Here is a 144,179-nt window from a genome sequence, read left to right as displayed (position 1 = left end):
TCATCGGATGAATGGGTAAAGAAGATGTGGCACATATATACAATGGAATATTACTCAGCCATAAAAAGGAACGAAACTGAGCTATTTATAATGAGGTGGATAGACCTAGAGTCTGTCATACAGATTGAAGTAAGTCAGAAAGAGAACGACAAATACCATATGCTAACACATATATATGGAATTTTAAAAAAATTGTCATGAAGAACCTAGGGAATAAAGACACAGACTTACTTGAGAATGGACTTGAGGATATGGGGAGGGGGAAGGGTAAGCTGTGACAAAGCGAAAGAGAGGCATGGACATATATACACTACCAAACGTAAGGTAGATAGATAGTGGGAAGCAGCCGCAGAGCACAGGGAGATCAGCTCGGTGCTTTGTGACCGCCTGGATGGGTGGGATGGGGAGGGTGGGAGGGAGGGAGATGCATGAGGGAAGGGATGTGGGAACAGATGTATATGTATGACTGATTCACTTTGTTATAAAGCAGAAACTAATTAAAAAATAATAATAATAATAATAAAAAAAAAGAAAAACCTTCCAGAGACAGGCCACACAGACAGATATAATTCCACCTGTGGCTCTGACCAATGCTATACATTTTAGTGATATTACTCAACACTCAGCCTGATATTAATTGCAGCAACTTTTTTGGTTACTCCCACTTCTCTGAAAATCATGCTACTGGGTAGTTTCCATGAACCTGTTGTTTCTCTGAGAACTTTTAGTCCCAGGTTCTAGCTGTTGTCCTCACCTCCTGTCTTGCTGGTAATAATAAAACCTAGACTAACCAAGCTCCACTGTCTCAGCTAGTAGATATATGGCCCTGTGTAACTAAGATCACTCCCCCACTACTAATTTATCCATGGCTTATGTTGTAAAACAAACTAAACGATGAACTTTAACCTTAATAGTTATGATTTTATAATATAATCCCAACCTTCCCAGCCTCATCTTCTGCTTTTCCCATATGCATAACCTGCATCTCTACCAATACTCTACTCCTCTAAGGAAACTCTTAACCTCTGTCTCCAGAATACCCTTCACAATCACTTTGCCTTTCTTTCTTTATATGTTGTAATACCACTTAATTTTCCTGGCTTCTCTTTGAAGCTGTTTCATTCCTTTAGTTTCCAACAACTCCTCTTCTGCCCTCTCACTCTCTTCTTTCTAGGAAATATATTGTGGTAAATAATATAGTTGTGTGTTATAACTATTAGTAGAAGTTTTTCATCCCAGGCTGCCCAAGTTACACTGTTATTTCTTTTGTTCTCAGACCTTGCTTTACTCAATGTACCACTTTGGATTAAGTTTGGTTGTGACAGAAAATCAAACATAGCTGTGACTTAAATAAAAGCACACTTCACTTATCTTTCTTATACAAGTCATTGGTATCAAGTAAGTAATTCTCCATGATGGGAGAGACCCAGGATGCTTCTATAAGTATTTTTCTATAAGTGACCTACCCTCTCTAGGTGGCTTCATGATTCACCATGGCAATTCCGTTTACAACTATGAAGCCTGCATTCTATCCAGCAGGAAAGAGAAAAGGGACAATGACTTTTAAAGACATTTATGCTTTTAAGGAGAATCCCTAGAAGTTGAAAACATTGTGTACATACTTCCCATTGATCAGAACTAAGTTATATCACTAGAGTAATGGAGTCTGAATCCATTTTCTTATATGCCCTGTTCACAATTTTTAAGTCTCATCCCTCTCTGTTCCCCTTTGGGGCAAGCTGATTAGAAAGCCTGGGTGCTCCCTCCTTTGGCTCTGGTGAAAGGGTCAAACCACAAAAGCCTCTGCCTATGTACAGGAACTTCACTAACTGCCTAACCACCATAGCAACCTCAAACCAGCCTCCTTTCACTGTCATTTCACTCCAGCCATTTTGGGATCTGCCCAGGAGTCACCATCCTTGGCCCAGAAAGCCTGATTATGTGAATAATAAATCTTTTCACACAGTCTTGGTGTGTGCATGCAGCATCATCGGTTTCAGTGTCTGAATCATATTTTAGGTGGGGTTCCATTATGTTTTTGCAAATACCCAGCAAGGAATGCTGAAAAAAATGTAATCTATCTTCCAGGACATCCTGTTCCCAGCTCAAATCTGGTGGTTCTGTTACCAAAGGAGATGGGGGAAAAGCTGATAGTGCAACTCTAGCAGTTTATTGTGCATATCTTTACTTGGAATGTAACAACGATACTTTATATTAAGTAAATATTAGGGACCTATGCATTAAAATTATTGTGTTTATCTATATATTTTAATTATAGCTTTAGTATGTATATAATGTGATAGTTTGTATTAATTCTTCTGCACCTGAGCAAAGAAAATTACCAAGTGAAAATATTTTCACACAAGCACCCATACACACACAAACACTTACCGGTGCTCAAATGCCTTTATTTACACCTTAAGATAAAATTAGCATAGAACAGGCCAGAATGGTTCACATTAGGAGTCAAAGAGGCCCATTTCAGGAGAACTAGAAGATTCCAGGACCTACCACCTCAGCTCATTGCTGGAAGACAACATCAATACACTTTTTCACATTTTATAACTGAATGTAAATTTTAATAATTGTTTGCATTAGACATAATATTACTTGGATGTGCTATATGTATTAATTGTAAGGATATTCTTAATTTATTATTATTCTCCAAGCTTTTGAACTGTGCTAATACCATTAAATTTAAATGTTAATCTTCATCTTTATCTATCCTGTCTGTCCTCTAGAAGTCTTCTCTACTCATAGTAGGGGCCAACTTATTCCTTTGATTTCATCGACTCTACTATTTCTTTATTTTATTTATTTATTTATTTTTGGCTGTGTTGGGTCTTCGTTGTTTTGCGTGGGCTTTCTCTACTTGCAGCGAGCGGGGGCTACTCTTCATTGAGCTGCGCAGGCTTCTCATTGTGGTGGCTTCTTTTGTTGTGGACCACGGGCTCTAGGTGTGTGGGCTCAGTAGTTGTGGTGCATGGGCTTAGTTGCTCCGCAGCATGTGGGATCTTCCTGGACCAGGGCTCAAACCCGTGTCCTTTGCACTGTCAGATGGATTCTTAACCACTGCACCACCAAGAAAGTCCATTATTATTTCTTTAAATAATAACATTTCATTGATTCTAAACTCGTTTAAAAAAATCTTTAATATATTTTAGATGACGTGTGTCCTAAAAGCAGTAGCATATAACCATTTAATTTGTAGTCTTTTTCTCTCTCTCTACTGGTGCATAAAATAATTAATGTAATACTAGATAGGTACTTTTGACTTCTTGAGACAATGCTATTCTTGGACAGTCATCAACATCCAAAGACATTGAAATTTTCATTGCTTGCTTAAAAAACATCTCAGGTCAAATGTCTTCGTGATTAAGCATCTCATTTCATTTGGCTGTTTAATGGCTCACAACCTAAAGAAGAAATAATTATGAGGAAATTACCATGGTTGACAACTTACAGGAACTGCTTTCTAATTTATTCTCAAATATGAGAACTACCCATTGACACATATGCCCAAGAATCATCTGTACATTTGAAATGAGTGAGTCACCATATATTTTATTTATATTTTAAAGTTAGTCATGCCTAACTTTATTAGGCATGAGAAGTAAAATCAAGTTCCACTGTTTCTTTGATCCTGAAGAAATTAATTAAGACTTACAATTGTGAACGTTTTTTGTTGGGATCATATAGCAGGTCACCATGCATGCCCAAGAAAACATTGCTGGAGACACATACACAGCTCTGAAGGTATATGCACCAATTAAATAATGGATACTTTTTTTTTGTTGTTGTTGTTGTGGTACGCAGGCCTCTCACTGTTGTGGCCTCTCCTGTTGCGGAGCACAGGCTCTGGACGTGCAGGCTCAGCGGCCATGGTTCACGGGCCTAGCTGCTCCGTGGCATGTGGGATCTTCCCGGACCGGGGCACGAACCCGTGTCCCCTGCATCGGCAAGTGGACTCTCAACCACTGCACCACCAGGGAAGCCCTGGATACATTTTTATTTAGGCTTGTCTTAAGCTACATGAAATAGTAAACTCAACTCTAGTGGCCTAAAATAGCATGGATTTATTTTTCCCACAAGATAAGTTCTGGAGGAGGAAATCTAGGTCTCATTCAGTGGCTCCACCATGTCCTCAGTTTCCACATTTGATATTTTTTTCTGCTCCACCATAGTTACTTATGGCTCTGCTGCCTCTTCAGCTCTATTATTTCATGGTTGCAAGATGGTGTATGATTCCATTAAAATCCACAGTGTGACCTGGGTGAGTATATATCCTCTATCATCCTCCTATAGTATCTCAATAATCCAATAAAAAAGAAGAGGAATCTGTTGAAATAAGAAGAGGAAATCTTCCATGGGTTTTTAATAAGTGTTGATAGAAATGGCTTATGTGAAAATTATGGAGTAGTCAAGCAGGCTGGTTTTCCTTTAGAAAAAAATAAATTATGAAATAACAAAAATATATCCATGCTGCTATGATTGTTGGAATTCATATGGAGTTGTACACTTAGGAAATGTATGGTATTTGGACAAATATTATATAAATTCAACTTTATAATTCAGTTTAGAGAAACAGATTTTTACAAAAAGAAAAACTAGGAAAAGAAAAAAGTCACAGAGGAAGAAGTGAAGAAAAGGACAGAGAAAAGGAAAATAGGTAGAGAAGAAAGGAGAGAGTGAAGTTGAAAGAGGTTAGTAAATTCTGTCATTGTGGGGTAACATAAGGGTTTCCCCAAAGTTGGGAAGAATTAGCTACAACGATGAGGTTAACATCTAAGAAATGTATCCTATGGAAAGAATAGTTTGCAAGTGTTTTTGATTAAAATTTATGAAATGCAAATGCCCAATCAGATGAACCATGGCTAGAATCATAATGTTTAAAAAAATCTGTGTTCCTATAAATGTACCGAATCCATCTGAGGAAACTGCATGTTTAAGGAAAAGTGATTGTCTACACGGAATCTAGAAAAAGGATGATCTAAAGAAGAAACAATTGGCCATCTGTCTCCAGCCTTCTTCCTGGTAGAGAATGTTCTGAGAAGCTGAAAAAAAGTATCCAGTCAGCTCAAAAGTTCTATTTCTTATTGGAAATTAATAAATTGGGATTATGATATATATCTGATAAATAAAATGTGTATTATAAATACATATATTAATCAAATAAAATGTCTATTTTGGATAACTATTGGTTGGCCATGAGTATTTTCCAAAAAGGAATACTAGATGGCATAAAATATTGCAGAGGTTTTGTTTTTTTGCTTTTAATCTCATTTGTAGTTTAAGCTCAGCCTTAGATCTTTTGAACTCTTTTGAACTCTAAGGAATGAATACTCACATGTATGGTGCTTCTACTTTTACTTTTTTTTTTTCATACTGAGAGCTTCTGAGTATACTGACATTGGAACCATATCACTATATATTATCAAGAAGTATTTGAGGCAAAATGTTATAGAAAGACTGAAGCCAGAATTTAGAAATGCTGTTTTAAAAATCAGCTGCTATTGAAATGTAGTAGAGACATACGTGTAAAAGAATATCTTGGGTTACCTAAATGAAGCTGTGAAATAATTATAAAGGAATAGCACTATGCTATAAAAATATCCTTGTGGACAGATTTATAGTGGCAGAAAAATCAGAATTGTCTAATAAATTGATTTCTAATGTCAATAATACATTAGTAATAAACTTTACAGTGAGACATTTAAAGCCATCGTTGAAGATACTCTACAGTTAATGCCCTCCCACACTTTTTTTCTAAAGAGGAAAATGTTGACCAAAATTGAAATATTTTTGTTTTATTCTAGAACATTTTTTTAACGTTTATGTCTTTCTTACCCTCTTTCTCTAATAATAGATATTCAGCAGCGGCATTTGAAAACTCTCCTATTGACTAGCTTAATTCTCTCTCTGAGCCTCATTTTCTTACTGTTATAAACTAGATGATTAACACAACTCATAGAGTTGTGTGAGAATTCTATTATATGTGTTCATGTAATTTGGAAGATGAGCAGAGCTTCTGGGACATAGGCATGTGCTTGATAAATGCTAGCTATTACCATATCTGTGTACGATTATTTCAATTTTGTTAATTGAGTTACATATCTCTTCCCAAGTCCACAAAAACTCGCCTGAAAATAACAAGTTTTTCAGCCATCATTTTAATTTCTGAAATATTCCCCAATACAAATGGGTAGAAATATTGATATTAGTTTATTAGTTTCCTATAGGTGCTGCAGCAAATTCCCACAGGCTTAGTGACAACACAAGATGAATTTATTCTCTTATAGCTCTGGAGGTCAGAAGTCTAAAACCAAGGTGCCACTTTTAAACTCAGCAATTTATTTGAATCTGCTTTGAGAAAGCTAAGTTAAAGAAATAATCAGAAATGAAAAGAAACTTATGCATAATGATACTCATCGTAGTATTATGTATAACAGTAAAGAAATAAGAGAAATTAAGAAACATCTACATGATGGAATATTGTAATCTATTAATAATCATTAAATCATGCTTTCAAAAAATATTTAATAACCCAGAATGAAGCTCACAAAACAAAGCTTAAGTGAGAAAAATGTAGCTTGGTAGCTAAAAAGTAAAGACAAAGTCCTCCATATGATGGCATTAGGAGGTAGAGCGTTTGGGAGGTAATTAGGTCATGAGGGTAGAGACTTCATGAATGGGATTGGTGTTCTTATAAAAGGGACCCAGAGAGCTCTCTTGCCCTCTTACAGCCATGTGAGGATACAGTGAGAGGACGGCAGTCTGCAAGCCAGAAGAGAACCCTCACCTGAACCCGACCATGTTGGCACCCGATCTCTGACTTCCAGCCTCCAGAATTGTGAGAAATAAATTTGTTGTTTACTAAAAAACAAAACAAGGTGCCAGCTGGGCTGCCCTCCTCTGGAGGCTCCATTGCCTTGCCTTTTCAGCTCCAAGAGTTCGCCTGTGTGCCTTGATTCTCGACCCCTTCCTTGCAGTACTCCAACTTTTTCTTCCATCTTCGCATCTCCTACTGCTGACCCAGAGCCTCCTGTCTCCTCAATAAAGACCCTTGTGATGGCGTCATTCCCAGCCAGATGCACCACGATAAACTCCCTGTTTCAAGATCCTTAATTCAATCACATCTGTTAAGTCATTTACCATGTAAAGCACCTGCCCATGGGTTCTGGGGATTAAGACATGGACCTCCTAATGTCTATGTGGGACATCTTTGGGGGACCATCATTCCCCAACCACCATGACTACTGTTTGTGGTCTAATTCTACAGAAGTTCTACAGTCGTAGCTATAGAATTTATCTGCTATCATTCCCACCACATGCTACTCCTTGTCATAGGTTTGCTCACAGAAGTTTTTATCCTCTATTATCCTAACTTGTTTTGATTTTAATAAAAAATGGGATGTTCAAACTTTAAATATCACTCATTATACTCCTGTTTTGAAAAGTTAACTCTCACTGATATTTTTTTCCTAAGATAAATAATTAGGGCCACATAAAAGCTTTTTTATAAGTAAAAAAAGGGAAAAAAAGGCAAAATTTATCTTCCTCATAGATAATAAAAAATCTATTTTAGAATGGATCTTTCCACTGGACATATCAATGTTTCTTTTTAAAATTGTAATTCCCTGTGTTCGCTGGATTTCCCACCTGCCCCCTATTCTACTTAGAGTCTGGTGTTTTATACAGTAAAGGAAGGACCTAATGGATTATCAAGGAAAATGTGCTCACAGCTTTTATAAATTCAAACAGAAAGGTACCCTTAATGCTATGATTATCTGTCTTTCTGGATTCTTTTTGTAATTATGGTTCTATATTTTTAATAGACACTTTCTTATTTGATGTTTTACTCCATAGTTTAGTGTCAGTATTATTTTACTATATATTCTTTGGATATTTTTCACCAGGAAGCTAAGGTGATAATATGAACCAGTCAAAGAGAGAGATGAATTTTATGAAGTGAGTGAATCCCAAGAACAGAGAACTCCCCAAACTCTTGATGGTTTATGGACTGTGTTTACCTACAGGTCATACCCCATCACTTTCCAAGTGATGAGTCTGTTAGTAAAACAGCAAGAATTGTGGATTGAAGAAAACCTGTATTTCCCACTGCCGACTCTAGCTTATCAGAATGGATTCTTTGTCATCACACAGTGTGAACAAACCAGAATGTAACCTCCTGTGGGTATCTAAATACTTGTGGTCTTTATTGTTTGTGCCCACCGTGGAATCCTTCTGCTTAACATTCTAAAAACAGCATACTTTAAGTTCAGAAATAGATTCTGTATTTGTTAACGATGGACAGGATCCAATTGTGTTATTGTGATAGAGGTTTTATAAAACGGCAAAAATTGTCTTCTACTTGTTAGTGCATAGGGGGCATTCTGAGAATGGAGGTAGGTCAAAAAATTTACTGTGCATTTTAAACAAACCCTCCTTCTTTCTCTTTCTTTACCAAGTAAAAATAAGCCTATTATATGAAAATAATACGAACTTAACGGTATTTGAAATATCATCATCTCTGTTTTCCAGGTAAGACAACCAAGTCTCAAAAGGAGTGAAACATGTGCAAGTTTTCATGTGTGGGATGTGGCAGAGATAGGCTTGGAGCTTGGTGGTCCTGACTTCAGATGTAGAGTATTTTAGCACCGCATTGCATCTCCTTTTCCTTTTTTACTCTCCCCATCCCTTCCTTTCTCATTTTTAAACTATTTTATAGCACTATTAATTGTTGATGTTAAGAATTTTTAATACATGCTATTTACAGATTAAGGTCCTGTGATTTGATTCATTAAATTTCCTCCGAAGTCTACCAAGGGCAGACGTGATTATACACAATATCCTGGGAGGAAGAGTTCATGGTCCATGTCCTGAGTGTCTCCAAGGCTGATTTCCCTGATGCTCTTTCCATACATTTCTTTATATGTAGGCTTCTCACACGTCTCCACATTCAACATGAGCAAGCAAATTCCCACCCACACAGCAGAAGTTCTCTGTATTGAAAATTTAAGGCCAAGGGAGAAAACTAGGACAAAAACAGTCCTAGCTGATGACAAACTTTGGAGATAAGCTGGTTAACTACTCGGATGTTTCTACCCCCAGAGAGGTAAGTTCTGGCAGAATAAAGTCCTGGAGAAAAGGAGAATCAGGAGAAGAAAAGGAGAATAGTGAATCTTCAGGCCAAGAAAACAGTTGCCAAGAGTGGAGATTGGACAAAGGAGCCCTGAAACATTTTTGAAATCATCAGAAACAAAACGAAACAACAGCTATATAGAAAAAAATGGCATCACTGGCCCACCAGCATTGTGAAGTAGACAGTCAGTAGCATAAATTTAATTCAGATGCACCTAAAATTTAGTCATTTGGAAGTTAATTAAATGTGAGTTTCTGAAAAATATGACTTTGTGTGTTTTTAAGGGAAGTCATGATATCAGCAAGTTTATCAGAGTAGTTGGAAAGCAAAGAGAATGGAGGAGTTAACTAGTATGGGTTAATTTTATGTAAAGCAAAAGGAAGAGGCAATGCATGTGAAAGCATTTTGTAAGCTTTAAAATACTTTCCACAAACACACACATCATCATTGTGTAATATCTGTGACTAAAAAACTTTAATTATTTAGCCCTCACTTCAGGGTATAATCTACTGTGGAGAGTAGTTACCATCTGCCTGAGATCCCTGAGAGTTTTTTCCTGACAAAGTTTTTCTGTGAAAGTGTTGCATGAGAATATAACATTTATTGACATTTAATGCCTATGTAGGTCACCCTACATTGTTGGGAAATTTTGAGATATTTTCTTTAAGTACAAGCAGAAATTACAATAGAAATCCACTTTACATTTTCATATTTTTCAATGAATAAAAGGTGATCATAATTGAATTTTTTAATTCTTTGATTATTTTCTCCAGCATACTCATATTTACCCAAGCCTCATCAGCAGTTATTGTATAATTAAAAGCTTATGAAAAGCAAGCTAATACATAGGGATATAAATTAATTATTACATTTATAAATAGAATACTTTTTCCTATTCCCACCCACATTTATCATTTATTTATTTTGTCATTAAAGGTGTATTTATTAAAGGTCAATTTTATGGCATGATAATTTAGAAAATAAAAATGAATGCCTATTTATTGTGGTAGGCAGAATTTTAAACGTGCTTCTCCCCTCAAACCCCACAGCCCTTCTCCTCCCTCCAAGATTCTCACTCTCAGTTTATTCAATCAAACTCAAAGTTCTGTGAAGGAATTTTGCAAATATCACGAAAATTTCCAATCAGCTGCTCTTAAAATGCAGGGGTTATCCAGGTGGGCCTGATCCAGTCAAGAGAGCCTTTTAATTAAAAAAATTAAAAATTAAAAAAAAATTTTATACTTTTTTTTTTTTTTTTTAGCACAGCTTGTGGGACCTTAGTTCCCTGACCAGGGATTGAACCCTGGCCCTTGACAGTGAAAGTGCAGAGTCCTAACCACTGGACCACCAGGGAATTCTCCCAGGAGAGCCCTTGGAAAGCATTAACACTTTTTCCAGCTGATGGACAAGGAAATTAGAGTTTCAGAGCATGAAGGATTCAAAGTGCAGTGGGTAGCTTTGAAGAAGGAAGACGCCACAGGATAAGGAATGTGGGTGGTCTTTAGGGGCTACAGATAGGCTGCAGCTGTTAGCAAAGAAATGAGGTCCTAGGTCCTGTGGATGCAGGGAGCTGAATGGGGTTTGGCCAACAACCTAAATGAGCTTGTTCAAGGATTCTTCTTGGGAGCATCCAGGTAAGAACCCAGGCTGGCTGACACCTTGTTTTTGCCTTTATGAGACCTCTAACCTATAGAACTGTGAGCTAACAAGTGAGTATTGTTTTGTGCTGTCAAATTTGTGGTAACTTGTTACACAGCAACAAATACTAATAACTTATTAAATGCCAGCTACATGATAGGAATACTTGACAATGCACCTTTTCATCCTGCCTGGTGAAGTAGGAAGTACTGGGTCCAATTTACCAATAAGCCACAGAGAGAAGTGATTTACCCCAGGATTTGGAAGTAGAGCCAAGACTCTATTTTAGATTATGAACATTTATTTGAGAACTTTTTCCACATTTGACTCTTTATTGTATAACGTATACACATGATATTTTATTATGTTTTTTTCTTATTACTTTGTGCTTTATTGGACCACTCCAGTCACATAATGATAGCTAGAGCAGATGCCAAGTCTTTACTTTCCAATAGTTTTCAGTAAGTAAAACTGATCTTTTCAATTTTTTTTCAGTTTTAAGTTATTTTTAATTAATTTTTATTGGAGTATAATTGATTTATAATATTGTGTTAGTTTCAGGTGTACCGGAAAGTGAATCTGTTATATATGTATACATATATCCACTCTTTTAGATTCTTTTCCCATATAGGTCATTACAGAGTATTGAGTAGAGTTCCCTGTGCTATATAATAGGTCCTTATTAGTTATGTATTTTATATATAGTAGTGTTTATGTGTCACTCCCAATCTCCCAATTTATCCCTTCCCTCCCTTTCCCCTTGGTAACCATAAGTTTGTATTCTACATCTGTGACTCAACTTGTTTTGTAAATATATTCGTTTGTATCATTTTTTAAGATTCCACATATAAACAATATCATATGGTATTTGTCTTTCTGTGTCTGACTTACTTCACTCAGTATGACAATCTCCAGGTCCATCCATGTCGCTGCAAATGGCATTATTTCATTCTTTTTTATGGCTGAGTAATATTCCATTGTATATATGTACCACATCTTCTTTTTCCACTCCTCTGTAGATGGACACTTAGGTTGCTTCCATGTCCTGGCTATACAAAACTGATTTTTTTAGTATAAAACTTACAAGTCAAATCCAATTCAGAGCAAATCCCCTTGCCCAACACAGGCTGGACTTACAGCCTGAGGAGCCCGGAGCTGAATGGGTGTGTGGCACTGGTACTCCTGCCCTTACTTCTCTGCTTGGTTTTGTACACTTTATTGGTGGGGCTGTTTAAAGAGATGGGTAGAAAAACAGCAAGCTCCTTTCTGAATGATTGTGATTCCCTCTGTGTTGGTTTTGATGATTCTCTGGATAATAACTTTCCATTCATACTCTTCAGGAGAAGATGTCTAAAAACAGAGTGGTGTAGAGTGGAATCTTTGGAGACTTCTGCCAGGACCTTATCCTGTAGAGTCTCTGGTTGGGACTCTTCAAGCCCTCCTCTACTTCCCTCATCAGGACTTCTCCACTTCAGTTTTGCTGTTGGAGTCCCTTGCTTGCAGCCTATTCTCTGGGACATATTTATGGCAAAGCTCTTGAAGGTAGGGATTTTCTGCAGTGTCCACAGCAACTAACACAATCTCACCATACCCAGAGTTGGGTCTGTAGACAGCTGTCATTGTTACCCCATACTTGTCCCTACCACCTGTTTCCAGTTTTCTCCTTGATGAGATAGGCATAGGGGCTGATGAGCAAATCTGTTGCTTAAGGTGTCATCCCAGAAGGGAAGGCATGGCTGGCCACTGCTTCTTGTGGGCGTTCATCCATGGGTGATACTCTGCTTGCTGTTTCATTTGCTCCAAAATATAAACACTGTAATCACCACACAGCCTTGGACACTGATGATCCTCAGGAATCCTTATCCCTTTATCTTCCCCACTTTCTACGTATTGATTGGAAGAGCTGGCTAATGATAGTAGAAACAGTTCTGCCACCTCTTGGCAAGGCTGTATCTTGTACCAGTTACTGATTGCAGGCCTTAGAATATGGATGATACAGTGATACGTGTTTTCAGCTGAGTGCACCAACCCTCAAGTCTGGGACAAAAGTCCCACTGGGCATTCATTACATGATTCTGAAACATTCTGTCATAGCTCAACCTATAAAAGATGAAAAGGGGAGAAGTGACTTGCCTAAATGTTATATCACACTTTGGACTTAAACAGTTACTCTTTGTTTATGATTTAGTTTGCCTGAGGCTTGACAGTAATAAAAGAATATACAAGAGAATTAATATGAGTATAATATGATCTGTATTTCAGTTGTCATCTGTGAGTTCTGCATTATCTGATCTTTGGAAATGTATTTTGAATTTTGATTTAAGTATTTTAATAAACAATTCAATCTGGGAATCGGTGTATAACAGTATTTAAGAGAGAAATACAGGTGGCTATGTTTAGTGTGGCTAGTTTTGAAGTTTTTCTGTCTTGTTGAAAAAATATGAACTGATGGTGTCATTAGAAACTTGAAAGTTTTGGAGGAAAACACATGAAGGGATTCACTAAAGAATGCTAATTCCTAATTTATGTATAAATCCAGAAGAACTTACCATGTCCCTATTCAAGTGACAAATTTGTAGGAAGCTGGCAAAGGAGGGAGATGGGGGAGAAATCTGTGGCTTGTGACAAGGCAATCCTAGATTGATTGTGAGACCAGAAACCTAACAAAAAACAAGGGAGCACACTGGAATTGAGAGCCATGTGAAAGTTAAGCTGAAATCTCTAGGGCTGTCAGAGTGGAAGGCAAAAGAGTACTGGTAAAACTGGAGACGTCCTGAAGGGAAGAATTATTAGTTCAAGATGGCACATAAATTAGAGCTCTTTCAGGTTGGGAGATAATGAACATGCATAGGAAATATATCATCATTATGTTCTATTTTTTGAGTGCTGCGCTGGCATTGGATTCCAGTTTATGTTAAGCAGGATGAATAAAACACCACTTAAATCCAAAGAACTAGCCGATTTAGTTACACAGACCAGAAAGGGGAACAATATGCAGTGAAAAATAGTAAATGAGGTGATACTATTTGTTGTTTTTTTACCCTATTTATTTTTCTCAAAATAAATCTTCAAGTGAGAGAATCTTGTTCAGTTATTAATTCAATAAAAATCTGTTGATTTTCTGTTATGTGGCTAACATTGTACTAGGCACTGAGAAAACAGATGTAATGAGCCTTATATCTTATCCTTATAGAAGTAACTGTTTAGAGAAAGAAACGGATGTGAAAAACAATAATTAAAACACTATGCAATAATACTCAGCAATGGACATCCATTGCTCTGTTGTCCATCAAACTTTCGTATGAGAACAGTATTTTATTCTGATGAGGGAACACTGTCTCTGACCGTCTTCTCTCCATGGTTTCCATGCCTCAATTATGATACCTGGCCTAGAACCCAAACTTGACCACTCAGAGTCAAAACTTTTCTCTTTGTGAGGAAGAGGCTCAGCCCCTGCAGGTGGCAAAGCTGGAGTTGTTAAGAATCAAACATTTCATTGAGTGGAAGACCACAGGATGTTATAAGGAATCATGACTCCTATAGTCTAGCTGACACTGGGAGGTAAAAGAGCCAATGCTGGTTTCATCTCTAGATGGGCATCCCTGAGATTCAGGTAGCCTCTCACCTTTGCTTCAGTGTTTTATAAGAAAAAATATATATGTGTATATATATACATATTTTATTTTATTAAGCTAATTCCAGTTTAGTGTTTAGATCAACGGTAAAAAAAAGACCTGACTGCATTTCTATAAAGTTATTATTTGGACAAGTAGGATCAAAGTTGTAATATGTAGCATATGGATAATAGGATAGTACAAAGGAAATGAGAATCATGCCTCACAGTGAAGCATGTCTAGCAAGTATCCTTCTCCTAAGGACCCTGACAACAGCTTGTTTTGTACCATGTATAGAAGGACAATGGTTGGGGCTATTCCATCCATCCTGTAAAGTTGTTACCAGGGACTGAGGGGTTTGGTATAGCAGAAAAGCAATGAGCTTCAGTCACAGTGAAAAGTAACAATAAGAACCGACATGATAAGAGAAAAACACACACCCCTCAAATGATTAAAAAGAGAGAAAGACAGAGAAAGTAAAAAAAAAAAGAGAAAAAAGGAAATGGCTGGATGACACTGGATGGTGGAATGAAGATTTAAAAATCTGTACAAAGCAGTAGGAAATAACAAGAAATGAGAATAAGTCATAGAAGGTGAGGTCAAAGTGAAGTGGGATGAAAATTATCATGTTGTTGACAGACAGACCCCTGGTCCCTCCAATTTTGGGCCCAATATGAGCAGTGATCTTTAAAAAAAAAATGAAAAAGACTCAAGATGAGAAATTCAGCCTTTAAAATGTATTTTAAAGTGAAAAGACAGAAATGTTAGAGGTATTTTGGAGATGATAGACCTTTCAGTTCATAGAAACTGGGAAACTACTTTCCTCAAAGATTTCAGTTGCTAGCTTTTGAGATTCAGCATATTTAGAATGTTCTTCATTTCTAGATTTCTACTTCTTAGTTTTAAACTTATTCTTGGAGTCAGCAGTTGTAGTTTTGTGTAAAATGCAGCATCTAAAACCAGAAAAGAACACTCTAAATAGACTGCCCTTTGAAATATCACCTTGTCCTGGGCACTAACAGTTAATACTTTATTTCAATAGGAAGAGACATTGGCCTATGGCATTGAGAAGCCCATGCTATGAAAGATGCAAAATAAGGTTGACAATATAATGGCACTTTGCTTATAAATTCAAGCAAAACACTTTTCTCTTTAGGAAAGCAAGAACTGAGAAAGCAGGGATTTTTGCACTGTTTGTAAAACATTCTTAAACTCATGTTTACTACAAAAGTGATAGAAAATAATAACAGTATTAAAAGTGATAGAGGGGCTTCCCTGGTGGCGCAGTGGTTGAGAGTCCGCCTGCCGATGCAGGGGACGCGGGTTCGTGCCCCGGTCTGGGAGGGTCCCACATGCCGCGGAGCGGCTGGGCCCGTGAGCCATGGCCGCTGAGCCTGCGTGTCCGGAGCCTGTGCTCCGCAACGGGAGAGGCCACGGCAGTGAGAGGCCCGCGTACCACAAAAAAAAAAAAAAAAAAAAAAAAAATGCTTTGGGCCTCCCTGGTGGCGCAGTGGTTGAGAGTCCGCCTGCCGATGCAGGGGATATGGGTTCGTGCCCCGGTCTGGGAGGATCCCATATGCCGCGGAGCGGCTGGGCCCGTGAGCCATGGCCGCTGAGCCTGCGCGTCCGGAGCCTGTGCCCCGCAACGGGAGAGGCCACAGCAGTGAGAGGCCCGCGTACCGCAAAAAAAAAAAAAAAAAAAAAAAAAAAAAGTGATAGAAAATAATAACAATATTATTAAAAGTATGATTATAAAAGTCATTGTTGATGACAATATAAAAATTGATTTCATGTTAATTACACTGAGGACCTTTATTCAAACATTTAATAGAACATTTTGTTACTGTTAGGCACTAAAGCTAGAAGTTGAGATGTTCTTAACTAATCATTATGTAAAACTTGTGTTTTCATCAAGTTTTTATAACAGAGGTGAGCAAACTTTCTTCCTTGAAAGGCCAGATAGTGAATATTTGCTGCCATATGGTCTCTCCCACAACTGCTCAACTCTGCCATGTGGTACAAAAGCAGCCATGGGCAAGACATAAATAAATGAGCATGGCTGTGTTGCAATAAAACTTTATTTACAAAATCAGGTGGTGGTCTATATTTGACCCACAGGCTATATCTTGCCGACCTCTGCTTTACAATAGCAAAGAGAAACATAGCCTTTATAATTAAACTTCCCCCTATCTTCTTTCAATTGATGGTATTTAATAACAGCACTAAATAGAGGCCACAGTGAGGCAATAGAAAAAGGGGCAGCGTGAGAAAAAGCCAAATAATTTTGCCGAGTGTCCCGGACAGTCAGGAAGAATGTGGGTGATATTGCAAAGAACACTCAGTTATAAATATTAAATGCTGTCATGTTTCTGAATAGAGATGTGCCTGGCATTCTGACAATCCTCAGTTCACCACTGGGGAAGCAGACCAGCCTCAAGAGCCCAAATCAGGAAGTAGCCATATATGCCCGCTGCTCCTTGCTTCTGTCTCTCCATTAAGAATTTTTCTACCCTCTAGTGCATGCTAAAGTCTGCAAATGTAACAATCCAGTCAAATTTAACATCCTTTTCTAATATTTTGTATTTGGGTTTAGACCTTCTACAAGTTGGAGAAAGCCAAATGTATGCATTTCAATAGTATTCTGTTGGCTTTTAGTTTGTATGGGAGTGGAATGAGTTTAAAAATAAACAGGAAATAAGGAAATGGTAGACAAAGGACTTTATGAACTACTAAGCCTGATTATACTTTTAAGATCTTGAAAAAAATACTCTGTTTATAACTGAGACTTGACTGTGCCTGACTCACTAATTTAGGGACTGGTTCCAATAAAATAAACTATAAAACAACTTTATTTTTATTTTTTTGAAAATGCTAATGAATGTGATTAATACATTTTAATCAGAGCAGCTGGACTCTTTGTGCAGTTACTCTTTTGGCAGGAGCATAGGTAATCCATTGAAAAATTATGTATCGCATATTTAAACACAAAAACTACTACAGTGAGAACCACTCAGAAAATACAGAATTGGAAGAAGCTTCATTCAAAAATCTGTTAAAGAGAAACAAGATATGTATTAGAGTTGACTGAAATGTAATTAATAATAACTGTTAAGAATTGTAAACTAGTGTTATAAAAGCAACATGTGTATATCCTAATGGGTTAAAGTCTACATGAGTGAAGTATTAAAGATGGAATAGGGGCAAGCAGAGAAGGAAGGGTAAGACCTGCTGTAAAGTCACAGTGAGTGTGGACAGAGGAAGGAGGACATTTGCCCTGGAGAAGTTAGCACAGTGATGAGTCCAAACAAGGCACTACAGGAGAAATGTCAGAACCAGCTCTGGTTAAAGGATTATGGTGGGTGAAAACTGTGAGTGACCTGAGCCCACTTTAAACACCTTTTCAAGCTACTGTGGCATCTCTTTTCATAAGTCTTCAGCATGTCATTTATTAATTTATTCTCTCATGTTGTAAACATGCATTAAATTCTTTCTCAGTGATAGTTGTCATAGCTACCATGACTCAGAGAGTATCAACCAAGACCGAATGGCAATACCAATGGCCTGGTTCAGACAAGCGTATCCAGAATCTTAGGTGGAAGATCAGTTGTGCTCCTCCTCATGTGCCAGCATATCTGGGTTTGGCTAGAAAGGGCTTTGTGTATCAGATCACATGGCAAAGAATCCATCATATGGGAAGAGAAAGTTTGGGTACATTAAGAGAAAGCTAAGACCAAGGGCCTGGAAACAAAGAAGAGGGAGGAAGTATCCCCAGGGCCTTTGTTTTTTATTACATCAAGTTGGGCTATTGTCCTCACAACTGGAGACTGAAATGAAGCTAAGGAAAATATGTTTCAAAACTTTGTGAAAAAACACTAATGGAGGCTATCGAAGAAGAACTAAACAAAAAACCCATAAAAAACCTTGAAAACGGAAATTTGTGAAGCCATCACTTCAATATGCTAGCAGGCGCAAAAACCGTGTACTTTTTGTGAGATATCTTTCTGTCTCATAGTGAAAATACAGCTTTTATGTGGATTCAGGATTGCCATAGGTAAGATATACTTGTAGACTTTAATATGATTTGAGGAAAAGTGAAGTCATTATATGACAACTTAAAGCAAAAGGAAGGTGAAGAATCTAAAACTGGAGAACTTAATGCCAGTAAAGGATGGTTTGATAATTTTAGAGAGAGGTTTGGCTTTTAAAATGTCAAGATAACAGGGTAAGCAGCTTCTCCTGACCAAGAGGCAGCAGACGAGTCCCCAGATGCCATTAAGAAAACCATTGAGGAGACAGAATATCTTGCCTGAACAGGATTTTAATGCAGACAAACGTACCCTATTCTGAAAAACAAATGTCACAAAGGATATTTATTAGTAAGAGAAGCAAACATCAGGATTTAAGGCAAGAAGGGTCAGGCCAACTCTGCTGATTTGTGCAAATGTGGTTTTATGATCAGGACAGCAGCTAACCTCTGAGACTTGAAGGGAAAAGATAGACACCAGCTACCAGTCTTTTGGTTGTACAAGAATGACTGGACAATGAGAACCGTTTTTCTGGATTGGTTCCATAGATGATTTGTCCTTGAAGTCAGGAAGCACGTTGCCAGGAAGGGACTGCCTTTAAAGTTCTTTTGATATTGGACAATGCCTCTGGCTACCCAGAACCCAATGAGATCAACACCAAAAGTGTTGAAGTGGTCTACTTGCCCCCAAACACAAGATCTCTAATTCAGCCTCTATATCAGTGGGTCAGAAGGACCTTTAAGTCTCATTACACACAGTACTCTATGGAAAGGATTGTCAGTGCTGTGGAAGAGAACGCCTATGGAGAGAACATCATGAAAGTCTGGAAGGATTAGACCACTGAGGATGCCATTGTTGTTATAGAAAAAGCCATGAGAGCCATCAAGCCTGAAACAATCAATTGCTGCTGGAGAAAACTGTGTCCAGATGCTGTGCATGACTTCTCCAGATTCACAAAAAAGCCAATCAAGGAAATCATGAAAGAACTTGGCTCTCCCACCTCACAGGCACAGCCCTGACGCCTGGCTGGAGCACCAAGAGCCTGTCATCTGCACGGCTCAGAATAAAAAGAGAAAAAAAAGAAAGAAAGAAACAAAGAAGATAAATAAAATAAATAAAATAAAATAAAGTTATTAAAATAAAAAAATAATTATTAAAAAAAATTTGTAAAGTAATAAAAAAAAGAAAGAAAGAAGAGAGCAACCAAACCAAAAAACAAATCCACCAATGATAACAAATGCTAAAATCTATACTAAAAAAAAACCCCAAAACAAACAGAAAAACCAGACAGACAGAACCCTAGGACAAATGGTAAAAGCAAAGCTACACAGACAAAATCACACACAGAAGCATACACATACACACTCACAAAAAGAGAAAAAGGGGAAAAACATATATCGTTGCTTCCAAAGTCCACCTCCTCAATTTGGGATTATTCGTTGTCTATTCAGGTATTCCACAGATGCAGGGTACATCAAGTTGATTGTGGGGACTTAATCCACTGCTCCTGAGGCTGCTGGGAGAAATTTCCCTTTCCCTTCTTTGCTTGCACATCTCCTGGTGTTCAGCTTTGTATTTGGAGCTGCCTCTGCGTGTAGGTCACCTGAGGGCATCTGTTCTTTGCTCAGACAGGATGGGGTTAAAGGAGCCATTGATTCAGGGGCTCTGGCTCACTCAGGCCAGGGGGAGGGAAGGGTATGGAATGCAGAACGAGCCTGTGATGGCAGAGGCTGTCGTGACGTTGCACCAGCGTGAGGCGTGCCGTGTGTTCTCCCAGGGAAGTTGTCCCTGGATCATGGGACCATGGCAGTGGCCGGCTGCACAGGTTACCCAAAGCAATCTACAGATTCAATGCAATCTCTATCAAACTACGAGTGGCATTTTACACAGAACTAGAACAAAAAATTTCACAATTTGTATGGAAACACAAAAGACCCCGAATAACCAAAGCAATCTTGAGAAAGAAAAACAGAGCTGGAGGAATCAGGCTCCCTGACTTCAGACTATACTACAAAGCTACAGTAATCAAGACAGTATGGTACTGGCACAAAAACAGAAATATAGATCAATGGAACAGGATAGAAAGCCCAGAGATAGACACACACACATATGTTCACCTTATCTTTGATAAAGGAGGCAAGAACATACAGTGGAGAAAAGACAGCCTCTTCAATAAGTGGTGCTGGGAAAACTGGACAGCTACATGTAAAAGAATGAAATTAGAACACTCCCTAACACTATACACAAAAATAAACTCAAAATGGATTAAAGACCTAAATGTAAGTCCAGACACTATCAAACTCTTAGAGGAAAACATAGGCAGAACCCTCTATGACATAAATCACAGCAAGATCCTTTTTGACCCACCTCCTAAGGAAATGGAAATAAAAACAAAAATAAACAAATGGGACCTAATGAAACTTAAAAGCTTTTGTGCAGTGAAGGAAACCGTAAACAAGATGAAAAAACAACCCTCAGAATGGGAGAAAATATTTGTAAATGAAGCAACTGACAAAGGATTAATCTCCAAAATTTACACGCAGTTCATGCAGCTCAATATCAAAACAACAAAAAACCCAATCCAAAAATGAGCAGAAGACCTAAATAGACATTTCTCCAAAGAAGATATACAGATTGCCAACAAACACATGAAAGAATGCTCAACATCATTAATCATTAGAGAAATGCAAATCAAAACTACAATGCGATATCATCTCACAGTGGTCAGAATGGCCATGATCAAAAAATCTACAAACAATAAATGCTCTTTCAGTTCATATTCCCATTGGACCCATTATTGGTTCTCCACGTAAGTGACCTAATTTTTTCCAGGTGAACTTTCTTCTGAAAGCAAAATTGTCTCCTTTATTATTGATTTCAACAACCATTACTCCCTAGAATCCACAATCTCTTTGTCTTCTACTATCCTTGCATTGTCAGTTCTTTAGCACTTACCATTAATATATTTTCTGTTTATTTTCCCATACCACTGAACAGAGCTGGAAAATATTCTAGAACCACACTGATTGAGTCTAATACAAAATGCATAGGTGACCCTCATGGTATAAACATGTAGAAATGTATATAAAAATTATAGAGACAATTTAATACATAGCTAATCTTGAAAAAAAGAGAAGTTCACATAAAGAAAAATAAAATCCAGAGGTGTACAAACTAACTGAAAACACCGACTTAAAAGTTTTGAGATTCTAATAGAACTGAAGGATGATGTTTTAATGGATGTAACTGCTGGAATTGCTTAAAGCCTTCAGATTTAAAGATTGTCTAGTTTGTGATGAGGAGATTAGACAATCTTTTCCCATTAGCCTAAGAAAGAAGCAATGTAAGAAAGACTTGACCTGCCATTGCTGGCTCTGAAGATAGAAGAAGGGGACTAGGAGCCAAGGAATGCAGGCAGCCTCCAGAAACAAATGCAGCCTCCAGAAACAAATGCAACTTCCAGAAACAAATGCAGCCTTACAGAAACAGATGCAGCCTCCAGAAACAAATGCACCTTCCAGAAACAAATGCAGCCTTGCAGACATGCTGATTTAGCTCATTGACACCGAGGCCAGACTTCTAACTTGTCGAACTTTAAAATAATAAACTTGTGTTGTTTTAATCCAGTTACTTTGTGGTAATTTTATGCAGCAGCAATATAAAATGAACACAACTGTATAACAAGAAATTAGACACAGCTGAAAATTGAATTTATGTATTGGAAGTTTGATTTGAGGCAAACATTCTATGAACGATAGATAAAACAATATAAATCTTGGTCCATAATGGAAAAACCTCAGGTCATCAAAGACTGAGTGTGCCATTCATAAGTATTTAACAAAAGATCACTAAGAGATGGGCTATTTAAAAAAAAGAAAAGAAACTGACCACAGAAGCAAGACATTGGATACCAAAAGAAAATGCTCAGACAGAAATTGGTAAAACTGTAGATAATTTTAAATAAATAACATTAAAAATAACATAACAAATAAAGATATCTGGAAATTACAATGCAGTTAGTGTTCTAAAATCTTTTTGTATTTCAGGATCTGAAAATAAGTTTATATCAAAAGTCTATATCTTGATATGTAAAATATGAGTTCAAAGTTTATGGGAAACAACAAAAAGGGTATATATATGGTGTATATATAATATGTTACTTTTTCACTTATTTGTTTATTCTCTGTATCCCTCTACTAGAATGATAGGAGGATAAATTTTTAATCTTACTTACTTACTACTTACTGTCATATTCCCAGAACTTAGAAGAGGGTATGGAACATTGTAAGTGATGATTACTAAGTGTAGAATTAGCTAAATAGATTGTATATCTTTCAAACCATCAAGAAAGGGAGAGAGATAAAATTTAATTTCAAGAGAAGGCAGGAAAAATAAAAAGAAGGAAAGAAAATGCATGGGGGAAAACATAAAATAAGATGATACAAATTCAGAGATTAACACTTGGGTAAAATAAATTCCCAATATGCAGTTTCAAAGAGACACCCATAGTGAAGATATACAGCTGGTATACAACAAGAGGAGGCACCTTTTCAGTGGTTGAAATCTATTTTTAAGGTCCCGTTGTTCACTGTGTTTGGCCAGGAGGCATGCCACATTGGTTCTTAATATTTGAATATTTTTCTTGCAGCACACCTAAAGGTTAAAAATAGAGGGGTAGGAAATACTAACCTAAAACATGCAGAAACAACCATATTAATCTGAGAAAAAACCTGTACATTTTCGCAACGTGATTGTGCAATGCCCAATGATAAAACATCTGATTCTGTAAGAAGACCTAAAAATTCCTGAATCTGAATATAATAATATAAACGCAACAGATATAAGGTATAATATTAGAGAACTGTAAAAAAAAAAGTGGACAAAATTACAGTGCAAATTTTAATTTTGCTAAAATTTGCTAACTTTAATTAGCAAAGTTTAGGTCCTGTAATTTCAGCTCAGCCCCAACTATCTTTAGTAATCATATGTTCATAATTCAGCAACTACATATTACACCGTGAATAACATTTTCCCAAATTTCTCTTTCTCTCAAAATAACAATTTAAAACAGAAACTAAAATTTATTTTGTATGACCTATTACTAATCAAGCTGCATCTACTTTTCTTTCCGAAGACGATCTACTTTTTCTTCAAAATATGTGTACTATTTCATTAAAGATCAGTGTTTTCTTCTCTAAGATGGTGATATGAAGACTCTTAGTACTCAGGTGCCAAAGAACTGAGAAAGTTTCAAAGTAAATATTTCGGCAAATGAGCCATATGTCCCTGGGTTAAAGTACAATGAGGAAGTCTTAATCAGTCATACGGTTTTCAGCACTTATCCTGATAAATGGCAGGTCAAGGAGGGTTGTGTTTAATAGTATATTCCTCAATGAAATGCCACTTTTTCCTCAATGTGTCCTCTGTGCAAGCTAATTAAAATCATGTTTTGCTGCACTGTCAGCACAGCAAGTTGCTGACTTTCTTGTCTCTCCACATGGTACAAAAAACGAATGCTGGCATATGATACACCTGAGCTCGTAAAGGCTCCTTGACATGTAATATAGTGCATGCTTTTTTGCAATCCACACTTATAGCATCTTCCTTCTCCCTTATGCATTATTACCATCCACTTATATTACATGCAGATAGAAGTTAAGTAAGTTGAAAAGACATGGCTACTGCTTTGTTGCCCAAATCCAGAGAAACAATTCCTACCTTATTAAACACTGCTGAGTCTCTCAGATGCACTCAATGGAAATTAAGGTGGTGTCACACTGCTGTACATTTTTAACTACTATTAGAAGACTATGCTTGATAAATACCACTTAGTCCCTCAAATCATAAAAGTAATATCTGAAAAGGAATTTCAGTGAGTTAAAGCATATACTATAAATGTGTGTAAAAGCAGCGTTAATAATCACCCCTCCCTTCTCACGTATTTTCCATCTGAACAATGAAACCAATGGTAAGAATTTTTTGTATTTACTTCCACAATGTTCTTCTTGCAGAAAATACATGGTTAATAAATAAATGGTTTAAGAGTTTGTTGTGATGAAGCTTTTTTGCTTCTCATCAAATATGAATATAACTCAATTGACAGATGATTTTCCATTCTACGCTACATCACAAAGACTAATATAATACTTGTTTGAACCTATGTGATGATCTACAGGATGTAACACCTGAATGATGTGGACAGAAAGACACATGAGTAGATTTAAAAAATAGAGATGATTTGTAATTATACAAATGTTACTTGGAGCCCTTTATCTCAATTGTCATAGAAATTTATTATACCAGGGCCAGTAACTGTGGGAGTCATTTTAGAATTCTCCCTGTCACATAGTTCTTTCATAATCTGGTCCCAACTTACATTTGAAAATTCACTATCATTTACTCACATCCCTAAGTCTATGGTTTTCAAAGTGTGTTCCCTGGACCTGAAGCAGTGACATAATCTGAGAGGTTGTTGGAAATGCAATTCTGAAACCCACCTCAAACTTACTGGATCAGAAACTCTAGGATGAGAACCCAAAATGGACATTTTTAATAAACCCTACATGTGGTGTTGATACACCCTAAGTTTAAGAACAACTTCCCTAGGTCAGTCTTGTCAGATTTTAATATGCATAAGGATCACTTCAGAATTATTAAAAAGAGATTCCTTTTCCCACTGCCATAGACTGGATTCAGCAGAACTGAGGTTGAGCCTGAGAATTTGCATTTCTAACACTTTCTCTGGTGATGTAATTCTCTTGGTTCATGCACACACTTTGTATATTACCGTACCAGAAAGTCAAAGGGACCTCTTCCCAGAAATAGCACTTCCCAGGGTCTTTGACTTTGATCATTCCATCCTTTCTGTCTCAGAATGTCCCTTTCATAACTTGTCCCCTTATGAAATCCTATTTATTCCTTAACACCCATTTCCAAAACCACCTCTCTTTCTCAGGAAAATGTACACACCCCTCCCATTCTTCTATTTCCCCAAGATTTTGTGTACACATCAATGGTAGCACCCATCGCATTGTAATGATTTAAATATCTCACTTTTCCACTAAACGTATGCATTTGCTAACTTAGCTCTAATAAGTTTGAACACATTTGGCCCCCAAAATATTTGTTGAATTAATATATGTATGAATTAGTGCGTGTCAGGCAAAAGAAAATTAACCTTATATGTATTCATGAAAAGCATTTTCTTCTGTGTTGTTTATATTATCACAATATTTGAGAAATTAAATGTATGACAATGCACTTGTGTTTGTGCAGCTTCATTAATAATAAACATAGCCAAATTTGTGGATGACTGAATGCCTGACTGGTTAGATAACCTAAAACTTGTCATTAGTAATCTTACCGCATGTGGCAACAAGGGCTCGAAATGCTACTGTAATTCCATTAAAATAAGAGAGGCTAATGTTTGAATAACTAAAATAGGAGAGAGATTACATTGAAAGGCAACTTCTTAAGAATCATTACTAGTCAATTTGCAAAAAGAACTCCTGGGAAACTCCTCAATATTTTTCCCTTGTAATTCCCATAAAATAAACTGGTATTTGAGTGGAAGGTGGATAGGATCTGTAGCTCACATTCATGCAAATTCAAGTCAATTCATGCCTTAGTTTAAAATGTCTTGCCATTTCACAAGTGGTAACATTCCCTTGAATTTTAGGTTCATTATTCATAATGTCATTATAGTTATCAAATCAAGCATTAAAATAAGCACAGGTTGCTGATAATATTGTATACTTGAGCCTTATAAGAATTAATAATCAGGATATTTTATATTTCTTTAGCCTTCTTTTTATGACAACTTATGTTTATAATGAAATTATGATTTATACTTTTTGGCAACATGTCTGTCATTTCCAAGCCTTTAAAAAATGGATTAAATACATGTGGCAAAAATTGCAAAAAGTACTCTTTGAAAGAGTTGGTAATGGTAAACACATACTATTGCACTGATGTATTGTTCATCACACAGTTTTTGAGCACCTACCCTCCACTAGGTACTGGACACATAAAGATGACTAACATATAGTTTTTGAGCAACTCCAGCTACGTAAGTTAGGCATTGCTGGGTAACAAACCACAGCAGAACTTAGTGGCTTCAAAGAACTGTCTTTATTTCTCACAAGTCATTGGGTTCATCTGGGTGGTCCCATGGTCTCTCCTGTGTTCCCCATGCTTCTGGGATTGGCTGCATGTCACATGGTCAATGCATGGCCAGTGCATGGGACAGAACTCCCCACCCAAAATGGGGGAGTGAAGAACAGAGGCCATGAATGCAGTCAGTCTACCTTATTCATAAATGAGACGTAGGTAGGTAGTAATGGTGGGAAGGGTACTGAGTGGTTTCCTAGGCAAAGCTAGTCATGTGTACAGAGACTTGAAGGTAAGATGAAGCACTTGAGCTTGAAACAATTTGATGTGGCTAAAGTGTAGGATGTATGCTGAAGGGTGTAGGGTGGAGGTAGCAGGTGGAGAAAGACTGGGAAGTTACTATACGGCTTAAGGAGTGTGTTCTCCACCCCATAACATGCAATGAGGAGTAATAAGAGGAGACATACAACTTAGGATGCTAGATGGGGCCGCTGCAGCGTAGGAAGCTAGGTGGGTCAGGTGGAGGGTTTGCAGGGGTGAATCTAAATTCCTGAAGACACTTAGAGGGCAATTTAAATATGCTGACCAGATATGATGAACAACTGAATGAAGCCAGTGGCTATAAGTAAGAGCAGTGAGGACACTGGAGATACATTTAGGAACTCATTGTCGATCTTACTCACATCTGGTTCAAAGTTTTTATAGGGCCCCAAAGCAGACTACTGAGCAAGAAGTGGACATACGAGGTAAAAACTACAGGAATTTTCATCTTGAAGGAAACAAGAGTTTGGGCATGATAGCTTGAGGAATAAGCCATATCAGCTAGCTTCTATGAAATTGGTTCTTTAACATCTGCCCGACATGTCTATGCTGGACATGCCTTGTGTTGGACTACCTGAAAATATACCCGAGTCACCTGCCTTGATCTCCTGCCTCCCCCATTGCCCTCCCCTGATTCTTCTGGAAGAGTCATTCTCCCGGGATGCACTTCTTAAATACAAACCAACCAATGCAGAGCCTATATGCCAACCACACCCTTTATTGGGCTCCCATGCTCTGGGCAGCTATGCACCTGCCTTAAGCACCCCAGAGCCCACCTGGTCTGAGAAACCTGGTTCAGCCCCTGCATCCCACAGCCCTCTGACATCATTCAAACTAGCCAATCCTGAACCTGCTCATTCTGCCTCACAGTTCATTCCCTCACATGGGAAACACACTAAAGGCTCTTGACTTCAGTTTCCCCTTCTCTCTTTTGCCTCGTGACTAAGCCTCCTGTTTCCCTGCAGGGCCCCCCATGCACAGGGTGCTCTTCTTCTCTAAAAACTATGCGAAATAATCCATCTTTTAATGGCAATAGTGTCTTGATCTGTTGTCCTTACTCTACCTCAAATTTTCTATTAATATACCATATTTTTTTCCTTAGCCAATATGGCAGGGTTTTTTTCCCTTTATCAATTCTTTTTAAATTGAATGAAAGGTTCTTTAAATTCTATAGTGTTTTACAACTTTCAAAAGTCTCACACACATGATTTCATATAATCCCATAATAACTTTTTTTTCCCTACCCCTATTGCCCCTTCCCCCTTCCCTCTCCCCACTGGTTACCACTAGTTTGTTCTCTGTATCTGTGAGTCTGCTTTTTTTTTTGTTTTATTCACTAGTTTGTTGTATTTTTTACATTCCATATATAAGTGATTTCATATAGTATTTGTCTTTCTCTGCCTGACCTATCTCACTTAGCATAGTGCCCTCCAAGTCCATCCATGTTGCTGCAAATGGCAAAATTTCATTCTTTTTTATGGCTGAATATTACTCCATTGTGTATACATGTACCACATCTTTACCCATTCATCTGTTGATTAACACTTAAGTTGCTTCCATACCTTGGCAATTGTAAATAATGCTGCTACGAACATTGGGGTGCATGTATCTGTTCGAATTAGTGTTTTCGGTTTTTTCAGATGGAGTGGAATTACAGGGTTATACGGTAGTTCTATTTTTAGTTTTTTGATAAACCTCCATACTGTTTTCCACAATAACTGCATGAATTTACATTCCCACCAACAGTGTACCCACCAACAGAGGATGTAGGGAAAAGGTTTCCTTTTCCCTACATCTTTTCCAACATTTGTTATTTGTAAACTTTTTGATGATAACCATTCTGACCAGTGTGAGTGACATCTCACTGTGGTTTTGATTTGCATTTGCCTGATGATTAGCAATGTTGAGCATCTTTTCAAGTGTCTGTTGGCCATCTGCATTTCCTCTTTGGAAAAATGTCTATTCAGTTCTGCCCATATTTTAATTGGGTTGTTTGGTTTTTTGACATTGAGTTGTACGAGCCATTTATATATGTTAGATATTAACCCCTTATCAGTCATATCATTTGCAGATATCTTCTCCCATTCAGTAGGTTGTCTTTTCGTTTTGTCAATGATTTCCTTTGCTGTGCAAAAGCTTTTAAGTTTAATTAAATCCCATTTTTTATTTTTGATTTTATTTCCTTTAGGAGACAGATCCCAAAAATATATTGCTGTGATTTATGTCAAAGAGTGCCCTCCCTATGTTTTCCTCTAGGAGTTTTATAGTATCCAGCCTTAAGTTTAGGTCTTTAATCCATCTTAAAACTCTTGAATAAAGGATCATGCTGAGGAAAGGATTTTTTACTCTTGCTTTTATTTTAAATTGTGGGCAATGTGAGCTTAGTGAAAGACTTGGTGGTGAGAGAAAGTGCAGAGTTGGAAAGGAAGTGAAATAGTTAATAACCACAAGTTCTTAAAAGATTCAGAAAAAACATGGGAGGAACAAATAACTTTTGGTCAAGGGGAGCAATTTCTCATGAAAAAGATAATTTTGAAGGTAGAATGCGAAAGTATATTTAGTAAACTCGGGACTGCTGACCTCCATTTCTTGTGGAGCAGGAAGCAGAGACATCTGGTGAGCATGTGGAAGGTGCCTGAGGAAACTTGGAAGCATCGCAGTGGTGAATAGAAGCAAAGGGGAGCTGCCAGATACAGGGAGGGCCGGACCCAGGGGAGGTCTGACAGGACTCATCCAAGTTTGGTGGACCACAGGCTTTCTGTGGGCCTAATGCTCATTGAAAACCCTTTGTAAAACTGATCCGTATCGTGGCTGCTGGGCTGCTGTCTGCCTCAGCAAATCAGTCTGACTAATTAATGAGTAGGCATTATTCTGTCCATAATGGAGTTAGCCAAGGGACAGGGTATGTATGAAGTCTCATTTCACCAGTGGCAGGCTTCCCAGTTGAGCATCTCAGAATCACTATTCTGAGCCCATACACCCACTTTAAATTGAAAATGGCATTGTTAACGCACGTCTGGGATGTGTTGAATTTTACAAATAAATAACGCAACAAGACTTTGGCAGGGATGAAGCAAACAGAAGCTGGGATGCTGGCTCCCTGAAACCCTCGGCTCTGAGTTTCCACATCCCCGCAGACTCCTGGTCTCCCCCTCTCTCCCTCTGGTAACTCCACAGAGGCCTTGTCTGGCTGCTTCTGCTCCAGCACCCAGTATATTGCCAGACTTTAAGAGCTGCGTCTGCTCTTCTGTGACAGCTTCTCTGATCCTGTTCAGGTGGGAATTAATCTCTCCTCTCGACTTCCATGTGGCTTTGCTTCCACCTCTTAATCAGTTACAGAGTGCTCTCTTGTAGTAGAATTGTTTGTCTACCTCCCTAGCTAGTATACAATATCTTAGAAAAAGATGGGATTGAGAATCATGAAGGTCACGGGTGCTAAGTCTCCAGAAAACACTTTCGGAGATTCTGTTTGACTCTTGTTCCACTACAGTGAAGAGCACAGGACTTCATTCACTGCCTGTGCCTGGTTTATTTTAGAGGGAAGTATATTCCACAATGAGAGTAATGCAGTAATTTTGTACTTCATCCTAGTGCTATCTTTACATTCAATTACTTGGTTCATTTTCCTCTACGAGTGAAGTCTAGACTCAAGTTTTAAAAGTTTTGTTGAATTAATTTTATTGAAGTGTGATTTGTATACTTTGTAAGTTTATGTATTGCATCCATTTAAAGTGTATACTTTGAAGATTTTTTACCAGAAATATACACCCATGTAAACATAGACACAATCAAGATATAGAATTTTTCCATCGCCTGTAACAATGATCTCTTTCTACTTGGAACTGCGTGACTCCATCCATCCCAAGCCCAGAAAACCACTGATCTGCTTTTTGTCATGATAAATCAGTTTGAATTTTTCTACAATTTGATATAAATAGAATTATACTGCATGTAGTCTTTTCTGTCTTCCTTCTTTTACTCCCTTAACGGTTTTGAAATTGGTCTTTATTACAGTGTGTAGCCATTGTCCATTCCTATTTATTTCTAAGTAGTAGTCTACCCTACAGATATACCTCAGCTTATTCATTCATCTCTTGGTAAACATTTAGATTATTTCTAGTTTTTGACTATAGTGAATGATGTTCTTAACACTGATATACAAGTACTGATACTTGTGTGGATACATGTTCTTACATCTCTTGGACAAATACCTAGGAGTACTCCTAGGATTGTATAGTAGGTATATATATTTAAAAATTTCAAACACTTGCTAACAATTCTCCGAAATAGTTGTGCCATTTTATATTCCTACCAGTCGTATATGTGTGCTTCAGCTGCTTCACACCCTCACCAAAACTTGGTATTTTGAATCTTTTTAAATATTACCCTTCTAGTGGATAATTAGAGATAGCTCATTGTAGTTTTAATTGTCATTGCCCTGATTCCTAATGGTATTTTCATGTGTTCAATGGACATTTGTATATTTTCTTTTGTGAAGTCTTTCTCTCATTTTATTATTGGTTGTTTTTAACCCTCTACTACTGAGTTATGAGTTATTTTATACATTCTGGACACAATTTTTTTTGTCTGATATATGTGTTGCAAGTATTTTCTCCCAATCCATTATTTGAACTTTCATTTCTAATGATGCCTTTTGGAAAGCAAAAATTATTAATTTTGATAAAATCAAATGTACTATTTCTAATTCATTCTTTTTGTGTTCTATCTAGGAAATCTTTTCATTCTCCAAGTTAGCAAGAATTTCTCATTTCTCTTCTATTAGAGGTTTTATGAATTAAACTTTTACATTTAGATCTCTGGTATATTTTGAGTTATATCTGTGTGTTCTATGAGACAATGGTCAAGTCTCTTATTTTTCTATATGAATATCCAGTAGTTTCCACACCATTTATTAAAAAGTCTTTCCTTTCCCCATTGAATTGCCTTGTTGGCTTTGTCAAAAATTAATTGACCATGTATGAGTGTATCTAGTTCTGGAATCTCAATTCTGTTTCATTAACTTATATATCTATATTAGTGTGCAAATCATGCTGCCTTAATTGCAGTAATCTTATAGTAATTCTTAAAGTCAGGTAGTTTATTAGTCTTTCAAATTTATTTTAATGATTTAGCTGTTCTAGATCATTTCTACTATTATATAAATGTTAGAATCAGCTTATCCATTTCCATAAAATGCATAGTGGTAGTTTGCATGTGACAGCCTGAAATCTATATATGAATTTGGGGACAATAAGCACTTAACAATAATGAATCTATCAATCCATAAACATAGTTTGTTACATCATTAATTTATGCCTTCTTTAATTTCTCTCAGCAATGTTATATAGTTTTCAGTGATGCTACCTTGTATATCTTTTCTTACTCATTCTGAGAATTTTTTAGTTTTTACACAGAATTGTAAATGTGATTGCTTTTTAAGTTTAATTTTTCTAAATGTCAGTTGTTAGCATATAAAAATATACCTGATTTTTCATATTTCTTAATCTGTTTCCCTTCTAAATTTTACTCGTTAGTTCTAGAGTTGAACTAAGACTTTCTATGTAAACAATCTTGTCATCTACAAATAGACATAGCTTTATTTCTTCCTTTCTCATCTTTACATCTTTAATTTCTTTTCTCTTGCTTTATTGTACCAATTAAGACTCCAGTAAAATATCAAACAAGAATGGTGAAAGTACGCATCTTTGTCTGGTTCCTAAACTTAGCAGAAAAGTTTCAATATTTCACTACTGAGCATGTTGTAAGTTGTAGATTTTTCTTAGATACTCTTTATCAGTTGAGGATGTTTCTTTCTGTTCCAAGTTTGAAAACGTTTATAATTTTTTTTTAATCATGAATTGGTGCTGAACTTGTCAAATCTTTTTTTCTACTTCAGTTGAAATGATAATATGATTATTCCCTTTTTTTAAAAAAACTTGATGAATTTATGGATTATTTTAAAGTTAAACCATAACAAGTTACCCCAAAAGTGAGCACCTTAGCACAACAGATATTTAATATCTCCTAATTTTTGTGGATCAGGAACTCAGCCACTTCTTATGTAGGTGTCTCAGGCTCAGGATCTCTCATGAGGATTCAGTCAACCTATTGTTGGAGACTGTGGTCTCATCTGAAGATTCAACTGCAGGAAGATTTTTTCCGAAGCTCAATCACGTGGGCCACTATGCATCATGGGCTATTGGGCTAAAGGCTCAGTTTCTTACTGGCTGTTGATTTCCATTGGACTGCCTCATGATATGAAAAGGTGAAATAGTGAGTAGTCCAAGTGAGAGAACTGCAAGATAAAAACCATAGTCTTTTTAGTAACCCAATATCAGAAGTTAGCCGTGAATCACTAAGTCCAGCCCACACTCAATAGGAGGTGATTTTAAGAATATGAATACCAGGCTACAGACATCACCAAGAATCATCTCAAAGCCTGCCTACAACACTTTGTCTTTTGTGCCTCTTCCTTGGCTGACTTCTTTTGGATTAGATCAAAAGTGTTTTTTTTTTTAGAATTTAATTTTGATTTACCTATTCTCTTTTTAGCTATATCTCTTTCATTATTTTTTAATTTGGATGCTCCCTAAACAATCTTCACTCTTTACATCATACTTAGAATTTATGTGTATTACTTATTTAAATGTAGAATCATTGATAACATATATTTTGATTAACCTCAGCTCATCATTTTTATGCTAAAATGTTATGTTATATATAAAAAACTCTATAAGGCAATGTTAACCTTTTTTTTAAACAAGTCATGTGTATTTCAAAGGAATTATTGGAACATACTCCTTTTTTATGGTATATTTGCCATTTTTTAAATTCCTGAAGATTTTAATTTTCCACTTGTATCATTTCTTTTCATTTTGAAGAACTTAGTATATTTTGTATTGATGGTGGGCTGGCCATAACTCTGTTAGTTTTCTTTTATCTTAAAGTGCTTTTATTTCACCTTTATTCTGAAAGAATACTTTTTTTTGGCTACTGTGGGCATCATTTGAGGTATTGATTTTTTTTTTCTTTCAGCACTTTAAAAATGCCTTTACATTATCTTTGGCCTCCATAGTTTCTGATAAAAAGTCTGACATCTTTGAAATTAGTTTTGCCTTTTAAATAATGTGTCATTTTTCTCTGGAAGCTTTCAAGAGTTTCTCTTTATCTTTCCTTTTCACTAGATTGACTGTAAAAGTGAGGTTTGCTCCTCAATCTGGATATGGTATTAATTATGGATCCTATAGAGCTCTAAAGCACTAATAAAATTAAAAATGGAGTACAGTAGGGGCTTCCCTGGTGGCGCAGTGGTTTAGAGTCCACCTGCCGATGTAGGGGACACGAGTTCGTGCCCCGGTCCAGGAAGATCCCACATGCTGTGGAGCAGCTGGGCCCGTGAGCCATGGCCGCTGAGCCTGCGCGTCCAGAGCCTGTGCTCCGCAATGTGAGAGGCCACAACAGTGAGAGGCCTGCATAGCACAAAAAAAAAAAAAAAAAAAGGAGTACAGTAAAATGTGCAGCTAGAGATTTGAGGAAAGGTACCACCTCTATAAGCGTCCTTTCTTACAGCTGCAATTATGTCATCTCTTTTGGCTTTCTGCATCCTTACCCAACATGTCCCAACATATATACAGACCTATAGACCCAACTGCAAGGACACACACGTGTCCCCATGGGTCAATACAATCCAGTCTTTAGCTAAGATAGTTTTTAGGAGCTCTGCACTCTCATCTCTGGTCTCAGCAGCCAGAGATTCTTGCCTCTGCTTGTCATGACCCCTGTGCCAGCTCCAGCACAACTGAGTCTATTGATGACAAATACTACTTGAATCTAAAATGTGAGTAAAACCCATAGGCAGACGTTCATGCAAATTGGATTAACTTCTAAGACCATGAACCTTATTAAGCATGTATGTAAGAAGTTTGGAGTAAACACTTTTAAGACTTAATATTGTGTTCATGGAAAGGCAGTCAGTAGCTGAAAATTCATCAAAAGAAGGTAGTGACACTTCAAAATCAATACCCATAATGGGATCCTCCTTCCAACTGAAATTAAATGCAGGAATGGTTTGTATGTTTACCAAGATTATACAGTCTTGGCTTTTTGAGGTGACAGCAGATGGTCCAGATAAGAAGTGGCAGGGACTAAGTGCAGGCAACCAGCATCTCATCTCAAACTCTCTTAACCATGATATCTATGAATTTATGCTTAACTGAGCGATGGGGGAAAACTCATGTATAGTCTTAGGGCAAGTCAGGGTGACCGTACCCTGTACTTCTCAAGAATAATTAAACCTTAAACATTTTTTAATCTATCTCACATTTTTTAAAAGGGTGTGCATTTCTACTTTTCTTGAAATGTCACCCATCAAAAAATGTCACTTACACATGCTTGTACTCTTTCATTTAGTTTTAGATACTTTGTGACTTGGCTTAGATCATTTTTATTTCTTATTTCCAAGCCTCAGATCCTTAGCCAAGTAAAGCATCAGTGCTGACTTTATTTTCCAAATTCTATCATTCTTTAAATATCATTTAGGATTATTTCCAGGACTTCATTGATTTTCATGTTTTTCTCCTTTGTTTTTCACTCAGAATACTGGTAGTGTATTGTCCACATTGTTTTCAGTTTCAAACATATTTTGGGTAATTTAAACATGAAACCTGATTTCAGATAATCGTATGTCTCGAGTAAGAGAGGAATATAAAAGAATATTTAAACAGCACACTCTTTTCAAAGAGATGAAAAATAATTTTTAAAGAAATATTCTAGTATCACCTACCCGGTTAATAAATAACATTCATTCTTAACGGTTCTGAAAAAATAAAATATGGTGAACTCATGCTTATCTTTCCAAATAAATTCAGGTTATTTTTAAAAAGCAATGGATGTTCTGTCCTGAAAAGAAATTGTCCCTGCCTCTTTCAAGTTATTTAATTCATGGCAACTCATTAGGAAAAATAGTATTCAATCTTTTTTGTATTTTATGATTTCATTGCTACATTATTTTCTCTGTACAACATAAACTAAATGTATTGCTGTTTCTACTTTAGTGTCGGACCAAATACTGGGGAGATATTCTGCTACCCTTAGAAGTTATATACACAGCATTTCATTGCAGAATATTGAGAATAAAACTTTAAATCAGGATGATAAAGGTGAATGATCAATTTTTCAGGTATTGATTGTAATACATGGGGGGAGTCAAACCAAAAGCCAATGAATTGATAGATTAACAAACTTTCTATTGCTAGATAGGGTGCCAAAGAAAGAAAGAAAGAAAAGTCCCCTTTCTTTAAGTGAGAAAATTACAAGTAAGGAAGAACTAGAAATAAAGAGGAAGTCATTTGAATAAATGCATTTTCATTTTAAGACATTTAAAATAAATTAAGATGCTTTTAGCCTTTGGATATTTCCAAAGCGAAAGGAATCTAAGTTCGAAACTGTCTCAGATGACCTTACATTACTTACATTTAAGTCACTGGGAGTGACAGTGTCATTGAAGGAGAGGTCAAGAGCATGATTAATTGTATCTTGATTCTAGTCAACAAGAAGCAGCAGGGGCTTCCCTGGTGGCGCAGTGGTTGGGAGTCCACCTGCCAGTGCAGGGGACATGGGTTCGAGCCCTGGGCCGGGAAGATCCCACATGCCGCGGAGCTGCTAAGCCCGTGCGCCAGAACTGCTGAGCCTGCACTCTAGAGCCCGCTAACCACAACGGCTGAAGCCTGTGTGCCTGGAACCTGTGCTCCGCAAGAGGAGAAGCCTCTGCTCACCACAGGTAGAGGAAGCCCACGAGCAGCAACAAAGACCCAACGCAGCCAAAAATGAATAAATAAATTAAAAAAAAAAACCTTTCTTTAAAAAAAAAAAAAAGAAGAAGCAGGGTTTTCTAGGGGGCTTCCCTGGTGACGCAGTGGTTCAGAGTCCGCCTGCCGATGCAGGAGACACGGGTTCATGCCCCGGTCCGGGAAGATCCCACATGCCGCGGAGCGGCTGGGCCCGTGAGCCATGGCCGCTGAGCCTGCGTGTCCGGAGCCTGTGCACCACAACGGGAGAGGCCACAACAGTGAGAGGCCCGCGTATTGCAAAAAAAGAAAAAAAAAAAAAAAAAAAGAAGCAGCAGGGTTTTCTAGAAGACTTCAACCACCATCTCCTTGATCTGAATGCTGCTCTCTCCAGAAATCCAGTTATTAGCAGCTGAATAACTGGAAACTAACTGATAAATCCTTTTAATTAAAGTAGCCTTTCAGATGTAAAGAGTATTTTGAAACTAACTCTTATATTTACATTTTTCTTCAACAGGTAGTTGGAGTTATCAAATACATTGTAATCATCATGAGAATGTTTGCTATTAGTTCTAGCAAAAGTATACATGAGGAATTGCTCATTTATATGGATAGAGAGATAATAATAGAGTGAGAAAAAGAGATAATGAATTACAGTGAGAACTTGATTAATGTGCCACCGCATGTGCTTCATCCTCTCCATCCCCACTGTCAGTGTTCTCTCAGGGGCCCTCACACACCGCTCCGGAAATAAAGTCAGAGTTCCTAAAGATGATCTACTCTCATTGCTTCTCCTCTGGTCCCTCCTGTGCTTCCAGGTTAATCTTCAGAAAGCCAAGTTAAAACTAATAAAAATAACAACCATGGGGCTTCCCTGGTGGCGCAGTGGTTGAGAGTTCGCCTGCCAATACAGGGGACATGGGTTCGTGCTCCGGTCTGGGAGGGTCCCACATGCCATGGAGCGGCTGGGCCCGTGAGCCATGGCCGCTGAGCCTGTGCGTCCAGAGGCTGTGCTCCGCAACGGGAGAGGCCACGACAGTGAGAGGCCCGCGTACCACAAAACAAAAATAATAATAATAATGCTTTTCCATTTCTTATAGGAAAAATATCCTAAAATCATTAGCTTAACATTCAAAGCCCTGAATCCATTTGTTTCCTGCATTATTTCCCATTCCTACCTCCCATGCCTATGATTCACCCAAAATTAGACTCACTGTTTCCCAAACACACTTCTGCGTCTTTGTTCACAGGAATTCCCTACTGACTTGCAATGCTTGTCCCCTGATCTTTGTAGCCCAGATTGAGCCAGAAAACAAAAAAGAAAAAAAACTCTCTCCTCTGAAATCCCTTAGAACTTTACCTGTACATCTTTTAATTCAGCACTTATCATTTTCTACCTCTTGTTATGTTAATTTAGGTGCTCAGGACCCAAGCATAGTACACTAATTCCCTACAGCACATCCTGTGGGGCTTTGTAGATGAAAAACCCTCAAAACCTAATTGGTGAATGAGTAAATAAACCAATTTCCTAATCTGAAGACTTTTTCCCCTAACTATCCTTGTTGTTAGTGGAAATTGTGAATGAGAGCTTGAAGGACAGTGAGGAAATTGGTATTGAAAGCTGGAAAAAAATAACCTCTGCTGTATAGCAGCGGAAATTTTGGCATCACTGTTGTTTGCAGCAATGAGGTAAAGCAAAAATATACATAAGGGACCTATGTGTTTGGCTAAGGAAATTGCAGGTAGCGTGTGGAAAAGGCCAAAATACTTCTCGTAGCTGCAAGTGATAAAACATGGATAAAGAGAGGTGAGCAAAAATAAAGTGAATTTTCCATTTTCAAGTAGAATTCAGAGGATATATATAAAGGAGCAAAGACTTGCTGGTTTCTAAAATAAAACTCTTGGTCATCCTTGGTTTCTTCTACTGGGAAAATTTTCTGGACTCAGGGAAAACATCTAGTCCAGGGTCTACTAGAATAGCATGGTCACAGGGTGAAGCTCTGTGGCTTTAAATCCCTTTATTGAGACTTCAGAAAGATAAGTGTGCTTTCCTAGTGGAAACTGAAAGATTCTTAAGGTTGTGTCTCTAAGACCCTCTCTACCAGGCATAAAGACCTCTCTGGATTTTAATGACATGTTTTGTAGTCACTTTGAACTAGAAAAAAATGCTTCAAAGTATATTAAATACAGCATTCTGACACTCAGCCCAAGTTATAGAAAGCCTATCTTGAAAAGAAACATTCCTGTGACTTTTGTCTAGCAGAAAGGATTATAATTTGATACATACAAAGGTGACAACGTTTTTAAAGATATTTGATCTGCTTGGTTTAAAAGGGACAGTCTCAGTTCCACCTGCAGAGAATTTGGGACTCAACCTTCTAGAGTAGAAATCAGGTTGGAGAAAACTACACAGTTGTAAACATAGGTCATTTCTTACAGAAATGGAGAAATTACTTAAGACGGTAAACCCAAGATCCCAGAAGATAGATCCCATGAGCCATGGAAAACCATTTTCAGAGACTCAGATTAAACCCTAGGCAAGAACATGGACATATGTTTCTGGCTAACTTTCATACCTTTTATGGATCAGTGAGCACTTGGTACCTCCCATCCCCACTTTTAAAAATATGAGTATTGGGCTTCCCTGGAGGCGCAGTGGTTGAGAGTCCGCCTGACGATGCAGGGGACACGGGTTTGTGACCCGGTCTGGGAAGATCCCACATGCCACAGAGCAGCTGGGCCCATGAGCCATGGCCGCTGAGCCTACGCATCGGGAGAGGCCACAACAGTGAGAGGCCCGCGTACCGCAAAAAAAAAAAAAAAAAAAAAAAAAAAAAAAAAGCTTATTTTAGCTTACAATTGCCATACTAGTCCATTCAATTCTTGTGTCAATCTTAAAACATTATGTGAGCATAGATAGTCATTTTATTTTGCCTGTATCTTGAAATATTTCGGTATTAGATCATTCTAGGAAGTATTTCATTCTTATTCATTACTACTTATCATTTACTATCAATTATGCCATAAAAGACTAAATAAGAAGAAAATGGAGGAATGTTGGAATCTTCTGGAAGGATGATGCCATACTGAATAAATCATCATTTTTCAGTTTTATATGGTGTGGGCTGAACTATTGTATGATCTTTTGAGAAGATATAAAAGGAATCTGGAGACACTGTAAATGCATAGTGCATTCTTAGCTTTCATCGAACACAACTTAAAATTTTTCATTTTTTGTACACAATGTTTAAGAAAAAGTTTGTAGATGAGGACCTTTCACAATTAGACAAATCAAAAGATGAATGCAAAGAGACAGAGAACAGCACTCCAGACTCTAATGATGATGATGCAGTTGATCTCAAAAGAGCAATCTTAGACTATGATTCCTCAGAGGATGATATCCTAGATACATTTTCTTAAACTGAAGAATAGATAAGGAAACTGTATATTTCTAAAGCTAGAAATGAATTATGATATTCTCATCCAGTTAACCATTCAAAAAGAAAGATTTTATCATGCAGTATTTTACAACAAGAACCTGGATTATCTTATTTTGCTAAAAGGATTTGTGACAATATCTGTTCTGATATCTGTGGTGAATCAAAATTTGCACAGTGCAAGGGGATCTGCTAAGATTAAGTTGTTACTAAAATAGTTAATAATGTTCTTTTGGCTATAATCTCATTCTTCTGTAAATTATTGCAAATACGATGACAACATATTACCTCTAAAAATGTCTGCAGATGTAGGTGGCAAATAGGGATGTCAATTTTTCCTGGTATACTGTTTCAAAACAATGTAAAGAAAATTAAAGATTGAAGAAATCTTACAATCATTTTTCTTAAATAATTTTTCCAATTAAGAAATTTCTCTTACACCATGCTTCAGGGGAAGCTGGACACCTACAGTGAAGGAAAACATAGTAACTCTTAAAACAGCCTATTATCTGTGTTAGAAGGTCAAGCTCTTTTGTATCACCAAATAGTGTTGTACATAAACATCCCTTTAGTTGCCAAGAGAGAAAAATCTCCATTCCCTTGTCTTCATGACTACAGTCAAGCACATATTCTTGTAAAATTAATATAAATAATATACTATAAATAATGAGACAAATTGTCCATATCTATTTTGATCATTTAAGAATAAAATGTAGCTACAGAATTTTATGTACTGAAATTATACTTTATTCATAGCCCTATGATTATTATAGCATTTTTAATAGACTCATCACATTTTGGCTTATATTAAAGTTTTAATCAGCTTTAACACTGATGGATTTTATATGTGGATGCTGCCAAGGCTGATTCCTCTCTTCTTGTACATGTTCAATTTTTTTAATATGAAAGAGAGAATTTACAATATCTCTATTAAATTCAAGTACATCAATTTGCATGAGTTTCCAGCCAATCAGGATCCTCTGTATAATTTGATTTGCAAGGGACAGAGATATAATTTTCATGTCTGAGTCCCAATATTTATTTTTATTTCTGTCTAAGATTTTCTGTGAAAAGAGCATACTTAACTAGATAAATAACATAACAGAAAAAAATTGATTAACCATCAAGTATACATTGTTTACCCAAATGAAAATATGTAGTTAAGCTATATCAGTTGGGCCCATATTGGAGTGGATCATCCTGAATTCCAACTTGAATCTAAATCTTCGTACATGTGTAATTGAGTTGAGAGAATGATCACGTGGTCATGTCTACAAAGCCTAGACAAAGATGTCTTCTCTTTATATCTAAGAGCTTCTGGAGGCAAAAGAGAGGGCAAGAAATAGCCCTTCACATGAACATTGGAGATGAGCAGATATATGGAAATTGTGTACTATCCACTGAAATTTTCCTTAAACCTTTAACTGATCTTAAAAATAAAGCTTATTAATTTAAAATAATAATAATTGTATAATGTATATTTTTAAATAACCATTAAGAATATGGGTATGCGAACAACAGACGGAAAATATTCACAGTACGTATATTTGACAAAGTTTTATTTTTAGAACAAGTAAAGCATGCTTACATAATCTTCAAACCAATCAACCCAGTAAAAACAAGGAAAATATCAGACACAAGACAGAAGATATATTCAATAGCACATAGCCAATAGCAAAAGAAAAAGCATTCAACATAATGAGTCATCAGAGAAATGCAAATCTAAAACCACACAGATGCCATTAGCATAGCTGAAATAACACTGACAACACTAAATACTGGCAGAGATTTAGAGCAACTGGATTGCTCGTGGGAGTATGAAAGGCACAAGGTCAGAAAACTCTTTTGGTGGATTTGTGTCTATTCATACAATAACTGTGATCTGGAATAAAAAAGGAAAAATATATAAACAAAACCTTCAGAGATATATGAGTGAATCTCATAAAACATTGTTTTGCAAAAGCAGTCAGACATATGCACAGCAATTATATATTGTATGATTCCATTTGCATGGTGTTGAAGAAGATGCAAAATTTCTTGCTGATTGTGGAAGTCAGAAATGATTCCATTACATGTGTTGGGGAATGCCAGGAATTGACTGGGAGGAATCAAGAGAAAAGTTCCTGGGTGACGGAAATGTTCTGCTTCTTGATTGGGTGGTGGGTGTATTCAATTATTAAAGTTACCAAGTCTACAAGTTTAAAATCTTAAAGTCACCAACTTTACAAATTTAACAATTCGCTAAACAGAAAGATTTGTGCGATTTATTTTACGTGATGTATACCTCATTACAAATATTTTTTATTCACAATATGTGTAAATCAAACCATAATGCTGAACACTTTAACCCTTATGCAGTGATGTATGTCAATTATTTATTTATTTATTTATAATAGATCTTTATTGGAGTATAATTGCTTCACAATACTGTGTTAGTTTCTGCTGTATAACAAAGTGAATCAGCTAGATATCACACATATACCCCCATATCCGTTCCCTCCTCCTGCGCCTCCCTCCCACCCTCTATATCCCACCCGTCTAGGTGGACACAAAGCACCGAGCTGATCTCCCTGTGCTATGTGGCAGCTTCCCACTAGCTATCTATTTTACATCCGGTCGTGTATATATGTCGATGCTACTCTCACTTCGCCCCAGCTTCCCCCTCTCCATACCGTGTCCTCAAGTCCATTCTCTATGTCTACATCTTTATTCTTGCCCTGCCATGTCAATTATTTACTAATAAACCTAGGAAAATGTACACGCTGAAATAATCTTGCAACTCACAAAAAATGTTTCAAAGTTGCATTTGATAAAAAGGGTCTTATTGTACTGGGCTGCTTAACAATTTATGAGCTGATGTCCAAACAAAGCATGGATTATCCCTGTAGATAACACAATTCAGCATTATGTGATTAAACTGTGTATCATATTATTTTTCCATAGACTGTGATCACACTAGCAAGGGTGTTGGGAGACCCGACACCTGGTAATTGCATGATCCCCGCGAATCCAATGAGGAGTCCCTGGAACTGGTTACATTTGTGACTTAAGTATGAAGTACAGAGTTAGCACGAGCTGTATGATTCTTGTAAAATATTTTTCTATCATTATGACTTTAAAATGTGAACTACCAAGAAATATTCTAGCTCCATGCTCTCAGGCAAAAAAAAAAAAAATGTATACACTCTTTGTGAGGCTTAAGGATCCCATTTTTGTAGAAGTTTAAAGAAGTACATAGTAAAATAAATGTATCATACACATAATTATTATAATGTTAATAATAAAAAATATAGTATCCTGAATCCTGAATCCGTATCTGTAGAGTTACCCATGAGTCTTGACAGTTTGGTATAAGGTATAAAGAACTAACTTAAGCAGAATGATGATTGGTAACGTTGAGATTATTATTTTTTCTTTATATTACTTTATAAGACAGATGTGATAGGAATGAGCAAAGCAGTGATATTCTGCTGTGATAACCTTCAATAATATGTGAAGTCATTCGCTCTATTTCTATGTATATTCTATTTGAGAAAAATCTATAAAATTATTGCCATATAAAAGCTTTAGGCTCTCATTTATGCCGTTTTCATTTGACTTCTAGAAGAAATCCAGCTTTTGAAATCAACACTGTTCTTTTCTTATTTTTGACCTGTATTGTTTAAAGCTTAAACACATTGAAAAATAAAAAGCTGTTTTTCCAGAATTCTTAATGGATTTTTAATAAACCTTGGCCAGTGGGATGCATGCTAAAATTTAGATTTGTTTTCCTAAGGACCCATTTTAATATTTAACTTGTATGTGTGTGTTGCAATTTAAAACATCCTTCCCTTTAACATTTTTATGTTCATGTTTTTCTACTTTCACAGTGTTTACATACTCTTATTCTTTACCCATCTCTCACCTGAAACTGTGGTCAGGTTGTCCTTAGAATACTCACCTAAAACATTCTTATCTCTCTGTAACAGTGTCTGATCACACTCCATACATCTTCTTTATCTTTTGACCCTGATTAGCCCCTTACAAATAATGGAAGAGACCAAATCTTACCTTAGGAATCATTGTAAAATGCATAAATTAGATTAGTAGTATTCTCTAGGAAACTTAGAGCAACAAGCAGATTAGGGAAACAATGTGGAAGAGGAGTACACTAACCAATATGTGAAATTTGCATATCAGTGTAATTTCAGGTTTAATGAAAAATTACCATAAATGCTCTAATGGTCAATGATTGATATTTGTCTCTAGAATTTTCAGATAGGTTTAATTCACAGAGGAGCCACCCAGATTTTTGAATAGGTTGTAATTGTGAATTACTCTTATTTCCTATTTGAGGAAAATCAGTTTCCCTTAAATTTTTAGGTGAAAAATGAAAGAAGGAAAGAAACAAAGAAAAGAAAAATAGAGTTGACATTACTTGTACAATTAGTGGAGGTCAGACATTGTATTCAATTCCCTTTATTCCCATAAGAGCCCAGTGAAATAGTTATGGTTATCTACGTTTCATATCTGCAGAAATTGAAGTTTAAAGTAAAGTCTCAAATCACACGTGGCAGGCAAAGCTGAAAATTGACACCTAGCCATTCTGATGCCAAAAGTTATGTTCTTGTCATGATGGAACATGTCATTTCAAAGCAATTGTTTTATTATCTGAAGAAAACAACAAGAATCATTTTATTTCGGTTCAATATTTAGTAAAACCTCACTTCTCTGGAGCTTTTAGGTAAATGAATTAATTTAAATAAATGAATTTTTTAGATCATTAGTTGTGGGTCATAAGACAGTTTTCCATTAATTGGGATGGAAATATATACCTATCTTCACGGTGATATCAACGGGATATATTTAGGTGCCCCTGCCCAAAACCAAGTGCAATAATTTGAAATGATGCCTTACTGAAAAATAGTTATTCTATCAGGCATTACTGTTCAGTATAAAAATATTTGCTGGAAGTGGTCCATTTACATGAAATGGCCCCATATATTTAGTTTGGGGATTGTTTTTTTCTGCCTATTGTAGTTTTCCTGTTGAATTGGTCTCTGATGTCAGTTGCTGTCAATGTGCTTGCTGACATATACCACTCTCTCTTTCCCTAATTGAGACTTCTGATATGAAGCAATCAAGCTCATTAAATTTTTACCTAAAACAAAATTAAGTCTTGGTAGAGAATACAAAAGGCTCATTTATGGGTAAACATTGTGAGTTATAGTAAATTTTGTGACCCTGTCATTCAATTCTCAAAGGTGATTTTACACTTACCACTTGGCCCTTATTTCTGTTTCAGGAGATGAAGTAGCTAGAGAATTGACAATAGGCCAAGGTCGATTGTTATCACATATAATTTACAACTGTTTTTTGAACCTACTGCAATCTTCCAAAATGTTTCCTTCATACACAATTCCTTTCAAAAGAAAATTATATCTATAACTGATTTTATAATTTAAGATAAATGCCAATTTCAATGTGAGTTGGTAAATTAAGCACATTTCAAACAATCTGCAGTTCTTTTTACATTTTTGTTTATTTTAACATGTATGTTTAAAATTTTTAAGAATCGAAATATATTTACAAGTTTTGTGTTTCAACAAAGAATTTTAATAACAACTTGCCCCAAATTTTGCTATCTTCATAGGCTATTTTTCATACTTTCTGACTTAATCTCTCACCTTATCTTCTTTTATGTTTGCTCTTATTTACTTTTTTAAAATTTTATTTTAATTTTTTTAATACAGCAGGTTCTTATTAGTTATCTATTTTATACATATTAGTGTATATATGTCAATCCCAAGCTCCCAATTCATCCCACCTCCCCAACCCCGCTTTCCACACTTGGTGTCCATACATTTGTTCTCTATTTCTGCCTTGCAAGCTAGTTCATCGATACTATTTTTCTAGATTCTACATATATGTGTTAACATATGATTTGTGTTTTCTCTTTCTGACTTACTTCACTCTGTATGACGGTCTCTAGGTCCATCCACGTCTCTACAAATGACCCAATTTCGTTCCTTTTTATGGCTGAGTAATATTCCATTGTATATATGTACCACATCTTCTTTATCCATTTGTCTGTCGACAGGCCTTTAGGCTGCTTCCATGACCTGGCTATTGTAAATAGTGCTGCAGTGAACATCGAGGTGCATGTGTGTTTTGGAATTATGGTTTTCTCTGGGTATATGCCCAATAGTGGGATTGCTGGGTCATATGGGAATTCCATTTTTAGCTTTTTAAGGAACCTCCATACTGTTTGCCATAGTGGCTGCATCAATTTACCTTCCCACCAACAGTGCAAGAGGGTTCCCTTTTCTCCACACCCTCTCTAGCATTTGTTGTTTGTAGATTTTCTGATGATGGCCATTCTGACTGGTGTGAGGTGATACCTCATTGTAGTTTTGATTTGCATTTCTCTGATAATTAGTAATGTTGAGCAGCTTTTCATATGCTTCTTGGCCATCTGTATGTCTTCTTTGGAGAGATGTCTATTTAGGTCTTCTGCCCATTTTTAGACTGGGATGCTTGTTTTTTTTAATATTGAGCTGCATGTGCTGCTTATATATCTTGTAGATTAATCCTTTGTCTATTGATTCATTTGCAAATATTTTCTCCCATTCTGAGGGTTGTCTTTTTGTCTTGTTTATAGTTTCCTTTGCTGTGCAAAAGCTTTTAAGTTTCATTAGGTCCCATTTATTTTTTTTTTAATTTTCATTACTCTAGGAGGTGGGTCATAAAAGATCTTGCTGTTATTTATGTCAAAGAATGTTCTTCCTATGTTTTCTTCTAAGAGTTTTATAGTGTCTGGCCTTACATTTAGGTCTCTAATCCATTTTGAGTTTACTTTTGTGTATGGTGTTTGGGAGTGTTCTAATTTCATTCTTTTACATGTAGCTGTCCATTTTTCCCAGCACCACTTATTGAAGAGGCTGTCTTTTCTCCATTTTATATCATTGCCTCCTTTGTCATAGATTAGTTGACCATAGCTGCGTGGGTTTGTCTCTGGGCTTTCTATCCTGTTCCATTGATCTATAGTCCTATTTTTGTGCCAGTACCGTATTCTCTTGGATTGAAAGAATTGATATTGTAAAAATGACTGTATGACCCAAAGCAATCTACAGATTCAATGCAATCCCTATCAAATTACCAATGGCATTTTTTTACGGAACTAGAACAAAAAATCTTAAAATTTGTATGGAGACACAAAAGACCCTGAATAGCCAAAGAATCTAGAGGGAAAAAATGGAGTTGGAGGAATCAGACTCCCTGACTTCACTTTATCTTCTAATTTGACTAGTAAATTATTATTACCATAAAGTCTCTTATTTACTACTGTATCCACATGCTTAAAAACAAATAGACTTTTCTAAGCCTTGGAAAATGTCCATAGATACATTGGTATAATATTTTTTAATAACTCAGAAATGCATTTGTCCTACCTGTTGGTTTCAGAGGCATACTTACTTAGTTATTTTTTTTAATTTAAAAAAATAAAAGTTTAAGCACAATCTGTCTGACACAACACTTTACAAAATTACACCTCTATAGAAGTTAACTTAAAGAGACAAAATAAGTAACTAGTAAAGTCAATCCATTAGTCTTTGTTCACTTTTTAATTAGAGCTTAGAGAAACTTCAACTTTATTATTTCTGAAAATCTCATAAAAACGTACACTAAAGTGCTTCTATAAATACGTAGTTTGGAGATCTGTCATATTATAAAAAATTAGCAGATAATATGTCAGCATCCTGCAAAATAGCTAATATAACATCATGTGTTTTAAACATTAACAAAATGTTCTATAAAGTTTAGAAGATTTAAATATAAATTATTAATATGATTTTTAAACATATTATTTTAATTTTTTTTAAAAAACTGGGCTGTTAAAATTTTATTTTTATTAGTATAAAGATGGATATAATTCTACTTAAGGAAGTCATTATTTGCTATAAGTGTCTGGCCACAGCAAACAAGTCATTAACACATATTAAAACATTTTAATAAGCACCTATTACATTTAGGGTTCTCTGAAACTTCTTGTAGTGAACAGGATACTGTTCCTGAAATTAAGGAGCTTGCAGTTTGTACAAAGTGAAGAGAATGGAAGAAGGGGGAGGTATTCATAATTTATTAATTCACTGTCTGACAATTGTTTACCTCCAGTATGAAAAATTATTTTCTTAAGTCATAATAAATGAACCAGATTAATTGTTAGAAGACAATATAGAGGGTCCAATATGGGACTATAGGAGGAATAAGAAATAAAGGCATCCAAATTGAAAAGGAGAAAAACAATAAAACTGTCTCTCTTTGTCGATAAAATATCATATAGAGAAAACTGTAAAGATACTCTGAAAAACTGTTAGAACTAATAAAAAATATAAAATAAAGTTGCAGGATACAAAATCAATAAATAAAATTCGGTTGCATTTCTATACACTAACAATGTGTCTAACAACTATCAGAAGGAGAAATTTTTTTAAAATCCTGTTTAAAATTACATCAAAAAGAATAAAATACCTAGGAGTAAATATAACCAAAGATGTAAAAGTTTGGTACACTGAAAACTACAAGCCATTGATGAATAAATTTGAAAAATACACAAATAAATGGAAAGATGCACCATGTTAATAGATGGAAAGAATTAATATTGTTAAAATGTACATACTACCCAAATCAATATACAGATTTAATGCAATTCCTATCATAATTCCAATAGCATTTCTCACAGAAACAGAACAAAGAATCCTAAAATTTGTATAGAACCACAAAAGTTCATGAACACTCAAAACTATCTTGAGAAAGAAGAACAAAGCTGGAAGTGTCAACTTCCTGATTTCAAATTATAGTACAAAGTGATAGTAATCAAATCAGTATGGTCTTGGCATAAAAACAGATACATAAATCAATGAAGCAGAACAGACAGCCCAGAAATAAACTTATGTATGTATGGGCAATTAACTTATAGCAAAGGAACCAAGAATTTACAATGAGAAAAAGGTAGTCTCTTTAATAAATGGTGTTGGAAAAACTGGACAGCCACATGCAGAGGAAATGAAAGTGGACCACTATCTTACACTGTATAAAAAATCAACTCAAAAATTGCTGGAAGATTTGAATACAACACCTGAAACTATAAAAATCCTCAAAGATGAAGTAGAGGGTAAGCTTCTTGGCATTGGTCTGGGCAAAGATTTTTCGGATTTGACACCAACGGCAAAGGCAAGAAAAACAAAAATAAACAAGTGGGAGTACATCAAACTAAACAGGTACTGCACAGAAAAGGAAAGCACTGAAAAAATTAAAAGGCAACCAACCAAATGGGATAAAATATTTGCAAACTATATATTCAATAATGGGTTAATATCCAAAATATATTTAAAAACTCATACAACTCAAAAAAAATTCCTTAAAATGGGCAGAGGAACTGAATAAACATTTTTCCAAAGAAGACCTCCAAGTGGCCAACAGTTACATGAAAAGGTGCTCAACATCAATTAGCATAAAAATCAAAACCACAGTGACATATCACCTCATAACTCTTAGAATGGCTGTTATCAAAAGACAAACAATAATAAATGTCATTGAGGATGTAGAGAAATGAGAACCCTTAAGCACTGTTGGTGGGAATGTAAATTGGTGTGGCCACTGTGGAAAACAGTATGGAAGTTCCTCAAAAAGTTAGAAATAAAACAATCATATGATCTAGTAATTTCACTTCTGGGAAAGTATCCTAAAAACCAAAATCATTGTGTCAAGGAGATATCTGCATGCCCCACATTGATTACACCATTATTTACAACCAAGTGCCCATCCTCAGATGAATGGATAAAGAAAATGTGATGATTATATATATATATAATGGAATGCTATTAGGTCATATGAAAAGAGGGTTTCCATTTGCAATAACATAGATGGACATTGAGGAGATTATTCTAAGTGAAATAAGTCAACAGAGAAATAAAAATACTGAACGATCTCACTTTTATGTAGAATATGGAAAAACAAACCAAAACATACCAAAAAAAAACCCAAAACTCTTAGAAAAAGAGAAAAGATTGCTGGTGGCCAGAGGCAGATGGTGGGGGTGGTGAGGGAAATTTGTGAAGGTAGTCCAGGTACACACATCCAGTTATAAGATAAATAATTTCTGGAGAAACAATGTTCAGCATGATGACTATAGTTAACAACCCGTATTGTGTATTTTAAAGTTGCTAAAAGAGTAGATCTTAAAAATTCTCATCACAATAAAAAATTGTAACTATATTAGGTGATGGATATTAAGTAAACATTTTGGTAGTCAGTTTACAGTATAGATTTTTATCAAATTATAGTGTTATACATCTTACACTAATACAATGTTATATGTCAATTATATCTCAATAAAATTGGGAAAAACATATATAGAATTATTAAATATTAATGAATAATAGGTGAATGAATAGTTGAGGAGAATTTTGAGATAGAGAAATAAGAGAGTATCCTTGGCATTAAAGCAGTGACTGTTGTCAAAACATAGCTCTAAAGATTCTTTTTTCTTTTTAATGTCTTTATTGGAGTATAATTGCTTTACAATGTTTTGTTAGTTTCTGCTGTATAACAAGGTGAATCTGCTATATGTATACATATATCCCCATATCCCCTCCCTCTTGCGTCTCCCTCCTATCCTCCCTATCCCACCCCTATATGTGGTCACAGAGCACCGAGCTGATCTCCCTGTGCTATGTGGCTGCTTCCCACTAGCTATCTATTTTACATTTGGTAGTGTATATATGTCCATGCCACTCTCTCACTTCATCCCAGCTTCCCCCTCTCCTTGTCCTCAAGTCAACTCTCTGTGTCTGCGTCTTTATTCCTGTCCTGCTCCTAGGTTCATGAGAACCCTTTTTTTTTCAGATTCCATATATATATGTGTTAGCATACAGTATTTGTTTTTCTTTTTCTGACTTACTTCACTCTGTATGACAGACTCTAGGTCCATCCACCTCACTACAAATAACTCAATTTCGTTTCTTTTGATGGCTGAGTAATATTCCATACACTGGCACAAAACATTAAATTTATTTGCTGGTTAACACATTTTGAGAAAAATACTTCTTATAAAGGGGTCAGACAAAGATATTAATATGATCTCTCATTTATTGAAGGAGAAACATTAAAATGTCTCAATTGTTTTTTGGACAAGAATAATGGCATACAGTGACTAGTGACACTCAAGGAAACATTACACTTGGACTGAAAAGAAATAAAGTAAAAGTCAAGAAAGGAAATAGTAGAACCAACTGAAATCAGTGATGGCGGAGAAGTAAATAACAGCTAAGGATCTGAACTGGTAAACTACAAGCCTCTTAAAAGACAGTTTACAGTTTGCTAAAGAGCTCTGATATTTAGCAGACAAAAATAAATTAAGAATCTTATAGAGGAATTAGGCCACCGTGAAGAGGAAGAGGACATTTCATGGGATTTTTGTGTGTAAATCATGGGACAAAGGCAAATTTCACATGGAATAAGCATTCCAGAGTCTATGGAACACTCTAATGGACAGAATCCCCTCTCTCACAAATTTCTGTGTTTCAAGGACTCAAGTAACCCTTTAGGAATATTTTGCTTAATGAGGTCTGAAGTTACATTTTCAGAGTTACTGAATTAAGTAACATGCCTTGCTGAAACATAGAGAGTAAAAACATACTAACCAATGACCGTAGAATGTATGGAAGAAACATATGTGTGGTTTGAATACACATTTTGAAAGAGAGCAAATAATAAATGTGCAGGAATAATAGTTTAAAAACTTAACTTATAAAGTTCCATGATAATAGCTGGAAGAGAAAGTCCAAATAACCCAATTAAAAATCAGCAAAGGACTGGCATAAATATTTCTACAAAGAAGAAATATAAATGTCCAATAAGCACATGAAAAGATGCTCAACATGATTAGTCATTAGGAAAATAAATATCAAACCACAATGAGATATCCTTCACACACACTAGGATGGCTATGATTAAAAAGAAATGAAATAACAAACAAGGGCAAGGTGTGGAAAAAATTGGAACCCTCATAGATTACTAGTAGCAATGCAAACTGATACTGCTGATTTGCAGAACAATTTCACATTTCCTCAAATAATGAACATATTGTTACCATATGGCCCAGTAATTCAAGTCTTGAATATGTACCCAAAAGATATATGCTAGCATATATCTACACAACTTGTACATGAATATGTATAGCTGAGTCATTCATTATAGATTTTATTTGACTAACAATGGAGTTACAACCCAATAGACCCATCGTGATTTGAAAATATCCTAAGTCCAAAATGCATTGAATACTTCCAACCTACCAGACATCATAGTTTAGCCCAGCTTACCTTAAAGGTTCTCAGAACACTTACATTAACCTACAGTTGGGAAAAATCATCTAACACAAAGCCTATTTTATCATAAAGTGTTGAATATCTCATGTAATGCATTGAATACTGTACTGAAAGTGAAAAACAGAGTGGTTGTCTGGGTACAGAATAGCCATAAGGGTATCAGTTGCTAACCCTCATGAACACATGGCTTACTGGGATCTGTGTCTTGCTGTCCCTGCCCAGTATCACCAGAGAGTATTGCGCCACATATTGCAAACCTGCCAAAAAAGTCAAATTTCAAAATCCAATGTACAGTTTTTACTGAATGTGTTTTATTTTGCACTATCATAAAGCTGAAAAGTCATTAAGCCAAAGTATATTGTCAGGGATCTTCTGTATAGCCAAAAAGTAGAAACAACCTAAATATTCATCACTTATGAGTAGATAAAGGATATGTGGTATATTTATAGAATAGAATATTATATGGCCTTAAAAAGTACAGTAATATTTTTATGTACTATAACCTGGATGATCCTTGAAAACAGTATGTGGACTGAAAGGAGCCATGCATGAGAATCTGCATATTGTATCATTTCATCATATGAAATATCAGAACAGAAAAAGGCATACAGACAGAAAATAGATTAGTGGTTTTTAGTGGAATTTGGAATGTGATTGCTAATGGTTAGAGTTATAGGATTTCTTTTGGGGATAAAGAAAATATATAGGTATTTATGAATAGGAATGTTTGCACAGCTTTTTGAATATACCAAAAACCAATGAATTGTATACTTTAAAATGGTGAGTTTTATATGATTTGAATTGTTTTTCAATAAAAACAAAACACATATGTACACAAAAGTTTAATTTAAAATATAATAAATAACAATACACAGTACAGATACAATACAACCTAGATGAGAAATCACATTTGCATATATACTTAACTATTAATTGAAAATTTTATTCAATAAGCATTTTAAATTTAGAGGAGGAAAAAAGAACATGATTTGGGAATTTAAAGAATTCTTTAAAAATCAAGTAGAATTAGTCTTATCCTTGAAACTTTGTAAATTATGGATATCAAAGAAGACATGTAATGACTTAGAGGAAGACATAAGACCATGGTAGCAGTCATCGATTCTTGTTAGGAAAAGAGTAGAAATGATAATTATAGAAACAAAATATATTGAGTCATCACTTTGTGCCCAGTGTTGTCCTAAGGGCTTAACATATTACAACTAATTTAACATTCAGAACACTATAATATCTTTATGACTGCTTCACAGTTCCTTACTCTCAATCTTGAATACCAAAAGTCCCTTTATAATGAAAATGGGCAAACAGTTCTGAATTGACATACTGCTATTTCTAGTCTTACTGTATCCTACTTAGCAAGAATGTGTGTTTGTTTTACTGAAGAATTCTTAATGTATTTGATTAGAAGTACAATCTCAGTTCCCTTTCAGAGTCATACAGAATATAGGGTGTAGGCACCCTATTACCTCTCAAATAAATTATCTAAATTCTTAATTCCAATGTACATCTGCACCCTAGAGTTTCAGATAAGTGCTTGAGAACCTGTATAATTATCCCCATTTTATAGACAAGGGCACTAAGTTTCAGTGAGACCAAATAACTTGCCTAAACTCACACAGATAATAAGGACCAGAGCCTTGATTTGGAATGAGCCTCTTTCCAGAGTCTGTGTTCTTAACCAATACACCACAACTTAGAATACTTTGGAAAAATAGATTGAGGCCAGACTCTGTTATTTTATGAGTTGTAAAGTAAGGAGGTTAGGCTTAATTCTCCTGAAAAAAAAACAGTTAGGGGGCTTCCCTGGTGGCGCACTGGTTGAGAGTCCGCCTACCGATGCAGGGGACACGGGTTCGTGCCCTGGTCCAGGAGGATCACACATGCCGCGGAGCGGCTGGGCCCGTGAACCATGGCTGCTGAGCCTGTGCATCCGGAGCCTGTGCTCCGCAACGGGAGAGGCCACAACAGTGAGAGGCCTGCGTACCGCAAAAAAAAAAAAAAAAAGAAAAGAAAAACAGTTAGGAAAAATACTATATTACATGTGTTTCCAGAAGATTGGTCAGGTAGAATTATGTACTGCATATATTGGATGGAGTAAAAAGTTGTGCTAGGCAAATTAACTTTAAGAGCATAGCTATTTGTATTTTGAAATTTACCAGAAAGCAAGTAGTTTTCAAAGAGAGTGAGCTCATGGGAGGTGGATGGTATGGACTAATTTATATTACCATAGCATATAATGGATAAAATACATTTCCCAGTGGTTTCTCACTGTGCACAAAAATGACTTATGCTGTCAGTGGAACAGTGGTTATACCCATTAGTGAAATATAAAAATTCAGCTCAATTAAATTACTTATGCTATTTTTTTCCTTTCCTATGAATATATTTTGACATTCAAGTACATCTTCATGAGCTAACAGAATTTGAAGCAGCTACAATTTATTCTGTTTCTAGTTGTGGTTAAATGATTATGTGATTCATCAATAAACAGATAGCTAAGTTTCACAGTGTATCTTAGTTTACAGAGAGATTATGACACCATGACATGTAGTAATGCAGTGAAAGGAGGAAGTTGAATGCAGATTTGTTGTTTCACAAATGCTTCCATAACTTAAAGTTTAATTTAATGTTTTGGATGAAAGCTGTTATACTAGAAGAGTACAGAAAAATAAATTTGAAAACATAAATTTTAAGAGAATATAACATTTCATCTCACTTAAGAGTTAGCAATTATTAACAGCCACTTGGCAAGGGAAGACGTGGATAGCGAATATGAATGATTTTTAAATTATTTCCCATCCCCTCACTTACAATGTAATAATTGAATCAGAAGGGTTGATTATAATAACAAGTACTAAATCCTTATAAGTTCGTGAAATTTATTTCAGTGTATTTCCTTAGTGTATGGCTTAGATTAATATTTATTAGCTTGCATGAACATCCTGTGCATGGATTTGTTAATTTGATGGAGAAGTTCAAACAATTGTGTTACTTCCCTGCTGTACTGGGAACACATACACACACACACACAAACACACAACTACCAATAAAAAGTCTACAATTACACTGATAATTCCATATATAACCTAAATGTCTCTTCCAAAATAATTTGAGAAATAAATTAACAATCAAAATTTATTCTTTCATTCTATTACCAAATCCAAGATGATAGAGAGGGAGAAGTATAAAATATAATTTTAACACTACTCCTGATTTTGTTTTTACATGCCCAAACTATTTGATTAATACAATTTTTATTTTAGAATAGTTTCAGATTTACAGAAAATTTGAAGGATAGTATGGAGTTTCCATGTACTACATACTTTCTCCTATTATTAAAATTGTATAATAGTATGATATATTTGTTATCATTAATAAACCAATATCTACACATCATTATTAACTAAAGTCTGTATTTTATTCAGATGTTTTTAGTTTTCAATCTGATATCATTTTTCTGTTCAAAGATCCCACCTAAGACAAAATGCATTTAGTCACTACATCTCCTTAAGCTCCTATTGGCTGAGGTAGTTTCTCAGACTTTCCTCTGGTTTGAAGACCTTGAGAGTTTTGAAGAGTACTGGCAATATATTTTGTAGAATGTCCCTCCGTTGAGATTTGATTAATGTTCTCAGAAGTAGACTGTGTTTATGAGTTTTTAGGAGGACTACCACAGAGGTAAAGTGTCATCTTATTCAGGGTCTATCAATGTTGATGTTGACCTTGATCATCGCCTGAGGTAGTATTTGTCATATTTCTCCACTTTAAAGTTACTTTTTATCTGCTTTCCCTTCTGTACACTTTCAAAGCCAGAGGCACTGTGAACAGCCAACGGTTAAGGAGTGCGGAGTTAGGCTCCATCAACTTAAGGGCGGAGCATCCAAAATGCATTTACACTTTTTCCTCAAGGAAGTTTTTGCCTCTTCCTTCTACGTATGTATTCAATTATATTTAAAAATAAATATGGGCTAATCAATATATATTTTATATCTTGTATTATATTCTAAAACAGCATTGTTTATTTTGCATTTCAAATTATTCAAGCTTTGGCCATTGGGAGCTGTTTCATTTAGCTACTGTGTATCTTTATCATATACATACATACACACATATACATATATATATATAATTAGCACTTTCTTACATTCTGACCTATAAGTTATTCCAAGATCACTTGTATATTTCTTCCCCCAGTCCCAGAATCAGCCATTTCTTCAAGGAGATTTCCAATGGTAAAAATAATAATAATAATGTATTCAGGTGAAATTCACATAATGTAAAATTAACTATTTTTAAAGTAAAAGTTCAGTGCCATTTTGAACATTCTTAATGTGGTGCAACCACCACTTATAGTTAGTTCCAAAACATTCCACCACTCCAGAGTAAAACCTTTACCCATGAAGCAATTTTTACCCCTTGTCTCCTCCCCAAGGCCCCTGAAAACCCCCGATCTGCCATCTGTCTCCATGGACTTATCAAATTCTGGTCATTCACATGAAATTGAATCATAAAATATGTGATATTATGTGTCTGGCTTCTTCCACTTCACATAATGTTTTGAGGTATAACTGTGCTGTACCATGTATCAGTACTTCATCCCTTTTTATGGCTGAATAACATTCCGTTGTCTGCATATCCCACAGTTTATTTATTCCACCTTTTGGTTATTGTGAATAATGCTGTTATGAACATGAATGTATATACTGTTGTTTTAAATTATTTTGGCTACATACCTGGGTGTAGAACTGCAGGTCATGTGGTAATTCTGTGTTTAACTTTTCGAGGAACTGCCAAACTGTTTTTGACAGATGATGAACCATTTTACATGCTACCAGCAAATTATGGGAGGGTCTAATTTCTCCACATTCTCCTCAAAACTTGTCATTTCCTTTTATTTATTTATTTATTTTTGAAACCCTCCTAGAGGATATGAAGTAGTGTCTCATTCTAGTGGATGTGATTGTGGTTTTTATTTGCACTTCTCTTATTTTAGTTAATTGTGTCCCCAAAAAGATGTTGAAGTCCTAACCCTCAGCACCAGTGTATGTGATTTTATAGAGCCTTTGTGGATGATCAAGGTAAAATGAGGTCATTAGGCTGGGTCTTAATCCAGTATGACTGGTGTCCTTATAAAAAGGGAAAATTTGGACAAAGAGACTGACACGTACAGAGGGAAAATGAAAAGAAGCAGAAAAAACACCATGTACAACCCAAGGAACACCTGACACTTCAGACTTTAGGAGAGAGGTATGGAACAGATTCTTCCTCAGAGTCTTGAGAAGGCACCAGTCCTGCCAAAAATCTGATCTTGGACTTCTTGTCTCCAGAACTGTGAGGTGATAAATGTTTGTTGTTTAAGTCACCCAATTTGTGGTACTCTGTTAAGGCAGCCCTAGCAAACAAATAGAACCAATGTATGATTAGTACTTATTGACCAGGTGCTTTTTGGCCATTTGTAAAAATAAAATTGGAGAAATGTCTATTATTTTCATTTTTACATTTTAAAAAATTGGGTTGTTTGTCTTTATTGTGTTCTAGTTATAAGTTAGTTGTATATCTGGATATTATACCCTTGTCAGATATATATTCTCCTATTTTCTAAGTTCACTTTTAACCTTCTTGGTAAGGTCCTTTGATGCCCAGAAGTTTTTATTTTATGAAGTTCAATTTATCCTTTATTTTTTTACTCATGTTTTCACTCTGTTTCACTCATATGTTATATCTAAGAATTATTTGCCAAATTCAAGGTCATGAACATTTACTCCTATGTTTTATTGTTAGAGTTTGATGGTTTTACTCTTATATATAGGTCATTGATCCACTTTAAGTTAATTTTTGTATATGGTGTGAGAAAGTGGTCGCACTTCATTCTTTTGCCTGTGGCTATCCCAGAACCATCTGTTGATATACTACATAATAATAATAGTATATTATTAATAAAAATTGAAATATCATTATAATCTATGAATACAGAATGTCTTTCCATTATTTCAGTCAATTAATTTATTTCACCAAATAGTTTTTATAGCTTTTAAAGTACATGTCTCTCATATCCTTTGTTTAATTTATTCCTATGTATATTATTTTTTGAACACTATTTTAAATGGAATTGTCTTCTTAATCGCCTTTTCAGATTATTAATTTCTGAAAAATAGAAACACAACTGATTTTTATACCCTGCAACTTTGATTTTATCCCTGTAACTTCACTGAATTTATTAGCTGTAGTAGCCTTCTTATGGGTTTTTTGGGATATTCTATAATAATAACACGTCATCTGTGAATAGACATTATTTACTTTTCCCCTTTCAATTTGGATCCATTTTATCTCTTTCCTGTATAGTTGCCTGGCTAGAAATTCCAGTACAATGTTGAATACCATTGGCAAAAACAGGTATCCTAGTCTTGCTCCTGATATTAGGGGGAAAACCTCCAGATCATACCAAGCAAGAATGTGTATGAAGTTATTCTGCAGGCTTTTTATAAATTCCCTTTATCGTCTTAAGTAAATATTCTTTAATTTCTAGTTTTCAGACAGTTGTGTCATGAAAAAGTGTTGGATTTTGTCACATGAATTTTCTTCATCAACTGAGAAGATATGGAAGATCATGTGCTATTTTTCCCTTAATTATTTAATGTGCAGCTGATTTTTTTTTTTATGTTAAGCCATTGTTGCATTACTGGGATAAATTCCACTTTGTCATGGTGTAAACTTCTTTAATAGGTTGTTGTATTTGATTTCCTAGTATTTTTAAAAAAAAATATATATATATATATTCAACTAATAGATGATAGATTTTTCTATATTCAAAACAAATATAGGTCCATAGTTATCTTTTCTAGTGATATCTTCATATGGCTTTGGTATCAGTCTGATGACCTCATAGCATGTGTTCCCTCTTCTTCTATTTTTTGGAAGTGTGTGTGAAGGGTGGGTGTTATATCTTCTTTAAATGTTTGGTAGAATTTACCACTGAAGACATCTGTTCCTGTGTTTTGTTGGAAGAGTTTTTAGTACTGGTTCAATCTTTTTACTTTTTATAGATTGTTCCAATTTTCTATTTCTTCTTTGGACAGTTTTGGTAGTTTGTGCATTACAGTAATTTATCCATTTCATCTTGGTTATCTAATTTGTTGGTGATAATTATCTGGAGTATTATCTTATATTCTTTTTTATTTCTCTATAGGTGATAACAATGACTTTTATTACTGATTTTAATTATTCCTTCTATGACCCTCTTTGTCAGTAAAACTAGAGGTCTGTCAATATTCTTGATCTTTAAAAATACCCAATTATAAAAAAAAAAACCAATTATTGGTTTCACTGATTTTCTCTAGCATTTTCCTATTCTCTATTTTATTTATCTCCAGTCAGACCTTTATTATTTCCTTCCTTGTGTTACCTTTGGGTTCAGGTTGCTCTCTTTTTAGTTTCTTAAAGTGCAAAGTGTAAAACTTCAAGTCTTGCTGTTTAGACATAGTAATGAGCATGCATGTGAAGTACACCACAAGCTCTTTAGTATATAGCATAGTTAAAATCTGTGTGCCTTGTTAATCCAATCTGAGGATGTTTGAGCAGTCTGGCTCATGAGGCTAGGTTATACAGCATGCATTTCTCTAAGCACTTCCCCACTCCAGCCTCTCCCTTAAGCATCTGCAGGTAAGTCATTTGCATTAGTTCAAAACCTGAAAGTGAAAATTGATGAACTAGTTTAGTACTTGCCAACAACTTGCAGAGATTAGACAGCCATTGGAAAGATATCAAGGGGGGCTTAGGGATCCCCATCTGAGGTATTTCAAATTAACAGCTAATGGATGCTTTTAATAGCTTTTTTATGGTGAGGCTGAATGAAAATTAACAACCAAAACCAACTGCATTTTGCATAGCAGATCTCTAGCGTTTTTACACAATACTTTGATGAGACACAAGAACCCTTAGCTTCATATTTACACAGTGAAATTACAATGCATATAAAAAAGATTAATAAATACATGCATATTACTGGAGGTTTGCTTACTATTTTTATGTAACTCGATAATCTAAGCAGCAGTATCTTATTCCTGTTTTAAACATGCATGTAAAAACAAGTCCATTATTATGAAGCTGCTACTATGTTATACTTAATGTTTGGTGAAACCAGTGATGAGTTCATTTTCTATCCTCTATAGATGAATCAAAATCAATCATAATACTTTTTGCACATAGAAATTATTACTGTACTAAATGTTTGGAGGAAAGGTTGTGGTCTCTGATCCATCAGATATGCAATCCCCACCCCCAATCTTTTTTTTTAAATGTTATCCAGTAGAGGATAATAAGGACAGAAGCATGTTTATAGCTGGTACCCACTGAATATTTCAGCTGAAGAGAATGAGTGTATTATCTATACAAATGTTGAATTGGACTGAGAATATTTAAGAAACCCATCTCATTTTGGTTCTTAGAGTCTGTATGTATGTTCTTGAGTAAGAACCATCAAACATACAAATATTAAAGAAATCTATCTTTAGTGATAAGTTCATATATATATATGCATATGTATATATTTTTTCCAATGTGCTTAGTGAAACTATGCCAATAGGTCTGATGTAGGCAAATTTAAATATACCAGTTTCAGAACTGTGGTCCATGATTATGTAGGTTTTAGGTTCTTGACTCCTAACAAGCACTTTATAACAGGAAATTTTTAAATGAAATTTTCATTCTTAGTCATTCAGAAAACAGTGCTTTACAGGCTTGTTAATATTTTCATATAAGACAAACCCAATAATTCTTGCTGAGACCTTGCATTGTATCATTTAATACTATAAATGTCTGTGTGCTCCTGAGATATTTCTTGAAATAGAAGCAACTCCTATCCCTTGTCCAAAGGACATTAATTATAAAGGTGAACTCGAGAAGAAACAATTATTGTAGAATCTCTCAGAACTTTGAAAAATTTGATTTAGTGAAGTCAAGTCATTGTAAGTCGAGGGCATCTGTAGTTTTCAATGCTTTCTCTGTGGCGTCCCCTGTAGTATCTGACAGAAGCTTAAAAACTGCTGAATAGGGCTTCCCTGGTAGCGCAGTGGTTGAGAGTCCGCCTGCCAATGCAGGGGACACGGGTTCGTGCCCCGGTCCGGGAAGATCCCACATACCGCGGAGCGGCTGGGCCCGTGAGCCATGGCCGCTGAGCCTGCGCGTCTGGAGCCTGTGCTCCGCAACGGGAGAGGCCACAACAGTGAGAGGCCCGCGTACCGCAAAAAAAAACAAAAAAAACAAAACAACAACAACAAAAAACTGCTGAATAGACTAATGAAGAACAAGAGTACTCTGTCTCTTGCAATGGTCAGTTGGTAACTCAGTTTCCATCCCAGCATCTTCCCCAGTTGGCATTCAGTGGACATGCAGCTTGTCGTCTAACCTTTATTCACCCTAGTGCACACATTTGTCTCAAGCTGATGTGAACTGAGCGCAGGTACGTTCAGCTACCTTGACACTTCATGGTTCTTCTAACCCCTTAGATATCACCCATTTTGGCAAGAGGTGCCCTGATTTCAACATCACCATAACTACGTTTTAGATATATGGCTGGGATTTTCGTGAAGAGTAAAAAGATAAAAACAAAACGTGAAAGGAAATTGAAATGGGAGAAATTTATGAGGTGGTTAGATGCAAAATCTGTGCTTTTACATTTTTCTCAGGCATCCATCCTAAATCATTACTTTTTTCAAAGTATCTGCAATATGACTCTTTAAAGGCTAGCAAATAATTGCATAAATGATCAAAGTGAATTTTGAAAAATCCTAAGTCAAGTCTGATTAAATATAGCTTTATATTTGGTAAATTTTTCATTATTTGCATTTTGTGTTATCTAATATTTTAGCTATCCTTTGGTTTCCTAAAATTTATTTTACTTGTGAATTTTCTCTTAATGCTTCTTGTACATGTACCAAAAGCTAGCATCCCAGGTCATGCCATCCTGTCATCCATGACCACATCCTGCTCTATCCTTCCTAGTCAAGGCTCTGGAAATCCCTCTGTTTGGTCCATTAGCATTACTTTTAACTCCTTTAGCCCTGCCAGCCCTCTCCTGGTAATCCTTCTTCTTGCTCAGACTTGAGGACCTCCTGGCTTTGTGAAAGTGCACAGATAGCAGAAATCACGTTAGCAGTAGGACTGCTCTTATGGCTGTTCTCTCTGCCTTGTTCAAAAGTTGACTTAATGTAATAAATAATCCACCAAATCATTACATAATGTAGACATAGAAAAAAATTAACTTTTTTTTTTTTTTTTTTTTTTTTTTTTTTTGCGGTACACGGGCCTCTCACTGTTGTGGCCTCTCCTGTTGCAGAGCACAGGCTCAGGACGTGCAGGCTCAGCGGCCATGGCTCAGGGGCCCAGCCGCTCCACGGCATGTGGGGTCTTCCCGGACCGGGGCACGAACCTGTGTCCCCTGCATTGGCAGGCGGACTCTCAACCACTGGGCCACAAGGGAAGCCCCAAAATTAACTTATTTTGAGATTTGATTTGAGAACTTTCTTACATACTTGCTCTATGTGAATGCAAAATCAAATATAATAATCTTTTAAAAATCATCCTTATTCATATTTCAAAGTGGTTGCTATAGTGCAGCCTAAGTAACATTACATCTATTGATATTATGGGATTACTTTCAGTGAACTTACAGTTGTTCCTCCTAATTTCCCAACCCCCAGGCAGCAGCTAATGCCAAATAACAGGTAAATAATAATGCAAAAAATCACTAAAAAATTGCACCTTACTGATGGAGATCATGATGGTTCTATGACCTTAGCTGAGAGAGCTGAAATAATAAGAGAGATAAGTCATAGCAACAATATAAGTGAATACTGATAATATTTATAAGAGTGAGAAGTGATACTTTCAACAACCTGAAATGAGTGAATAAGTGAGTAAATGTGGAAAACCTCTTTTAGAAGAGAGATATTCTTCAAGCCACTTTTATTTATATTATTATTTTAAAAGAAATGCAGAAGTAGATTAAGGTAAACATCTGTGAGCATATAAGAGGGCTGGCAGTGAAGCTTTATAAACTAAACATAATGGAAAATAGTCGTGATATTTGAATAGAAAGAAGGGGATGGAACAGTGCATTCTGAAAATGGTACACAAAGGTGAAAGTGAAGCTTTTATAGTTCTTGATGTGTTTGCTGGAGGAAAAGAAGTAATATTCTGAGCATGTGAAGAGATATGAGAAGTATGAACTTGATGAGAAATTTGCATTTGCATTACCAAGAGCTAGTGTAGACATTTTGAAGTGAATAATTTAAATTAGTCCACCCAATTCTACTGTATTTGAAGGACATGGAGTATGGAATGTATTAGATTATGAGGTATGGTCAACTGAGTAATGACAACCCCACCCTTGCCAGATGTCCCTGGAACCTGTTATGCCAACTTACATGCTAAAGGAGACTTTGCAGACATGATTAAAGATCTAGGTAGTTCCAATTTAATAACAAGGGACCTCATAAGGAGGAGGGAAGAGAATCAGAGTCAGAAAAAGGAGCTGTGAGGATGAATAGCAGTTGGAGTGATGCATTCTGAAGACAGAGGAAGAGGTCATGAGTCAAGACATGCAGGACGCCTTTGGAAACTGGAAAAGGGAAGGAACCAGAAGTCCCTCCATAGGAACACAGCCAGGGCAATGACTTGATTTTAGTCCTATAAGATTCACTTTGGATTTCTGAATGTCAGAACTGTAAGAACTGTAACGTAATATATCTGTGTTACTTTAAGCCCCTAAGTTTACAATAATCTTTTACAACAGCAATAGGAAACTAATACATGAAGTGAGTGAATATTATAAGCCAGAAGGAAGGCAGAACAGCATATACATTAAGAAGGAATATTTGAAGTATCCCAATCTCCTTTATCTGTCACTTTTTTTTTTTTTTTTTGGCCTTCAAGTAAACTTTTCTTTATAAAATTAAAATGTGGGTAAATGTAAGTATACAATGAATACACTTGTTTTCAACAACATAAGCAGATTTTTGTTTTGCTTCAAATTTGTTTCTTTTACATAAATGAGGAATTACAGAGTTAAGTTACATTTAAGGTCCCTGCTTCCCAGGGGAAAATATCTCATGAATTTACTGTCTATCTTTCCCACATGTGTTTTATACTGTAACTCTATAGATGTACATCACTGACATTACAAAGAGTTGTGTACAAGTTTAAGATTTTACAGAAGTACATATTTTTCAATATTATCTTTGAGTATTGTGTTCAGTATTGTTTGTTTGACTCATTCATGTTTACAGAAATAGTTATTTTGCATTTATTTTAACCACTGTGGAGTATTCAGTGATGTGGGTATATCTTAGTCTATTAGGGCTGACATAACAAACATACCATAGACTGGGTGGCTTATTAAATTGGAAATTTCTCACAGTTCTGGAGGCTGAAAACTTGAAGATTGAGGCCTTGGCAGTTTTGTTGTCTGCTGAAGAGCCGTTCCCTGTTTCACAGCCAGCTGCTTTTTGTTGTACCCTCACATTCCAGAAGGGATGAGAGAGTTCTCTGTGTCTCTTCTATACAGGCACTAATCACATTCATGAGGGCTCCACCCTTATGACCTCATCACCTCCCAAAGACATTCCTCTCCTAAAATGATCACTTTGAGGATTAGGATTTCAATATACACATTTTGGGGGAACACAAATATCAGCCCATAGTAAATATATATTGATAAATTGTATTCATTCTTTTCACAATGGACACAGGGTTTTTTTTTCAGTTTTTACTTTTACATACAAGATTCTATGAATGCCTGCATAGATGTCTTCTATACATATCTCTAAATCTTCCTCGGTCTACCTAAAAATAGAACTGCTGGTTTATAGGGCACACTTTTCTTTCTTTTTGGTGGCTAGTTATAAATAATCTTTCAAAACGGTTTATCAGTTACAGTCTAATGTACAGCTTATGAGAGATCCTACTGTCCCATGTCCTTGCAAATATTTCAAATGTCAGATTTTAAAATATTGGCCAATAAACTAGTATATAATATTATATTATTTTGAGCCCATGTGTGAAATTCCTCCTCTTATCTCTGCCTATATTTTCAGTATTTGCCTTTTCCTATTTATTTGCAGGGTTTTTTTTGTTATATATTCTGGATTTCATGTATAATAATTCATTATTTAATATTAATTATGTAGATAACATATATTATTTTTACTCTTTGGCTTAAATACCACTCTTTTAAATGGCTTTTGATGACTATTAATTTTTAATATAATTGAAATAATCTTTTTCTTAATGTATTAATGTAATGTGACTGGTTCAAGAAAATTTCACTTAACTTTTTATTTTATTTTATTTTTCACTTTTATTGATAGCTAAGAACAGATTAGAAAATTAGGACTAACACTGAAACGTTTCCTTTTCTTTCCTTTGAAATATACTGGTATTTGTGGTATAATTTTAAAATATAAAGCAGTCTGTGCCTGCCCAGTTGGTAAAGCTCTTTTGAGGATTCCATACATCAATTTTTTTTGCCAAATAAGTTAAATTAAAACTTTAATTTCAAAGTTTTGCCTACTCATTTAAGTTTCTAATTCGTCTATAATTAGTTTTTGCACAGAATATTAGATAGAAATTTTTAAATATACACAGTTGTTCTGATACCTTTTATTTAATAACCCTCCTTCCTGCACTCTTCTGTAATGTCTACTCAGTCATATACCAGGTTTCTGTACATGTGTGAGTCTGTTTCTGGCTTATATTGGTTAAATTGGTTTGCAGAGTTTTTCTGTGCTAATATCACACTACTTTAGTTCATAAGGCATCATGATTATCTTGATAATTGTTAGAGCATGCCTCTCAACATGTTTTTTTTTTTTAAGGAATATATTTACTTTATGGTGCTTTGTGCTTACCTTTTAACACTGAGAATCTACTGATTAATTTCCACTAAAAATATTTTAGAAATCTGTCTTTTTCTGTGTGGACTTTAAGAATACCTACTTATTCTTCATTTTCAGCATTTTAATTTCAATACATGTGCATGTGCAAGTTTTGAAGTAATGAGGATAACTCTAAGCTCAAAGATCTTTTTTATCTGTGTAATGATAGTTTATTACATTGTGGATTAAAACACTCATCATAAATTCAAACTGATTCTCTTTCACCTTCTGAAAGTAATGGAATAATTTTTGTTTGCACTATTCAGGAATCAAATTTACAATTCCCAAGGAAACTGGACCAGTTATGGATATTGACTACATAGTTCTTTAATTTTTGGTAGTTTTATTTGTTAATTACATGTACAAGTGGAGTCACAAGGCAATGAAAAATGCTCAGATGGATTCATCACCACCTGTAATTCAGTATCTTCTGTGCAACGATTGCTTGGCCTGCCAATAAATAAATTTCTAGTTGAGACTTTTTCTCACAGGGAAGACTAATATGGAATTTTCTGTTAAGCTTTTGAAATACAGATGATGTAGAATACAGACACTGTTTCTCAAACAATATTTTATATCATTTTATCTGCTGATCACATAATTTTATTTTTTATTCAACTCCAAGAAACATTGGTTCCTTTTTAATCAATGCTTCAGAGCCTTTATCTCTCCAGCCCCATCCTTGGTGCTAAGAGCTTCAGTGATGAAAGAACCTGTTGCTTGTCTGTGGAGACCTTGAAATCCATTTAGGGATATAAACAATGCACACAATTAACTATTTATTATAGGGAATAATGTAACTGAGTGGTAAATTATGTGGCATAGTCTAAAAGTTGTTTAATATTCAAAGATCAGATAAAGAAAATGTGGTCTAAGAAAACCTTCAAGAATGTGATAAGCTATGCAGATTTTAAATAATGTTGGAATTTTTTAGGCTATGGTCTTCTGTATCAGAGATTGTTTTTCCCCTGTACAGTGTTTAAAGTAATATTCTGAAATGAATGAGCAAGCAGGCCTACATTACAGGAGAAGATTATAAATAATAACATAATATTTATTAGATGTTTGCTGTGTTCCAGGCACAAAAACTCTATACTGTAAGGGTTATTATTAGTACCTTATAATTAAGGAAACTGAGGCTCTGAGAACTGAAGTGCTCTAACATGTGGTGGAGCCAAAATTCACACCCAGCTTCATCGTATATCGTATGAATATTTCTTAATTTTTTTCCGAGTTACCATAACATTTTTTGTGTGTTGGCTCTTTAGTATGATAGAGTCAAGTTTCCTGTTCACTGGTGTGTGTGTGTGTGTGTCACACGCACTTGTGACTTGACACTCTTTCATCATAAGCCAAGCAACGTATAAATTAGCTGAAATTGAGAACAATTTCTGAAACATTACTAAATTACAATATAAGTCCTAAAGAACTGTTAGAGCATAATAGATTGCATCTATTCAAACAAAAACAATAAAAATCTAGTGATTAAAGTTACCAGAAAAATTATGCCAGGAGTAAGAACAATATGACTCTCTCTTATTAAACATATTGCTGTGAATGGTCTATGATTACTAATTAATTTACACATTTTGTACCAATAACCATGAAAAAATCCTTCTGTATTATTAATGTAGATTCTACATAAAAATCGTGCTACGCTTTAGAGAAAAAAAGATACCATTTCCTTCTTTTGATGTTCAGTGGTATGATTTCTGCCTCACGTGCTCACCTACCTCTATTCCATAATGATTATCACCATTGAAATGATCATATCGAATACTAATTAAATAAGCATAATAATTATATTTTTAATAGATGTACGACCATTTAGTGAGCTATTACTATGTACCAGATGCTACAATTAGCATTACTGTTTGTCAGGTGAACTAATCAGGAAGACATATATTTTAGGGAAACATTTCTAAGTGCTTTTGGCTTTAGCAAAATGTTTGTACATTCATTGAACCAATTGAATACCCTTCCAGCTGTTTTTCAAAGCTAACAGTGCCAGCACTTTGCTTTTGATCTTCATTTCTTTTTACTGGCTAATGCCACAATATAGTGATGCAGTGGATCGGTGCTGGAGGGGACTCTGATTCCAAAATACCCTGCAGGTAAGGGCAGAGAATGTTAGGGAAGAGATAAAGTTGTTCCAGTGGTGCTTTCTGGGCATTTACAAGCTTCATTTCAGATTAGATATAGCTCATAACAAAAGAGACACAAAATAATAGTGGTTAAAACAAGGTAAGAATAAACATCTTTCTTATGGTAAAACCTAGAAGTAGAAAATCCAGAGTTAGTACTGTGGCTCTGCTGACAAAGTCCTCAGGTCCACAAGATCCTTCTAAGATTCTGGGCCACAATTCTTTAAAGTATATTATCATAGTTCAAGATGATGCTCCAGTAATCACATCCACATTTCAACTGGCAAAATAGAAGGAGGGAAGAAAGAACAAAGGAAACACTGCACAACTGCATTTATCCCCTTGCCAGATTTTGCTGACATGCCGATCAATTTGCTGTAGAGATTACTGCTTCTAGTATCTATAGAAAACAAGTAAGGAAAGAAAAGATGATGCTGAGAAATTCAGTGTTACAACTTGGTCATATTGCTATTAAATTTTTGTCTTTATTTGAATCATAATTAAAGAGATGGTTTCTAGAGAAGAGATGATCTATTCCTAGACTTAACCATATTTGAAGTAACCAGAATTATTAGTTAACATTTCAGGAAAGATTGTATGTATTTATGTGTAATTCAAACTATTTATTCTCCTCTAAAGGTAATGCTTCATATAAAATAATATTTAATCCCTATAAAATATTTGATTTATTTTGATTAGAGTACAAAACACAATATTTTCACCTATAATTTTTATCTCCATTAATTTGTCAAAAAGCAAACTGAATTCTGGTTTTAGTTGGGAAAGAGAAGCTTATGTTGGACTAGAGTCCTCTTTTCCATAATTATTATCATGATTAAAATGATCACCTCAAATACTAATTAAATAAGCATAATAATTATATTTGTAATAGATGTACTACCATTCAGTGAGCTATTACTATGTACCAGATGCTATAATAAGCAATAACATTTGTAGCAACTGGTAGCAAGTAGCGATTATAAACTTTAGACAAATTACAAAAACTTACTATTTAAAGAAATGGAAGGGGTAAAATAAAGAAATTGAGGGAATTCAACCATTGAAAGGAAAAGGGAAGTAAACTGAGTGGGATTCACATTTCTACAGCTTCTCCATCAGGGCCCCTCTCCAGTGTGTATAGTGCAAGTCAGTTGGAACTCAAGCAGAAATCAGGGGTCTTTTTGGCTTAAGGTATCAGAGTATGGAATTTAAGTCTGCTGTAATGTTCAAAATTGATGTTAAAAATGAAGGAAAAGAGGAATCCAGAGTATCATGTTTATTGGGGATCCAAAGTCTGCTATAGATCTCCAGTCCACAATTTCTTGGCTGATCTGTGATTTGTGCTTGTAGGAGGAGGGTATATCAAGGAGGCTACAGAAGAAAAACAACTGGAGAGAAAAAGAACAGAAATAGAATTCAGATGATGTCCACCTATGAGACAGTGTTGAGTTTGAGTCCCCTACTTTAGATGGGTTGATAAGTACATCAAGCTTCTATTGCAGCTTCTATAACAGTGACAGAAAAAATTTAAAGGTGATAAGCTAACAAGCTATCCTAATAGAACGAAAACTGACTCTTTGCAAGATATACCATACCTAATGTCCAGTATTAAAGCATAAATATTGAGATATTAGAATAAAATATTTATATAGCAAAGAGGTTTTAAAAAAAATACGTTAGCCTGAATCCACAAATACACAGCCAACAAATATTGATACAAAATGATGTAGCTATTGATATTAGTTGGCAAGAAATTTAAAGAAACAAATAAAAATCTGTTTAAGGACTTAAATAAAAATATGATTTTAATAATGGACCAGATGGAGGAATCAGTATAAATGTGGAAAATATCAGAAAGTGCCAAGGGAACTTTTAAAACTGAAAAGTAAAATAACAGAGATAAAATTTTACTTGATGAGCAATAATAGAAAGTTTTGAAGAAAATAGAAGTAAAAGTCAGTGAACTTGAAGACAGAGCAGAAGATTTCCCAGTATAGACAACAGAGAGAAAAATAATTGAAGAGACTCTTACTTACCCAAAGTGGACCTGAAGTCCCCCAAAAAGAGAAATAAGAGTCGTTCAGAAAGAAAGTGTAAAAATATTGGTGAAACTTTTTCCAAATTTATTGAGAGTTCAACTTTAAAAAGTTAAGAATCTCTAAGAAATACAAAGAAACTGGTAAATATTAAAGGTAAATATTGAAAGCAGTAAGAGGAAAAAAGACATATTACTTAAGAAGAACAAAAAAAATGAAACTTGATATCTTGAAAGGAATAATGGAACCCAGAAAACAATGAAACATTATGCTTACAGAGCCCAAAGGGAGAAAAAAAAAAAAGGTAAAAATTTTAAACATTAACAATGAAAAACTTAGCAAAATGAAAACTGGGTAAAATGTTAACAATAAATCCATGGTTTGAATGATATGAAGACTAAAGAAGCAGAAATATCCTTTAAACATATCTAGGTATTTACATATAATACTTAATCAGTTATAAGATAATACAGAATCTTCAAATTTATAATGCAATACTAGGTGCTATTCTATTCAAATTATTATTAGAAATGAATATGTACCTCTATGAAATGCAAAGTTAAATGACAAAATGTAAATAATTAAAACTGACAATTGAAGTTTTATGAAAAGATATACAGAAAAATAACTATGTAAGAAAGTTAAACACTCCAAAACTAGACCCTATTATCATTGATTTCCTTTAAGAAAACATAAATACTAATATTATATAAATGGTTTTATGGAATGAGGAAGCTATCCAATATCTTTTATGATGCTAATATAACACTGATATTAAAATCATGTAACAACAACCAGACCATAAACTGCATTTCAGCTATTACATATAGCTTGAAATTTTGGCAATGTGTGACAAAAAATGCTCCTCCAGAACCATATATTTGACTGCTTTAAAGTTGGCTTATTATTAAAGAATATGTGAACAATATATTCTCTCTATATATGTTCTTTTTATATATATATATACATTTTTATAAGTTCTGTTTGAAAACCATATTACATATATATAATATATACATATTATATAAAATATATAATTATATATAATATAGAGAGTATATTTATATATACTGCTCTCTCTCTCTCTCTCTCTCTATATATATATATATATATATATATATATATATATATACACACGTATATATGTATATGTAAAAGGATAGTGTGTCTCAAATATGAGATAACTATCTCCACATACTGGAAGCAGTGCAGAAATGTTGAATGTAGCCTCCTGCAGGGTGAAAGACCTGAAAGTACCCCATGAGACAAGGGGAATGAAGGTGTGCTCACAGCTTCAGGCTTGGGGCTGGCCAGGTTTGCATCTCAGGCATGTATCTCATCCCTGCCCACAGATCCATCTTCCATCATCATTAAACAGATTTCAGTTGAATGCAACTCTTCAATTATAATATTAGCAAAACTTAGTGTCTTGAAAAAAAGAAGAAAATGAAAGAAAGAACAAAAGAAAAAAACAACCAGTTGTGTTCTCACTTAACTTATTGGCACTTCAATTATCATGCTTTAGGGTAATGCTAAGGGGAGCTATACGAAGTGGGAAAGACAAATGGACACATTTATATCCTTTAAGGCTGTGAAAAAGCACGGCATCTGTTATTGAAAGAGAGCTGAAATAAAGAGATGAACAGTGATATTGTATTAGCTACAAGTGGGTTTGTCTGTGGGAGATAGAAACCCCAAAGCCACAGAGCCCTTCACATCTTTCTCAGGCAACTGCTTGGAGATGGTTAGTTATGAACTAGTTTCTGGGACTCCAAGTCCTACCTTGCTGTTCCACCCTTTTTGACCTTAGCTTCATGTTCCAAAGCGGCAGCATCCACATTCCAAGCGACAATGTAGAAGGGTTCCAGAAAAAAGCAAAAGGCTTATATAGACACTGTTTGAAAGAAGGATGCCCAGCAGCTGCCTCACAGTATTTCTGTTAGAAGTTGTAAATTTCTCCATACCTAGTTGCAAAAGTTAGGAAACACAGCCTCTCTTCTATTTAGTGATGTACCAAGCTAAATTATATCTTCCTTCAAAAGAAAAGGGTAGGCAAACTTCCCACAGATAGTGGGAAGCAGCCACATAGCACAGGGAGATCAGCTCGGTGCTTTGTGACCTCCTGGAGGGGTGGGATAGGGAGGGTGGGAGGGAGGGAGACGCAAGAGGGAAGGGATATGGGAACAAATGTATATGTATAACTGATTCACTTTGGTATAAAGCAGAAACTAATTTTTTAAAAAAAGCAGAAGGGCTCTGATCTGAAAAGATACATGCACCCAATGTTCATAGGGGTACTATTTACAGTAGCCAGGACATGGAAACTACCCAAGTGCCCATCAGTAGATGATTGGTTTAAGACGATGTGATAGATACACACACACACACACACACACACACACACACACAATGGAATATTATTCAACCATAAAAAAGAATAAAATATTGCCATTTACTGCAACTAGAGATGATCATACTAAGTGAAGTAAGTCAGATGGAGAAAGACAAATATTATATCACCTATATGTGGAATGTAAAAAATAATATAAGTTAATTATTCAAAACAGAAATAGACTCACAGACAGAAAACAAACTTATGGTTAACAAAGAGGAAAGGGAGGGGAAGAGGGATAAATTAGTAATATGGGATTAACAGATACAAACTATTATACATAAGATAGATAAGCAGCAAGTATTTACTTTACAGGGAACTATATTCAATATCTTGTAATAACCTATAATGGAAAATCATCTGAAAAAAAATGTGCACATAGCTGAATCACTTTGCTATACACCTGAAACAAACACAATATTGTAAACCAACTATACTTCAATAAAGAAAAAGACAACCATAAAATGGAAAAAAGAACAGAAGAGCATAATAATAATGGGCAAAAATCATCAGATTTCTCAAGCTGAATCCCAAAGAACTTATAAGGACAAACTTGCAAATTTAACCCCTCCCCTACATCATCCCTGGAAAGTCAATTACTTTGCAGATTTTCAGAACTGGTTGCACAATGGTACAACATTAATACAATTTAACCATCTGTACACAATGAGCCTCAATTGATAAACCCTTCAGCAGTAACATGTACCTACTCTTCCCTTAGAATAGCTGTTCTACCACAGGACAAAGATAAATGGAATTGACAGTTTGTGAATGTCATCTGTAGAGTTTATCACTTAGGAAGATAGCTATGTAAATGGAAGACATCTTAAGGTTTTAAAGTAAATGAATCAAAAGTCGAGTTCCGACCTTCACTCTAAAAAACCTCTGCAATTGCATAAGAAATAAATCTCAATTAAAAAGTAGACTTTTAAGTTGATGGTAGGAAAAAAGAAACACTTCAGTCTACTGCTGAATCAACAGGAAACAATAGTACAAGCATTTCGGAAAAAAAGTTTAGCTAGCACCAAAACTGCAAAAATTGTTAAAGCACATCTTCAACAGCTCTCTTTTATATAATTTTGACTGTAAGGGTGAAAGTTACTTAGAATAAAACAGGCGTGCAACTAGAAGGTGGTAAGAGTCTTTTAATAATCTTCCGTTCTGCAAAACTTTTAAACTATTTAAATATTCTTAGCACTGAGCCTTGTATAATTATCCTGCTCTCATCTTCTCAGGAGAAAAAAAAAAGAATGAAACACACACAAGCACATTAAGATTGCTTCAATTCTATCATTCCCACGAATTCTACATTTTAGTGCTACAAATTCCCTTTACTTGGTAATTCTGAGAGCAAATAGAACCAGCATTATTTTAAAGGATTGTAAGGAGAAAAAAAGGCTCAATACATTATTTATGTGTATTACCAGTTTCCCAGATACTTATTTATTCAATCAATGAAAAATTTGTATCTGGTGCTTGCTCTCTGCTGATCATTGTACTAGGAGTTAGTCTGGCAAAAAATGCATAAAATATCATCTCTCCTAGAAGCTCAGAGTTTGGCAAGGGAGGATGGATTGAAAGGGAAAGATTATTTTAAAATGGTAAGTGCTATGTTTAAAGTGCAAATTTAATACCAAGAACGGAAGATAGGAAGAAACCCTGTAGCAAATCAGGAAAAACTGTATAGAATAGGTAATAGTTGGGCATGTTTTAAAAAGACTCACAGGAATTCTTCAGATGAATGGACATGCTTTGCAAAGGGACCTACATGAACAAAAGCAACATCTTTAGAAGGAATTGCCCATCATGATGCATAGAACAATTTTTCATCCATACAAATAAATCAGGTAGGAACCAAGCAGAACCCTGTGCTTCCTCCCCGCAGTACAAAGTCCCCTCCATGTCCCCTGCCTCTTGTTTATAGAAAAGCTGAAGTCTCTCAGGCCTCCCTGAGTCACAGAAGATGAGGTTCAAGTAGCTAAAGATTAGGACAATAGAGTCACAGACTCAGTGTCTGATGCACATTCCTGAGCTTTCTTACAGATACTATAAATGCCACGAGAGGGAGAAGCCAACTGCATGATGACCAGACTGTAGCCATGACACAAGCTGCTCCATCTTGAGCAATACTGAGTCTAGGGCTAGCACAATTCCAGGAACTGACCTTAAGACAATGGAATTAACACTATTGCTGATAATAATCTATATCTCTGTGGGCATGAAAATAATTGTTGCTGTTCTGTCTGTATATGTAAGTGGGCAACTACAACTGTTAGCAAAGAGATGCTTCAAACCCATGCCCATATCTTTCACTCGAAGACCTCAATGCCCTTTCTCAGCAAGAAGAAGTTAGAGAAGAGGGACCTGCAACCCTAATCCCATAGAAATGGAATAATACCTGATGGGGGGGATTTGTAAGCAGCTCTTTGGCAGAAAGTGCTCTCAGCAGGAAACCCTTTTTCTTGTCAGTTTAGCAAAGCTACATTGTAACTAACTTTTCTTTTTTATAACTAACTTTTAAATCAGGAACCGGCATGCTCTGCTCATCTCCGGCCCTAGCACAGCAGTCAAATCTTTTGATCACACAATGCCTCACTTAACCTGTTGGTACTTTCTGTTGATCAAAGAAGTAGAAATGAAGAATAAGTAATTAACAGATGATCAGATATCTTCCCTAGATTCCCCTTCAGTAATCCTGTGAGCAAACTGTGTGAGCATGATAACATCTAAAGAAAGAGCACAAGAAGTCTACAAGCCTGCACACAGTGGGGCATGGTGAGGAATCTGATCCCTATCTCAGTGATTAACTGAGAAGACTTCACCTTTTCCCTTTAAACTTTCATGGCTGAACAGAATCTTCAGTTGATGTTTCTAGGACACCGAGTCTGCCTTCTCCCCAGAGTACCTGCTTTCTGATTAAAAGCAATGTTTTTCCTTTCTATCAACACTTGTCTCTCAACTATTGATTTTCAAGTGGTGAGCAGGAGGACCTGATTTGGTAACAAGGTCAGTGCCGCCTTTAAAAACTCTGGCTCTAGGTTGGATCTGGACTCTTACTCATGCCAGTGCTGTGACTTTAGGTAGGTTGTTTACCTTCTCTACATCACAGTTCCATATTTGTAAGAAGATGAGAACACTGCCTAACTCCTAAGCTTGTTGCCAAAAAATAGATTAAGTAATGTGAGTCGCACAATGTCTGCCTCATAATAAGATCTCACTAAACAGTCATTTTATTCTTCTGTCTGCTCATCTCATCTAATGTTGTTTTTACAGATATAAAAAGCATGTGGCTTGTCCAGTCGTCTCATGATGACTCTGATACATAAATTCCCCCTCAACTCTGCCTTAAGGGACAATTGGACAAGCTGTTGGCACCTCCCTCAGATGTCTCACCTGTGATCCCATTCCCTCGCCTGGGGTTTCTCTTGCTCCTTTCTTATATTCTCCAGGCACTCATTCTTTACGACCCGCCCAGAACTGTTTTCAGGAAGCAGTTAATTCTTTTTTTTTCTTTTATTCAGTTAATTCTTGAAAATCATGGGGTCCAAAAGCTTTATTCTGCATTTAAAACTCCATAGCAATGAATGAAATCTTATTCTGTGATCTCCCACTGCTACGTTAATATTACCCTGTTTTATTATGTTAGCTATTTTCAAAATTTACTCTAAAAGATATTTTTGGCTCAATTAGAGTCAGTAGTCTAACATATTTTTCATGTATTTTATAATATGCCTAGGGTTAAATAAAGCTGGGCATGGCGCCCTTAATCAAGGTAATCTTTGTTCATACTGTTATTTTTTTGAAATATCAGATTTTATTTACAGGGACCTTTTTCACAAAGCAACCCACAGAGTGGGAGGTCTTTCTAATATTGATTTATTTTATTTATTTATTTTTATTGTAAAATATCATTTCCATTGCTTTATAGTCTTTATTCTGAAATATTTTTAGCATACCAAGAGAAATTAGACAAACAAATCCAGGTAACTTATGTCAACCCTCAGATAATTATACTTTGCATCAGTGCTTCTCTATCGCACCAGCTATTCACTGCATTACAATTTACACACTAAACAATGTTTTAAAATCTCAGCAATCGATACGTGGTTTCTTCAACCTGAAAGCTGTGGATATGTATTGTTTTATATTGCACTGAATAAACATGGCTTCCTAGATTTTTAGCATAGAATATTTCAATAAGTATAAAAAGCGATATCAATATCTCAGGAAGATGCCATATTTCCTCTGAGATAGATGATATATAGATAGATAGATATAAAATGTGCATTATCTATCTTTTAAATAAATAGAATAATTGTTATGCATTATATGAGTGCATTCCAAAATTTTATTGGTTTTATTTAATTTTTTAACTTTTTTATTTGTGTCTTTTTACTTTTTCCTGCTTAGGTGTCTGGACGAATTTTTCCAATAGTTTTGATATCAACGTATATTGTTTCATTTTCACACATGATATAATATAAAATTTATCCTACTATTGTATTTCAATTTTGTTTGTCCAACATTTTTTCCCTCGATCACAGCCAGTATTACAGCATCTTTCTTCTTCCTTGTTTATTTTGTATTATTCAAATCACTCTCTCCTAACATGAACAGTTTGATATCTGCAGATTAAATATCCCACGTAAATGCAAAAGTACTATTATGATGTCAACTTTACCTTCCTCTCTTATTTTTTAAACTGTTCTTTTATGCTATGTAGATGTCCTCTATTGTTCACTGTATTTTCTAAATCCATTGAAATTTGGGTTCACTTTTATAATGATGTTTCTTTTGAAATATATGAACCAGTAATTCAAAACTTGTGATAATATATTCATGCTAGAGAAATATTTTCTATTCTAGAATATTCCACAAATTATGATACTGAACTGTTTCACTGAACTTGGGTATGCCAAGCAAAACTAACCTAAAAATTTAACATTATACTTTAGTAATATCCCTCACTTAGTCTTTCATTAGCAACTCTGAAATTTACATGAAGTATGGATGTTTATGCCTCTACACTGCTCTGTCTTTGTTTTAAAGTGATTATTTTCCTGTTTGTAAAGAATCACTTCCAATTGGTCCCTGAATTTAAACCAGACTCTGTGGCTTTTTATTTCAGTAACACTGTTCTTCATAACCTTGCTTTTCCTAAATCAGTTGTCTTTAAGTACTCTATCATTGTTTGGCTGTCCATAGAATTGTTTGGTTCTTTTGAACAGGTGGTTTGAATTTAAAATATGTACAAGATGCCAGAGTGACTCTGGGAATTTGCCTGCTTTCAAGGTCACCAAGAAATAGAATATGTATAGAATAGGTTATAAATCCCCCTGTGTCCTATCAGTGTCTCCTGACACTGGAATTGGGGTTCGCAGGTTCTTGTTACATGTTTTTTGTTTATAATTGTTTGAAATTCAGCAAAGAGATTCTAATGGATATAAATACAGTTTTACGATTCCTAAAAGTTTTCTCTACATGTGCTGAGGTGTTGAATTCAAATATTAGAGAAAAAGATATTCTACATAAAAAGCATTACAGATAATTGAGATTTAGTTTTTTATGCACCAGTTTTTTCAAGCAATAAAATTACACGGTAAACTTATAATAAAATATTTTGATACTGTCTTCTAGGACCTCTATCCTGGTCACAAACCTCACATGAAGGCTCTATTGGCTTCTGATTTTATGTCTTCTTCTGGTTATATTCATATCCCTAATGGCACACTTTGTCATTATTTCATCATTTATTTTAGACAATATCTACTGATGCCTTAAAGAAAATATAAATAATACATCCATTTTTAGTAAGCCCTCTTTCTCTTTCTCCCTATATTTCATATTCCTTTAACATCTTTATATCTCTTATTGGTTACCTTTCTAATTAAAAATGTTTTCATCATATATCTTTATCAATACTTATTTTAACAAAATAATGTAATACCTGTGGTGACAGGAGAATCATTAGTTTATTTATACTTCCTTTTCCTTCTTATGGATATTGCCTTTGCATTGCAATTGGTGAACTTTAATAAAGTTCTTTAAGAAGACTGGATGGGACAGTATGAATGCATCTCTTCATGTGACAGTGTGACAATCTTTTTCTCTATGAAATTGTCACCCCAGTTTCTGGTAACTTGAGTAATTGTTTTAGTTTCATGGACTACAAAATATGAAAACTACACTGACACAATCCTCTACTCATGTTATTGCAAGCAAACAAACAAAAACCTTTGTGCTCACTTCCTCCCCTGGGCTAAGCCATTTATTTCCAATTATCACCACTTCAGGGCTTATGACCCAGGATTAGGGACACTGCTTTCTTCTTGTTAGTCTATACAAGAGTGGAAAGGTACTTCTCCTTTGAACAGAGTAGTAGATCCTTGGTTTCAACTTATAAAGCTCTTCATAAAGGTTAAAGTAGAATAGAGATAAATCTACACAGACTCATTTAGAGCCCAGTCCCAGGTTTTCCATGGGGTCTTATACCAAATTGCCTCCTGCCTTTCCTTACATCTGTCCAAACAGAGGAAATGGAGGCTCATTCCCGTATAGGACTTCCCCTTCCAACTATTATGTCAAAACAGGGACTCACCTTACCTTCTCTGTTTAAGCAGGTTGGACAAACTATTTGAAACTATATTTGCACATATTGGAAACCAGACAAGTCAGGACACTGGTCCCTGAAAGAAGGGGAAAATAATAAAATAAATCTAAAATTGCCTTAGACTGGTGAGGTTTACACTCTACACTGAAGAAAGGGAGGAACCAAAGATGCTTAAACATCTCCCTGAGTATAGAGGAGAGAGAGTACAGTAGTTGAAAAGTTCAAGGCACAGAGCAGAGTACTGGAGAAGCAACAGTTGCTCAGAGAATGCTGGAGAAGTGAAAAGAGTTCCTCTCAAGCCTTCAGCTGAGTACTAGTCAGTGATTGGTATAAGAAAACGTTTAAATCCAGGCAAAAACACACAAAAATGGAGCCGGTAAAACTATCCCAGAAGATTACACAGGCCTCAGAATAGCTCATGTTACCATAAGCTGGAACAGATAAACTTTCTAGTACACAAGGCATTGGGTACTCAGTAGGGTATTGCCTCAGTAGTGGGGTAAAATAGTCCTAGAGAAGTGGCTTCTCTGGAACCCTCTAATAAAGCTTACAAAAAAGCCTCAAAACAGTGAAACAGAACCACTTTGGAAAACAGTTTGATTTTTTCCTAAAAAGGTGAACTTAAATATTTCATATGACACAGGTACACTACTCCTAGGTAAAAGCCTATGCCCACACAAAATACTGTACACAAATGTTCATAACTGCTTTATTTGTAATAGCCCAAAATGGAAACCAAAATATCCAATAAATGGATAAACAGATTATGGTATATCCATAAGATGGAGTACTCCTCAGCAATGTAAAGGAATGAAAGACATTTTATTGATACACAAGAAGATGAGTGAATCTCAAAGTTGAAGCTGAAAGAAGCCAGACAAAACAGAATACATCTTGTATGATTCCATTCATATAAAACTAATGAATGTGATGCAACTGGATGGAAAGCACATCAGGTTGACTGGGGCCAGGGGTGAAAGATGGGGAGTAAGTAAGGATAGATTACAAATGTCACAAGGAAACTTATGAAGATGATGGGTATGTTATATGAATCATGGTGATGTTTTCATGGGTGTATAACCTCTATCAAAACTCATCAAACTGTACACTTTAAATAGGTGCAATTAATTATATGTCAATTATACCTCAATAAAGCTGTTAAAAAATAGCTACGGGTGATTCCATACAATGGTTTCTGGGCCAATTACCCCAAACCCCAGAGATAAAAGGTTTTCCCTCCCTGAAGTCAAGAGCTCTCCTCCCCTTGGCCTCCCAGAATGACTGACAGGGGAAATTTGATTTGCTTCAAGGAAAACTCTGCCCTCACCTACAGAGCTGTGCTCTGTTCCTTTGTCCCTCAAAAGAAAATCAAACAATAATTCAACATCAGAATATTTTGTAATATCTTGGTTATTCATTCTTAAGACCCCATGTGAGGCATCAAAAAGACCAGAATAGTCTGGATTCAGCACAATACTTTTGTATCTCTCTTCTTCCATCCAAAGCTTCAAAAAAGTTGTATTACTTTAACTAGAGTGACCTACTTACACATTTAATCTAAATCCACAAATATAAAGTCAACTCATCTAGGACTATACACTTCAATATTTCAATATAAGTCATCCTTTGTTATAACTATTAATTGTCTCAATTTTAAAATTTTTATAAGTATGATGTTGCTGTTGGATTTTATAGCATTTCACTCAAAAAATTTTAAAGCTTTTTTTGCTAATCTGAAGCAGCTCTCTTAGTGTGTTCCTTTTTGTCAGAAAGCACCTTATTGGATATTCCTAACTGGATTTTTGCTTATGTATTATAATTGCTGCAGGAAACAAATTCCCTTTTGAGTGCCTGGAATCCAACCACCTTCCAGACTCAAAGAATAGTCCACAGTGGGAAGCAGGGGCAGGAATATTCTCGCCCCACACCCTGGAAGGTAAAATGCAGTCAACCGACTCATCCTGGGGTATCTGTGTATTCCTGCTTAGGACTTTTAATCTCGGGCTTAGCATGCTTTTACTGTGCAGCATCTAGTGGCTTGGATATTTTGCCATGAAAAAGGAGGTGTTACCAGCAGCAGCATCTGAGGCAAGCTGTTCCTGACACATGACCTTGACTGAGCCTCTTCTGCTCCTTCTGTCTATTATGTTAGTAGGCGAAAATTATGTCTTTTCTTTTATGTACTTCCAATAGACTACCATTCTGTTTCAGTTAGCCCCAGTTTCTTTTGCACATAATCAAGAATCCTGAATGATACGTATATGTACGTGTTCACATACATGTTCATATATAAATGCAGATAATGGATTTCTTGTGGGTCCTGGTAGGGACCTGCTCTACATTTTCAGTGATCTGCAGCAATGGAAAGAAGATTGGGCTGAGAGTCAGGCAACCTCAGATTCCTTGTTGTAGCGTAATATTGCTCAGTAATATTGACACTATAAATTTACCATTATTATTGTGGCTGTTCTTAGTACCTTAGATATGAGACAACTGTGAGGACTTGTGCGTGTACTCCTGAAACAGGAGTGAGTGAGAAGGGACTGAGTGAGAAAACACCTTCCAGGGAAAAAGAAAGAGTGAGGATGCCAGGATCAATGAATGAATATTGACTAATTCCTGAATATAAAGCAAACGAAACAGTCCGGAACCATACGTATGATTCAAACTCTAGTCAGAACCATGGGCAGTCAGTGAGCTCATGAAGGCATATTAGATAGTTCTACACGATGGTTATGATCCACAGTAGACTATATATTTGTTGTTTGAAATCCTTGCAAACTAATTTTCTTGACTATATATAGATATATTGAACATATATAGAATATATATATACACATATATATCTATTTATCTATCGATCTATCTATGTACAGAAAATAACAATGGACACCCCTCAGGTTAAGAAATAGGGTGCTCCTTGGAAGTTAGTGTAAATGACAACCCATGGAAGATATAACCATTAGGAAAAGACTCTATTTGGAAGGAGAGCTGTTGATCTCTCCCACTAAGGCTATAAGTTCAGGTTTTTGTATATTGTATTTTTTGGAAATAAATATTTATCTAATTTGGTTGTCATTAATGAATAAACAATAGGAGGAAAAATATAACTCTCCATTTATGCTTGAAATAAGATCATTTTCAAAATCATTAACCAAGAGTAAAAATTAAATAATCTCAGTGGTTTAGGAGAATGTAAACCTCGTATACTTATGTTACTAAGGGAAGAATTAAAATAAGCTTCTTCATGTGCTTTTTCCTCCTTTCCTGTTTTATGGATATGATATTAGTATTTAGGCATAATAATTATTTTATTAGAATGATGGCCATCATTTAAAAATAATCAGCTTTTGTTAAGATTTTGCTGCTCCTCTAAAACTCTAACTATGCTCTGTTAAACAGCTTTGAGAACTAAAAAGCTGTTCTCTAACCTACTGAGTAAATATGAGTTTCACAGTTAAATACATAAAATAATGATTACATCCAATGGTCACGAGGGACATGTTTTTAGGAGTATACTAATTGAACTGCATCCTTCAGACAACATGTTTCTACACTTACTACCAATGAACCATATCTGATTGGTCATTAAGTAATTAAGAATGCTAATGTAAATAAAGTGCCATTCAAATGGGGCTTCAGACTGGAGATGAATCATATATTTTGTCTTCTGGCCCGAACTATGCACAGAGCAATCAAATAAAACAACCAAGAAAAAAGTACTTAAGACCAGAAGAAAAAGATGGTTCCATCTGTCATTTATGTTAAATAGATCCCATAATTTTAAACAGGATTATTTTTAAAATTTTACTGACAATATAAAAAATTGAGAAAAAATGGCTTAGCTCGTGAGCCTACATTTTTCTATGCCTATTGTAATTTATATTATGTGTGTGTGTGCATGTGTGTGTGTGTATCTAGCACACAAAAATAGCAAAGTAGAGAGGTCCAAGACTATACAAAGTCATGAAGATGGTGAGACAGAAATGGAAAAATAAATGACACTGGACCAGAAAGAGAGAGGAATATTGACTAAAAGCTAAAAGTGAGGAAATGAAGCCATTGGAATAAAAATAAATGAGGAGAAATGGCACAGTGTTTGAAGTTATTAATGAAACCACATAATAACGGGTTGGAAAAAGAAATCTCCAGGGTGCTATATTCCTTAAATCTGGAGTATGTGTCAAGAAAATTTAATGAAAGCATTTACTTAGGTATTAAGAAATATGACAAATGATTGTAGAACAATGATTTTAGAATGAGTTAATACAGAAAGTCCTTAAATATTGGTAATTTTTCAAAAGAATGATTTGTTTTAAATGCTTGCATTGGTAGTAAAAAACCTACCTGGCATCTGGCAGGCTCAAAGTATTTGTTAAATGAATTAATGAATGAGTGAACTAATTATGCAAATTTCAATAAAAGACCACTAGTTTTTCTAGAAAGTAAACAAAGTCCCAAATATTTTCCATTTGTTATTTTGTCAGAGTGACAGCCTTTCAGTTATGTTACCACTGTTCCTTCTCCATTTGTGGCATCTTTTGTTGAGGTAGAATTTACATTCAGTGAAGTGCACAAAGCAAATTAATATAAAGCTGGATAATACTGTGCATAAGTACATATCCATGTATCATCCAGAGAAGCATAGAGCACACTTTACAACACAAGTTTCTCATCTACCCTTTTTCAGTCAATATTAATCCCTTCAAAGATAACCACTATAGTTCTACAGTACTTTTTTTAAATATCTTATAAGTAAAGACATACACTGTGTGCTTTTCATGTCTGCCTTATTTCAATGAACACAATGCTTTTAAGATTCACCCATGTTTTTATATGTGTCATACATATACATGTGTATGTTATCATGTATATACAGTTGATCCTTGAACAACATGGGTTTGAACTGTGCAGGTCCACTTATACACAGAATTTTTTCAGTAAATAAATAAGACAGTACCACACAATCTGTGGTTGGTTGAATCTGCAGTTGAAAAACCATGGATACAGAGGGCCAATTATAAAGTTATACTCAAATTTTCAACTGTGTGGAAGGTGTGAGCCCTCTATGTTGTTCAAGGGTCAGCTGTACATAAAATGTTTATGTTACACAAACAGTGTGTCTATGTCATAGACATACAAGAAGTTGTTCTTTTTTATTGCTGCACAGTATTCCATTGTATGAACACATTAAAATTTGCTTATCCATTCTCCTGTTGAAGGGCATTAGGTTGTGTCCAGGTCTGGTTATTATGGACATTCTCATGCAAGTCTTTTTGTGGACACGTCTACACATTTCTCTTGAAGGTGTAGCCAGGAGTGGAACTGGTGGAGTTATAGTAAGATGTGTTTAATGTGTTTAATATTTGAAACTTTTTTTCAATGTTATTGTAACATTTTACATTCGTACAAAGCAAGCACTCAACTTATACCCATAATAACATTTTAAATTTTACCTATTCTGGGAAATATCACTCAACAATTTAGGAATAGAGGGAACTTCCTTAACTTGATAAAAGACATCTATTTAAAACTTGCACTTAATATCATACATAAAAGTGAAAAGCTGAAAACTTTCCCCCAAGATCAGGAATAAAACAATGTCTCATCATGTTTATTTAACATTTTACTGGAGATTCTAATCAAGCAACTAGGCAAGAAAAAGAAATAGAAATGATCCACATTGGAAAGGAAGGATTAAACTCTCTATTTGCAGATGGCATGATTTTGTCTATAAAATATCCTAAGGAATTCATAAAAAACTATTAGAACTAATAAATGAGATAAGAGCAACACACACATAAAAATTTAAAATCTGAAAAAGAAATTAAGAAAATAATTTTATTTACAATTGATCAAAAGCATAAAATACCTAGGAATAAATTTAACAAAAAATGCAAAAGATTTGCATACAGAAAACTACAAAACACAGCTGAAAGAAATTAAAGAAGACCTAAATAAATGGAAAACCATATCTTGTTCATAAACTGAAATACTTGACATGACTAAGATGGCAATACTGCCCAAATTGGTTTGCAGATTCAATACAATTCCTACAAAATATCAGCTACTTTTTATGTTGAAATTCACAATCTGATTCTAAAGTTCATATGGTAATTCAAGAGATCCAGAATAGCGAAAGAATCTTGAAAGAGAAGATCAGTTCGGGAGATCTTACAATTCCTGATTTCAAAATTTACAGCGAAGCTACAAGATTGTATGGTACTAGCATAAAAAGATGTATAAATCAATGGAATAGAATTGAAGAGTCCAGAAAATGCTCTTAAATTTACAGCCAATGATTTTCAATAAGGCTCAACACAACTCAACGGGAGAAAGAATGGTCTTTTCAAAAGTTGACGTTGGGATAATAGAATATACACCTGCAGAAAATGAAGTTAGACTCCTGCCTCAGACCATATTTGTCTAAAATTAAAAATAGAATTAAGTTAAAATGATTCAAATATCTAAATGTAACAGCTAAAATTATAAATTCTTAGAAGAAAACATAGGCCTGAATTTTTGAGACCTTAGATTAGGCAATGATTTCTTAGACATGATACTAAATGACAAGCAACAAAATTTTAAAAAGCAGATAAATTGAACTGAATCAAATGAGAATTTGTTTACTTCAAAGTACACTATCAATAACATAAATAAGACGCCCCACAAAATGGGTGAAAATACTTGCAAAGCGTATATGTCATATAACAATAGCATTCATAACTCAAAGCTCAAAAATGATCAAAGTAAAAAATGGACAATATACACTTCTCCAAATAAGATATACAGGTATCTAATAACCACATGAAAATATGTATGCTAAATATCATTATGCATTAGGAAAATGTAAATTTAAAATAAATCACAATGAACTACTCACATGGATGGTTATAATTTTTAAAAAAGGATAAGAGCAAACAAGGGCATGGAGCCATTGGACTCCTCATACATTGTTGATGGACATGTAAAATGGTGCATTCACTTTGGAAAACAGTTTGATAGTTGCACAAAAATTTAGAGTTATTTTATCACCCAGTAACTCCACTCGGGTAAACATCCTAGAGAATTGAAAACATGTTCAATTTGTACATGAAAATTTGTACTCAGATATTCATCATTGCACCATAATCCACAAGAGCCATCACAACCAGGATCTTGATATTAACAAGATATGACGTTCTACCAACCCTGGTTAGATTCTTCCAGTTTTACTTGTACTCATTTGTGTGTGTCTGTATGTATGCATATGTGGGGTGTATTAAGGTTTTTGTATCTGCCAACACAGTCAAGTTGCAAAATAGTTCCATCACCACAAGGATTCCTCACTTTATCCTTTCACAGCCACACCCATCACCTTCCCATCTGCTGGGTCTGGGTAGCTGAGAGATGGAAGATGTCTCCTTCCACTGGGTGGAGAGCACTGAATCACAGGGCCTACTGGTGCTGCTACCTGGAGTGGGGTGGGGATGGGTCAGCATGCCAGGGTCTCTGGCTGCCATTGTTACTGTCAGGAGGCATGAAGGGAATGAGTTGCCCCATTCTTCTACCTCTACTGATGTCTGCCTGCCACTGCCATTGGGCTTACCCCTACCTCCTCTTTGACCAAAGAGAACAGGCTTCTCTTGTGCATGTGTGTGTGTGTTCATGTGTTTTCCTATTCCTACTGGAACTCTGGATTGCAGCCCTCTCTGGTTCTCAAGGAGGGACATATGAAAGATTAAAAAGAAAACCCACAGAACCCAAGGTGGTGTCATCCTTCAGATTCTGAGCTCTGCATGCAGTCCACATTCTTTCTACTTTCAAACTTCTTTTATAAGTGTCTGCTGAATGACTTCCAGGGTATCTAGCTGTAATTAGAGGGAAAGTACAGGGAAAATTGAATATATGCCATCTCGTCCCTGAACAGAAAGGGACTCTCTCTGTTTTTATAAAGTTTTATTAGAACACAACCATGCTCATGCTTATTCTATAAGTGATTGTCTGCAGTTGTACTCATGCTATAATGACAGACTTGAGTATTTGCAAAAAGATCATAGGGTCCACAAAGCCTAAAACATACTATCTAGCCCTTTATAGAAAATATTTGATTTCTCCAACTCTAGAAGAAAAATAGGAATATATATTCATGATATTGAGATATGCAAGGATTTCTTAGATAGGACACAAATACACCAATAATAAAAAAAAATAAATGAAATTTAAGCAAAAGTAAAAATTTGTGCTCATCAAAAAACATCTATGAAGAAATTGAAAATGTAAACCATAGACTAGGAGAAAATATTTACAGTTAAGATACCTGAAAAAAGGCTCATATCCAGACTCAAAAAAAAGACATCCCTAAAAATCAATAATAAAAAGACAATTATGTAACAATATGGGTACAAGATTTGACCTGCATTTCATAAAATATGCCATTTATTTTTGCTCTGAGCTTACCTTTGGTGTTATGCAAAAGTCAATTCCAAAAGAAGCCAGTGGAATATGTATCCAAAAGGAAAGTTCTCAGGCATTTTCATAAAATGAGGCATTTTCAACAGCTGGAGGAAAATGAACATAGTTATTATTTTAAACAAAATATTTCACAATTTTACAATTTTACATTTATATACATTTGCCTATTTACACTTAATTACGTTACTGCTATTATAGGGAATTCAAGAAGGATATAAAAAAAGAGTATTGACGAGAACAAAGAAAAAGGAATAAAGAATGAGAGAGATGGAGAAAAATATTCTAAAATTTAGGGAAATATTTTAAAGCTGAAGGGTGAAGGAGGCTTTTAGGAAGCATATTTTTACCTCTACCCTCCAAATTCCAACATACTTTTTTTTTTCCACCTAAAAGGAGTGATGTGGGTGAAGAAAAGCAAAGGGGAAATAGTCTTTATTTTATAAGTTAAAAGCCAAAGAGAGGAATACTAAATATTTTGGAAGAGAAAACCATAACAAATTCCATTTTCAAACCGTATTATTAGGAAATCCAAGTTACACATTGACTTTTGTTTTTATAACTTTTGTTGTGATAAATACTCTGTGTGTGTGTGATAGTTTCTGCCATCTTCTAAATTTTTTCTAACTCTTTTTGTATCATTAGATTCCAGTGTTATTGTGCTTTGTGGTAATTATACATGCATATACCATATATATATTTATATTTTTGACATATCCTCATTTTCTGTCTTCATGTTTTCTCAGGTTGTCTTTATTCTTAAAAAATCATATATTCATATTGAGATTCAACTTAAATCCTTTTTATTGTTCTCATGTTCAAGTGAAATGGGTTTTCCTGTGGTTTTTGAAGGTTGGGGTACATGTGGTCAGGACCACTTTCCTAGCCTGAGGCTCTAGGGCTCCTATTGTACTGTTATGATTAATTATTAAAAATATGACCTCTACATGCAGCCATCTTTCTAGTTCTTTCTGTTTTCTCCACCGCAAGTATTTGGGCCTTCTCTGTCCTTTACTGCCAGAGTAGCTGTCCTGAATAATTCATTTTCTACTCCCATGAGTTTCTCCTCAGGGCAGGACACTGTCCTTTCACAGAGAATTTGGAAATGGCTGAGTTTCTAGACAGCCAGCTGCCTGAGGTGTTGCCACAGTCCTTCCTTTTTTTTTTTTTAAATGAAATTAACTTTATTATAGAAATCATTCTGAGGATTTCTAGGGAAGATAAATACTTACATTTTGACATAAAACAAATTGGATTATATCAAAGACACACTCTATCTTTTAGCTATCAATTTTTTTCTTCCTTGAATTTATACCTTTTTTGCACATGAGCTTCATCTGTTAACAACCTTTGGAAAACCAACAGATATTTCTTATATAAATCTAGTGTATGTTGTTCCAGGTTTAATTATATGCAAAGGAATGATACAAACTTGGAACATCAGTCCATAAACTAAGAACAGATGGGTAGAAGAATTCTATATATCTTGATAAAACTCTTAAATTTGTGGCAAAGCTTTTTGATCATGATTTCCTTTTTTTTTTAAAACAACTTCATGACCAAAAGAGATCAAACATCCATTCAGTCTATGCTGTCCTTTTTCATCACTGGAAACTCACCAACTGCAAAACCCCATCCTAGTTTTGACTGTGGTCTCAGATCAGCCGGCTGAGTCTTCCTGTCCCAATGAGATATACCTTGGGATGAGAGCTTAGTGGAGAGTCTGTCTTCCCAAGAATTTAAGGCCTCATGAAATCTATCTTCCTGCCTTTGCACATTGACTATTCTCTTGCAGCTCTTGAATCTATGATTTGGCTCCATGAAATGCTATTCCACATTTCAGAGCAATAATTGCCTATACTTTTTTAAAAGTTGCTTTATTTTTGTGAAGGGATTGCCTTGAGTTTTAACTAATTTTTTTTTCTTTGTTTTGTTTTGTTTGTTGTTGTTGTCATTTGGTTCCCTGACTGGGAAGAGTTTTAATTAATTTTTAAGGGAATGTTTTAAATATTTCTCAATTGAGTATAATGTTAACTACAATTTTTTTTTGAAAGAGTCCTTTTATTAGATTAAGGAAGCTTCCTTCTATCTCTAGTTTGCTGAGGTTTGTTTTGTTTTTTTTGTTTGTTTGTTTTTTTTTTTTTGGCGATACACAGGCCTCTCATTGTTGTGACCTCTCCTGTTGTGGAGCACAGGCTCCAGACGCGCAGGCTCAGCGGCCATGGCTCACGGGCCCAGCCGCTCCGTGGCATGTGGGATCTTCCCGGACCACGGCACAAACCCATGTCCCCTGCATCGGCAGGTGGACTCTCAAACACTGCGCCACCAGGGAAGCCATGCTGAGGGTTTTTATCATGTTTTCAGATTACACTGAATTATTTTTTAGTATCTTTATGATGACTTTTTTCTACTTTTATCTATGAATGTAATTCATTTTTTAGATTTCTAATAATCCTAATTAATACTTGGCACATTTGGTTAGATCATTTCTAAGTTCATGAGTAATACTGCTTTAATTCCCTTTACCTGTTTTATCTGGTTTTGATATCAGGATTGTACTCGACTTATAAAATGAGTTGGTGTGTGACTTCTCTTTTAGCATCAAAAAGATAGAAACAATCTCCTCTTTGAATGATTGGTACAATTTGCCTATAAACTCATCTGTGCCTGGGCTTTTTTTGTGGGAAGAGACTTGTCTACTGATGCAAGTGCGTTAATGATTGTAGGACTATGCATGTTTTCCATTTCTTTTTTAACTTTACATTCACATGTATATTTTGCTAGGAGCATTTCCATTTTAATCTAAGTTTTCAAATTCACTGGCATAAAGTTATTGATAATAATTAGTTATTTAATCTCTGCCAAATTTCCAGTGTGTCTCCTTTCTTACTCCTCCTAATATTGATTCTATAATGGTTGTCACTTATGTCCCATGCATATAGAGGGGATTTTCTGTATTTCACAGAAACCTCTTTGGGAGGCCATGCACAATTCTCAGTTTTGTGATTTGCTAGATGTTTGTAGTAATATATGAAGTAGTTGATGCTCTAGCACTACCATTAGTGACTCAAGTAAGGATTAAAGGGAAAAATTGACAGTCAGACCTTCAACATCCTGCAGCTTCTTGACCCTCAAGGTTAATGTAGATTATCTTCACCTTCACCAACTAACTCACTTTGTTTGAGGGCGCTCTTAAATGGGTGCAGCTTTGTTCAACAACTTCTCTTGTCTCAGTCATGCTTTAATCAAAGGCAGTGTGAATATTTTTAAGGTAAGATGAGTTATTAATTTTTAAATGAATCTACATGGTGCATTTCGAATACTGTTTAATGGGTTCATCAAAAGTGTTAGTGGATTTAAAATTACTGAGATGTGACAATTTGAAAGCATATCTAGATATTTTGTATTAATTCTTATGGAAGTAATTGAGTATAGATTGCATTTGCCTCATCCCTAATCTCAGAGTATAATGATTATCTTATATAATCATATTTCCTGGGAGGGAATTCTGCAAATAAACATTACATTGTCAGAATTATAGGGCTCATTAGTAAAAACTTCCTACTTATCAATTTGCAAGAAATATAAGTTGATTTACTTTCTCATTACCTAGGAAATGTTTTTCATTCTCCTGACTCATCTTTGTTCTTTTCTTTGTGCAAGCAATGAAGTTATAAGTCCTGTGAAGTAATAGACTGCAAATTATAATGCTTCATTGCATAAGCAAGTACAGGAAATGAATTACAAAGAACAAAGTCTTTGTTACACAAGCTTCAATAATCCTTAATTTTGAAAGGAAAATAGCCAATCAGTTGTTTAATGTCCTATGAACAAAGTAAGATAACATGCATGTGAATTGTCATTGACTAAGTTTTTATTTTAGTGGAAGGAAGAACTATCCAAAAAATGTGAGGGGAGTCAGCTTTTTAATAAGTTATATAGAATATGTATTCACTTCCTTTTAAATCTCAAGGAAAAGCTGGTCTTCAAACTATAAGGAAGATTTCTGTATGCATGGGAAATGATAAAATGCAGTTTTCTAAGTGAAAGATTAAAAAATGACACCAAGATAATTAAAAATTTTTAAGTATTGTACAGGCCTCCTTATCAAGAAGATGAGGGACATTTTGTTATACTTACATACAGATGGACCATTATGTCCATGTGATATATCTGTAATAGTTACCTGGAGAACACTGTGGTTCAACAGCCAGGTAGTTCTTAGGTAGGGAAACAAGTAAGAGAGATTTTTTTTTTCGGTATTTGCATGTGTGAATTAGTTCTCTCTTTTGACTGATTTTATTAATAAATCAATTTTATTATTTGTAAATTAAAAATTGGGCTTACATACATACCTCCTAGCAAAGAGAAGTAAAAATACTAAAAACCTTTAGTGTCCCGTGCTTCTTGGAGAAACGATGATTCCAGGCCTGGGCGGACACATATAAATAAGCTGAGAAAATCTAGTTGTGCCTCAAAACATGGAAAGTAATGAATATTGTATCATGCAAACAAGAAACATATTAGCCTATTTGAAAGGGCTTTACTAGCCAAAGATGGAACAATTTAAATATCAAAAAGAATAATAACTGCAATGAATTAAAAAAATACAAAAATACTCATGAGTTCAAAATGATACCCAAAAAGGAAAAAGACACTCATTGGTCACTTATCATTATTTTAAAAGTGTTAAATAACTGAAACCCTTGATTAAGTATTTATCTTGCTTTTTCTGAAGAAAACATTGCAGGGTAAATAAATAGTAGGTAAAGAAAATCTTTTGATTAAATTCTAGCTAATACATGCAAAATGAATGATAGAAACTCACCATTTTGCTAATCCTAATACATAACAAATCTAAGCAGTTATTATCCACAGATGCCAAAACCATTAGATGAATATTTGTCTGAAAACTTGGTAAGGGATGCACCACCTAAATGGACACCTGAATCCATAGACTAATTTTAGTGTCACTAAATGTGGGCCACAAGTTCCCATATCCCCTCTGACATGATGCCATGGAAACTATACAGCACCTCCAATTGTCTCTCTCTCTCTCTCTCTCTCTCTCTCTCACACACACACACACACACACACACACACACATATACAGTGAAGTGGACCCTAACAGTGTCTCAAGATACAAAAAGTACTAGCTGACAACATGGATGGGCCTAGAGATTATCATACTAAGTGAAGTAAGTCAGACAGAGAAATACAAATATCATATAATATCGCTTATATGTGGAATCTAAAAAAAATGACACAAAGAAACTTATTTACAAAACAGAAATAGACTCACTTGTCATAGAAAACAAACATATGATTACAAAAGGAGAAAGGGGGTAGATAAACTAGGAGTTTGAGGTTAACATATACACACTACTACATATAAAATACATAAATGAAAAGGACCTACTGTATAGTAAAGGAAACTACATTAAATATCCTCTAATAACCTATGATGGAAAAGAATCTGGAAAAGAATCTGGAAAAGAATATATGTATATTCTTTATATATATATAAATGAATCACTTTGTTGTACACCTGAAATTAACACAGCATTGTAAATTAGTTATACTTCAATATTTGAAAAGTGGTTTCAAAAAAGTACTAGCTGACAGGAAAGAGAAGGGACATGGAAATAAGGGAAATGACATAACAATAGTGCCATGAGCCAAACAGAGATATTCGACCTTCTGGTTGATAAAGATTTCAGTTTCTTCAATAAGTAAAAAAAGTGTGGAGAAGGAAAACTATTATAATGTAAAGGACACATAAGAGACATATTAGCAAGATGTAGTGTATAGACCTTGTTTTAACCTAGATTCACACTAACGTACCTTAGATAATTTTTTGGTAGCTAATCCAAGAAATCTGAATATCCAATTGTTTTGTGGTCTTAGTTTCTTTAGTTCCTTATCTCTTAAAGACAAATACATAAATGTTTGTAGTTAAATAATATGCTCTTTTGTGCTCTGCAGTATAAAGTATCATCTTCTAATAAAGTTGTGCCTTATAAAGTATTTTTTAATTATTGAGAGATAATTATTTTAAAATATTGAGGCAAGAAAGATGGACCTTCAATTTAAAAAAAATATATGGTAATGGGTGTATGGAGACTCATTATATTCTTCTCATTACTTTGTTGTAATTTCAAAAATATCCTCAAAATAAGCAAGGAAGAATCAAACCCAGGAATTATTTAGGAATAAAATGTTAATTTTCCAAGTATATGAATGTATTAATTATCTATGGCTGTCTAACAAATCACCCTAAAACTTAGTGGCTTAAAAGAACAAATATTTATTATCCCCCGCTGTTTCTGATGGCGGGAATTTGGAAGTGGCTCAGCGTTCATGAAGTGTCAGTGAAAACGTCGGCCAGGGCTTCAGTCTTCCAAAGGCTGTCCGAAGTTTGGGAATCCACTCCCAAGACACTTCACTCCCAAGCTGCTGTCTGGAGAACCCCCCCCCATTATTCATTTGGCTTTTGGCAGAGGCCAGATTCCCTCCCTCTGTGGATCTCCCCATAGAGCTGGTCCTCCAGAGCAAGTAATCCAAGTGACAGCAAAAAAGGAAGCTGAATGCCCTTTATCACCTAGTCTCAGACGGGATGTACAATAACTTCTAATCTATCAGTGACACAGACCAGCTGTGACACACATGGAAGAGTAATACTCAAAAGTCGAACCCCAGAAGTCAAGAATCATTGGGACAATCATAAAAGCTGGCTGCCATAATGGGATTATCTGTACGATTATTATTACTGTTCTTGTTAATGCCAGTTTAATTGAATTTAATCAGAAAATTTAGTTTGCATTGCATCAGTTCTCTGAAACTTTTTAGACTCTCTTTGTGACCTAGTCTTCCAACATTTTTAAAACATTTTGTACAGCTTCTCTAAGTACTCCATGTGACTGATATGAAATACGTAGTCTCTGTTGATTTCAGGTTTCCCGTTATACAAATTACCTATTAGATCACACTTTTTAATTTTGCTTTCCAAACCTTTTATCCTATCATGTTATTTCCTTGATCTACAAGTTATTGAAAGAGCTGTGTTAAAAACTCCCACGTTGATTGTGAATTTGTCAGTTTATTTTTTAATGTTATTTGCTTTCTATTTTAAGAGCTTAATTTGTTTAGCTTTAAATTTTATTTTTGTGATAAAAGTATTACTATGCCAGTTTTCTGTTGATAAAGATTTGTGTGGCATATATATTTTCATCCTTTTTAGACTCCTGCAAGTTTATTTTCTTTTCCTATCAAGTATCTCTAATTCCATCAATCACTACTAGTTGTCATAATTGTAAAGCAACTATACTCCAATAAAAATTAATTAAAAAAATAAAAGCAGACTATTAACAGACAGTGGCCATTTATATCCTTTGCAAATGATGTCATATATAAAGGTCTTTTCCTTAATAAGGCAAACTGTTTTCAATATTATAAAAGTTATCTGATATTGAGCCCATAACCTGAGACTACACCATTATGTGTTTCTATGTGTTTATGAATAAGGTAGTAAATATGAAGTGATCCAATACTATTTTTGGAAACCTATAGGAGCTGTTTGTGAGAGATAAATTATAAGGTATATTGATTTTAAAAAAAGATCTGAATCCTTTAAAAGGCAAGTGATTGTCAGACCTGCTCAAATATTAGGTAATCAGCACAAATTATATAGGTAGGAGATGGTAGATTCAAAACTCAAGTCCACAACTTCTGATTGATCCAGCAGCTTTAATATTGTACTATCATATTGTACTATATTAATTCTGTCATAAAGCTCACCTTTGTTATTGTTGCGATTAAATAATTTATCTTAATCTCTATTTTAAGAACTGAAATTCAGAAGGCAAATCGCAAACAATTCTACAAAAATTGAGAAAATTCTTTAGAAACTGAACACAGTAACTGTAGTTAGAGCCTAACCTTGACAAAACTTTTGTGATCCAAATGACAAATGGAGACCAGAGACTGTCTTGCCCAGGTTGTTACAAATAGCAAGCAGATACCTGAAGAAGGAAGTTGGGGATAATGATTTTAAATCAGTTTCCAATGTGAGATTCAACTGCTGGATCTTTCTTATAAAAATAGATGATTTGCATGGGAAAATGTGTACTGACTATTAAATGGGCAGAAAAATGCATAGGACAGTTTCTTAACAAGAGAACCTTTAGTATCTTATATTTATATTTTAGATTCAGCCTGTAATAGATGAATACATGCTTTTCATAGAACAAATGACATCATAGGTCCCCTGCTGTAGGACTTACTCAAGACATTCCAATAGAGACATAATCCCTTTTGTGCTTCTGAAATTAAAATGAATCATATGCAAAAATAGAGCTAGCCAAGGGTCTATGTAGCCCATTATGATTATTACGCATTGTAGAACTGTACGCTGTGCTCTGCAATAGGTAAATTGTGCTAAATAAAGAAAAGCATTGCTCATCTGTAGTAATCACATTTCTACAAAATGCCTACTTACCAGCAAGTGGATGGAGTAAGAGAAAAAGGTTTAGATTCCTATTTTTTTAAAAAAGTTTATTTTTGAATAGAAGGCAAAGTTAAAGTCAGACCCATCCATTAAAACCGAATTCATCCTGGATACTAAAAAAAAAAGAAAAAGAAAAAGAAAAAAGTAAAAGCCTAAATAAAGGAGGCAGATGTTGGCAATCTGAGAAGGCCACAAAGCTGCAACCTTAATAACCAAAATTCAAAATGCAGATGGTAGAAACCTCAACAAAACAGAGGAAACTCTCCAAGACTTGGAGTATTTCTATGCAGATTGGTAAAATGTCCTTATGACAAAGGAAATGTTCTATCACCACTTGAAATACACTTTAAAAATATTTAGAGTACATTTTAATTTTTCTATCAATGCTTGCTAACTCAGCAGTTCACTAAGGTCATGACAAAATCTGTTAGGAACTAGAGAAGATTTCCAAACTAAGAAAAATCCAGATGGAAACTCACTGACTTCTTTATGTCCTCCCTTTAAAATACATTAATCTTGTTATGGAAACATTACCCGCATGCCTCCTGTCTCCCCATGCTCAATCCCACCGCCTCCCTGTCAGCAGAAAAATCCTGGTTTAATAAAATCATGTTCTGCTTAAAAGCCTTGCATGCTTGTCCATTGAGTGGAACGTCAAGGTCATTTCACTTTGCAGAATATAATCCCAAGTTATCCTTTCATCCCTCTTCGTTGCTTCCCGCAAATTTCTCTAAATGAACCTTTTCCTTTGTTACCCTCTTTTTCTCCCATGGTTGCTTCTAAGCACCTCCCACGTGGGGATTTTGGAATTGCTCCAATTATAATGATCCAGCCCATTCCCATTGCCCTAAGAGCGCAAAGACCAACTGAGCACTTGATGTAGGGTCAACATTAGAAAGATCGATGCTGGACAAATAGACATATACCATTCCAGGTCAGTCACTAACTGACAGCTGTTTTTTGGTTTTTCAGACTTTTTTTTTTTTTTTTGGTCAATGAGTTAATGAGAACTGTGCTATTTAAAGTTCATTCATTCACTACCATATGACCCAGCAATCCCACTACTGGGCATATACCCTGAGAAAACCATAATTCAAAAAGAGACATGTACCAAAATGTTCATAGCAGCCCTATTTACAATAGCCCGGAGATGGAAACAACCTAAGTGTCCATCATCGGATGAATGGGTAAAGAAGATGTGGCACATATATACAATGGAATATTACTCAGCCATAAAAAGAAATGAAATTGAGCTATTTGTAATGAGGTGGATGGACCTAGAGTCTGTCATACAGAGTGAAGTAATCAGAAAGAGAAAGACAAATACTGTATGCTAACACATATATATGGAATTTAAGAAAAAAATGTCATGAAGAACATAGGGCTAAGACAGGAATAAAGACACAGACCTACTAGAGAATGGACTTAAGGATATGGGGAGGGGGAAGGGTAAGCTGTGACAAAGTGAAAGAGCGGCATGGACATATATACACTACCAAACGTAAGGTAGATAGCTAGTGGGAAGCAGCCGCATAGCACAGGGAGATCAGCTCGGTGCTTTGTGACCGCCTGGAGGGGTGGGATAGGGAGGGTGGGAGGGAGACGCAAAAGGGAGGGGATATGAGAACATATGTATATGTATAACTGATTAAATTTGTTATAAAGCAAAAAAAAAAAAAAAAATGGGCAGGAGACCTAACTAGACATTTCTCCAAAGAAGATATACAGATTTCCAACAAACACATGAAAGAATACTCAACATCACTAATCATTAGAGAAATGCAAATCAAAACTAAAATGAGGTATCACCTCACACCAGTCAGAATGCCATCATCAAAAAATCTACAAACAGACCCCGGAGGAAGATGGCGGAAGAGTAAGACGCGGAGATCACCTTCCTCCCCACAGATACATCAGAAATTCATCTACACGTGGAACAACTCCTACAGAACACCTACTGAACGCTGACAGAAGACCTCAGACCCCCCAAAAGGCAAGAAGCTCCCCACATACCTGGGTAGGGCAAAAGAAAAAAAGAATAAACAGAGACAATAGGATAGGGACGGGACCTGCACCAGTGGGAGGGAGCCGTGAAGGGGGGAAGGTTTCTACACACTACAAGCCCCTTCGCGGGCGGAGACTGCAGGTGGCGGAGGGGGAAAGCTTCGGAGTAGCGGAGGAGAGCACAGCAACAGGGGTGCGGAGGGCAAAGCGGAGAGATTCTGGCACAGAGGACCGGTGCCCTCAGGCACACACCAGCCCGAGAGGCTTGTCTGCTCGGCCGCCGTGGCGGGCGGGGCTGGGAGCTGAGGCTCGGGTATCGGCTTTCAGTCGGAGCGCAGGGAGAGGACTGGGGCTGGCGGCAGGAAGAGAGCCTGAAGGAGTTAGTGCACCACGGCTAGCCCGGAGGGAGTCCGGGGAAAGGGTCTGGAGCTGCTGAAGAGGCAAGAGACTTTTTTCCCTTTTGTTTCCTGGTGCGCGAGGAGAGGGCATTAAGAGGGCTGCTTGGGGAAGCGCCGGTGACAGGCACGAGCCGCGGGTAAGGCACGGACCTCGGAGACGGGCGTGGGCCGCCGCCGCCGCCGCCGCCCGCCCGCCGCGGCCCGCCGCCGCCGCCGCCGCGGGGCCTGTGTGCGAGCGCGGGTCACTGTCCGCCCCGCCTTCCGGGGGGCCTGTGCACCCCGCCACTGCTGGGGTCCCCGAGACCCGGGGACGGCTTTCCCGGGAAAGCGCACGGAGCGCCACGGGCTGCTGCAACGTCACGCCGGCCTCTGCCGCCGCAGGCCCGCCCCACACTGCGCGCCCCTCCCTCCCCTCTGCCTGAGTGAGCCAGAGCCCCCGAATCAGCGGCTCCTTTAAACCCGTCCTGTCTGAGCGAAGAACGGACGCCCTCCGGCGACCTACGCGCAGAGGCGGGGCCAGGTCCAAGGCTGAGACCCGGGAGCTGTGAGAGCAGAGGCAGGGAAATCTCTCTGTGCAGCCTCGGAGGCAGCGGATTAAAGCTCCACGGTCCATTTGATGTGCCCTGCGTCTGTGGAGTGCATGAATGGACAGCGAATCATCCCAAATTGAGGAAGTGGACTTTGAGGACAAGATTTAAGACTTTCCCCCCTTTTCCTCTTTTTACAACGAATTATTCCAAATTAAGGAGGTGGACTTAGAGAGCAAGATTTCAGACTTCTCGCCCTTTTCCTCTTTTTACAACGAATTATCCCAAATTGAGGAGGTGGACTTGGAGAGCAAGATTTTTGATTTTTCCCCCTGCTCTCTTTTTGTGAATGTGTATGTGTAATCTTCTGTGTAAGATTCTCTCTGTATAGCTTTGCTTCCACCATATGTCTCAGGGTTCTATCGGTCCGGTTTTTTTTTTTTTTTTTTTCAATAATTACTTTCTAATTTTAATAACGCTACTATATTTCATACTTTATTCTATTTTACTTTACCTGCTCTTTCTTTTTTTCCTACTCTCCCTTCCTCCCTCCCTCCCTCCGCTCCTCCTTTCCTTCTTTCTTTTTCTTTCCTCCCTCCCACCCTTCTTCTTTCCACTTTCTTTTTCTTTCCTTCCTCCCTCCCTCCTGTCTTTCTTCCTTTCCTTTCTCCCTCCCTCCCTCCTTTCTTTCCATCCTTCCTCCCTCCCTCCCTCCCTCCTTTCTTTCTTCCTTCCTTCCTTCCTTCCTTTCTTCCCTTCTTCCTTTCTTTCCCTCTCTCTTTCTTTCTTCTACTAATTCTTTCTTTCTACTTTTTCTCCCTGTTACTCTGAGCCGGGTGGATGAAAGGCTCTTGGTGCTGCAGCCAGGAGCCAGTGCTGTGCCTCTGAAGTGGGAGAGCCAACTTCAGGACACGGGTCCACAACAGACCTCCCAGCTCCACATAATATCAAGCAGCGAAAATCTCCCAGAGATCTCCATCCCAACACCAGCACCCAGCTTCAGTCAACGACCAGCAAGCTACAGTGCAGGTCACCCTATGCCAAGCAACTAGCAAGGCAGGAACACAACCCCACCCATTAGCAGAGAGGCTACCTAAAAACATAATAAGGCCATAGGCACCCCAAAACACACCACCAGACGTGGACCTGTCCACCAGAAAGACAAGATCGAGCCTCAACCACCAGAGCACAGGAATTAGTCCCCCCCACCAGGAAGCCTACCCAACCTACTGAAACAACCTTAGCCACTGGGGTCAGACACCAAAAACAACGGGAACTACGAATCTGCAGCCGGCAAAAAGGAGACCCCAAACACAGTAACATAAGCAAAATGAGAAGGCAGAAAAACACACAGCAGGTGAAGGAGCAAGATAAACACCTACCAGACCTAACAAATGAAGAGGTAATAGGCAGTCTACCTGAAAAAGAATTCAGAATAATGATAGTAAAGCTGATCCAAGATTCTATTTCCATGATCCATAATCTTGGAAATAGAATAGACAACATGCAAGAAACAGTTAACAAGGACCTAGAAGAACTAAAGATGAATCAAGCATCGATTAAAAACACAATAAATGAAATGAAAAATACTCTAGATGGGATCAATAGCAGAATAACTGAGGCAGAAGAACGGATAAGTGAGGTGGAAGATAAAATAGTGGAAATAACTGATGCAGAGCAAAATAAAGAAAAAAGAATGAAAAGAACAGAGGAGAGTCTCAGAGATCTCTGGGACAACATTAAACGCACCAACATTCGAATTATAGGGGTTCCAGAAGAAGAAGAGAAAAAGAAAGGGACTGAGAAAATATTTGAAGAGATTATAGTTGAAAACTTCCCTAATTTGGGAAAGGAAATAGTTAATCAAGTCCAGGAGGCACAGAGAGTCCCATACAGAATAAATCCAAGGAGAAATACACCAAGACACATATTAATCAAACTGTCAAAAATTAAACACAAAGAAATCATATTAAAAGCAGCAAGGCAAAAACAACAAATAACACACAAGGGAATCCCCATAAGGTTAACAGCTGATCTCTCAGCAGAAACCCTACAAGCCAGAAGGGAGTGGCAGGACATAATTAAAGTGATGAAGGAGAGAAACCTGCAACCTAGATTACTCTACCCAGCAAGGATCTCATTCAGATTTGATGGAGAAATTAAAACCTTTACAGACAAGCAAAAGCTGAGAGAGTTCAGCACCACCAAACCAGCTTTACAACAAATGCTAAAGGAACTTCTCTAGGCAAGAAACACAACAGAAGGAATATACCTACAATAACGAACCCAAAGCAATTAAGGAAATGGGAATAGGAACATACATATCAATAATTACCTTAAATGTAAATGGACTAAATGCTCCCACCAAAAGACACAGAGTGGCTGAATGGATACAAAAACAAGACCCATATATATGCTGTCTACAAGAGACCCACTTCAGACCTAGAGACACATACAGATTGAAAGTAAAGGGATGGAAAAAGATATTCCATGCAAATGGAAATCAAAAGAAAGCTGGAGTAGCAATTCTTATATCAGACAAAATAGACTTTAAAATAAAGACTATTAGAAGAGACAAGGAAGGACACTACATAACGATAAAGGGATCGATCCAAGAAGAAGATATAACAATTGTAAATATTTATGCACCCAACATAGGAGCACCTCAATACATAAGGCAAATACTAACAGCCATAAAAGGGGAAATCGACAGTAACACACTCATAGTAGGGGACTTTAACACTCCACTTTCACCAATGGACAGATCATCCAAAATGAAAATAAATAAGGAAACACAAGCTTTAAATGATACATTAAACGAGATGGACTTAGTTGATATTTATAGGACATTCCATCCAAAAACAACAGAATACACATTTTTCTCAAGTGCTCATGGAACATTCTCCAGGATAGATCATATCTTGGGTCACAAATCAAGCCTCGGTAATTTTAAGAAAATTGAAATTGTATCAAGTATCTTCTCCGACCACAATGCTATGAGACTAGACATCAATTACAGGAAAAGATGTGTAAAAAATACAAACACATGGAGGCTAAACAATACACTACTCAATAACGAAGTGATCACTGAAGAAATCAAAGAGGAAATTAAAAAATACCTAGAAACAAATGACAATGGAGACACGACGACCCAAAACCTATGGGACGCAGCAAAAGCAGTTCTAAGGGGGAAGTTTATAGCAATACAATCCCACCTTAAGAAACAGGAAGCATTTCGAGTAAACAACCTGACCCTGCACCTAAAGCAATTAGAGAAAGAAGAACAAAAATACCCCAAAGCTAGCAGAAGGAAAGAAATCATAAAGATCAGATCAGAAATAAATGAAAAAGAAATGAAGGAAACGATAGCAAAGATCAACCAAACTAAAAGCTGGTTCTTTGAGAAGATAAACAAAATTGACAAACCATTAGCCAGACTCATCAAGAAAAAAAGGGAGAAGACTCAAATCAATAGAATTAGAAATGAAAAAGGAGAAGTAACAACTGACACTGCAGAAATACAAAAGATTATGAGAGATTACTATAAGCAACTCTATTCCAATAAAATGGACAACCTGGAAGAAATGGACACATTCTTAGAAATGCACAACCTGCCAAGACTGACTCAGGAAGAAATAGAAAATATGAATAGACCAATCACAAGCACTGAAATTGAAACTGTGATTAAAAATCTTCCATCAAACAAAAGCCCAGGACCAGATGGCTTCACAGGTGAATTCTATCAAACATTTAGAGAAGAGCTAACACCTATCCTTCTCAAACTCTTCCAAAATATAGCAGAGGGAGGAACACTCCCAAACTCATTCTACGAGGCCGACATCACCTTGATACCAAAACCAGGCAAGGATGTCACAAAGAAAGAAAACTACAGGCCAATATCACTGATGAACATAGATGCAAAAATCCTCAACAAAATACTAGCAAACAGAATCCAACAGCACATTAAAAGGATCATACACCATGATCAAGTGGGGTTTATCCCAGGAATGCAAGGATTCTTCAATATACGCAAATCAATCAATGTAATACACCATATTAACAAGTTGAAGGAGAAAAACCATATGATCATCTCAATAGATGCAGAGAAAGCTTTCGACAAAATTCAACACCCATTTATGATAAAAACCCTGCAGAAAGTAGGTATAGAGGGATCTTTCCTCAACATAATAAAGGCCATATATGACAAACCCACAGCCAACATTGTCCTCAATGGTGAAAAACTGAAACCATTTCCACTAAGATCAGGAACAAGACAAGGCTGCCCACTCTCACCACTCTTATTCAACATAGTTTTGGAAGTTTTAGCCACAGCAATCAGAGAAGAAAAGGAAATAAAAGGAATCCAAATTGGAAAAGAAGAAGTAAAGCTGTCACTGTTTGCAGATGACATGATACTATACATAGAGAATCCTAAAGATGCTACCGAAAAACTACTAGAGCTAATCAATGAATTTGGTAAAGTAGCAGGATATAAAATTAATGTACAGAAATCTCTGGCATTCCTATACACTAATGATGAAAAATCTGAAAATGAAATCAAGAAAACACTCCCATTTACCATTGCAACAAAAAGAATAAAATATCTAGGAATAAACCTACCTAAGGAGACAAAAGACCTGTATGCAGAAAACTATAAGACACTGATGAAAGAAATTAAAGATGATACAAATAGATGGAGAGATATACCATGCTCCTGGATTGGAAGAATCAATATTGTGAAAATGACTCTACTACCGAAAGCAATCTACAGATTCAATGCAATCCCTATCAAACTACCAATGGCATTTTTCACAGAACTAGAACAAAAAATTTCAAAATTTGTTTGGAAAAACAAAAGGCCCCGAATAGCTAAAGCAATCTTGAGAACGAAAAACGGAGCTGGAGGAATCAGGCTCCCTGACTTCAGACTATACTACAAAGCTACAGTAATTAAGACAGTCTGGTACTGGCATAAAAACAGAAAGATAGATCAGTGGATCAGGATAGAAAGCCCAGAGATAAACCCACGCACATATGGCCAACTTATCTTTGATAAAGGAGGCAGGAATGTACAGTGGAGAAAGGACAGCCTCTTCAATAAGTGGTGCTGGGAAAACTGGACAGGGACATGTAAAAGTTTGAGATTAGATCATTCCCTAGCACCATACACAAAAATAAGCTCAAAATGGATTAAAGACTTAAATGTAAGGCCAGAAACTATCAAACTCTTAGAGGAAAACATAGGTAGAACACTCTATGACATAAATCACAGCAAGATCCTTTTGGACCCACCTCCTAGAGAAATGGAAATAAAAACAAAGATAAACAAATGGGACCTAATGAAACTTCAAAGCTTTTGCACAGCAAAGGAAACCATAAAGAAGACCAAAAGACAACCCTCAGAATGGGAGAAAATATTTGCAAATGAAGCAACTGACAAAGGATTAATCTCCAAAATTTATAAACAGCTCATGCAGCTCAATAGCAAAAAAACAGACAACCCAATCCAAAAATGGGCAGAAGACTTAAATAGGCATTTCTCCAAAGAAGATATACAGACTGCCAACAAACACATGAAAGAATGCTCAACATCATTAATCATTAGAGAAATGCAAATCAAAACTACAATGAGATATCATCTCACACCAGTCAGAATGGCCATCATCAAGGAATCTAGAAACAATAAATGCTGGAGAGGGTGTGGAGAAAAGGGAACACTCTTGCACTGCTGGTGGGAATGTGAATTGGTACAGCCACTATGGAGAACGGTATGGAGGTTCCTTAAAAAACTACAAATAGAACTACCATATGACCCAGCAATCCCACTACTGGGCATATACCCTGAGAAAACCATAATTCCAAAAGAGACATGTACCAAAATGTTCATTGCAGCTCTATTCACAATAGCCCGGAGCTGGAAACAACCTAAGTGTCCATCATCGGATGAATGGATAAAGAAGATGTGGCACATATATACAATGGAATATTACTCAGCCATAAAAAGAAACGAAACTGAGCTATTTGTAATGAGGTGGATAGACCTAGAGTCTGTCATACAGAGTGAAGTTAGTCAGAAAGAGAAAGACAAATACCGTATGCTAACACATATATACGGAATTAAAAAAAAAAATGTCATGAAGAACCTAGGGGCAAAACGAGAATAAAGACACAGACCTACTTGAGAATGGACTTGAGGATATGGGGAGGGGGAAGGGTAAGCTGTGACAAAGCGAAAGAGAGGCATGGACATATATACACTACCAAACGTAAGGTAGATAGATAGTGGGAAGCAGCCGCAGAGCACAGGGAGATCAGCTCGGTGCTTTGTGACCGCCTGGAGGGGTGGGATGGGAAGGGTGGGAGGGAGGGAGATGCATGAGGGAAGGGATGTGGGAACAGATGTATATGTATGACTGATTCACTTTGTTATAAAGCAGAAACTAATTAAAAAAAAAAAAAAGAGAAATCTAGAAACAATAAATGCTGGAGAGGGTGTGGAGAAAAGGGAACACTCTTGCACTGCTGGTGGGAATGTGAATTGGTACAGCCACTATGGAGAACGGTATGGAGGTTCCTTAAAAAACTACAAATAGAACTACCATATGACCCAGCAATCCCACTACTGGGCATATACCCTGAGAAAACCATAATTCCAAAAGAGACATGTACCAAAATGTTCATTGCAGCTCTATTCACAATAGCCCGGAGCTGGAAACAACCTAAGTGTCCATCATCGGATGAATGGATAAAGAAGATGTGGCACATATATACAATGGAATATTACTCAGCCATAAAAAGAAACGAAACTGAGCTATTTGTAATGAGGTGGATAGACCTAGAGTCTGTCATACAGAGTGAAGTTAGTCAGAAAGAGAAAGACAAATACCGTATGCTAACACATATATACGGAATTTAAAAAAAAAATGTCATGAAGAACCTAGGGGCAAAACGGGAATAAAGACACAGACCTACTTGAGAATGGACTTGAGGATATGGGGAGGGGGAAGGGTGGGCTGTGACAAGGCGAAAGAGAGGCATGGACGTGTATACACTACCAAACGTCAGGTAGATAGATAGTGGGAAGCAGCCGCAGAGCACAGGGAGATCAGCTCGGTGCTTTGTGACCGCCTGGAGGGGTGGGATGGGGAGGGTGGGAGGGAGGGAGATGCATGAGGGAAGGGATGTGGGAACAGATGTATATGTATGACTGATTCACTTTGTTATAAAGCAGAAACTAATTAAAAAAATAAATAAATAAACTTAAAAAAAAAAAAAAAAAAAAAAAAAAAAATCTACAAACAATAAATGCTGGAGAGGGTGTGGAGAAAAGGGAACCCTCTTGCACTATTGGTGGGAATGTCAGTTGATACAGCCACTATGGAGAACAGTATGGAGGTTCCTTAAAAAACTAAAAATAGAACTACCATATGACCCAGCAATCCCACTACTGGGCATATACCCTGAGAAAACCATAATTCAAAAACAATCATGTACCACAATGTTCATTGCAGCACTATTTACAATAGCCAGGACATGGAAGCAACCTAAGTGTCCATCGACAGATGAATGGATAAAGAAGATGTGGCACATATATACAATGGAATATTACTCAGCCATAGAAAGAAACGAAATTGAGTTATTTGTAGAGATGTGGATGGACCTAGAGTCTGTCATATAGAGTGAAGTAAGTCAGAAAGAGAAAAACAAATACCGTATGCTAACACATATATATGGAATCTAAAAAAAAAAATGGTTCTGACAAACCTAGGGGCAGGACAGGAATAAAGATGCAGACGTAGAGAATGGACTTGAGGACATGGGGAGGGGGAAGGGTAAGCTGGGACGAAGTGAGAGTGACATGGACATATATACACTACCAAATGTAATACAGATAACTAGTGGGAAGCAGCCGCATAGCACAGGGAGACCAGCTCAGTGCTTTGTGACCACCTAGAGGAGTGGGATAGGGAGGGTGAGAGGGAGATGCAAGAGGGAGGAGATATGGGGATATATGTATATGTACAGCTGATTCACTTTGTTATAAAGCAGAAACTATCACACCATTGTAAAGCAATTATACTCCAATAAAGATTTTAAAAAAAACCCAAAAATAAAATAAATAAATAAATAAATAAATAAGGTTCATTCATTCATTCAAGGGATATTTACTGAGAACCTACTACGTGCAGGGCATTTTTATATACCGAGGATACAGAGGAAAAATCCCTGCTCTCATACAATGTCTATCCCAGTGAAAAAGATATACAACTAAGATATATAAGCAAAAATTCACAGGTTTTTAGGGATTATCACTTAACGTGAAAAACAAAGTGTAAAGAAATATAAGAAATGTCTAGAGAAGTGACACATTGAAATGTAAGATAGTGCAGCTTGGGTAGGCCTGGCTGAGGAGGTGACTTTTGGGAAAAGACCCGAAGGAAGTGAGGAGTTTACTCCATGGATATATGGGCTGTGGAGTTTTCACAAAGGGACAGTGGTGCCCTGCGACAGCAGTGAGCCTGGTGTGTTTCAGAAACCATCAAGATGCTGGAGCAGCCGTGACAGAGAAAAGTGGGGGAGAGCAGGAGGAACTTGGGGCATCTGCAATCTGAGAAGCTGGGGACTGAGATAGGCATTTCTGTATGGTTCGTAATTTAGGCCTGTATCTTAGACGTGTACACCCGAGTTTAGACCCACACAGACCGGAACAGCATTAAGTGTGGGCTGGAACAGTAAGAGGCACAGTATGATGATCAAGAGGGTCTAGATGAAAAGAGAACAACCTTCAGTCTGAACCAGAAAAGAGACAGTTCCCTGTTATGTATGTAGATTTTCTTCCCTATTCCTTGATCAGTAACATTCAAGGAAATGTTTGAAAGTGGAGATCAGAATTGGATTTTGATATCTGTAGATGCTCACACACACAAATGCTCTTAAATAACCTTTACTAGAAGGCCAGTTCAACTCAAGATGCCTGTATATTTTCGCTTTTAATAACTGATTAAATTCTAGGGGATACCACTCATATCAGTGGACTCTGTGGTCTGTAACTGGGCTCTTTGTTCTGTTTAACTGATCTGCATGACTATTCTTTCACCAATACCATGCTGTCTTGATTATTGTAACTTCATAGTAAGTCTCATAGTTGGACAGTGTGATTCCTTCAACTTTGCTCTCCTTTTCCAAGATGACATTGAATATTATAGGTCTTTGGGCTTTCCATGTAAACTTTTGAATAGGTTAATTAATACATACAAAATAGCTTGCTGGAATTGTAATTGAGATTTTGCTCAATATACAGGTCAAGTTGGGAAGAACTGTCATTTTAATAATATTGAGTCTTCTAATATCTTTAACATGAAATATTTCTCCATTTATTTAGATTGTGTTTGATTTTTTTCATAACATTTTTTCTCATTTTCTACATCTAGTTCCTTGACATATTTTGTTAGTTTTATGCCCATGTATTTCACTCTTTTGGCACTATTTTAAGTGATATATCAGTTCCAGGAGTTATTTTGTCCATTCTTTAGATATTCTACATAGACAATCAAGTCATCTGTGGAGAAAAACTGTTTTTTTTTACCTTCCTTCACAATCTGTATATATTTTCTGCCTTTCACTCATCTAATTACAGCAGTTAGGACTTCCAGTATGATGTGAGGGTTTAGGGAAGAACATCCTTGCCTTATTCCTGATCTTACTGGAAAAATATGTAGTTTCTCAAGATTAAGAACTGCAAAATATTTTTAGATGTCCTATATCAAGGTCAGTATGTTTCCTTCTATTTCCAGTTTGCTGAAGAGTTGTTTGTTTTGTTTTATTTTGTTTTGTTTTCAGGAAGGGGCATTGGATTTTGCCAAATGCTCTTTCTGGATTAATTGATAAGATCACATGTTCTTTCTTCTTTAATCTGTTGATATGCTGGATTATATTGATTGATTTTTAATGCCAAAATAGACATTCACATGAAAAAAGTCCCACTAGGTTGTGGTATTAAATTATTTTTATATATTGTTGAATTTGATTTATTAGTATTTGTCAAGGATATTTGCTTCAATGCCCATGGGAGAAATAGGCCTGTAGTTGTCCTTTCTTGTAATGTCTTTATCTAGTTTTGATATTAGAATGAGGTAGTGATGGCTTCATAGAATCTGTTGGATGGTGTTTGGTGTTCACTCTGTTTTTTGTGGGTTTTTTTGTTGTTGTCTTTTTGGAAGAGATTGTGGGGAATTGGTAAATTCTTTCTAATATGTTAGGTAGAATTCACCAGTGAAACCATTTTGGCCTGGTGCTTTATTTTATGGAAGGTTATTAATTATCAGTTCAAAGTATTTAACAGTTACAGGCAATTCAGATTACTTATTTCTCCTGTGGGAATTTTCATAGGAATATTATGTGCCTAGTGTAGATTTTTGTTTACTTGTTTTTTAATCCTGCTTGGTCTTCTTTGTGATTCTTGGATCTGTGGTTTGATGTCTGGTGCTAATTTTGGAATAAGGTATGAAAATTCTTGGTCAATGTTACTCTAAACATTTCTGCTCTGTTCTCTCTTTTGTAGCCCTCTGGTATTCCAATTATGTATAAGTTACATCTTTTGAATTTGCCTCATATTTCTTGGATGTTCCACTCAGTTTTTTTCATTGTTTTTTTTTTCTCTTTGATTATCAGTTTGGAAGTACCTATCAGCATGTCTTCACGGATTTATTTCTTGGTCAAATCCAGGTTATTGATAAACCCATTAAAGGCATTCTTCATTTCTGTTACCATGTTTTTGATTTTTCCTATTTCCTTTTGATTCTTTCTTATTGTTTCCACCTCTCTGTTTTTATCACCCATCTCTTCCTTCATGTTGTCTACTTTTTCTATTAGAGCCCTTAGTATTTTAGTCACAGTTATTTTAAACTCTCTGACAGTTCCAAAATCTGTACACCTTAGTTTGTTTCTGATGCTGCCTTTGTCTTTTCAGATTGAGTTTCTTCTTGTCCTATCATTTCTGTAATTCTTTTCCTGAAATCTGAATATGGTGTTTCAAGCATTAGGGACTGTGGTACATACCCATGGTATGAGGATCTGTGTTACCCTGGCTAGGAGGTCAGTTGTGCTTAATGTTTACCAGAACCTTCACATTCTTCTAGCATCCTTGTCCCCCCTCTTGTCTTTCAAAGTCCCCCAAAATCTTTTCCTTAGACAGAGTCCATGTCTTGCAGCTCTTGGAGCCCTACATGCAGCAGTAAGGTGTTGGAGAGGGGAGATGTCTACCATGGAAGGATGAAATTTTTCAGCACGCTCTGTCTCTAGTCTTTGTCCTTCACCAGTGTTTCTTAGCTCTTGTCCCTTTAGGGAAGTCAGGAAGGTGGAAAGTGACCAGAGTCAGGGAAATACCCTTCCCAGATGGGATAGGCTCTGGCACAGTCTTTCCCTGGCAGGTGGGCCTCTGTTATCTAGAAGGCTCTGGGTTCATTCATTTATTCTTCCCCTCTCCCTTCCAGAGCCAGGCTGAGATCTTGCTCAGATGCTCGCACTGAGAACCCACAGGATTCCTGGAGGTAAAGCCTATGAAAGTCAGTGCTCCTGCAAGACTACAGCCCCCTGAAAACTTTTATTTTCACGATAGTGCGTGCACGGCTTTCAGCAAGTTGTCAGAATTACCATTGTGTGTTCCCACCAGTTTATAGCTCCAACGGCTTTGTTTCCACGCAAGCAGATCTTGGCTGTAACTCCAGATCTCTAGATATACCTGTCTCTCCAGATTTTCAGGTGGTAGTTTATCCCAGGTCTCTGATGGGAAAAGTCCTTGATTTCATGTCTTTCATTTTTAAAAATTTGCTGTAAAGACTGGTGTAAAATTTCCAAGCTTTTTACATGTCAGAGCAGGAATGGGAAACGTTGCCCAGACGACATTTACACGTGTGACTTAGGGGCGAACCATTTCTTCATCCTACACAGATGGAACAAACCTGTGGACACCCAGCTCCACTTAAATGAAAGGAAAAATTATGTGAAGTCACACAGGCCTATTTTAAAATTATATTTACGTCGTTAGGCTTTATGAGTTTTGCTATTTTTATCTTTTCTCTTTGGATAAATGCCAGCCTTTCTCCTGCCCTGTCTTGCTTCCTTCTCTCTTGAAAGCTCATCAGAAGTTGACAAGACAGAGGTAAGTGATTGTGAATTAGGAGTGGCCTTTGAGGTCATGCAGTCAACCTCTTTTTTTTTAATGGAGAAAGAGACGGGCTGGGGTGGGGGGCAGGGGCCGAGAGGGAGCAAAATTCAGCCAAGGTGGTCTGGCTTCTCAGGAACAAAGTCAGGGGACTTGAGCCCAAGTTATCTGAATCTCTCTTGATTCTGAAATGAGCAGCACTACAAAGAAATTGCCAAGTTATTAAGTGATATCACATAACTACTAGTAGTATGCAGAATTCTTATGTTTCTGTGGGTCCCAAAAGATTGCCTCCTTTTAATTGAACATTATACCTTGTTAGTAATTGAGTGTTGAAAATATATGAATAGACATTTGGACTCTTCAGGACTGTCTCCATGAAATCCTGTCAGTCATAATGCAGGTCACATTTTGATCCAAATGTTAATTGACAGTGTCCTTTAATGTGCATTTTGGGGCTCAGGTAATAGCAGTGAGGAAAACTCATTATAAGCTCCGCGAGAAGGCAGCGTGCAGCACTGTGACATAGCATCTGATGTTCGGAAGGGGTTTTCACTGAATCCATGTAGCATTGCCTGAGGATAAAACCACATTTTCACCAGCATGAGGGAGGAAGGCTGCAGTGGTCCACGGAAGTGCCCTCAGGCAACGGGATCCCTGTCACCTGCAGTATCACCCAGGCTTTGAAAAGCACTTCTTTCTCTTTTCTTTAAGGATCTAAACCTTTCGTTCTCACTTTGTCCACACCAAGGAAAACTGACGAGCGTTATTCTCATGTCTCAGCGTTTAAAAGTGCTTCCTGTTTGACAGATTTCCTTGTTCCCAGATTAGTGTGGTGAAATGTTACCCCTTGGAAGTCTGCATCAATAAAAATCATTTAAATTTCTTTCTCTGGTTTTTGTGGCAGTTGTGAGCCTGTCAACAATTTCCTAGCTGGTAAATAAATACAATTATATTTTACTTTCCACAGGACCACTCAAATTTCAATGATATAAATTGGCAATTAGCTTTCAAAAATGAGGAAAATGAATCAAATGACTAACATGTGATTTCTAAAATCATTCTAAAAAGCAGTTCTAATATAGCATCACTGTTAATTCGTGGGCAGCAGATAAACCATTTGAACAGCAGTGTGTGTAAGAAAAGTAAACAGATGCCTATACAAAGGTATCTTAATGGACTGCTATGAAGTTTACTTTTTTTTTAATTGTGTTTATACTCATTTAATTAAACTAATTTTCTTGAGCACTCCCTATTAAGGTTTGGGTTCTCCCGGAAGCTGAATCTGAGCCATTCAAGTGTAAGTAGCTTTTCGGAGAGGTTATTTCAAGAAACATTGGTAGAGAATTAGTGAAGTGACACAAGGAAGAGAGAGAAGCCAATAATGAATTCATCATCAAGTCAATTACCCATCTGGAGATTCAGAGTTTTCCTACCTAAGGGCAAGGAAGCTCGGGTATTTACAAAGCAACTTACTCCAATTTGAGAAGGCTGCTGATTCCGTGGCACTTCTAGTTTGCCCTCTGCAACTGGTCTGATGTACTTCCTCAGCCAGCAAAAAACCCTCAGCCACAGAGGAGACCCCCCAGGACAGTGGCTATGGAAGTGTGGTACCCAAAACAGCAGCGTCAGCATCACCTGGGAATTTGTTAAAGATGCAAGTCATCTATCTCTCCACTCCCCTTCTGAAGATCTACATCACGCAACACCGTGATTCCTCTTCACATTGTTACTGGTTTCTCTCCAGATCTGCTGTCCCTGTTTCATTTCAAGGTAACTTTTTGGTGTTTTATTGTGTAAGGACTCAGAATTTCCTGGAATTCAGCTTCCTGGACTTTCTGAGCTTCAGCTTCATGCTCTTATTTGCCAAAGAACATCCTATAGTCTTTGCTAGGAAAGGGTTTGTGGGAAGTCAAGCTATTTTTGTCTTTGCGTATCTGAAATACACCTGAATTTCTAAAAAACGTTAATTCAACCATTACTCTTGTTTTACTGTATTGGTATCAAATTCTAGGCTGAAAGTCTTCTCAAAAATTTAAAGGTAGTATTAAAATTTTTTCCAAAGCATTCATTATTGCTTGAAAAGTCTAAAGCTGTTCTGATTCCAATCATTTCTGAGGGAGCTATTTGCTCTTTCTTTTGGAATATTATTTTCATGCCCTGAGTTATGAAAATGATCAATTTATCAATGCCCTGAGCATTTTAAATCTAGAGTGTCATACTCTTTCTGAAATTTATAAAGAATTGTTCCTCTTTTTTTCTTTCTTTTTCTTTTTTTTTTTGATAATTGTCTCTTTTTCATTTTCTAAAATTCCTTTACTCAGATGTTACACCACCTCAATTAAATTCTAATTTTATTACTTTGTTTCCCTCGTATTTCAAATTCTTATTTTTGTTTTTATTTTCAGTGATATCATTTGAGTTCAATCTTTCTTTTGGATTTCTCATTTCAATTATTACACATTTGGTTTAGATGTGCTTTTCTCACAGCAAACCATGCTTAATGGACAAAAATTCCACCTAAATGTGCTGATTTTTATTGATACTAATTATAGAGAATTTTACTTGAAACTTTTCTTCTGCATCTGCATTTTTTATATTTTTAATATTTCTGATTTTTTTGTATTCTCTTTCTAATAATAAGGATTTTCTCAAATGTCCATTCATTATAAAATAAATAAGAGGTACTGAAAAGCTAATCAGAAGCTTTAGGTATGTGGATGAGATTTTTATAAGAAGATTGTGGTTTGTGAATAATGGTTCCCTAAACATTTCCCAGTCTTAATCCCTGGAAACTGTGAATGTGTTACCTTATATAGAAAAATAGACTTTGCATATGTGATTAAATATCTTGAGATGGAAGACTATCCTGGATTATTGAAATGGGCCTGATAAAATCACAAGGGTCCCTGTGAGAGAGAGTCAGGAGTTCAGAGAGAAGATGTTACAATACTAGCTTTGCAGATGGGGGAAAGGGCCATGGGGTAAGGAACTTAGACCGTTACGAGCTGGAAAAGGAGAGGAAGTAGATTCTATCACAGAGCCTCCTGTGAGAGTGCAGTCCTGGGACCCATTTTCAATTTCCGACCTCTAGAACTATAAAGTAATAAATGTGTGTTAAGTCATGAATGTGTAGTAATTTGTTACAGCAGCCATAGGAAACTAATACAGTGATCTACAAAACATACAGGGAACTGCCCTGCATGGGAACCCCTGCATTGCAGGACACAGAGGTGGATGTCAGTTTCTTCAGAACCTGCCAGCTCTGGAAATGTGGTCAAATAATCATTCCCCATGACTTTCAGTTTTCTCATTGGTAAAATGGGCATCATAATTCTTACCATAACCATTTCCCTAGAATTTTGAGGAAACCAAATGAAATAATTGGTTTCAATTTTTTTTGAAAATTGTTGAGTGTTAGTAAATGTAAGATTTGAAAAGATTTGTACACGTAGGTAATATGAGTCCATGGCATTTCAGTAAAATATTTGTTTGTCTGATCTGTAAGAACAGGTATAATCTTGCTTATGTTAACACTAAAAAGTTAAAAAAAGAGAGAGAGAGAAAATTATTGCTGAATAGAGAAAGGAAAATGCTAAGGTGTGTGTATCCAATATTATTTGAAGACGTAAGTGTTGGGATTATTTTTGGTAACTTTCATTTTTATATAATTTCAAATTGGCAGAAAATATGTTAGAATGGCCCCTGGGACCCCCATACTTCTTTTTTCCAGATTTACCAATTGATTATGGTTTGTCCCATGTGCTTTGTCATTCTCTTTCTACCTCATATCACATATATTTGTATATCACATACAATAAAGGAGGACACACGGTGTTTTATACCTTAAATATTTCTTGGTGTATTTCCTCATGACAACAGTGAATAAAGGCATAAAATAAAATATAAAGATATTTTCTTATCCAGTTCTCCCCAAAATTTGCTGAAGATTAGAAGCACCTAATGGGACTTTAAAAAAAAATACCACTCCATGCCCAGGTCACAAACACAGGAATTAAATCAGAATGTCTAAGGGTGGGAGCCAGGCAGATAGTAAATAAATAAATAATCTAATTATAAACATGAAAGCAATCGATCAAGTCCAGGTTACTTAGAAAATGTAATTAAATCCATGTTACTGGCGGTTTCCATAAGAACAAAAGTACATAAAACAGGGCAAGCATACTTGGATTTAGCTGAACCATCACACAAAAAGTAGAGAAACTTTTTTTTCTTCATTTTAAAACCCAATAATTCTTCCTTAAAAACAAGTGGGGAAAGTCTTAGAAAATTCAGTTTGATTATGTTTTTTTTTTATTGGAGTATAGTTGGTTTACAATGTTGCATTAGTTGCAGGCGTGCAGCAAAGTTAATCAGTTATATATATATCCACACTTTTTTAGATTCTTTTTCCATATAGAACATTGCAGAGTATTGAGTAGAGTTCCCTGTGCTATACAAGTAAGTTCTTATTAGTTATCTATTTTATATATAGTAGTGTATATACATCAGTCGCAGTCTCCCAAAGTATCCCTCCCCAGCTTTACCCCCTTGGTAACAGTCAGTTCGCTTTCTACATCTGTAACTCTATTTCTGTTTTGTAGATAAGTTCATTATATTCTTTTAAGTTTGCATTCACTTTTGAAACACTTGCGAGAGTCACCTGGAGTATTACCTACCACATGCTGGAGCTTCTTGTCACCCAAGATCACCCCCACCTGCAGAGGCTACACCTGCACCCACAGATGTGGGGAGGGTTCATCAGACAGGGTTTCCTGAGTGTGGGTGGGAGAGGGAGGGAGCAGTATGAGTGACCGTGTGCATGTGGGGTAAAAGAATCAGTCCCAGGAAGAGCAGACGCGTGCGCAAAGTCCACAAGCACTTTGTCTAACCCTGGCACATAAAAAATATCTGATGCAAAACCTAAGAACTTTGTGCTTTAGTCGCACCTAGTAAAGAGGTCACTGGTCTTCAAAATTATTATTATTATTTTCAACAAAGAAATCTTACAGAAGTGTAACCTTAATATTGCTTTATTTTATTTTTGATGGCTTAGGCAGAGATTCTGACTATTTTTCCCCATCAACTTGGAGCATGAAGTCTTCCATACAGGACATGGTCAGAAGTACCCCTAAGGATGAATAACTCTCTCTGGATTAGGGACCTTTCTCACATCCATCAGCATTTCAATTTCACCTGCTGGACTCTGTGTGTCTAGGGTAACCCCGTGACATGTTCACAGAATAATTGGATTGAAGTATTATTATGTCGAGATCCAATGCCCAGTAATAATTTCCTCTCTTTGTTTCTGTGCCCTAGCAATTGGGATTGACATGGACACAATATTATATTTAAAATAAAGTGCCTTTCCATGAAAAATTAAATTATATTAAATTTAAAAATAGAACAAAACAAACAAAAGGAAAAGGAAAACAAGAAACCAGGAGACATTTGGCAAGGCCAAGGGGGAAAAAAATAAGAAAGAAAAGAATGTCTGATTTCTTACATAAAATAACAACACACAATGCACAGTGTTTCCTCTCATTTGAGTGCGACAAATACACGGTAATACAAGAGGAAACACGCTCTATGTTGAATACAGGAAACACATAGGGGTCAGAAAAATATGAGTGAGAAAAATCTCTTAAGAGGCTTTGAATCATTATCCATCCATGGGGAAAGTGGTTGTTTTCCTCCTGTTAGAATGTCCCTCCCTAGTTTGTGCTTTATTATTAGGTCTAGTGGCGATAGGTAATTCTGTGTTTGTGGGGAAAAGGCATTTATCACTGGGGGGGCACAATTTTTTCATCCTCCGTGTCCCCATTAGAGGAGATGGCCTCAGCAGGAGGGGCTACACAAATGTGGACCTCTCATCTCTGTGGCAAGTGACAGGGAGGCTTCTGCATCACAGAGGACTCAGAACACAAAAAGAAATCCAGGGTCGATTACACTGCTTGACTGAGGATATTCCTAACTCTTCTCTGGATTGTATGTCCACTGAGCATTGCTGTTAACGGTGCTTAATGGCTTACAGCCTTCTTCTCAAATAATAGAGAAGTGAAACTGTTCTTTAACCAAAGTGCTGCTCCTTATCAAATGTTCAGAGGGATGCCACATAAACAGAGATGTTGAGACATTTTATTTGAAAGTGATTGCGATGTATACACAAACTTTTTTTAACATCTTTATTGGAGTATAATTGCTTTACAATGGTGTGTTAGTTTCTGCTTTATAACAAAGTGATTCAGTTACACATATACATATATCCCATATCTCTTCCCTCTTGTGTCTCCCTCCCTCCCACCCTCCCTATCCCACCCCTCTAGGTGGACACAAAGCACCGAGCTGATCTCCCTGTGCTATGCGGCTGTTTCCCACTAACTATCTACCTTACATTTGGTAGTGTATATATGTCCATACCTCTCACTTCGTCCCAGCTTACCCTTCCCCCTCCCCATGTCCTCAAGTCCATTCTCTAGTAGGTCTGTGTCTTTAATCCCGTCTTACACCTAGGTTCTTCGTGACCTTTTTTTTTTTTTCTTAGATTCCATATATATGTGTTAGCATACGGTATTTGTTTTTCTCTTTCTGACATTTCACTCTGTATGACAGACTCTAGGTCCATCCACCTCACTACAAATAACTCAACTTCGTTTATTTTTATGGCTGAGTAATATTCCATTGTATATATGTGCCACATCTTCTTTAGCCATTCATCTGTTGATGGACACTTAGGTTGCTTCCATGTCCTGGCTATTGTAAATAGCGCTGCAATGAACATTGTGGTACATGATTCTTTTCTTTCCTATGTCAGGTTAAATAATTTCTCACTAGCCAGAGTTCGGTAATGCTAGAGCAGGAATTCAATCCCACTCAGTCTAGGGGGTAAACTATTTTAAGGTAATGAATACAGTGGTACTGTTCTTGGTTAACCCCATTAAGTATATTGTGGTTTCTGGAACATAGTGGAGGTTCAGTGAACATTTGTTGAATTAATTTGAATAACAATTAAGTTCAGAACATTTAATTTTGAGTACCAAAATGTTACTTTCTAACAGGCAATCTGAAGACCTATTTCCCCTTTTTGAGGCTAGCAGTAATAAAATACTATATCTTCTTGTGGAATTTGTTATACTGCCTGCGAAGTGTTGGATATGCATGTTTACTGACTAGACTGAAATTCTAAAAGTCTTGGACCATGTTATTTTTCTTTGTATTTTTAGTACCATCATAATAGGGGTATTTCTCATTTGGTTCATATTTTCTTTAAGCTGACTAAGTACTACTTGGTCAATTGATAAGAATAGAAATCTGTATTTTGTGAATCATCGTGGTTAATTCTCCTTGGGAGCTAGAAAAAATCAGGAAATAGTTCCCTTTGACTCTCACTGTTGCTCTATTTAAGTGATTTTAATTCCTCTTCTTATAACAAGGGAGTATAAAGGACATGAGAATGTGTGACAAGATTCTTGCTACTGATAAGCATAATGGTTTCAGGAAAAGTTAATATTCTTGATTTAAAAACGAAAAATTACATGTCAAATGTTGGGTTTTCTCAATGACATTTAGTTATTAAAGGAATAGACTTATAGCTATAGAAACAATTATCATTTCTTCTTAAACATTGTTAAAGTCTAAAAAAGAATTCTATTGAATTAGTTCTTTGATAACTAGCAGTTTCTCAGCAATACAGCAGAATAGGTCTTATCACAAACAATAATTGTGAAGAATGAATGAAACAATGGATGAACAGTAAATCTGAGGTTTGATGATCTCTCTGGGATGCCTAAAGATGTTTTGAATGGAGTATAAACCATGACCAGTACCGCTGACACGTCTAGTGATTTCTGTATTTAGAGGTATCATTTTTCCGTGAGTTCACTTAGGATTCACTAGGAACTTCTATAAACCTAGGAGAAATATTATTGGAAAACAGATACATTTAGCCAGTATCAAAATATAAATTGTGATTGGAAATAGAAAATCTAAATTCTCTTACTATACAAAGAAGCACACGTTCTTTCTGGAAGAAAGAGCATGTTCCAGGCATGGCCTAATCTAATGTGGCAGACAGGAGGCTGGGGATCCAGGCCAGGCCTCGGAGCATGCACAGAGGCAGGGCTTGGAGGGATGCTGTATCCAAAGGAGAAACCTCCCAAAAACAGTGGTGCAAAGTACTTATTGTCCAGAGATGTAGATGGATCTCTAGAGCAGGGATTCTAGTCTCTTGTCCTTGGTCTCTACACACCAGTAACATCTCCCTCCCAAGCTGTGACAACCAAACGTGTCTTCAGATGTTGTCAGATGTTCCCTGAGGGATAAAATCACCCCCTACACACTTGACAAAGTCTGCTCTGAGGGGTGGCACCCTGAGAGACCAGCTGAGAGATATCATTCATACAGAGTTAGAGATGGAGCCTGAAGTCATGTTCTGAACCAACACAGTGAAACCTCACTGGAATTTTTTTTTTAACATCTTAATTGGAGTAAAATTGCTTTACAAAGGTGTGTTAGTTTCTGCTTTATAACAAAGTGAATCAGCTATACATATATATATATATATATATATATATATATATATATATATATATATCCCCCTTTCCCCTCCCTCTTGCGTATCCCTCCCACCCTTCCCATCCCACGTCTCTAGGTGGTCACAAAACCCCAAGCTGATCTCCCTGTGCTATGCAGCTTCTTCCCACTAGCTATTTATTTTACATTTGGTAGTGTATATATGTCCATGCCACTCTCTCACTTCATCCCAGCTTACCTTTCCCTCCCCGTGTCCTCAAGTCCATTCTCTACGGGTGTGTCTTTATTCCTGTCCTGCCCTAAGGTTTTTCAGAACCATTATTTTTGTTTTTTAGATTCCATATATATGTGTTAGCATACGGTATTTGTTTTTCTCTTTCTGATTCACTTCACTGTGTATGACAGTCTCTAGGTCCATCCACCTCACTACAAATAACTCAGTTTTCTTTCTTTTTATGACTGAGTAATATTCCATTGTGTGTATATATATATATATATATATATATATATATATATATATATATCACATCTTCTTTATCCATTCATCTGTTGATGGACACTTAGGTTGCTTCCATGTCCTGGCTATTGTAAATAGAGCTGCAGTGAACATTGCGGTACATGACTCTTTTTTGAATTATGGTTTTCTCAGGGTATAGGCCCAGTAGTGGGATTGCTGGGTCATATGGTAGTTCTATTTTTAGATTTTTAAGGAACCTCCACACTCTTCTCATACTGGCTGCATCAATTTACATTCCCACCAACAGTGCAAGAGGGTTCCCTTTTCTCCACACCCTCTCCAGCATTTATTGTTTGTAGATTTTTTGATAACAGCCATTCTGACTGGTGTGAGATGATACCTCATTGTAGTTCTGCTTTGCACTTCGCTAATGACTAGTGATGTTGAGCATCTTTTCATGTGTCTGTTGGCAGTCTGTATATCTTCTTTGGAGAAATGTCTATGTAGGTCTTCTGTCCATTTTTGGATTGGGTTGTTTGTTTTTTTAATATTGAGCTGCATTAGCTGCTTGTATATTTTGGAGATTAATCCTTTGTCAGTTGCTTTGTTTGCAAGTGTTTTCCCCCATTCTGAGGGTTGTCTTTTCATCTTGTTTATGGTTTCCTTTGCTGTGCAAAAGCTTTGAAGTTTCATTAGGTCCCTTGTGTTGATTTTTGTTTTTATTTCCATTTCTCTAGGAGGTGGGTCCAAAAGGATCTTGCTGTGATTTATGTCATGGAGTGCTCTGCCTGTGTTTTCCTCTAAGAGTTTTATAGTGTCTGGACTTACATTTAGGTCTTTAATCCATTTTGAATTTATTTTTGTGTATGGTGTTAGGGAGTGTTCTACTTTCATTCTTTTACATATAGCCATCCAGTTTTCCCAGCACCACTTATTGAAGAGGCTGTCTTTTCTCCATTGGTTATCCTTGCTTCCTTTATCAATGATAAGGTGACCATATGTACATGGGTTTATCTCTGGGCTTTCTATCCTGTTCCATTGATCTATATTTCTGTTTTTGTGTCAGTACCATACTGTCTTAACTACTATAGCTTTGTAGTATAGCCTGAAGTCAGGGAGCCTGATTCCTCCAGCTCCGTTTTTCTTTCTCAAGATTGCTCTGGATATTTGGGGTCTTTTGTGTTTCCATACATATTGTGGAATTTTTTGTTCTTGTTCTGTGAAAAATGCCATTGGTAGTTTGATAGGGATTACATTGAATCTGTAGATTGCTTTGGGTAGTATAGTCATTTTCACAATGTTGATGCTTCCAATCCAAGAACATGATATATCTCTCCGTCTGTTTTTATCATCTTTAATTTATTTCATCAGTGTCTTATAGTTTTCTGCATACAGGTATTTTGTCTCCGTAGGTAGGTCTATTCCTAGGTATTTTATTCTTTTTGTTGCGGTGGTAAATGGGAGTGTTTCCATAATTTCTCTTGCAGATTTTTCATCACAAGTGTATAAGAATGCAAGAGATTTCTGTGCATTAATTTTCTGTCCTGATACTTTACTAGTTTCATTGATTAGCTCTAGTAATTTTCTGGTAGCATCTTTAGGATTCTCTATGTATAGTATCATGTCATCTGCAAAGAGTGAGAGCTTTACTTCCTCTTTTCCAATTTGGATTCCTTTTATTTCTTTTTCTTCTCTGATTGCTGTGGCTAAAATTTCCAAAACTATGTTGAAATATAAGTGGTGAGATGGGCAACCTTGTCTTGTTCCTGATCTTAGAGGAAATGGTTTCAGTTTTTCACCATTGAGAACAGTGTTGGCTGTGGGTTTGTCATATATGGCCTTTATTATGTTGAGTAAGTTCCCCCTATGCCTACTTTCTAGAGGGTTTTTATCATAAATCGGTGTTGAATTTTGTCGAAAGCTTTCTCTGCATCTATTGAGATGATCATATGGTTTTTCTCCTTCAACTTGTTAATATGGTGTATCACATTGATTGATTTGCGTATATTGAAGAATCCTTGCATTCCTGGAATAAACCCCACTTGATCATGGTGTATGATCCTTTTAATGTGTTGTTGGATTCTGTTTGCTAGTATTTTGTTGAGGATTTTTGCATCCATGTTCATCAGTGGTATTAGCCTGTAGTTTTCTTTTTTTGTGGCATCTTTGTCTGGTTTTGGTATCAGGGTGATAGTGGTCTCGTAGAATGAGTTTGGAAGTGTTCCTCCCTCTGCTATATTTTGGCAGAGTTTGAGAAGGATAGGTGTTAGCTCTTCTCTAAATGTTTGATAGAATTTGCCTGTGAAGCCATCTGGTCCTGGGATTTTTTTTTTGTTTAGAGATTTTTAATCACAGTTTCAATTTCAGTGCTTATGATTGGTCTGTTAATATTTTCTATTTCTTCCTGGTTCAGTCTCAGAAGTTTGTGCTTTTCTAAGAATTTGTTCATTTCTTCCAGGTTGTCCATTTTATTGGCATATAGTTGCTTGTAGTAATCTCTCATGATCCTTTGTCTTTCTGCATTGTCCCTCACTGGAATTTTTTTTAGTGTTTCTGTGGCCTCAGTGTGGAAGGGAAGACAGCTCTTAAACCAGAAACATGCTTATAGCTTCCTATGTTAATGAAAATGGCTAAATGTTCAAGTGCTGAATTTATAGGATATGCTCTCTATCCATCTAAGGAATCATTAGTAGATAACACTTGATAAGAGTGTTCCACGTGCAGATTGGTTTTATATACTCTTCTTTGAACAGATAGTTGTTGATAGACTTCTCAAGGCATTTAATATGCTAATGTGTACTATGAATCTCCAAACATGCAGCTTATTCTGCAAATTTATCTGACCAGACTGTAGAAAATATGACCTACAATGACATTTGTTAATTTTTATTGTTTTTGTGTCTTACCTCGGAATGATACTTTTCAGAGCAATTCCACACACACCTTTATTGTAATACTGAAAATGAGGATATGGTGTGGAGCTCAGTCTCCAAATCAAGTCTTTCTGATTCCGGGTCCACAGCGCTTTCTATGCCATGCATTGTGAAGAATACCAATCACTATTTAGCTCTTTAGTTCATCATTTTTCCTTGTCTTTGTTCAAATACTGCTTTCACAGGTTACATAAACATTTCAAGTACCAAATAAGCTATCAAGGTGATGTAGATGAAATATAGACATTACTATTATTCTTATCATTATTATTAATGTCCTATTGGTAAACTTCTTGAGACACACATGCGGATACAGACACACATCCCCCGAATGGTTATGAAGAGACAAAATAACAAATACCAAATGCTCTTACAATGGAAAGGCGTGTGAATGTTCACCTGCATCTTGACTGTGCAAAGAAGGAGGTGCTCTGAGGAAAATAGATTTCTCTGCTTCATGGTCTTTTCCACATTTGTTTCCTCATCTTAAAAAAATGTAAATGTTGATTCTCTCTGAATTAGTCTTAATATATTTACAATATACGTGAGCTCTGTGTATTTCAACAGAAAATGTAAATCCCACCTGAAATCACATTTGGTTATAATATGAAAGTGTATTTCCTACAAAACTAATAAACAAATAAATAAATCAGTTTGATCTGCTGGGTAGATAATATGGAGAAGGAAGTGTGTTTTTTTTTTATGAAACAGAAATTCATTTTCGGTGTGGAAGTTCTTGTGGAAGGAGTACGTAGAGAATTTCTGTGTCCTGTGAACAGCTCCGAGCTGCTTTCATGTAGCACATTTCCCTGGCTGAGAGCTAAAAGAGGGTAGAGGGAATCTCAGTGGATCAATTAACAGAGGGACCTGTCCTTCAACAGCAGAAGATCTATTTCAGGATTTGCATATCACTGAAAAAAATTACAAAGCTGAGATAAATACAAGCCCGATAATAACTCACTGCAGACTTGGCTCCATTCCTAGATTTCCTTGGCTGTTTGTCCTAATAAAGTGTCTCCATGGCACTTAGGGCAGGAAGGTTATTAGTAGCTGTCAATCAAAGGAGGGAGTAGGCATCAGCAGGAGGAGGAAGAGAAGAGAAGTGACATTCATCCTCTCTTCTCACTGATATTGGGTATAAAAGTCACTCAGAGCAAGTGGTTAAAAAGGGACAGGTCTCTCTTCATCCCCACGGAAAAAAGAAAAGCTGCCTTGGTTACCAACAATTTAATAATAAAACGAAATACATCAATCATCTTTTTTTCTACCTTATTGATGCTTGAATGTCCATTAATTCTGAGGAAATGAAGGACATATGAAAGAGATCTTCATGGGAGACTCTTGACTTAATATTGTTTTCTTATGTTTTCATGCAATGCATACATATTGATGGTTAAAATTAAAGGAGAAAATTTTCTCCATTATCAGACATCTCCTTTTTTCCCTTTTTTTTTAAGTGTTGATTTTTTTCTTATGGCATAAGTGAATGCCTAGAGGAAAAAATATATGGGTAAAACATGTTTTCTTAGTTCATTTAAATCAGATGACAGTGATTTTGACTATACCAAGTAGATACTCAAAACCTACCTATATAGCAATTAATTGATACTTTAAAGGTCTTTAATTTACTGTCTATTTTCTTAATTAAAATATATCTATTGCTTGAGCACATCATCTCTCTATATGCATATTTTCATAAGTAACAGAGTCTGTACAGTGTTAATTGATATCCTGGTCTCCAGACAATACTTTACTAAATGAAATGACAATTATAACCAATTAAAATTCACTTTACATACTACTTCACCTATTTAGTATGTATTATGCATAAAGACGGAGAGCACATTGCCTCACTGCTTAGGATTTATGTGTGTCTTGGAAATTGATGGACAGCTCCAAGATATTCCTTTTAGTGCATTTTTCCCCGAAACCAGGGGTCACTTGGGGGCTTATATTTTGGTGTTTCTTAGGTTAAAGAGGTAACGTGAGCTGTTATTTGTTACAGATAGAAGCTTTCTTCATATTTGCCTAACGTACATCAAGAGCACTTCTCTGAAGAACGACTCTTGTGATGAGAAGAGGTTTTTGGTTTTTTTTTTCATTTTGTTTTTGTTTCAGATACACTACTGTCTAATTACATATCTGATCCTCTAGCTTCCAGCCATAAGATAACCTACACAGACGATATTCATATTTATACTTTGTGATAACGTAGTAACCTGTTGCTCTTTACGTAACTAAACTTTAAATTTTCAAACTTGCATTGTTTTGCTAAGGCCCACTTGACACTAAACTAGTATCAAAAGGCACACGTGTGTGAGGAGGAGACCACTATTCACGTTTGCCTGTTTGTTGAAGAAAAGGGATCTCCATTTCCTGTCATTTCTGTTTTTGTAATTTTCAAATCAGAAATCTGAAAAATGCACTAAAAAAGTAGGAAACATAGGAATTCTGAGACAAAAATAATAATATCCTAAAATTAAGAATGGTTTTCTAATTTTTGAACAGATATTTCATTTGAATAAGTGGCCAATTCTTTTAGGAATTTCATGAACCTGTGCCTCTGCCCTCTTCAGGTATTTTCTGTCCTATTGTAAATGAATTCTGCTTCCTTATCCTTTCAACATCCTTTCAAAACACTTTTTTTTTTTTTCGGTACACGGGCCTCTCACTGCTGTGGCCTCTCCTGTTGTGGAGAACAGGCTCCGGACGCGCAGGCTCAGCAGCCATGGCTCATGGGCCCAGCCGCTCTGCGGCATGTGGGATCTTCCCGGAGCGGGGCACGAACCCGTGTTCCCTGCATCAGCAGGCAGACTCTCAATCACTGCGCCACCGAGGAAGCCCCAAAACACTTTTTAATTAAAAAATATTATGAAGTGAGGTGAAATGTAGAGTGGTGCTCTCAGTGATGTCACCTTTTTCCTTCTCACATGAAAAATCATAGTTTTCATGATCTTGATTTTTACTCACCTATTTGCAAGGCCCTCCCATCCGGACAACTAATTTCTGAGCAACAAGTGTGCAATAAATTTTTAAGAAACCCTAGGCTTTTAGGGGTTGGAGTTGTCAACCGTTTACATACGAATTATTTTGCAAAAGCGGGAACAATGGAAAAGTTGACACAGTCGCAGATCACTTGGAGAAACGTTTTCTTGATTTCGAAAGTTGAATTGCATCCCTGAGAATTATGTTTGTATTTATTTGTTTTTCATTTTCAATAGAAGGTCAGATTAATTATCCAAGGGAAAAAACACTTTGTAATTTGGCCTCAGTTTGTAAAACATTTGCTTTAAAAATATAGATCTGTATTAGCAAATATCTAAATTTAATCAGCATCTTTCCTCAGTCTTGAAGGATATTTTTAGTTGGATTTAAGATTAAAAAATCATTCTCATTTGCATCATTTTTACTCCAGAACGTTAGATTTCCACAATGATTAAACAGGCTGCCAACATCAGCAAGGATAGAAAAATAACTTCTAAATAGAGCTTTCCAATCAAATTTTTAGTTCAAGTAAAAATGATGCCAAGTAATTATACATATACTTATAATTGAATAAAGTACATACGTTATAAATTAGACTTTATAATCATATTTACATAGATTTTTTTCTTCCCCACTTCCTTATTACTTCCTTTCCTTGTTCCTTTCTTCTGAAATAATCTATCCCACACTCTGAATTTAACAAATTATCTATTAAAAACCTGTCTTCATATAAATACAATTCTTGAAAATCATTATGCATTAGCCATTTTCACAAAACTTCCTGATAAAGTAATGTGAATCTTACTATGTATTAGACCTTATTTTATGAACTGCTATATTTGATTTTCAGTAAAAAATACTCTGTTCCTAATATGGTAAACTTCTGCATTTTTCCTTCAATTTTAAGCACTTGCTTTTTTTACTTTTTGATATATGAAATATCACAAAACATTCCTCAGGTGCAAAAATTATTATATAATGTTTTTGCAATTATGAAGATTGATTTTTCATTATTTTTTTTTCTAGAAAAGTTGATTTGCACAGTAAGTGAAGTGCCAGTGCAGATAAATGTAACCAACACTAAGTTGGCCAATAGAATTTAACAACCGCTAAGGTCATTAATATAATTTGTTTTGGCACTGTTACATTTCCTAGTGCTACTCTGAGTAGTTTGCTGGGTACATCAATTTGTTTTCAGCTATTGTGAAATTGGATACCCTGGCTTTCATCCAAAGCACCCTCTCCATTTGCATATCTTTGTTATCATTTCAGGTTCTCAGAACATACTGTGGACTATCACACCATCTGCACCAAAAGCCTCACATCCAAACACAAATTAAAAATGAAACTGTAAAATTTGCAAGGAAACAATACAGACCTTTTATCTCATTCTCCCTCTGTTCATTTTCAAAAGAGAAACTTGCTTGTAGCCAAGCATAGCAAAAAAGGCTTTTATTAATTGGACTGGCATCAAGCATGCATACATAAAATTGTTTATTTTTTCCCTATAAAGGGGTTGCCTGACATAAAAGGGTCTTTGAAGATGACATTCAGATTTTGACATTTGCATGATATTGTATAAATATCAGAGGTAGGAGACTTTTCTGACAAACCAGATGGGTCAAAAAAAAAAAAAGAAAAAGAAAAAGAAAGAAGGAGAGAGAGAGAAAGAAAGGCACTACCATAGAAAGATATTAGTCCTTTACTTAAAGGATATTAACTTCTCCTCTAAACTAGGGATTATTAGGCAAGAAAAACAAACATATTTGTTACAAACTAGAGCTTTTATTTTTTTAAAGTGAATTCTGATCCTGGGCAAATATGAAGTTTATTTTTGAGATATATTCTATGTTTCAATTAAGAGCATATAATGTAATTGAATTTTGGCCTTCTAACTGCTGTAGTAATTAAGTTTTATTGTTCACCTTATTACTGCTGGATGGTCTTAATTTTGATTGCAAGTTGGACATTGGAATGTTTATGAAGGATGGAAGGGCATTCTGGGTCCTCATATTCATCAACATCTGGATATTGCAGGCATCGCTTTTTTATTTTCCTTTGTGATTTCTGAATGCAAATGGATGCTGGTCATAGTTTCTCACAATAATCAGTGTCCCTTCCAACCCCCATCAGTAGATCTGTACATTAAACAAAAAAAAAAAAAAAAAGGAAGAAGAAAAACCACCTAGATGGCACTTAGGGGCAAAGGCAGGAGAGGGGAGCAGACAGATGACAAGGGTTTTTGCTGATGGTGTACTTCCATATGGATTTCAAATGCCAGCAAAGGGAAGCTCCTCCATCTGAGTGTATAATAGAAGAGCACAAATTTGATTAGACTCTTTGACCCTTATATCAATGAAGAATCAGACACAGTCAGCAAGTTGTGCACAAAAGTCACTTTATGTATTCGGCCTTCAGCAGAGACCATTCATTCTTCAGGTCCCTACAGCCTGCACCTTGGTTTTCTGAGGGCTTTACTCACACAGTCATCTCCGTGTTTATCATGGACCTCCTGGAGACAGGTCTACATTTTGTTCTCTGTAAGTCTTTCCTTGAGTAAGAACGCTCTTCACCTACTGTCCAGAAGAGGCCAAAGTTGAAAGAAAAATGCCTATCTTCTGGAAATAATGGTTGGTGAATTTGTCCGAGTTTCACCCAGTGTGAGCTTGATTTGAAGGTCACTGCAGGCTGTAGATGAGAACAGCGTTTAGGAGATTCTTTCACGTATGACCAGCTCATCACCTCTGGCTCCTGAAGTCATCAGTTGCATCATCACCAAGTTCCGCTTCTTACCTAAATATCTTCCTTCTGCATGTGTTATATAAAACTATGCTTCCCATCAACTCCCTCCTTGCTCAGAAGCCTCCAGCTCCTTCTTTGCTGTTGATGAGATGATCTAAATTTCACTTCCACGGTATCTTCAAGAGCACGCTTCCTTCTTTCCTTTCAGATTCCCATAGTTCTCAATGTCTCCTGCACCCTCATCTCTTTCCCAAATTCTCTTCTTTATAGTTTTGCTGTTTTATATATAATTAATATGCATTGGGTCGTAGTGAGTGAAATCACATGGGTGGTAGAGTCGGGCGATACTAGCTCTAGTTAGGATAAGTCCCTCCTTGGACCACCTGGTTGTTTCCCTGAAGTGGGTGGGTGTGGAGACCCTGTCAACTTCAGAGCATCACCTGTATGGGTGGACAGATCTTCCACTGGTGTTTGAGATAGAGGAAAAGTATTGCCTCAAAAGTTTTATGTCCTTAGGCCACCCTCTCCCCGTTCTTCCACTAGGGGAATAGGCTTTTCCTGGACCATTTTTTGTCAGTGCCTATTGGTGGTTCTGGTTGGCGGCTCCTATGGATCCATGTTCAGGATACATGGGAGCAATAAAGACACCCAGGGAACTTCTTGCATGTTGTTCCTCAAGTCTGAATGGCCATACATGGTCCATCTTCTTCTTTCCACCTTGTAGAGTCTTCCTTTGCTGATCTGCTGTGCTATGCCCAGCATTGTAGAGTTATAACAAGGAGGACAGAGGGGAAATGGGGTTACTCCATCTTGGAGTAACTAGCTATCCATTTTTTCACCCTTGGTGATTTCTCCCACTATGTTTGGATTATTGTGTTACTTGTATTGCTGTGAATAAACATGCTCTGATGGACAAAAATGTGCTGGGTCCCAGTCATTCTTTCAAATCATACACAGTTCTGTATTGTGTGCCTGATGAAAGCCTAAAACCTTCTTTATCTGCTCTAATTCTTTCTTCCTCTCCATTTTTACTCTTTTTCCTTCCTCATCTAGCCTTTAGTGCTACTTGACTCCAGTATTATTTTCACTGTTGATGATGATCAAGCTATATTTTCATCTAAAGTCTCAACTTTTTACTTAAACGATACCTATTAATGTTACAGATGAAGCTTAGTGACATCATGGCCACATGATACCCCAAGTTACAGAAGCAATGGAAGTGTTCTTTTTATTAATATTGTGAATATCCAACTTCCTAGACAACTAGAGGAAGGAAACCAAATTTAATGACATTTTACTATGTTCCAGGGACTGTATTTGTTGTTGTTTCTACTTCTTCCAACTTAGAAGTCTCCTTTGGTTAATAAGAAAGTTTGACCTCTGCCATTGACTGTTATGGAAAACAGAAGTTCGGTTTTGTCTCCTACCTGTACTTACTGTGAAGAGCCAATATCACTAAGACCCTTTAAGCTTTACAATGTATATACTTTGGACTCTGTGATCTATGTGCTTCAGGAAATACCAGAGAAGACTCTATGTGGCTGAGTCTATAGTATTTCAAAACAACTATTTGAAAGTGGAAAAGTGCATCCCAATAGTTGATTTTATTTGGTTTGCAAAACACTAAAATGAAGGCATGAGCCATTTTTTTAATTCAGCAAATACATTTGTGGTTTCGGTATAGTATAAAGATAGATATTGGCCATTTGTCTCTATTATTTTTAATATACAGATATCCACAAACTATTTCATTTTTGTGTAACCAACTTAGAAACAAAACCACAAGGTATTCAAATAAGCACAACATTAAACAGGCAATCCTACAATTTGGCAAACTTCACAGTCAAATGCATTTTCAGCATCTGTGGCATCTATGTCCTGCTCCTTTCATTCTGTCCATTCTTCCCTTCTGCCTTGAAGGTTTCCCCCTACCTTCCTAGAGTTCCATTTTCACCTAGATCTCCTTCCTCTCTTCCATTTAAATATGTTTTCTTGAAAGAAGCTGATGTTACCTCATACAAAAGTAAACCAAATTATAACAGAGAAAAAATATATTTTCCTAACAACAAAGGAGAACCCCTGAAAGTAAAGAGTTGGCTTTCTTTGGGCTTAGAATATTGAGAGGCAGTGTCACATACGTTTTCAGATCATCAGCTCCTGATCTAACAGGCTGTGTTCAAAGCCTTGGATCAAAGTCTGGTCCTACTTTTTAGAAGCTGTGTGGCCACAGGCACATAAATAACCCTCTGTGCCTCAGTGCAATCACCTGTAAAATGGGATCCATGCTAGTATTTGCCTCAGAAGACAGTAAGAAATAAATGAATTAATATACGTGAGGTACTGAAACAAGAGTCTGGTAATAGGAGAGCTATACAATGTTTAGCTATGGAAATTTTTTACGTACCTACACATGTATAAAATAGCATTTTTTTTCTTAACATTTTTACTGGAGTATAATTGCTTTACAATGGTGGGTTAGTTTCTGCTTTATAACAAAGTGAATCAGTTATGCATATACATATATCCCCATATCTCTTCCCTCTTGTGTCTCCCTCCCTCCCATCCTCCCTATCCCACCCTTTTAGCTGGTCACAAAGCACTGAGCTGATCTCCCTGTGCTATGCGACTGCTTTTGAATGGGGATACTTCTAAGAAGCTCTGAAATAGCTTGATTTCCAGTGTGTGAAGGAGATCAGATAAATTCTGATGCACAGATATAGGTATAGAAACGGAGAGAGACATATACATACAGACAAAGAAATTATATAGGTTAAGATACAGTTGTAGATATGTAAAGAACTTATTCATGATTACAAACCCAAAATAATAAGTCTAATTATTTTTTTTAATAACTGGAAGTCATTGCTTTTTCTTTCTCTTTTTTTCCTTGTGTTCGTCTTTTTTTTTTTTACTAGAAAAATGGGAATCATTTGACATTAACTTGGACAAAAGCACTAATAAACACACTGACAAATGGATCTTTAATTCCTGTAGTGAATGACATCAACATCTGGGATTGTGTCTCAAATGTAAGAAGCATTTTGGCTGGTTTCCTCTCAGGCCCATTCCCCCACTCCCTTCCTCTCCTCTGCTCTGTGTCACTGCAGGGGGACAATCTGAGGCCAGGTTTCCCAGGCTCTTGTCCCTAACTTCCAGAAAATGTTCCTCTGATGGGAGATGCTAGCAGAAGATTGGTGGGGGGAAAAGGGGGAATCAGGGTAATTCTCTGCCTTCTCTCTGCTTCAGAATCCCTAAGGCAGCAATGGGTCTATGGCTCTGTCTCCTACCAAACATTCCCCCTGTGGTCCCAGCTTGCTCTGTGTGACCCTAGCATCTTGGCTGGGTTTACCACCTCCTTCCATGTCACAAAGACCCATGGGTCCATGGGTTGCAGCAGTTCCCAGCTTTTGCTATTTCCTGTAGAGTCTGCAAACCATGTTGTATGTGTTTCTTGGCAACTCTGCCAGCTGTGTAATCAATTCTCTCAATTCTATTCCCTTTTCCTAAAGGGGTTTCCATTATCCTGGCTAGTGCTTGACTCAGTTACTACTCCTGATACTATAAAGCATCATAAACGAAAAGAAGAGAAAACAAAAATGATGGATTTCATCTAAATAAAGCCAGGCTACCCAAATGAAAAGAGAACCTGTATATTAGCTGTGTTTTTTAAACTACACTATTCAGAATCACCGAGTTTTCATCCAGGGACCCACTTATTCATTCAGCGAGCATATTCTGAGCCTCCACCAGGAGCCAAGCACCGTTGCAGGCTCTAGGGAGATAGCAGTGTGAACAGCAGAGTCCCTGTGCTCATGTCCCACACATGCAGGTAGGACACGTCAGATAATAAATAATTAATATTCTCTATATAAGATGGTGATGAGAGCCAAAAAGAAAACTCAAGCAAGGTGAAGGGACAGAGAGTAAAAAAGATGCGCTATAGATTGGCTGGGGAAGCTTCACTGGTGGGTGGTTTGAGACAGAGACCAGACTTCCCTGAAGAGTAGAGTTCTGTGGATATTCCAGTTCTGTTGCCAGGAGCATCAGCCAGACAACGAAGCAGAAAGCATTAATTCACTGCTTAAAAGCAAAGAAACAAGTAAACAAAAAGATTCCTATTGTCAAAGAAAGAAAACTCTATGCTGCATGGAAAAGCAGGGATTGTGGATTTTTACATCAGATAAGTTAAGTGCAGACCAAATCCATTAAGCAAGGGTTAAAAGGACATTTCATAACACTACAGGTCATAACAATAAAGACAAAACCAATCTTATTATCTATGTGCCTGATAACACCACAAAATGAGCTATTCTCATAAAGCAGAAACTACAGGGGATGCATGGATAGTAAAAAAAAACAAAACAAAAAACAACACCTTAATCAAAGAGGAGACTGAATTAACTGAACTAAAAATTAAGAAGGATTTAGAACAGCTTTGTCCAATAGAAATATAATAGAAACCGTATAAGAGCCACACATGTAATTTAAATATTCTGAAAGTCAAAATAAAAAAGTGAAAAAAAGACAGGTGAAATTTAAATAGATTTTATTTAACACAATATATCTAAAATATTTTAATGTCATCATGTAATCAATTTAAACAATCATTAGTGAGTATTTTTGTTTATTTGTTCTATGTCTTTAAAATCTGGTTTGTATTTTATACTTTAATCACATCTCATTGTGGACAAATCACATTTCAAGTGTTAAATAACCATACAGACTAAACTTTATAATCAATAAAATAAATTCTATATATGCATGTATATGAGAAAAACACTGAACCCTGATAGTAGGGAACATGCTTTTTTTTAAGTGTGCACAGATCATTCATAAAATTAAAATAATAGACCATAAAAAATGAAAATAAAGTTTTGAAAAGAATTATATAAAGAACATACACTGATTACAATGCCATAAAACTAGAAATCAGTACTAATAGACCCCCGCCCCAACACACACAGGTCTATCTACCTGGAAACTAAAAAGAAAATAAAAATAAAACCACAATAAACTCAGTATTAAGGAACTCTTGGAGCAAAGAGGAAGTGCAAATAAAAACTGAGGATCAACAATGATAATGAAAACATTTCACATCAGAGCCCGTGGACCACAGGTAACAAGAGTACTCAGAGGACAGTCTGCAGTTTTGAATCTTCAGAACAATGAAAATGATAATACATAGAATAAGCTTCTAACTCAAAATTCCAGGAAAAGAACAAAATAAACCAAAGGAAAGAAGAAGGACATAAAACAAAGAAGTAATTACAGAGAAATTATTGAAAACACAGGAAAACTGAATGAATGAAACCAAATGCTGGTTATTTGAAAGATCAATGAACCAACCAAATAACTAGCTACTTTAGTCTACACAGGAGATACAACACAAATATACACATTTTTTAACAAAAATGTCAAGGAGGATATAAAATATAAAACAAATGAAATTTCAAAAAATATAATAGAAGCTATTTTATATTAATCTATTCGAATGAATTTGAAAACATACATGAAGGAGACAACTTTCTAGGAAAATAATTTAGCAAAACATCCCTAGATGAAATAGGAAATCTAATCTGAAAGATATACATAGAAGGGAGAAAAATGGAAAATCAAGAAATTTACAATAAGCGCAGATAAATTTATATGGAACCAAACCTGTAAAGACCAGCAAGATCTAGTATTGTTTAATGTATTTCACAAGGTAGAGAAAGAAAATGTTCATATTTTTAATGAATTGACCATAACAAAGACTAAGGATTTTGCACAATCTAATAAAGATTGCATAACAAAGAACACTGCAAAATAATCTCACTTATGAATAGTAATAAACCATTTTCTAAACCCCTTCCCCCAAAAGCAAAATCAAAAGACAAGGATAAATAAGTATAAATAGAAAAGGGTTAATATTCCTAATATATTAAAAAAGCTGCCAAAATTGATAAGAAGAAGACTGACAAATATTTTCCCAAAGTAATATTTGGGAAAATACTAACATATGAGATGATTCAGAGAAAAGTGAGTACAAATGACCCTTCAATTGTGAAAGCACAATCACCTATAAAAAAAAGAAATATAACTATACTGACACAGCAAAGTTTGATAACCTAGTTGGATAACAAGACTGAGGCAAATTCTTGTTACCCCTACATTATGAGTGAACATGCAGGATGGTCCAGCCCCCGTAGAGCAGAAGTTGGTAAGATCTAACATTAAATATACACTGATGGGCTTCCCTGGTGGCGCAGTGGTTGAGAGTCCGCCTGCCGATGCAGGGGACACGGGTTCGTGCCCCGGTCTGGGAAGATCCCACATGCCGCGGAGCGGCTGGGCCCGTGAGCCATGGCCGCTGGGCCTGTGTGTCCGGAGCCTGTGCTCCGCAACGGGAGAGGCCACAACAGTGAGAGGCCCACATAACGCAAAAAATATATATATATATATACACTGAGTCTTTGATTCCACAATCCTGCTTCCAGTATTCAATCCAAAACATACCTCTCAAAAATAAAATGGGGAGAGACCTTCAAGATGGCAGAAGAGTAAGACATGGAGATCACCTTCCTCCCCACAAATGCATCAGAAATACATCTAAATGTGGAGCAACTCCTATAGAACACCTACTGAATGCTGGCAAAAGACATCAGACTCCCCAAAAGCCATGTGGCTGACAAGGTCTTTGTGCTCTGGCCAGTGTCAGGCCTGTGCCTCTGAGGTGGGAGAGTCAAGTTCAGGACATTGGTCTACCAGAGACCTCTTGGCCCCACATAATATCAAATGGTGAAAGCTCTTACAGAGGTTTCCATCTCAATGCTAAGATCCAGCTCCACTCAGAGACCAGCAAGCTCCAGTGCTGGATGCCCCAACCCAAACAACTAGCAAGACAAGAACACAACTCCACCCATTAGAAGAGAGGCTGCCTAAAATCATAATAAGTTCACAGACATCCCAAAACACACCACAGGCTGTGATCCTGCCCACCAGAAAGACAAGATCCAGCCTCATCCACAGGAACACAGGCACTAGTCTACTCCACCAGGAAGTCTACACAACCCACTGAAGCAAACTTAGCCACTGGGGGCAGACACCAAAAACAATGAAAACTACGAACCTGCAGCCTGTGAAAAGGACACCCCAAACACAGTAAGTTAAGCAAAATGAGAAGACAGAGAAACACACAACAGATGAAGGAGCAAGGTAAAAAATCCATCAGACCAAACAAATGAAGAGGAAATAGGCAATCTATCTGAAAAAGAGTTCAGAGTAATAATAGTAAAGATGATACAAAATTTTGGAAATAGAATGGAGAAAATACAAGATACGTTTAACAAGGACCTAGAAGAACTAAAGAGCAAACAAACAATGATGAACAACACAATAAATGAAATTTAAAATTCTCTAGAAGGAATCAATAGCAGAATAACTGAGGCAGAAGAACGGATAAGTGACCTGGAAGATAAAATGGTGGAAATAACTACTGCAGAGCAGAATAAAGAAAAAAGAATGAAAAGAATTGAGGACAGTCTCAGAGACCTCTGGGACAACATTAAATGCACCACCATTCGAATTATAGGGGTCCCAAAAGAAGAAGAGAAAAAGAAAAAGACTGAGAAAATATTTGCAGAGTTTATATTTGAAAACATCCCTAATATAGGAAAGGAAATAGTTAATCAAGTCCAGGAAGTGCAGAGAGTCCCATATAGGATAAATCCAAGGAGAAATGCTCCAAGACACATATTAATCAAACTATCAAAAATTAAATACAAAGAAAAGGTATTAAAAGCAGCAAGGGAAAAACAACAGATAATATACAAGGGAATCCCCATAAGGTTAACAGCTGATCTTTCAGCAGAAACTCTGCAAGCCAGAAGGGTGTGGCAGGACATATTTAAATTGATGAAAGGTAAAAACCTACAACCAAGATTACTCTACCCAGCAAGGATCTCATTCAGATTCAATGGAGAAATTAAAACCCTTACAGACAAGCAAAAGCTAACAGAATTCAGCAACACCAAACCAGCTTTACAACAAATGCTAAAGGAACTTCTCTAGGTAGGAAACACAAGAGAAGGAAAAGACCTACAAAAACAAAACAATTAAGAAAATGGTAATAGGAACATACATATTGATAATTACCTTAAATGTAAATGGATTAAAAGCTCCAACCAAAACACACAGACTGGCTGAATGGAAACTAAAACAAGACCCAAATATATGCTGTCTACAAGAGACTCACTTCAGACCTAGGGACACATACAGACTGAAACTGAGGGGATGGAGAAAAATATTCTGTGCAAATGGACATCAAAAGAGAGCTGGAGTAGCAATTCTCATATCAGACAAAATAGACTTTAAAATAAAGACTATTACAAGAAACAAAGAAGGGCACTACATAATGATCAAGGGATCAATCCAATAAGAAGATATAAAAATTGTAACTATTTATGCACCCAGCATATGAGAACATCAATACGTAAGGCAAATGCTAACATCTGTGGAAGGGGAAATTGACAGTAAGACAATCACAGTAGGGGACTTTAACACCCAAATTTCACCAATGGACAGATCATCCAAAATCAAAATAAATAAGGAAACACAAGCTTCAAATGATACATTAAACAAGATAGACTTCATTGATATTTATAGGACACTCCATCCAAAAACAACAGGATACAATTTCTTCTCAAGTGCTCATGGAACATTCTCCAGGATAGATCATATCTTGGGTCACAAATCAAGACTTGGTAAATTTAAGAAAATTGAAATTGTATCAAGTATCTTTTCCAACCACAACGCTATGAGACTAGATACAAATTACAGGAAAAAAATCTGTAAAAAACAAACACATGGAGGCTAAATAATACACTACTTAATAACCAACAGATCACTGAAGAAATCAAAGAGGAAATCAAAAAATGCCTAGAAACAAATGACAATGAAAACACGACGACCCAAAACCTATGGGATGCAGCCAAAGTAGTTCTAAGAGGGAAGTTTATAGCAATAAAATCCTACCTCAAGAAACAAGAAACATCTCAAATAAACAACCTAACCTTACACCTAAAGCAATTAGAGAAAGAAGAAAAAAAAAAAACCCAAAGTTAGCAGAAGGAAAGAAATCATAAATATCAGATCAGAAAAAAATGAAATAGAAATGAAGGAAACAATAGCAAAGATCAATAAAACTAAAAGCTGGTTCTTTGAGAAGATAAACAAAATTGATAAACCATTACCAGGCTCATCAAGAAAAAAAGAGAGAAGACTCAAATCAACCGAATTAGAAATGAAAAAGGACAAGTAACAACTGACACTGCCGAAATACAAAAGATTATGAGTGATTACTACAAGAAACTATATGCCAATAAAATGGACAACCTGGAAGAAATGGACAAATTCTTAGAAAAGCACAACCTTCCATGACTGAATCAGGAAGAAATAGAAAATATAAATAGACCAATCACAAGCACTGAAGTTGAGACTGTGTCCTCCAGCAAGCAAGAGCCCAGTACCAGATGGCTTCACAGGCGAATTCTATCAAACATTTAGAGAAGAGCTAACACCTATCCTTCTCTAACTCTTCCAAAACACAGCAGAGGGAGGAACACTCCCAAACTCATTCTACGAGACCACCATCACCCTGATACCAAAACCAGACAAAGATATCACAAAGAAAGAAAACTACAGGCCAATATCACTGATGAACAAAGATGCAAAATCCTCAACAAAACAGTAGCGAGCAGAATCCAACAAGACATTAAATGGATCATACAACTTGATTAAGAGAGGTTTATCCCAGGAATGCAAGGATTCTTCAATATATGCAAATCAATCAATGTGATACACCATATTAACAAATTGAAGGAGAAAAACCATATGATCATCTCAATAAGTGCAGAAGTGAGAGTGGCAATGACTTGTATACACTACCAAATGTAAAATAGATAGCTAGTGGGAAGAAGCCACATAGCACAGGGAGATCAGCTCAGGGCTTTGTGACCATCTAGAGGGGTGGGATAGGGAGGGCGGGAGGGAGAAGAACGAGGGAGGAGATATGGGGATATATGTATATGTATAGCTGATTCACTCTGTTATACAGCAGAAACTAACACACCTTTGTAAAGCAATTATACTCCAATAAAGATGTTTAAAAAATAATAATAATAAATTAAATGGAATAAATGTGCAATTTTATTAAATGTCATTATTTTTTTTAACAAAAGGTGGTAAATTCAAATGTCCATCAACGGGGCTTGAATAAACTGTGGGATATTTACACAACACTGTACTATGCAGCTATATAAAGGAATGAAGAAAATTCCCTGTACTGATATGGAGTTACTTGCAGAATATATTCTGGTTTTTAATTTTTACTGGAGTATAGTTGATTTACAATGTTCTGTTACTTTAAGGTGTACAGCAAAGTGAATCTGTTATACATATACATATATCCTTTTTTTTTTTTTTTTTTTTTTTTGCGGTACGCGGGCCTCTCACTGTTGTGGCCTCTCCCATTGTGGAGCGCAGGCTCAGCGGCCATGGGTCACAGGCCCAGCCGCTCCACGGCATGTGGGATCTTCCCGGACCGGGGCATGAACCCATGTCCCCTGCATTGGCAGGCAGACTCTCAACCAATGCGCCACCAGGGAAGCCCTTATATATCCATTTTTTTAAGATTCTTTTCCATATAGGTCATTACAGAGTATTGAGTAGAGTTCCCTGTGCTACACAGTAGGTCTTTATTAGTTATCTATTTTGTATATAGTAGTGTATATATGTCAATCCCAATCTCCCAGTTTATGCTTCCCCTCTCTTTTACCTCCTGGTGCAGAATATATTATAAAGTAAGTTTTTTAAATAGCAAGAAATAGAAAAATGTATATAGTACATCACCTTTTCCATAAGCAGGGGAAGGAATATATATGTATATGTGTGTGTGTATATGTATATATACATATATATATATATATGTACGTGTGTGTGTATATATATATAAAACACACTGGGCTTTTTATAGATGCCATTTCTTCCCTCACTAGAACATATTTGAACTTGAAACTAACAGAGCCTTTGCATCTACCTTCTAATCCACTGATATTTCTGGGCTACAGAAACAAGTTAAAGGTCACCATGAAGTAGCAATTAACCAAATCTAGAACGTGACATATTCTGCATTACAGTTGGCTCCATTTCTTCAACACGTCAATGAGAGGAAAACAAATTAATAAGAAGAAAGGGGAAATATCCTCATTAAAAGTTACTTAAAAGTAACCTGAGATGTAACTCTTCAAGTGGTCCCACTAGAAAATATTTTAGAATTATTATTTTGTTAGATGTGCTAACAGCATACGTATTATAAAATAAAATAATGTTTGTTTGTTTGTTTTGAGATTCATACTGAAGTCCGTGTTGGAGGTGGTTGTAATAATGTGATATCTGGGATTTCTTTTTGAGTCCTGCACGAAAGAAGAGGGTGGGAGAGAAAAAAGTAGATAAGTGAAGCAGCCAAACAACAAACACAGCACATATTTTTACGGTTGTTAAGTTTGGTTCTTCGCGCTTTCTATATTTGTTTCATGTACAGATTTTCATCATATCAATGAAAGAAAAATAAAAGGGAAAATTGTAGGAGGGGCCACTTTGGCCACTATATTAGTCACGCTGCAAAACAAACAAACCTTGAAATAGTAGTGGTGTACAAAAATAAGTTAGTTCTCATGCTAGTCGTTCTGGAGTAAGCTAGGAGAGTTCTGCTCCAGGAGTTTTTTTCTAGTGCCTGGGCTGAAGTGGCAGAAACTAACTGGGGCCATAATAGAAAACAGAAGCCCCAGGAGAAGCAAGCAAAGTCACACAATGCCTTCCTGTCCCCACCTGGGAACAGGCACTACCACTTCTCTCACATCCATTGGCCAAAGCAAGATGCACCCTGGAGGGCAACCAACACCCCTGCAGAGGGACCTTCACTCCTCCCAGGGAAGCCTGGGCAGAGGTGGGGACTGAGGGAGAAGGCAGGGAGGGAAAACTTATTGAGAAACCATCGATCTCAGGGAATAAGATTCAGAGTTTGATTCTAGGCATGCCCTTCTCCAACTGTAGGAAGAAAGTAGACGGTTAACTATATATATATATAGGAGTCTGGATTTCAAGGGAGAGTTTGGGATGGAGAGGGAATTTTTAATGTTAATTTACTATTGCTTTCACTGATTTGCCTGGATAATTTTGGTATTAAATATTAAGAAAGCATATTGACAAGACTAATCATGGATATTTTCCAAATCTTGATTAGAAATGTGTAAAGAGGAGGTTTATATAAAATAGCAGAATTCAGATAACATACAAATAGATTTGCAAATAATTTTTCAAGGCTAAATGATTCTGTCAGATGATTTTAATCCTAACTTATCTTTCTGATTTTCCAAAATAGCGAGCTGGCAACCAGCAAAATGCTGGAGAATCGCAGATCCCACAGGACCTAAGGTATCGTGTGGTTTTAACTCCTGGTCACTTCACTGATTTGACAACATCTGTCAGATGGTCATCCAGACTCGGTTGCCTTCTTTCAAGGAAGGAAACCAGTGAATTTACAGGGTGTCTCACTTGATCTTTGGAGGATTCCCAGGGTTACCAAGCTCTTATTGACATCTCGATTCTGTACTGACCAGCACTGTGGCCTCACTAAGCCTCATTTTTTTCTTCACTGGGAATAGGAATACCTTGCCCGTGCCCCAGCCCTTAGTGTACAGTGAGAACAATTGCTCTTCCTTGGGTAAGCTGAATCTCTTCAATATTCTATTGATATTACACTCACCAATTGCTGATGGTGGTTTCAGAATTATAGCACAGTGTTTTTATAGTAGCCTGAAATATTATTAATCTGGGACTAAGGGGGTCACTCTCATCTGTACATTGGAATCACCTGGGAAAAAATATGAAGCCTGGGTCCCATCCCCAGGGAATTTGATATAAGTATCAGAGGTGTCCTGAGTATTGAATTGTTACAAGCTCCTCAAGTGATTCTAAGGTATAGTCAGGTTGAGAACCACTGGTTTAGGGATATGAACTATTTAAAGCAGATTAGTGATTGTTCTCTTAACCATCATTTCTTTCTTAGGCTAAAATTTCCTATTGACTTTAAGTCAAAACAGCTGTTTTCCCAGAGCAGCGAGTCCTCAAGCCACGTTTGGAGAAAAGGGTTTATTGGGAAAATGTAACTGATGATATAAAGGGAATTTCATGGAAATCCAAGGAGAAGCCACACAGCAGCAGTGGTCTTCTTAAAGGCTAGGCCTGGAGCTTGCTTCTTGAGTCAGAGCAGTTGGGTCAATGAGCTGCACACCAGTTCATGGGTTCTCAAAGGTCAGCATGCGGCAGAATCATCCTGGGGGTGCCAGTTTCAGAGTTTGTGCCTCAGCGGACCCAGGGCTGAGCCCAAGAATTTGAATTTCTAATAAGACCTGGTGATGTTGCCACAGCTCACGTGGCGGCCACACTTTGAAGACATCGTGCTGGTTGTCTGCTCCTTTTGGATGTCTATGAATTTGCTTCATGTGCCAGTCACTGCTTCTGCCTTTCTACTCCTTCAGTGGTTCTCACACCTGCTTTCTACAACCCTCCAGATGGTTCTGTGGCAAGATGCAGCAGGAGAAACCCTGTGTGGGGATTTGGTCTGGACACGACCAGACCTCACTCTTCCTTCAGGGTTTGCTGTCACCCATGCTGGTGGTTTCAATTCCAAAGAAGAAGCTGATTGGCTCAGTCCATCTTTCACATCATACCATAGGTCACTGGTCACTGGTAAGTTTGGTTTCCCATATACTCAATCAGCCATAGTATAGGTGAACCATCTCCCTAAAGACTTTGATTCATGAAGTCTGGTGTGCGGCCAGCCTTAAGAATTATTGCTATATCAAAGGGGAGGCGGGGGAGGAGAGGGATGGACTGGGAATTTGGGGTTGGGGGATGCAAACTATTACATTTAGAATGGATAAACAACAAGGTGCTACTGTATAGCGCAGGGAACTATATCCAATCTCTTGGAATAAAACACCATGGAAAAGAATATGAAAAAAAGAATGTATATATGTGTAAACTGAGTCTCTTAGTTGTACAGCAGAGATTGGCACAAAACAGAAAATCAACTGTACTTCAATTAAAAAAGGGAATAAAAAGAATTACTGCTATAAAACAGGTTCTTAAAGTGGAGTCCTTGGGCCAATAGCAAGACCATCACCTGGGAACCTGACAGAAATACAAATTCTCAAGCTGTACCCCGGCCTTCTAAATTAGAAACTCAGGGTGGGGTGTGGCAATATGTGTTCTAACAGACTCTTCAGGGGACAATGCTGTGCCCCAAAGTTGACAATTACTGTTACAGAAGAATCGGACTTCAGGCTCCATGACCTCATGTATTATTTTATCTCACGTGCAACCACATATACCACGCTGGTGGCAAGATTTATAAAATACTTTTAAAAATATAAAATCTTGCCACTAATTTGCACTTCTCCAAACCTCCACTTTTACAAGCTCTAAGATATCCGCTCCTAAAAGAGATATTTAAAAAGAATAAAGTAGATCTGTCTTTGAGACCGTAGACTCCTCCATCACCATGGTTCTCCCTTGTCTATGGCTGAAACCTTATGTAAACAACCTGGCTTCAGTTTATAATTGTGGAATACACCAGGGTCACATTGGCAATAAAATAGCCCACAACTTCTACGGCAGTGAACATCTGGTATGTAATTTTACATAAACAAATTCTACTTTGATGAAACTTAAACCTTTGAAATTTAAACAAAATGGTGTTAGGGCTGAATCCCAAAAGAAAAAGAAAGGAATTTGGGTTTCTGTTTTTCCTTTTTTGAAACCCAGGTGCACATTAAAGTTAGTGCCAGGACACACGCTTGTGTAATTTGGC

Source organism: Mesoplodon bidens (assembly GCF_964165515.1).
Source record: "Mesoplodon bidens genome assembly, chromosome: 14".
NCBI lineage: Eukaryota > Metazoa > Chordata > Mammalia > Artiodactyla > Ziphiidae > Mesoplodon > Mesoplodon bidens.
The sequence above is the reverse complement of the archived record's forward strand: the minus strand, read 5'-3'. Positions refer to the sequence as shown.